At 43.6% G+C, this 124,886-nt stretch overlaps 3 protein-coding genes, 2 long non-coding RNA genes and 1 pseudogene across 10 annotated transcripts; 4 read left to right on the top strand and 2 right to left on the bottom strand.

The window, feature by feature from the left end:
- Positions 1-9,994: 9,994 nt before the first annotated feature.
- Positions 9,995-20,467, top strand: rexo2 (RNA exonuclease 2). Of its 3 annotated transcripts, none has more exons than XM_086131216.1 (7): positions 9,995-10,148; positions 11,600-11,683; positions 11,768-11,845; positions 12,707-12,818; positions 12,914-13,022; positions 16,100-16,153; positions 20,187-20,467. In XM_086131216.1, the coding sequence occupies exons 1-7, from the start codon at positions 10,104-10,106 to the stop codon at positions 20,257-20,259; spliced, it is 555 nt and encodes a 184-aa protein (XP_085987342.1). In that variant the 5' UTR covers positions 9,995-10,103; the 3' UTR covers positions 20,260-20,467. The 3 variants fall into 3 exon arrangements, with proteins under 3 accessions (XP_085987342.1, XP_085987343.1, XP_085987341.1); XM_086131215.1 differs by lacking the exon at positions 9,995-10,148 and adding an exon at positions 10,217-10,367; XM_086131217.1 differs by having other exon boundaries at positions 10,104-10,148; positions 11,600-11,845.
- Positions 20,468-24,398: 3,931 nt separating this feature from the next.
- Positions 24,399-31,530, bottom strand: LOC147193442 (putative transcription factor Ovo-like 1). Its single transcript, XM_086131635.1, is given in 3 exon segments — positions 24,399-24,715; positions 31,160-31,349; positions 31,453-31,530. Coding segments are annotated over 3 exon segments (585 nt in total).
- Positions 31,531-36,255: 4,725 nt separating this feature from the next.
- On the top strand, positions 36,256-41,192 carry LOC147193441 (uncharacterized). The gene is made up of 4 exons (XR_015102995.1): positions 36,256-38,994; positions 39,099-39,230; positions 39,300-39,377; positions 40,230-41,192. It is a non-coding gene; the product is annotated as an uncharacterized LOC147193441 (long non-coding RNA).
- Positions 41,193-48,256: 7,064 nt separating this feature from the next.
- Positions 48,257-50,174, bottom strand: LOC147193440 (uncharacterized). Its single transcript, XR_015102994.1, has 2 exons — positions 49,647-50,174; positions 48,257-49,276 (listed from the first exon to the last, which is right to left on the bottom strand). It is a non-coding gene; the product is annotated as an uncharacterized LOC147193440 (long non-coding RNA).
- An 85-nt stretch (positions 50,175-50,259) lies between these two features.
- Positions 50,260-119,213, top strand: hlcs (holocarboxylase synthetase (biotin-(proprionyl-CoA-carboxylase (ATP-hydrolysing)) ligase)). 4 transcript variants are annotated; one of them, XR_015102991.1, is made up of 11 exons: positions 50,260-50,632; positions 55,564-55,692; positions 72,224-72,404; positions 72,519-73,537; positions 75,813-75,992; positions 86,511-86,791; positions 98,632-98,699; positions 101,367-101,527; positions 105,761-105,875; positions 106,217-106,463; positions 112,105-112,247. XR_015102991.1 is itself a non-coding variant. In XM_086130475.1 (11 exons), the coding sequence occupies exons 1-11, from the start codon at positions 50,390-50,392 to the stop codon at positions 118,587-118,589; spliced, it is 2,649 nt and encodes an 882-aa protein (XP_085986601.1). In that variant the 5' UTR covers positions 50,262-50,389; the 3' UTR covers positions 118,590-118,780. The 4 variants fall into 4 exon arrangements, 3 of the variants coding, with proteins under 3 accessions (XP_085986601.1, XP_085986599.1, XP_085986598.1); XM_086130475.1 differs by lacking the exon at positions 106,217-106,463 and adding an exon at positions 118,532-118,780 and having other exon boundaries at positions 50,262-50,632; positions 112,105-112,318; XM_086130473.1 differs by lacking the exon at positions 106,217-106,463 and adding an exon at positions 118,788-119,213 and having other exon boundaries at positions 50,263-50,632; positions 72,242-72,404; positions 112,105-112,318.
- On the top strand, positions 60,083-61,980 carry LOC147193439 (uncharacterized; annotated as a pseudogene).
- Positions 119,214-124,886: the final 5,673 nt, after the last annotated feature.

Below are 124,886 nucleotides of genomic sequence, written 5' to 3'. Positions count from 1 at the left end.
GGCCTCACGAGTATCGAGGCCATGATCACCCTGGCCCAACTGCGGTGGGCCGGCCACGTGCAGCGGATGAGCAACGACCGTCTCCCGAAGCAGCTCCTCTACGCGGAGTTGCTGGAGGGCACCCGTCCTCGCGGTGGCCCGAAAAGACGATTCAAAGACCAGCTAAAGGGTCATCTTCAGCGGTGCCGGATTCCCCCGGCACAGTGGGCTGACCTGGCCGCGGATCGGGCGGCCTGGCATGGGGCTGTGCGGGGCGGGGTCCGGGTCCTCGAGACTCGACGCGTCGCTGCGGAGGAGGACCGGCGAGCGCGGAGGAAGGAGAGGGCCCGGCAACCGCCCGGCCCCCCAACCCACTTCTGTCAATCCTGCGGGCAGGGCTTTCGGGGAAGACTGGGCCTCCACAGTCATCGGAGACACAAGCACCAGGAGCCGTCGCCTTGTCCTGGGGGCCGCATTCCTCGATAACGAGGGCCTTCACCGACCGACCGGACAGGACAGCTATTGTTGGTAGAAAAATATATACAGTATATTTGGACAGAAAGAGGAAAAAGGAGAGAAACATACAAATATGACTGGAGAGCGTGTCTGTCCGACCTCGAGCGCCCCAGTCAGCAAAATTGGTCTGGCCCAGCTCTGGGGCAGACACGGCACGTACACTCGACCCACATACCTCAATGAATGATGGTCCTGCAGTGGCCCATATCTGGCATCCATGATGTGGGCCGCATCAGGCCCAGATCTGAGCCACATTGTATAACCATATCTGGCCCTACGCTGGGCCAGAACAAGTTCCTGATATCAGCCTTAATTCAACCTTAACTAAGCCACATCTTTCATGAGCCATATTTGACCCACATTTTTTTTTTTAAATCTCAAAAATGACTGTTATAAAAATGTTTATTGTCATAATTTGTGAACCTCACATATAACTGCACATACACTGGAAAATGCACTTTTCTTTATTTAACAGTGAACACAAAGTACAAATTAGGATGCAGCTTGCTCTTGAATGGCATTTTTCTATCCATCAAATTGTTGTGCTCTCCATGCCCTCTTTTCTTCTCATGCTCTCCTTTCTGTCATCATCCCGATCAGGAGCCTGATGTAGCCATCTTTTGATTGTGACATTGATTTCCTGGTCTGAGGCCCAAAATGTTGCTGTTAGGTCTCACAGCAGCTGTAAGAACTGTAAGAAAACAAGGATGGCCAGTGTGTTAGGAAAACAAACATTTGTACATGTCATGACCAATGAATGGTCAGTAAAAATAAGCCTTGAAATTTCTTAAACTAGGTGTGACACTGTGGGGCGGAAAATTTACCACCAAAAACTAAACGTGAATAACTTTTAAATAGTTTATACCGAATTTGAATTACATTAATTGAAGTTAAGTGGCTCGGATAATGGATGGAATTGTATATTTTACTCTGAATCATATTGAATAACTGAATCTGAATCGTACAACTTGAATTTGAAAGGATAGATTTTTTTTTTGAAACTGTATTAGATCCTCACTGAAAATTAAATTCTGTTTATTTTCATATTCAGTCTTACAAATACAAAACTTTTCATTTCAACGTCAGATTTCGTTTTTGAATTGAGGTAATAAATTTTAAATTAACTTTATGGTCAAGTATGAAGTATCGGGTTTGTATCGCAGCAAACTGAATAAACATTAATTTCATTGTATTTCAGTGCAGAAAGGGTTCTTTTTTGGCAGTACCTCTGACTGTTCAATCACATATATTTTCACAAAATTCATATGCATACGGAAACTGTGATGCAGCAGGTTCAGGCCCAGGCTGCCTGTGACGTAGCTGAGCGGTTTATTTTCAAAATTTGCGCGCTTCAGTCTTGATTTAGATACAGCAGGTGACAATTTTAGAAAAAAATACATGTAAATAACCCTTAAATTGTAGCACAATATATTTTTAATATTTCCCTATGCCACTATAAAGAAGTCATATCTGTGCTTGGAGCACGTAAACCCCCCACGCGCCACTGCGGTCAAGCCAGCCTCCACTCGCAAAATCGAAGTCAAGTGAGCCTCCACTGCGATTGTCAGTGCTCTGCATTACGGTAGTCTGCCGCCAGCGAGCGGCGTTGGCCACCTTCAAAATAAAAGCACCTCCTGCATAAACGTCATTTGTTCGGGTTAAAAGAAAATAATACAAATATGAAATAAGTAATTTCTTGGCTGTCAGCTAACGATACGTTCACCCCGGAAGAACAAGAACTCTCAGAACAGCACAAAAAAGCATTCTCAAGTGGAGAAAATAAAGTCAATGGTAATTCTACATCAATTTCACCTGATATTAAAAAAATAATAATAATTAAAAAATCAATCTGGGTGATTGCGCAACCACACCAGGTTGTCGACACACTCGGCCACCCCAGGTATCCAACCTCAGTACTGGCATTCAGATTGAATGTTCCATTACCAATTAAAATGCCTCTCAAATATGACATTTTGAGCTCCTCTCCTAATTTCAAAAGATTCTTAAAAATGAATTTCAGTTATCCCTCAATCAAACCAGACCTGTAGGACACTAGAGCACTCCAGGTATCCAACAAGACAACCCTAATTCGGATCTGATGTCGGCCTCTGAAAAGTGACAAGATGGCCTGCTTTCTGACATGACCTGCATTCTAACATGTTGATCTTTTCGCCCATTTTTAGAACATCCTAAAAGAAGGAATCCTACTAATCCCTCAGCAAGACCAGGTCTGGGGCACACTAGAGCACCCCTGCTCTCCACACAGACCACTTTCGTCCGGATCCGATGTTGCATTTTGAAATAAAAGGCCTCTGAAAACTGGCATGTTGACATGATTTCTGACAAGTTGATCTGAACGCCTAACATGTTGACATTTTAGACCGTTTTGAAAAATTCTTGAAAAACGGAATCCTTGTTATCCCGTCAGGGCTCTAGGTCTGGGAATAACTACAACACTTCGGCAATCGAATCTGACCACTCGTCCAAATCCGATGTTGCATTTGGGAATAAAAGGCCTCAATCTCTTCCCTGAGCAACTGGCGGCTTTCAAACGGCTCAAGGACCTAGTTGGCGACGCGACGCTCCTCGCCCACCCGAGCCCCAACAACCAGTTGTCTCTGATGGTTGACGCCTCCAAGGATGCTATTGGCGGTCCTCCACGACGGCCATGACGGTAACTTCCGCCCAATCGCCTTCTTCTCGAAGAGCCTCCAGCCTGCTGAACGGCGCTACAGCACCTTTGGTCGCGAGCTGCTTGCTGTCTACCTCAGTGGGAAGCACCTCCGCCACTTCATCGAGGGCGTTCGTGTCATCGTCTACACTGACCACAAGCCACTGCTCTCCACCATTCCATCGGCCTCCACGAACTACCTGGAGCGTGAGATCCGGCACCTTGACTACCTCTCCCAATTCGATTTGGAGTTCCGCCACGTCAAGGGTGCCGACAATAACGTCGCTGATGCTCTCTCTCGAATTGAGATCAACGCGATTCAGCTCCCCGACGGCCTCGATTTCAACGCAATGGCAGAGGCTCAGGCACGTGAGGGCCTGGCTAACCGATCCAGCGATCCCGATGTCATCTCCGTACCCGTCCCCAACTCCAACCGAACCCTCCTCTGTGTCCGGACCAATGGTGTCGTCCGACCATTGGTCCCCGACTCACTTTGACGCAAGGTCTTCGATTCCCTGCACAGACTCTCTCACCCAGGAATTCGCGGCACGACGTAGCTGATCGTGAAACGTTTCTCCTGGAAGGGTCTGCAGAAAGATGTCAGAGACTGGGTCCGCAGCTGCCTTCGGTGCCAACGTTCCAAGGTGCACCGCCACACGAAGTCGCCCGTCGGCACCTTCGACATGCCTGATTCTCGCTTCAGCCATGTCCACATCGACCTGGTCGGACCCCTTCCACCGTCCCGTGGTTGCCGCTACCACCTGACCTGCGTTGATCGCTTCACCCGATGGTGCGAAGTGATCCCTCTTCCTGACAGCAGTACCGAGTCCGTCGTCCTGGCCTTCCTCCAACACTGGGTCGCTCGTTTTGGTTAAACGGGGAACCATCACCACCGATCGTGAAGCCCAGTTCGAGTTGAGCCTCTTTAGTCAGCTCTGCACCTTCCTCGGGTGCGAACGACGTCGGACTACCGCCTACCACCCTGCTGCCAACGGAATGGTCGAGCACCTTCATCGCCAACTGAAGGCCTCCCTGATGTCCTCCGACAACGCCAAGCACTGGGTTGACAACCTGCCACTCGTCCTGCTTGGTATTCGCTCCACACTGAAGCCAGACATCGACTCGTGTCCGGCGGAGTTCATATACGGTGCGACGCTGAGACTGCCTGGTGAGTTGTTCAACGCAACCGAGCCAACGACAGGTGCCGTCAACGACCTGCTTCACCGCTTGCGTCAGTTCGCGAAAAGCCAGCAGCCCAAGGCGCCACGAAGATCCAACCTGTCGGCGCAAGTTGATCCTGATCTTCGGACCTGCACTCATGTCTTCCGCCGCTGTGATCGAGTGTGGAAGTCCCTCGAACCACCTTACAACGGTCCCTTCCCCGTCATCGCTCGAAGGGACAAGACATTCAGACTCCGAATACACAGGCGTGAGGACACCGTCTCCATAGACCGACTCAAACCGGCAGTCGTAGAGCAGCAGTTTCTTCGCGAACGAACAGCGACTTTCGCCAACAACACGAGTCCGTCCTCTCCCGCCCTTCAGTACGCAATTCCCTCATCGACAGCAGCTGCCACATTACCGGTTCCGACAACCTCAACTGCTGCCCTTCCTGTGCCCACTTCGACCGCGACATCATCCACAGCAGTTTATTAAAAGGGGGGAAAAAAAGATATCTGCACCGCAGCACGTTCGAGAACACAACTCTCGTAACTTAAATCACTTCCTGCTTCTCTTACTTTAGCAGCCAATCAGAACCTATCAACATAAAAACATGTCTAAGCAATTAAACAACAGAATATAATTTAGGTATGCTTAACATGAAATAATATGATGCTCAAACATAAAATGATAATTAATAATATAACATAAGTTTACATACAGAAAATGGGCGTGTTAGGCGCAATTAATCTCCAGGCTCATCAAAATAGACTATTATTTAATCACATTTATTGATCCCATCATTTGGATTCTAAGATACATCACTGCAATGATTTTGTGATGCTCATGATTACTGTGGATTCATTGTGAGTCGCGGGTTTTACGGTTGATTAATGAATATTATCAGAATGATTGTCTTTTTAATAAATCTTAGAAAATGTATTAATGTCTACCTCAGTCATTTCATGATTTGATTCATGCACCACTCAACCTCCAATAATGAATGAACGGCTGCAAACACGCATTAACCTGATGGTTAACCGGGTCGCGTTAACCATCTTTGAACACGTTACCTAAAATATTTTACTCTGGCGCAATAAACAATCCCGAATGATCCTCACAAGGATTACTGAACTTTATCTGGGTGTAATATCAATGGCAAGAGAACAAACATGAGAAAGAGCTGTCGTAAAAACGAAACGGCCATTTTTAACCTCCAATTCTGGAACGGCTACTCTTGGACAATAAATGGAGGCGGACCGGGTTGGTCTCGAAAAAATAAAGGCAGTGACGACCCAGGCGTGTCATTCTCAGCATCGGTTTATCGGAGTCCCCGTCTCCCCGTGATTCTGCATTGGAGCAGGTGAGGAGGCTCACGGGGGGTTCAGTTTTTCTCTTGTTGCTTTGTGCCTTAGTGGAGGGAATTTGTGAGGTTTTTTTTCTATTTTGTTGTCACATAAAAGTACAAAGACCTCCAAGTTGAGAAAATATATAACTAGGGACAAAATTCTAAATAGATGTGGGATTAGGTCTAAGAAGAAGTCCAAGATGGCGCTCGAGTAGGCAGCCTTCGGCAAGTGCTCTCATGAGCCTTGCTTTTTTTTTTTTTTTTTGTGTTTGTTTTGTCACTTTGTTTTTGTTGTTGCGCCGTGTGGACCGGAAGTGGATTGTTTTTCAGCATTTTTTGGCCACAACATTCATCACGGAGGAGAATCGGTGCTTGGTGGTTGTGCCTTCTCGGCAGCATGGGTGTACCAGCACTGTTTTTGATTGGGAGGAATGTTGGGGCCATTTGACTGTCATTGCTGGACAGATCTGGGGCGCTTGTGTTTTTTTTTCAGCCTGTAATGGGCAGCATTTTACACAGCCCCACTTTGTTCAGCGGAGAGATCGGTGCTGTTGGACGGTCTGCGGCTGGATGGATGCAAGGCGGGGACCCTGGCGGTCCGATCCTCGGCTGCAGAAGGTAGCTCTAGGGACGTGGAATGTAACCTCTCTTGCAGGGAAGGAGCCCGAGGTGGTGTGCGAGGTAGAGAAGTTCCGACTGGATATAGTCGGACTTGCCTCCACACATGGCCTGGATTCTGGTACCAGTTCTCTCGAGAGGGATTGGACTCTCTTCCACTCTGGAGTTGCTCACGGTGAGAGGCGCAGAGCAGGTGTGGGCATACTCATTGCCCCCCGGCTCAGTGCATGTACATTGGGGTTCACACCGGTAGACGAGAGGGTTGCCTCCCTCCGCCTTCGGGTGGGGGGATGGGTCCTAACCGTTGTTTGTGCATATGCACCAAACAGCAGCTCAGCGTACCCACCCTTTTTGGAGTCCTTGGAGGGTGTGCTGGAGAGTATTCGGCTGGGGACTCCCTTGTTCTGCTGCGGGACTTCAATGCTCACGTGGGCAATGACAGTGAGACCTGGAAGGGCGTGATTGGGAGGAACGGCCCCCCTGATCAGAACTCGAGTGGTGTTTTGTTATTGGACTTCTGTGCTCGTCATGGATTGTCCATAACGAACACATTGTTCAAACATAAGGGTGTCCATATGTGCCCTTGGCACCAGGACACCCTAGGCCGCAGTTCGATGATTGACTTTGTGGTTGCGGAACTGTCAACTCATCACCACCTGGTGGTGAGTAGGCTCCGATGGTGGGGGAAGATGCCGGTCCGTCCTGGCAGACCCAAATGTATTGTGAGGGTTTGTTGGGAGCGTCTGGCGGAATCCCCTGTCAGAAGGAGTTTCAACTCCCACCTCTGACAGAGCTTTTCCCATGTCCCGGGGGAGGCATGGGACATTGAGTCAGAGTGGACCATGTTCCGTGCCTCTATTGTTGAGGCGGCCAATCTGAGTTGTGGCCGTAAGGTGGTTGGTGCCTGTCGTGGCGGCAACCCCCGTACTCGCTGGTGGACACCAGCAGTAAGGGATGCCGTCAAGCTGAAGAAGGAGTCCTATCGGGCCTTTATGGCCTGTGGGACTCCAGAGGCAGCTGACGGGTATCGACTGGCCAAGCGGAAAGCAGCTTCGGTGGTCACCGAGGCAAAAACTCGGGCGTGGGAAGAGTTCGGTGAAGCCATGGAAGCCGACTTCCTCTGGATTGGCAGACCGGGGTGGTGGTCCCTCTTTTTAAAAAGGGGGACCGGAGGGTGTGTTCCAACTACAGAGGGATCACACTCATCAGCCTCCCTGGTAAGGTCTATTCTGGGGTGCTGGAGAGGAGGGTCCGTCAGGAAGTCGAGCCTCAGATTGAGGAGGAGCAGTGTGGTTTTCGTCCCGGCCGTGGAACAGTCGAACAGCTCTACACCCTTAGCAGGGTCCTCGAGGGTATGTGGGAATTCGCCCAACCAGTCTACATGTGTTTTGTGGACTTGGAGAAGGCGTTTGACCGTGTCCCTCGGGGAGTTCTGTGGGGTGTGCTTCGTGAGTATGGGGTACCGAATCCCCTGATAGGGGCTGTTCAGTCACTATAGCACCGATGTCAGATTTTGGTTCGCATTGCCGGCAGTAAGTCGGAATCGTTTCCAGTGAGGGTAGGACTCCGCCAAGGCTGCCCTTTGTCACCGATTCTGTTCATAACCTTTATGGACAGAATTTCTTGGCGCAGCCGAAGCGTTGAGGGTTAGGGTTCGTGTCCGGGCTTTCCCTTCGAGATAAGGTGAGAAGCTCTGTCATCCAGTAGGGGCTCAGAGTCGAGCCGCTTCTCCTCCACATCGAGAGGAGCCAGATGAGGTGGCTTGGGCATCTGATTCGGATGCCTCCTGAACGCCTCCCTGGTGAGGTGTTCCAGGCATGTCCCACTGGGAAGAGACCCAGAGGACGACCCAGGACACGCTGGAGACACTATGTCACCCAGCTGGCCTGAGTACGCCTCGGGATCCCCCGGGGAGAGCTGGAAGAAGTAGCTAGGGAGAGGGACGTCTGGGCTTCCCTGCTAAAGCTGCTGCCCCCACGACCTGGCCCCGGATAACCGGTAGAAGATGGATGGATGGATGGATGGATGGGTTGATCCAATTAATTTTCAATTTATTATTGAGGGTAATAAAATCAAGGAAGTTCATTCCACCAGTTTCATATGTATTTGTCATGATCCGTATTCGGCAGCAGGTGGCACGCGTTGACTTCTGTCGGCTGCACACCTGCTGCCTATTTGCCAGAGATTGCACCTGCTATATCTAGGCGCTCCGACAGTCAAATCACTGCCGGAGTATTGCATGCCGTGCCACTGCTGTTGCCTATGATTGCAATTCTTATTTGATACCATTCGCTGTTGGTTAAATTTTCGTCGTCCCAAAGGAATCATTATATTAGCGTACGTGAACTAGTACTTGTCTTAACATATTTTCCTTGCCATTTTTTGCAAGCGTTTTCTGTTGTCGCATTTCCTTATTTCCTGGTTCTCGTTTTCACCAGCGCTTTCTGTTGTTTATTTGACGGGGTTTTGTTTGTAATAAATATTTTTGTTTTGACGAAGTCCTTGTCGGTGTCTGCTCCTTCGGGGATCCACTTATTCTCTGTTACGTACGAAGCAGTTCCCTTTTCCTGCTTCGTGCGTAACGTGACAGTATTCATTCCAACAGACCTTTTCACATACTGAGTCTTATTTCTACATAAGAAATCAAAAAGCTCTTAGCAATGCTATTAAAAATGTTCTTATTCACAAGCAAAGAGATTGATGCATATGCAAGACGTGCCATTCCTTCCGCCTTTGTTCGCTACGTACGGCCTTTTAAAGAAAGCCATACCTAACCATTGGTTTTATTAATAATTCGGTCAAAATTCTCTGTCTGTCGCATGGCTTTATTTTTCACGACTGTAATCCCTGGATAGATAACCTTTTCTTTCATTGGGATATTATAGACCGAGGTCTCATTTTAATCATGAATAGGAAACAGTTCACATTTATTCAGCTTTAGGTAGAGTCCAGAGATTGCTGAGAATAGTTCTACTCTTTCAATCGCAACAGAGACTTGGCTAGAATTCTTCAGGAATAAGGTATTGTCATCTGCAAGTTGACTAATTAAGATTTCTCTGCCTGCAATAGATAACCCTGGAATAGCACTTATTTTTATAACGATAGTGAGGAGTTGAGACCGTTTTGGCGTACTCCTCGATTAAGGGCCAATCTCGGGGAGGTAACTTTTCGGTGTATGACATTCCTGAATGGATGCGTATATTACTTGATGATGTATTGGATGTGACGTTGGGTACCATATCCACAAGTCTGGATGTAGTCATTCAAAGTCTCTTTTCTTAATTTTTGAAACAGAATCTAAGCAATATTTGAATTCTATTATAGTTTCCAAAAACAAGAAAGCTGTTAAAACTCTTACTTTATGTTCTTTATTTGGAATTTTGTTAGAAAATTTGGCTCTTCTTTTTGTTTATCTGTTAAGGTTGTATGATTGCCTTTTTTGCAACTGAGCCAGCAGAGGGGAATGTAACTCTACTCTGCATTGTTCGTGGTATATGACGTAGTCAGCCATATAAAAGGGGTGAAGGCACGTCGTCGATCAGTGTGTCCGTTTCGTATAAATGTTTTTACGAACGCGCAACGAGGATTGTTCCGGATTACGTAAATACAAGTATTTTGGCATCGTGTAGGCGCCGTAGTTATTGAGCAAAGATGGCCGACCTTCTGCGCATGCGCGCCTCACATTCTTCAGGCGGCACAGATCGTGCTTCCCGGCGAAGACAGATGTTTCCATCATTTTTTTCTTCAACAATAATTTTAGCGACGTGTTTAATCTTGGTTTTCCAATTCGTTGGTTGTTGAAGCAAGAACATGAACGCCGCATTGTCTCAAAATATAGTGTGGGTGGATCTTGAGGCAAGTCACAACATTCTATTTAGTCAACTTCTCAAAGACCAGTGAAGTGTTAACCGCTGCTGATTCGGCAATCCATGACTTTAGCGAGCGGCATTATGCGATCTAACAATATTATCATTATTTCTTTCAATGGTGTGTGTTGTTGAGTGTCAGTGGACGTTGAAGCCAGAGGTTCCTAATCATACCGTATATACTTGGACATCTGAGGAACTGCAGCAAGTAAATACTTCCAGGGTGTGGACTCTCAGGGTTGATACATATTTATAATTTTACTTACGTGGTTCCTATAAGTGGAGATTTGACAATTAGATTCGAGACCTAGCTCATAACTCGTGATGGGCCAAATGAAGCACAGCGTGTCTCAAAAGTGGGCGTGTGCCAAATGAAGCTTCCATTCGGACTGTGTATCGATGCACAGGGGGGTCCAAACTTTTTCGTTTGAGGGCCGCATACAGAAAAATGGAAGGGTGAAAGGGCCACTTAAAAATTCTTCAACTTTTTGAAACACACTAAAGTCAGTCAAGAAAGCAATTATATGTTGTTTGTATTGTCCAGTTAATGTCATCTGCTTTCTGCTAAAGATGTTAGAGCAAATATTTGTTTTTAAAAAAAGTTTTTAGCGTAGCCAACAACTTCTATCTCAGAGTATATCCAGCTCTGCACTTCAGATCATCTGAATCCCATCTCCACATTCATAACCTCCCCAAAAAAGAGCAAACTTGTCTTCATAAATCAAGCATAGAGCACCAAGTGGAAGAAACTGTTTTTGCCTCTAAAATTTAATTATATTTATTCACTACAGTGTTTTGAAGATAAATTGTCATTTTATCATAAATGATGGTTTATTTGTATCTTCGAATGTAGAAAAAATTTCTACAGTACATAAACACATTTATAAGTAGTAATGGTACCTATTAAAGCCACGTGCAAACCAGTTGGCTGGAAAGCCTCACTAATTCATGAAGCTTAAATTCACTATATTGAGACATTCATAATACTGAAAAGCATTTCAAGCTTTCATCTGCTGTACTTGACATTGTACAGCAGGTGTGAGTATAGAGCTAAAATGAATGAAGCATTTAGGAAAGAACCTTAAGACGAAGCAAACCCCAGTGGTTCAGGAGGCTTTTTACCCATCAATACTATTAACTCGAATCATTTGGATCCGAAATCATGAAATGAATGAAAAAGCTAATGAGAAAAATAGCACTTCTAGTACTGTAATGTATGAAAACATACCTCAATGACAAATAAGTATGGGTTGACTTCTCATCATTTGAGTGGCCATTGTGCTACTCCTCGTGGTGGGCTGCCCATCTGGAGAGAGACAGATATGCTCGATGTGGACGTCTGTACAGTATACAGTTATATTGTCTGCATATCATCTGCCACGTGGATGTAATAATTCATACATATTAATGCTCACATCCTCTTTTTTTTTTTTTTTACAGCTGACAGGCTTGGACATTGAAAATGACAAGATAATGGAAATGGCATGCATAATTACAGACTCCAACTTGAACATTTTGGCTGAAGTACTTTACGTTTTTTTTTTTTTTTTTTACTGTATTAATATTTTGACTGTTATAATTATCTTCCAATCGAAACTCTCTTGGCAGGGGCCCAATTTGATTATAGCACAGTCCAATGAAATACTGGAATCCATGTCAAAGTGGTGCACAGAGCATCATGGCAAGGTAAGCTATTATGGCTCTGTAGTGTTGTCCCAGCAGTAAAACCTCTAGAGTCGGACTACTTTATATGTACGACTGATCATAGACTTGCGCTGAATGATTTGAGGAAAAGATTGAATTGCAATTTTTCTAACCGATTATGCGCTTCGATTCTATTCACAATTTTCCTCAAACCAAGATTCAGTGCATTATTCACACAATGTACAGTAACACAAACATGACCGAAAATTACATCATATCATCAAAACATTTAAAGCTAATACTGTACTCGAACACTTCGTGGTGCTCCGATGAATCGACCACTGTTGGCGATCGGCCGATTTCCTTGGAAAAGTGTGTGATCGAACTTTGTCACAAAAAAAAAAGAGATCACCACTTGTTCTTTGCAGCCTGCAGCCAATCAGAATAATCTGCTTAACCTCTCGTCAATGCCCTTAACAGGGATAATTACTCTATGCCGAATCATCTTTCTGGCAAGATCACAAGTCCTAGCTCTGTTCTTCTTTGTGATCTCTGATTGTCTCATCCTAGTCATTTTTAATTGCCCGGTGAACAAAGGCAATTTGATTAGACGAGCTGCCAAGAACCCTGCTGGTATCCAAGCAGTGGTGTAGTCAAAACTGGTAAAAATCAACAGTTCACTGCTTCAAAAAAAAAAAACTCCAAAAAGTTCATTTGTTCGTGTCTCGGCTGAACACTGTGAGGCCACCCGGAAGATTCCGGAAGCTGGTAAAATTCAGTAATTTGTTACAGCTGCAGCTGTTGTGAAAGCGCTATTTAAATAAAGTTGAGTTGAGATGAATACACTACAAACTAAAGATATTTGATGTTCAAACTGCAGTGAGTAAGTCATATTTTTTTCAGTCAGGATTGACTGAAGCAGTACGGCAGAGTAAAATCACACTGGAACAAGCAGAGGATGAATTTCTTTCCTTTGTCAGACAACACACTCCACCTGGACAATGTCCCCTAGCGGGTGAGTTCCTTTTTTATTTTATTTTTTTTGTCGCAGCCAAGCATTATCATCCATTGTCCTCTGACAATAATGTCCATTATTCTTTTTATGTGCAGGAAATTCTGTGCATGCAGACAAAAGATTCCTGGACAAATATATGCCACAGTTCATGAATCACCTCCACTACAGAATAATTGATGTCAGTACAATTAAGGAGCTTTGCAGGTCAGATGCTTTTGTTTAACAATGACCATGCCAGAATTGTTTTAAAATTGCAACATGTAATCTCTGCCTGCGTTTGCATTTTCAAATGATCACTTTGACAAAATTCCTCGAAAATCACAATGTCCGATGACTTGTGAGCAATTTTCAGAACAGGCCCATGGGCTACTCTGTCTGAGGGTCTCGCGGGTACCATGATGGTGATTCTGGTCTCACAGATCCATATCAGCGCTGAGGGGAGTGGGCACAAAGTGAAAATTCATGGCCAGATTTTAAATCCACTTTATTCATCCTAGAATAACAAACACCATGACACTGCAGTGTCATTACAGTCATCAGTACTACATATTGGAATACACCAAACGGCAACTCCTTGTTGAATCTTATTCATTTTTTATTAATTCAAAAAAAATTTTTTTGCTTTTCTTAGTTTTTATTTTGATCCTTGAAAAGATGTCTTAATATGAAAATACGAGTGTCACTAAATCCTCCCAAACTTGGGTGTGCTGCCTTTATTAACTCACCCATTTTCACTGGTGCAAATATCTCAATCCCATCCGTTTTACTGGATTTTGACAGATTTGCAAAACCCACAGATTATTGTGTTCTATTGCGATATAAACATGCAGGCTACCAAAACAAAAAAAAATGAAACTCTTCTTTCTTTTTCCATTCCTGATCAATCAGCTTGAGAAAATATATGTTCCCTTCTAATGAATGCCCTATAACAACTCAACAAATTCAACTAATGAACGGCCGTTCGAAACATATTTCATTCGTAAATTGGAGAGCGTCTGTGTAATTTATACATTTTTCACTCGCTCGTAATTTTCGGACTGCTGTTATTCAACCCATACTTAACCGACCAAACCTCGATCCAGACAGTCTCTGTAATTACAAGCTGGTATCAAATCACCCATTTATTGCAAAAATTATTGCCTCATTTTCGGTCTTTAATAGAGGTCATATTTTATCAAAATGATTCACATTTTTGGGGACTTTACCATGCATAAGAATTAAATAAAATTTGCACACTCATCATCCCAGGTAAAAAAATATATATTTTAAAGTTGTCATAAATGATGAAAAAATGGGTCTGCAGCGCCACCTAGAGTAGAAAAATTTACGGCACGTTTTACCAATGCCTATGAAAATTGTCAGGCACGTTTAGCACCCTTAACCTTAAATGTACCAAAAAGTCCTTTACAACCATTGTTTCAATTGACAGGAAGTGAGCTATGAATTTTAAACAGGAAGTGAGCTATGAATGAACATTAGGCCAATTTTTGCACATTTAAAGGAGTCATACTTCTGTGCACTTGTCTTAGAGGATTCATCCGACTGACTTCAAACTTTGAAGTTTGAAATCTTCACACCTGGCACAACAATTTGGGGATTTTTATTTTTTTCCCGAAATACTATATGATGGGGACGGGGCATCAAAATTTGCATCTAATATTCAATTATTTTTGCCACAAAGGAGGAATGCTTTTTGCTTAGTCCCCTCCACTTGCTCTCCAAAAAAAATCCCAAACTTGACATGTATATAGTCGCGTCCTGAAGAGATCTATGTGATAAAATTCTGTTACCCATATGTTACCTAGTGCTGACGAGAAATGTCATTGTTTTTACATTTTCACATACTGCATGGAGCCTGTTGAATTAATCCAACTAAATAATCTGCCAAAAAAGCTTCAAGTTGTCGATCATGATCTACACCGTTCATTGTAACTTTTCGCAAAAGGTGTGCCCTTACCGTGCTCCAAGGTCTTATGATTAACCGTGAATATAAACATTGCTGTAACTTGACACAGATTGGATTGCTTTATTGTCATTACACATTCGTGCAACGAAATTTCACTTAACAGGCACGCTCTGCACAAGAAACATGAAAAACAATGACGAACATGGGATACAGTGCAAAGGGCCTGTCGGTACTCGCTATGTAAAGCGCCCCGAGATCTTAGTTGAGAAAAGTAAACACTAGGGAAGGAGAGGGGGGAAAAAAACCATGCTCGAACTATCCTCTTCTGAGGATAATTTTAGTCTAGAAGAAAAAAAATTACCCTGCACATCAAGCATATGACAGTTACAACAAGTCACAAGACATAACATGTAATGAATGGGGCGGATGGATGGGGGGGAGCGCGACGCGGCCCGACCGGCGTGCTGCCAGTCCATTCAGCGCACAGCAGATCAAGTCACATCGCAGGGAAAAGCCAGGAGGAACGATGATGACCCTATCTTCTCCAAATTTCACTTCGTTGATTTAAGTAGCACCACCTACTGGCTACAAGAAATAAATGTTTTATTCTTTGACATTTCCCTCTTGGGGGACCAGAGGGGGGATACCCACATCTACTTTATATTGTTCGGAAGAGTGTTTAGGCCGTCATGTTGATAAAACATGAAGTTTATGAATTTTCACGAAACACTGTTGCCGTGGAAATACACAGTTCACCAAGAAAGCAACTTTAATTGTGATTCTCTAAATATGCACAGAAACTCATGAAACTTAGCACACATCAGGTCTGGCGAAATCACCAATATTGTATTAGTTTTTTGTGTACTCTTTTAAATTTGGCTCACTAGTGCCCCCTAGAATTATTTTTAAATGCAGTTCCTGTTGTATGTTTCACCTCCATCTACAAAAATTTGTTATATGTAACAAAAAAGTACCTGGGAACCAACCATATGCTAAATCTAATGGGAAGTCCAACATTTAGAATTTACTTTAAAAGTCGGCTTCACCCTGAATACAAAAGCTGTTGTAATTTGAACCACGTCATCAATGGATGGAATGTGGCAAAAGATCAAAAAGTTCAATACCTTTTGCAAGACACTGTATATACAAGCACATACTATTCCACACTCAGTTAATTTCAATAGCTTGGCATGATCTGCATGAAACAAACACATTTTGAAATATTGTTTGTTGCCAACCTAACCCTAACCAGAACAGTTTACCTCTATTATTAGTGTTATTTGTCAGGAAACCCAGTCATAGTAATTATAGACAAGACTCTTTGTATGGCTTGGTGTGTGACAAGATTTTTTTTTGGGGGGGGGGGTACATTTAGGAGGTGGTTTCCAGTGGAATATGAGATGGTGCCATGCAAGAAAGCAAGCCACAGGTAAAGATTTATTAACTCACGGTCGTTCAAGTCTTACAGTTGTCATTTATAGTGCTGTCAAGAGATACAAGTGGTTGTAGATTAATTAATTATGATCTTTAATTAATTGATCTAATTGATCTATATTTTAATCTCATCTAAAAGTTGCTGAGAAAACCCCTATTTTCGTTTTAAATTCATTGCAGTATTGAGCATTGAGGCAGATCAAAAGATTCACATCACAAAAAAGGGGTTTTATAAAGTATTTTATTGTTTTTAAACAGACTTGAACAGATACAGTCCAAGGCATTTACTTTCTGCTGTATTTGAGACTACTGTAATCCCAAATCCTACTTGCAATTTTTAGTTTCGACCACCAGGGGGAATATCACATTTGTGCTATTTGACTGGGTGCTTTGCATTGATGTGGGAGGCTAAACTTGACCTGCTTCTGTGGTCAGCAAACTCCTTCCAATTTAGACACAACACTCTAACTTTATCAATAGGGCTGTCAGGGCGTTTTTGGAATGCAAATTGTCCATTCATTGTGCCGAGAGCTCTCACATGCCCCTCCATTTTCACCTCTCCTCGCTGCTGCTTACTTTACACCGCCCATTTCCAATGGGAACCAATCAGTTTATGCTAAACAAGCCCTAAACATAATGACAGCCTATAAATGCCCGCTTCAGGCTGTGACTGACAGTTGTTTTCCCACTCTCAACAACTCGAACATAGGAAGCCAACACATACAAAGTGATATTAGAAAAAGGCAACCTGCCTACAGAAACAATAAAGTTAGAGATTAAAATTTAGATTCACGCGATTAAAAAAAAAAACATAACGCCCTAAATATGGACGTAATTAATTATTTGCAATTAACGCGATCATTTGACACCTCTAGTCATTTAATCCAAGTGTTCTTGTGCTGTGCCATAAATTTGTCAATAAATCCTGTATTTTCTGCACTATAAAGCACTTAAATACTAGTAACAAAGCCATTAGAGGTGGTCACAAACGCCGACATGAAACATGTAGATACAAATGGCATTATAAAACAATAAATGAAAAACAAAAGTTATGAAGACAATTGATTCAACAAAAAGGCACACAAACCTCGTGGGCTCACATCTACGTGGGGCTAAATATCCTAAGAAGTCTTGCTTGTCTCCTTCATTTCATTATGGCTGCAAAGAGCTCGAAATGTAGTTGTCTCTTTGAGTGTGTGTTGGCGAATACACATGTCAATTAGTGTCGGGCAGAACTGTTTTAGGTTACAATTGGTTCCTGCTAATAATCACCACTAGATGGCAGAGGAACACTACAAGGGGAAACAACTCAATGGGGAAGATGAAGAGAGTTACAGTCTCTTTATATAAAGCGCATCGGATTATATGGCGCACTGTTGGCTTTTGAGAAAATTGAATTTTTTACTTTTAGGTTCGCCTTATAGTGCGGAAAATACGGTAATACCAATGCTCAACTTTTATTTGAAGGGTCCCATACTGTTGGCTTCTGCGTCAAGCTTCCATTAAGACTGACTGACTGACTGGCTCGCTCGCGCACTCACTCATTCGTCCACTGACTGACTCACTCACGAACCAGGGTTTTTAGAATAGTTTTATATTTTTCATTGTTTGTTTTTATTTTATTTTGTCAGTTAGTTTTGAGAGTGATTTGGTTGTTTGTCTTTTTGCTGGATTTGCTTTGTTTTAGTTTCATTTTTACTAGTCTTAGTTTTATTTCTCGAAGATTAGAAAATTGAAAGGTGACAGTACTTATTGTGAAATGAAAACTCAACATTTTTTTATTTTAAATCAAACAGCCCTCAACAAGTCACTTAAAGGGTAAGTAGTGAATATTGAAGGCGGCCCGGTAGTCCAGTGGTTAGCACGTCGGCTTCACAGTGCAGAGGTACCGGGTTCGATTCCAGCTCCGGCTTCCCTGTGTGGAGTTTGCATGTTCTCCCCGGGCCTGCGTGGGTTTTCTCCGGGTGCTCCGGTTTCCTCCCACATTCCAAAAACATGCATGGCAGGCTGATTGGACGCTCTAAATTGTCCCTAGGTGTGAGTGTGGGCGTGGATGGTTGTTCGTCTCTGTGTGCCCTGCGATTGGCTGGCAACTGATTCAGGGTGTCTCCCGCCTACTGCCCGAAGACAGCTGGGATAGGCTCCGGCACCCCCCGCAACCCTAGTGAGGATCAAGCGGTTCGGAAAATGGATGGATGGATAGTGAATATTGTTCTGGGTAAAAAGTGTCATTAGTTTGGAGCTTGAAGGCTAATACCCACATTATCCTCAGCTATGACTACTCACATCAAAAGGAATAGTTATAGTTCAGTTACTAAATATACACACCACATTTTTTTTAATGTCAGACAATTTTCACGGACCGGCCGGATCCGGATCAATACAACGGTATGCCATGATATGACCAGCATGAAAACTGTGGTATTTTCAAAACATAATAAACACGAATCATTACATGAGTCCAGTCTGGCCGCAACACTTTCTGGTCACTATGATAATATTTAAACCTGGCTTCAAAATAAGATAAATCGCAAATACAAAGCGCATGAAAAATATGACTCACCATTGCTGCATATTATGCACAGTGGGCTTGGTATGTGGGAATCTCCCGTTGAGATAAATCTGTATTTTAAGTAGGACTCCTGATCCTGTCCGTTTTCAGTGACTTCAACCTATCTCTGAGGTTGAAGTCACTGACGTGATTAAAAAGCTCCTCTGTGGCAAAGCCCCAGGGGTGGATGAGATCTGCCCAGAGTTCCTCAAGGTTATGGATTTTGTTGGTTTTCCCTGGATTTTCTTCTTGAAAGTCTTTGGCTTCACTTCTGTCTCCTGGCTGGGCCTTTTCCCCTTCACAAAGAAACTTTGCAAAGACGTTTTTTTCCTCATTTTGCGAGCTCCTGGGTTTCATTTTAGCGGTAATCTATCCCGTGACCGAGAAGCGCGCCTTGACCTGCGTCAAGACTGACATACTATAGACAGATGTAACAGAGAATCTGGTAATTTTTCAAAATAATAAAAATTTCAGATTCAGAAATGAATAAAACGTAAATAATGCAAGTTATTTAATCTGTCTGTGCGGCCTGGTACCAAATGACCCACGAACCGGTCAGCGGCCTCGGGACCACTGATATAGACTATTTAAGATTAGATAAGAAAACTTTTATTTGTCTCACAATGGAGAAATTCCCAATTTACAGCAGCAAAATTATGAAAGGGAGAAGTAGAAGAACAAAAAGTATATAAATAAATATACTGTACATTATGAAATATAGATATAAGCATATTAAAAATAGGTGAGTGGAGGGGAGTCCAGGTTTTCAGGTCTGCCTATTCAATAGCCTGACAGCAGTCGGCAGGAACGAGTGCCGGTACGTCTCCTTCTTGCAGAGCGGGTGTATCAGGCTGCTAATGTTGATATACATTGATAAGTTTGGGATTTTTTTTTAAGCATACTGACTTATTTACTTATTTATCCAAACTTTCTTTTTTGGTTTTCCAATGAAACCAGTCAAAAGCCAAGAGTATTAAGAAGTCAACAAAACCCCCACCAATATTCAAAACAATTGGAAACCAATACCCATCCCTTCACTGGGATGTGAGCCAGGAATGGATGCAACGTCTTCTCCCAACCGTGTTCAAATGCACGCGAACCTCCAATGTTGTGTTGCAAGTTCAAAAAGGAGTGGAGGTCATACACTAATGCAGAGTCTGTCAATAAAGCACCAATCATTAAAAACAGACAATAAAGCCGAAGTATCAAGAGCGTCTCCGCACACATCAGTGCACTGTCCGCCTTCTTGAAAGTCTAATCACAGCTCTGTTCCAGAGAGACAAACCCAACATTTATTTGTTTCTGGAAATGTAAAAGAAGTATTGTGGTCCCATCGCCGTCTGCTCGCTCAGTGAGAGTTGTGTACTTCCCTTTTTTCGGGTGACGTGTGAAAATATTTGGGTGTCCTGGATCAAAGAAGGTTGAGTCTTGTGAGAATCATTCACTAGGCAGAAACAGATTTTGTTTTCTCTTTTAGAGCTTTGGAGGACATCCGGGAGAGCATAAAAGAGCTGCAGTACTACAGAGCCAGCATCTTCAAAGCAACTTGAGAAATTGAACAAGATTGTTAAAAAAAAACATAGCAGTACCGGTAATAATAATTTGTCAAATTTCAAGATGAAGGGGCCTTCTGTTATCAGCCAAATCTGTGAGGAATTATTAAAAATGAAAATTATGTATAGTTTTGATATGACAATTTCTGTATTCAAAAGGTGAGTGCCTCATCAAAATAGTTAAAAATAAAATAACCTAAATTCAGCTTTTTGACTCTGTGTCTTTAATTTGAATGTGTATTAAAAAAAGAAAAGAGACCCTGAGAAGTGACCACAAATTAAAGTTTAAACGTGAAAAAAAAAGGTTTTAGGTTTACTGTGCCATTTTCAAAAAAATTCCAGTGTTCCGGTACACCAAAGTGGCACAGGCTGCAAGGGCCCTTAATAGCTGGTTGCAGCTCTAGTTAGAACCCGACCAGTGACCACTTATTTTTTTAGGAATTATTCTTTTCTTATTGGGGCCTGAACAACGACGGCTGCGAGGTCCCTATTGTTTTTGTAGAAATTATTCGGGCCCCACCAGCAACCACTCTGGGGTACGTAGGAATTATTGTTTTGTAGGAATTAATTATTATTAGATTCAATATAGCGGCCGCTGCGAGGTTCCTACTGTTTTTGTAGAAATTATTATTGTTATTACTGGTAGGGCCCGACCAGGAACCACTGCAAGGTCCCTATTGTTGATTGTAGAAATTATTATTATTACAGGCTGATTTTCTTCACTACATTTTTAGGGGGAGTTGACTCTTGGAGCCATATGCTCAGCCTAAAAGGAAGCATTTTAACTCATTTAATGCTGGCTGTTTTTCTCAAAGTGGGAGAGCCTTTCTCAAACGTTTCGACAAATCTTTGAAGGCCTACAGAAATTTGATTTTTGTAGCTACATAAGCATGTAACCTACCAAACGAAAGCTTTTACCCTTTTCTTTCATCAGGAAAGAAAGTACACTTCTGCCTTGTATCATTCATTAGTAAACAGCAGCTGAACATTGGTAAGTTTCTTGAAAATCCACGTTTTCAAGATAAATTATGACAGAGCTTTTTGTGAAAGGATGCATTTCAAACAGAACTTTCCCTTTGATGCTATAATATATATTTTTTGCATTTGTGATACCTCAAATATCTCAATGATTTCCTACTAAATAACATTACAACACAAAAAAGGGCACTTTGATTGCAAAATAAGTTTATTGCAAGAAAAACACTGCACTGATGCACGGACATTGCATGAACTTTGCATGAACTTTTTATGAACGGTGAACTTTGGGGGGGGGGGGGTGTTTGTGTGCATGTGTGTGCTTGTTTGTCAAGGATGATGATGGGACTTTGTCATCTTTTTTGATTTGAAAAAGCTCTGTTGTAGTGTTAGCTGCCAGTAGTTTTACGTTTTGGCATTAAGTGTTTGGCATTTTGCATTTCCTTAAAATTTTGGTATTGCCTTGAAAACAAAAGATGCTGTAACTTTTCAGCTGCTATAACTTGACCCACATGATCATATCTTGTCAATATTTTACATTTATTATGAGTCGAAGTTTGTGACGTTTTGCAAAAAGCTGTTGCCATGGCAAAGCACTGTTTGCCAAGATATATCAGGACTCTGACTGCTACTTACCTCATTGGATTATGGACTTAGCTTGGCGTTATGCTCAAGTGTTATTTTATAGACCTCATGTTCACGTTCCGAGTCGCTGTTGTTCCGATCGATTCTTTTGTGCAAATATTTTGGTTTTCCTGTCATTCTCGGCTGATTTAAGTTTCGTGTGTTTAGACTTGCCATTTTGTTTTGTGTATTTTTGGGTGTCAAATTTACCTTGCCTTGAGCATGTGTTTTATGTTCATATTTGGTTTCCTAGCTCTTTGTTGCCAGCGATTTCTGTTTACACTTTGTTTTTCTGTAAATAAATATTTTTTTACCGTAGTTTGTCTGAGCTTGTGTTTGTGGGATCCGCACACTATCTGGTTCATTTCCAAACCTCGTCAGAACAGGGATGTTTGTGCCTATGCACCAAACAGCACCTCAGAGTACTCACTCTTTTTGGAGTTCTTGGAGAGTGTGCTGGAGAGCACTCCCCCTGGGGACTCCGTCATTCTGCTAGGGGACTTGAATGCTCATATGGGCAATGACAGTAAGGCCTGGAAGTGTGTGATTGGGAGGAACGGCCCCCTCCAATCAGCACGCGAGTGGTGTTTTGTTACTGGACTTCTGTGCTCATCACGGATTGTCCATAACGAACACCATGTTCAAACATAAGGGTGTCCAGATGTGGCGTTGTCACCAGGACACCCTTGGCCACAGTTTGATGATTGAGTTTGTGGTCGTATCATCAGATTTGCGGCCGCATGTTTAGGATACTCGGGGAAAGAGAGGGGTGGAGCTGTCAACTGATCACAACCCGGTGGTGAGTTGGCTCTGATAGTGGAGGAAAATGCCGGTCCAACCTGGCAGACCCAAATGTATTGTGAGGGTTTGTTGAGAGCATCTTGCAGAATACAATTTCAAAAGGAGTTTCAACTCCTACCTCCGGCAGCGCTTTTCCCCCGTCCTGGGGAGGCGGGGGAATATTGAGTCAGAGTGGACCATATTCCACGCCTCTATTGTTGAGGCGGCCAATCGGAATTGTGGCCATTAAGTGGTCGTGCCCGTCGTGGCGGCAACCCCCAAACTTGCTGGTGGACACCTGCACTAAGGGATGCCGTCAAGCTGAAGGAGGAGTACTATCAGGCCTTTATGGCCTGTGGGACTCCAGAGGCAGCTGATGGGTACCGGCTGGCCAAGTGGAAAGCAGCTTCAGCGGTCATCAAAGCAAAAATTCAGGCATGGGAAGAGTTCGGTGAGGCCATGGAAGCCGACTTCTGGACGGCTTCGAGGAAATTCTGGTCCACAATCCGACGTCTCAGGATGGGGAATCTGTGTCAGAGCTGCTGACCTCCATTCGGGATGTTGTGAGGCGGTGGACAGAGTACTTCGAAAAGACCTCCTCAACTACACCAACACACCTTCCTTAGAGGAAGCAGTGTGAGGACTCTGAGGTGGGCTCTCCTATCTCTGAGGTTGAAGTCACTGACGTGATTAAAAAGCTCCTCTGTGGCAAAGCCCCAGGGGTGGATGAGATCCGCCCAGAGTTCCTCAAGGTTATGGATTTTGTTGGGTTTCCCTGGTTGTCACGCCTCTGAAACATACCATGGTCATCGAGGAGAGTGGCTCTGGATTGGCTTTAAAGAAGAGGAATCGGAGGATGTTCCAACTACATAGGAGTCACACTCCTCAGCCTCCCTGGTCTATTCAGGGGTGCTGAAGAGGAGGGTCAGTCGGGAAGTCATGTCTCAGATTCAGGAGGAGTAGTGTGTTTTTAGTCCCGGCCGTAGAACAGTGGACCAGCTCTACACCCTTCGCAGGGTCCTCGAGGATACATGGGAGCTCGTCCAACCAATCTACATGTGCTTTATGGACTTGGCGAAAGCATTCGACTGTGTCGCTTGGGGAGTTCTTTGGAGAGTCAGCAGGAGGCCCCGGGGACAACCCAGGACCCGCTGGAGAGACTCTCTCGTAGCTGGCCTGGGAACGCCGGGTAGAGCTGGTAGCAGTAGCTCGGGAGAGGGAAGTCTGGGCTTCTCTGCTCAAGCTGCTTCCCCCGCGACCCGACCCTGAATAAGCGGTAGAAATGGATGGATGGATGAATGGAAAAATTACAGCTTGTTAGGAAAAACTTGCTATGACAACAGAGGCTCCTTATTTTACAATGGGGTATTCTGCTATCGTCACTGTAAAGTTTAATTAAAACCATCCTTTAAATGGCAAAACACAACAAATAAAGCACACAAAAGCTTTTCCTCCCTCAAATTTATGCTCATTGAAATGGATTTTTAAAATCTGAAGTCAAAGGCTCATCAAATAAACTGTATGTCGTAGTCTAAATTCACAAAACAATTCATATACATTAAAACTTATTAGAAAGATGGATGTGAATTTATGCTAAATATAAATAAAACAATTTTAAAAAACTATAAACAAAGTAAGCATGTTAATATCTGCATGGCCAACATAGTAATTGGGCTCCAGTACAAGCAATAATTGTTATTTTTATTTCTAAGTCAGCATGTAAGGTTATATCAAATTGCAAACAAGAGATTTTCTTTTTATATATAAAATGAAAAGTACACCAAATAGGGGCTGGTTTCATCCTTTCTAGATGCAAAATAAATGCTGTTTTGTGCCTAATAGTGATAGTACCTGTGGAGAGCAGGACTGCTGGGATGACTTTGTCTTAAATGGAAAAAGTACTCATCGGGGCAACTTGCTGTGTAACCACAATCTTCACACACAAAGATCTTCGAACGCCTTTGGCGGTAAGCATACTGCTGGTGAATGCCATGAATCTTCCTCATATGGGACTCCAGAGAGCAACGTTGTGTGAATGCCTTCTCACAAAGGTCACACTTGTAGGGGCGTATACCTGCAGGGAATGCAAAGTCATGCTTTTATTTCCATGGTCATGTTTGTGAAGAGTGTATTTTGTGTTGCACAAATGAGTGAATGACTATATCTTTGACAACATTTTCAAACACTGCTTATTAAGGCTTGAATATTCAGGTTCAGAAAAGTATTTGATATTTCCTTTCGTCCAGGCAAGTCCAGGTCCAGTCCTCAAGGGCCGCTGTCCTGCCTGTTTTACATCTCTCTCTACTGCAACACACCTGATTCAAATCATCAGCTTTTCAGCCAGCCTGAAGCAGCACGAGTACGATCTGGGAGAGATGGAAAACAGGCAGGACAGTGACCCTCAATGATCCAGTTTGGACACCCATGCTTTAGGCAGTCATAACAAACATCAACAGTTTTAAAAATGAAAACCTATTTTCAAATTTTTCTGCTTGGCACTTGACGAAGGCGGACACTTTTTTGCTCTGCTCCTGTCCTCCCCTCACCCTTCCCTGCTCGCCACTCAGTCTATGTGCTGTCCTTGTCTGACTATCCTAGTCTCCTGCCGTATTTTCATCCTAAAACAAACCATGGAATTGGTTGGCTGGTCTCTCAATGCCATCGTCAAAAATTTCTCGACGAGAAGAGCAGGCAGTGGGGAGCCTACTTGCCCCTCGGGGACATTTGCTGCTGGGTACACCCTAGATCCCTGGAGGAAATGGAGAATGGTGGTCAATCCTGTCCGTTGAGGATGTGGAAGACATCTACATTATCGGCCTTCTGATAACAGGTATGCTGCTGTTTGGTGTTAGCAGTTTCCTGATCTATCGCAAAATTCAACCGACGGGAGCGGCTTTATTGGAAGTGAAGAAGCTGCCGGTCTTTATGGATGGCATGGTGCGGATGTCCAACACTCAGACCCAAGCGGTGACTGAGCTCAACCGCAAAATGGATGCGGTTTTGGAGTGTCATTGCAAGATGGACAACAACTTGGAGAAGTTGGAATCCGCGCTCAGAAAAAAAATCGCGGATTTGGCTGATCGATGCCATTGAAGAGACACAGTATCTTATTTTGAAGGCACGTTTAAACATTACCATAGCGACCAGAGAATGTTGCGGCCAGATAAGACGTTCCTCGTGTCATGATTCGTGTTTATTATTATGTTTCGAAAATACCACACTTTTCATGCAGGTCATATTATATTGTTGTATCTATCCGGCCTTAAAGGCCGGTCCCTGAAAATATTGTCTGATGTGAAACTGGTCCGTGGGGCAAAAAAGGTTGGGGACCTCTGGTGTATACCATTCCACCACGCCTGTGTCTTTGAGGGATGGACTCTGATCTGACCCTTTTCAACTAGTAATCCCAGAAACTGTTTGGTATCAACAATTTATACTTGTCGGCCTTAACATAGAGTCAGTTTTCTAATAGTTAGAGGATCATACATAAGTGTTGCTTGTGTTCCTGTACAGTTTTAGAAAAGATCAAAATGCCATTGAGGTCAACAAAGCAAAAGACATGGAGCATGTCCTGAGGACATTAATCAAACTCAGGAAAACTCTTGGTGCGTCTTCCAGAGTTTGATTAATGCCCAAATGGCATGGCTAGATATTCAAAGTGACAGAAAAGATGTTTTGAACGCAGTTCTCCACTCATCCCCTTCCCGTATTCTTACCAAATGAGAAGCGCTGCGGAGATCAAGTATAGAAAAAAATCGTGGCAGATTGTAGGAGCACAAAGGCAGAATCTAACAAAGGAAGTGGATACATGTTTTTTATGGTGATCTTGAAAACAGGGTTGCAAGGACTTGTCCTTAACAAAAAAAAAACCAAATAAATCCCGCACCTGCCAGAGATGTTGAAGGATGAATTAGTCCCACAGCGGGTGAAGTTGAAATATATTCTTTCAAAGCCTGCTGTTCAAGTTGAGACACTTACATAGTTTGAAGTTTAGAAGTTGAGCATTGGAGAGCAGTTCTATAGCACAGTCATATGGTCTGTGCCATGGTAAAGACTGGGTGCGATCCATGCTAAAACCCTTACTCAGGTCATGGTATTCTTTAGGGACCTTGTCCAGGTTGATTACTTAAGTCAGACGGTTGGCTACCAGTGCACATTCTCCCTCAACCGACTGTAAACAGTGTTTGTGACAAATTGGCTCCAATTTTTGATGGATGGACGGTCCCATACAATATTGGGATTATGTAGACTAAATCAAGGTAATCGTAAAATTACCGGAGCCTCACGGCAAGGCATAATACAAAATCTCTTTTGCACTACATGATTACCAGAAAGTTTTAGGAATAGCGGACCGGTGATATATTTAACTTCTGCCAAGAGTCTTCCGTCCAGACCACACACCCTATTAATTTCTTTCAGTTCCTCGACAGGGCTGCCGAAAGCTTCCACCACACAGGGGTCAACAAAATAAACTTCTCTTTATTAAAATGGATTGTTTTTGGACTGGGTTTACAGTGTACTGTGAAAGACAGGAGAAACATGTAGTGTGGGTAATTAGATGTAGACTACCCACTTTCAAAGACACCCACAGTCACTAGCAGATTTATGCAAAAAGCCAGTGGGCTCATTAAGGACCCAACCCATTGCAAACATGTCACTGTTCTCATCCCTTCCCCATGAAAATACCACACAACATTAAAGTCTAGACCAGGGGCCTCAAACTCCAGTCCTCGAGGGCCCCTACCCTGCTTGGTTTCGATGTCTCCCTCCTCCAACACACCTGATTCAAATGATCAGCGGTGAGATTATGCGATGATGATTTGGATCAGGTGTGTTGGAAGTGGGAGACATCTAAAATGATCAGGATTGCAGCCATTGAGGGAAATGCATCTCCCACAGTATGAACTAGAACACCCTCCTTTACAGGTAAGTGCTATATAATGGTAATGAACAAGATATGTGCAATACTTTCGGATTAAAAATAAATAAATCTGTGCACCACACCACAATATGGACATTCTCACAAATGTGAATAACTTTTAACAACATTTTGTAAATAGGCCTGTGTGTGTGTGTGTGTGTGCGCGTGTGTGTGCATGTGCATGCTAGGGTGGGCACGGAACACCTGGTATGGAGTAAAGTTATTGGCCAGCATGGAGTGGGAAAAATGAACAACAACGGCCTTCGGCTCCTCTCTCTCTGTGCAGAACATCAGTTGGTCATCACTAACACCATTTTCCAAATGAAGAACAGGTTTAAGACCACCTGGCAGCATCCCCGCTCCAAACACTGGCATCTCCTGGACTATGTGATTGTCCGTCAAAAGGACATACGGGATGTCCTCATCACCCGTGTCATGCGCGGAGCTGAGTGTTGGACTGACCATCTCATGGTCAGATCCAAACTCCTCATGAGCATTCAACCCCGTCATCCAAGGACAGCTCCCAACAAAAGGCTCAACTGTGCAGCATTGAACAACCCCACCACCAGAGCCAACCTCCGGCGACTCCTTGCTGAAAACCTTGACAAGATCCCGGAGGAATCAAGTGACTGGCCAGCTCTGCACCAGGCTATCCAGAGCACAGCTTCGGAGGTGCTTGGCCAGTCAAGGAGACGCCACCAGGATTGGTTTGACTGCAACTCAACCGAGATACATACACTTCTGAAAGCAAAGCATGAGGCCCATAAAGCTCTCCTGTCCTGCCCTACATCTCTCACCCGTAAAGCCACCTTTTCTGCAGTTAGAACAGTGACCCAGCGAGCACTCCGTATCATGGAGGACACCTGGTGGGTGCAGAAGGCAAATGAGATCCAAAATCTGGCAGACTGTAACAACACCCAGGGCTTCTACAATGCCATCAAAGCACTGTATGGTCCCAAGAAGCGGGCAATTGCTCCAGTCCGATCAGCTGATGGCTCTGCACTCCTCAAGGACCACCATGAGATCCTTGCCCGTTGGGCAAACCACTTTGAACATCTTCTCAACCATACCAACCCTGTCAATCCACACATTCTGGACAATCTTCCAGACCTGCCAACAATCATGAGCCTCGACGCCCCACCATCCTATTCTGAAACCCAGCAAGCCATTGCGGGCCTAAAGAACAACAAAAGCGCTGGACCTGATGGCATCCCTGCAGAGGTTTTCAAACACGGAGGTTATCTCCTCACGCGCCGACTGCACCTCCTGATTCAAAACATCTGGGAACATGGGACCGTCCCGCAGGATTGGAAGGATGCTAACATCGTTGTTATCTATAAGCAGAAAGGGGACAGAGCAGCCTGTGGGAATAGCCGAGGAATCTCTCTCCTCTCCACCGCAGGAAAGATCTTGGCCAAAATCATGCTCAGCAGGCTAGTCGAGCACATCTCAGAAGGTGTGCTTCCAGAAACCCAGTGTGGCTACCGGAAGACTAGATCCACCACTGACATGATCTTTGTTTTAAGACAGCTAATGGAGAAAAGCAGAGAACATCAAAAGGACCTGTACATAGCCTTCATCGATCTCAGCAAAGCCTTTGACACCATTAACCGTGAGTTGCTCTGGAAACATCTCTCCAAACTTGGGGTCCCACCCAAGTTTCTCAGCATCCTCCAGCAGCTGCATGATGGGATGCAAGCCAGAGTGCTCATCGGAGGACTCCAGTCAGAGCTCTTCAAGGTGAAAGTCGGGGTGAAGCAGGGCTGTGTCTTGGCTCCAGTGCTTTTTAACATCCTCCTCTCTGCCACCACGTGCCTCTTCCACCGTGGCATGGGACATGAAGACGGTGTCCATATGGAATACCGCCTAGACGGAAGCCTCTTCAACATCAGACGGCTCCAGGCTCACACAAAGACAAAAATCTGTCAGATCTGTGAGCTTCAGTATGCTGATGACTGCACTATATTAGCTCACAGTTCAAACTCTATGCAGCACGCCCTCGACACCATTTCCAATCTGTACCAATCCTTTGGTCTTCAGATCAACATTAAAAAAACTGAGGTCATGTTCCAACTCGCTACCCCAACCTCCACATCCCCCAGCTTTCACATTAATGGCACTCCACTAAACGTAGTGGACCATTTCACCTACCTTGGCTCCACTTTATCTTCAAACTGTTCCCTTGACACTGAAGTCCACACCCGTATTAATAAAGCATCATCATCCTTTGGTCGCCTACGCAGCAGGGTCTTTGAAAACCGAAACCTGAAGACCTGTACCAAGATTGCTGTGTACAACGCAGTGTGTCTCTCCACTCTGCTCTACGGGTCAGAGTCATGGACTCCATATCGCCGGCACATTACTACCTTGGAAGCCTTCCACATCCGCTGCCTGCAAAAGATCCTTGGCCTGTCCTGGGAAGATCGAATTCCCCATACAGACATCCTCGAAAGCACCAATTCCATCTGCATGGAAGCGGCCGTGGCGAAAAAACATCTTCGGTGGATTGGACACACCATTCGCATGCCAGACAACCGCCTGCCCCGCCAGGTCCTCTATGGCCAACTGAGAGGTGCAAAGCGTTCTGCTGGGGGCCAAAAGCGGCGCCTCAAGGACTACAGCAGGGACCTCCTAAAGCGAGCCAACATCAACCCCACGCAGCTTGAAACACTTGCACTCAACAGACCAACCTGGCAGATCACTTGTGCTACTGCAATCTCTGAAATACACAAAATTAACCAAGCCAGACGAACCGAGAAACGCATTCAACGACACCAGCGGGCAGCTGGTACCCCCCTGGTATCCGGTTTCCCTTGCTCCATCTGTGGTCGAGTCTGCGGCTCAAGAATCGGTCTCTATGCCCACGAGAAGTGGCACCAGCGACAGAGTTGCTGACCCCCCCCCCCCCCCCACCCCCACCCCCCTACCCATCCTCCCCTCCCTTGGAGCAAGTGTCATCATCAGACATGATGGACAGCTAGAAGTGCATGTGTTGCGGGCTTAAATTTGTATTTACCCTAACTCTATAAAATGTGAGATGGATAAACTGATTTTCATTGTTCCTGTGACAGTGACAATAAAATTATTTTCTATTCTATTTTCACCCACTTATTCTCTTTGTATAGCAACCCACTTCTTCCTTGACTGTCAAGCTATGGTTTTATGGTCGAGTTGAGGAAGTGACACAGTCGACAATACTGTATGCAGAGCCTCAAAAACCTGGATAAGACGACTGTTTTCCATCACAGTTTTTCGACGAACAAATCGCTCAGTGTGCATCACCAAACGTGATTTTTTTCTGCAATGGTCCACTCCAAGTTGGGTTTAGCCACGTTGTGCAGTGTGTGGCAGGTTTTCGATGATATGTCATCACTCATCTGAGCAGGCTTCATCAGATGTGCTATTTAGACACTTTCCATGTAATCTGAACAATTCAGTTGCAATTGATTCAATGCCCTAAAAATAAAACGGCCTGTATGAATGAGAATATTCACAGGCATAAAATACAGAATGTTAAAAAAGAAGGAAACACAGTGTGTGCTTTGTAGTGATGGAAACAGTTTTGCATGTATTAAATTACAGATACTCATTCCTCACCTGTGTGTGTTCGCATATGCCTCTTTAGGTCAAAAGTGTCATTAAATCCTTTGCCACAAAAGTGACAAGGATGTCGCTTTATCAAGCTATGACACTTCATGTGGCGAATCAATATGCGCTGCAGGGGGAACATCTTGTGGCACACTGAGCACACAAAGCTGCCAGCATCAGGAAAATTGTGGATTTGGGGCTGTTAGAATGAAACAAAGCTCTTCGTTAATATGGTACAGTGATTTTCTATTATTTTTGCTCCTATGACAGCAGTGTTGAGATTCACTAAATTACAATCTTACCTTTGCTTTGCCTATTAGTTCCTGTGTGATGGGGTTGTAGATGGACCCCTGAAGCATTTGTGTGGATTGGTCATGCATGCGGTCAGTAAGTTTTCCTCTGGATTCTGACAAAGGCATTGGCAATTTAATTTGAATTGCCGTCCCACATTCTATAGTAGGTTGTGGCTGGGGCACCGTGGCCCACTCTTCAGAATCAAAATTCCACAATCTCGTCTCCTGACTCACTAAAGGGGATACAATGAAGAATAATGTAATTAATATGAAACAAACATAGTGATGTGTAATTTAGATCTTAAAGGGTAGAATTACACTATTTTATCAACAAATGATGATGAGATGATTGACTCACCCCGACATTTGATTTCTGAAAAAAAAATTGAAGACATGAAAATCTTACCATTTGCATTATTTTCTCTCCACTTTGTCTGCTCAGAGTTTTTCCATCGGTAGGCTCGAAAAACTCCAGATTTCTTTTTCACGAGGAAAGACCGAGGCATTCTGGAAGCTTTTTTGATCTTCAGTCTTTAACATTTACTCACAAATGACACGTTTCTGCTCTTGGGCCGTTGCCGATAATCCTCCTCACAAAATCCTAAAAACAACCTGTCACACGAGCCAATAAAAATCACAGTACTCATTTTAATAACTATCTCTGGGAATATTGAAAACTCCAAGAGATGCTGGCTGTTTTGACTGGGGTGCACCTGCATTCACTCTATGCTTATGGCAACTGGTCCCCTACATGTTTTGCATGTCAGATACTGAAAATCCAGGAAGCTTTGCATTTATGTGCCCCTTCACATGCAAATGTTTTTCTCTGACCAAACCCTAGTCCCAGAAAAGAAGGCACTACATCACTTTAGGATGAAGCCACAACTTCAGCACAGCCTTAAATCATTTTTTCCCCATTTCTGAGTTAAAACCCCCCCATTATATTATATATATAGCCCCTTCTTGTTTGCTATGGTGATGGATAGATTGACAGATGAGGTCAGACAGGAGTCGCCCTGGACTATGATGTTTGCAGATGATATTGTGATCTGTAGTGAGAGTAGGCAGCAGCTACAAGAAAACCTAGAAAGGTGGAGGTTTGCACTAGAGAGAAGAGGAATGAAGGTCAGTCGCAATAAGACAGAGTACATGTGCATAAATGAAAGGGAGACCAGTGGAACGGTGAGGTTACAGGGAGCAGAGGTGGCGAAGGTACAGGAATTTAAGTACCTAGTTTCAACAGTGCAGAGCAGCGGAGACTGTGGAAGGAAGTGAAGAAAAGAGTGCAGGCAGGATGGAACAGCTGGAGAAAAGTGTCAGGAGTGATTTGTGATAGAATGGTGTCAGCTAAGGTGAAGAGAAAAGTTTACAGAACAGTTGTGAGACCAGCCATGATGTACGGTCTAGAGACACTAGCAATTGGCAAAAGACAGGAGGCAGAGTTAGAGGTGGCTGAGTTACGAAAAAGTGGTTAGGACTGCACGACTGTCCGTGTTTTATGTTATGTGTTGTGTTTATTGTTTTACTTTATGTTAACTGTTTTGTTAAGCGCTTTGTTACAGCTGCCGCTGTTGTGAAAGCGCTATATAAATCAGCATGTATTGTATTGTATTGTAAAGATGCTGAGATTCTCCTTAGGAGTGACATGGATGGATAGGATCAGAAATGAGGTCATCAGAGGGACAACTCAGACAGGAAAGTTTGGAGAAAACGTTAGAGAGACCAGACTGAGATGGTTTGGACATGTACAGAGGAGGGAAAGTGGATACATTGGTAGGAGAATGTTAGAGATGGAGCTACCAGGTAGGAGACAGAGAGGAAGGCCAATGAGGAGATTCATGGATGCCGTGAGGGAAGACATGCAGGTAGTTGGAATCAGAGTAGAGGATGCAGAGAACAGGGAAAGATGGAAACTAATCTCTTTTCGTCAATGGACGCTCCAGCTTCGTGTTTGCTTTCAAAACTTAGCTTGTAGCAGACGTGTGCACATTTTCAGCATGACGTCTCTGATCCACTGGTGAAAGGGCACTTTGATCCTCTCCTCTTTCATCTATAACTGCTTCAGACAACAAAGTGTATGCAGAAAAGTGGTGAAGATTGCACGACTGTCTGTGTCCTATGTGTTGTGTTGTGTTATTTTTGTTATTTTGACTTCAAAATGGCGTCGCGAGAGTGGCTGCCTTTCCAGCAGCTCCTATATTTTGTTGTTCTACTTCTTCCTTTCATAACTTTGCTGCTGTGAATTGGGAATTTCTCCATTGCGAGACTAATAAAGGTTTTCTTAATGACTCGCTGTTGCAACCCCTGAAAAGGGACAAGCCGAAAGGAGAAGAAGAAGATATATATACATATAAAAAATATATACATATAATTTTTTTTTTTTTTACTGTGGCAGCCACTCTTCTGTTCACTTGCACCAGGAGAACTGTGGTGACAGAACGTAGTTGAGCACCAGCAGAGTGTGAACGTGCGAGTGCTTAAATAATGCAACCTTTATGAAGAGTCTTTGGGTCTCCAGAAAAGCGGCATATACAGTAAAACTGATGCACAACAATAAAAACCCATGCAGTGACTGCTGCGATGTACTATGTTTTTGTAGAAATTATGAGCAGCAACCGCTGCGAAGTCTCTATTGTTTTTGTAGAAAAGATCAGGGCCCGAGCAGTGACTGCTGCAAGGTCCCTATTGTTTTATTTTACTTTTTTAGGTATTATTCTTAAGATTAGTGTGCGAGCAGCAACCGCTCCGAGGTCCCCGTTGTTTTTGTAGAATTGATTGTTGTTATTAAACTTTGCATTTCATATTTCTTTCAAGGAAATGCTTCATAACTACCATGCAAAAATCCCAAACTTCACGTTTATAAATAGTTGCGATCTGAGGACATCTATATCAGTCTTCCTCAACTGGCGGACCGCGATCCACGACCGGACCGCCGACCTCCTCTCTCCAAACCTCCTCTGTCCGGACCCTCGGCAAATTGTATAAAATAATAAATTATAAAGTGATTTTTACGTTATACATTTTATATTTTTGGACTATAATCTGCGCATTACCGCGATCGCTTGTTAAAATTATCCATTGTATTCTTTGCGTGCACTAACAGATGTATTGCAGAGGACCGCAGCAGCGCGACTGTGTGTGTATAATGTTTGACGAACTGGAGACCCTGGCTGAGCAGGGCATGTCGGCGATAACGATGCGCTGATTGGCTCCTCTGAACTTAAGGTGTGCCCATACATAAGCGTCACACATTCAAAATGGATGATTGTGTCAGGAAACAGACGCATGCGTGACGCCACAGTGTGCTCACAGCTTCAGCCCAGGAGAGCCGCACACAGACAATTAGACAAGACGAATCGCGGGAGGTTTCGATTGTGTGCAGTTTTGCTCCCATCTACCCGGGGGATCTTTGCAGCTGTTTAACAGCAGAACACCGCAACATGGTAAATGAACATCACAATGGCGTCCTCAAATAATATTTGCATGCCTCAGACATTGCATTCACCTTCAGTGGAAGAACAGCACTGCACATTCCTGTGCTCCCTTGTGTCAGTATTTAAAATGGTTCTTAACTCCTCTTCTGATATATTTTTCAGTGATTTCAGCGGGGATGTGAAAAGGGGAATTGTACAAATGAAAAGGATATTTTTGTTTTCATGTGTAATATTTATTTTGGTAAAATTAGTATTTTGTTTTGTTTTTGTTAAATTAAGGGAAAAAAAGACAACTACTGTTTAACAAAGTTAAAGTAAAAATGTCTTATTTCCCTAAAAGGGCTATTTCTATTATTAAGCAGGCACAACTTAACAAAATAAAAGAGGTCCTGTGCCTCAACACAATACCTCTCATTATTTGCTGTGTACTGGCAAAGTGAATAACTGTTATTTTCATGCACCCCATTATTGGTTGGTTGTGAGGAATGTTGTTTTGTATAAGCTTGGCTTGACCATACTAAATGGGCATATAGCCCTGCTCCCCATGACCGCCGTGCATGGGATCGGACCTTGGTCTTATAAAAAAAAAAACAAAGTGGACCGACAGCATTTCTAGTTGAGGACCACTGATCTATATGATAATGGAGGGTGTTCATAAAATCTCTTTACAAATAAAACTATTTAGGCACTTTGAAATTTCACTCCCTTTATCCAACACTGTCGCTGTCTTCATAAATTTCTTGAGTCATGCACGAAGTGAAGGGCGCGACGGTAGCTCTATTTCATACTTTGTTCTGTAGTTTCGTTCAGTCTGAACATCCGATTTTGTCCTAATAAACCAGGACACACACTGTGCGTTTAATCAACACTGATTAACCGATAAAACCAGGGGTGTCAAACTAATTTCACATGGTGGGCCACATACGGCCTCGGTAGATGTCAAGTGGGCCGGACCATTAAAATGATACCATACTTTGCTATAAATAACCAAAACAATATGTCTTTCCTTTGTTTTGGTATAATGAAACACAAGAACATTAGGAAAATGTTGAAATTTAATGAACATATCTTTTACAAAACATTTCATGAACCACCTTACATTTCCTTTGACAATTTACTTTTTTTTAAATTCTGTATCCCCCCTACAGAATTTATTTTGTGATTTCCTCGCTTGATTTTCTGTTTCGATGCATTATTTTCAATTTTTGTAGTTTCATTGAAGTAATCGTTAGTATACGTTTTTCGGTGGCGGTCTTGAACGCCTCTCGAGTCGAACGGACGAAAGCACAGAGATAGACAAAGACGTACCTGTATTTTTTGAGACTGTTTTAAAAAATTAACACCAGAGCTCTTCTTTTTTCGGAGCTGCAACACATACTTATTTAATAAAGCAGCGACACAGTTTACTGAACCAACAGCAAGTTATAACATTGGAAGCAGGTCTCCTGGAAGGCGCCATCTTGGAGTCGACGTATTACCATAATGACCATACAAAAGACGCACCGGATTTTAAGGCGCTTGGTGAGCTTTTAAGAAAATTGAAGACTTTTTGGCGCGCCCATTAGTGCGGAAAATACAGTACTTTATATATAATATATATATGTAGCTTCATTTACTGGTGAGAAGAAATATACTGGCCCATGAAATGAATCCTACTGAAATTTTGTCAGAAAAGAGCCTCTGCCAAATATTGTGAGTTTTCAGCAGAGGGTGTAACCTTTACAGTGGCGCAAAGTCTGATTATTTACCGTGATAATCAAAGCTGCTGAAACTTGACTCACATGATCAGATACATGTAAGATTTCTCACATTTGATGATAGTCGAAGCCTGGAGACATCGGAACATATTTTTCTTGGTAGTGGTAGCTCTACCTATTGGCTAAAGGAAATATGTACTTTAGTCTGATATTTTTCCCCAACCATGTAAACCAGGTCAACATATTTGCTTGGACGTGTGTTCAGGCCTTTTTTGACCGAACATCTACTTTTCTAGGGCGGAGGGTGAGCGGCCGGAGGGCAGAGGACGCTGAAGGAAACAAGCTTGAGGAGGGAAACATGAAAGGTGGGGTGGACGTTCATAGACGCAGGGAGGTCCAGACGGAGGGAGGAGGGATTAATGATCTTAGAAATTGTGAAGGGACCCACAAACCGGGGAGCGAGTTTAACTAGACTCAGCATGAAGGGGAAGATCACATGACGACAATCAGACTTTCTGTACAACCTGGTACTCAGGAGCGGGAGAAAGATGGCTGTCAGCGAGCCGTTTGTTTCTCTCAGCAGTACGAGCAAGGCCCGCCCTGACGGACTTCCAAACCACCCAGATTCTGCGGACACGATCCCTGACAGCAGGGACCGCGACCTCCCCCCCTGGTCAGGGAACAAAGGAGTCTGGAAGCCATAGCACACCATGAAGGGTGACATACCTGTAGCTGAGCAGCAGAGGGAGTTGTGGGCATATTCAACCCAAGGAAGGAATGAACTCCAAGGCACGGGATGGTGTGCAACAATGCAGCGTAAAGGTGCTTCCATGTCCATTGAAGTCAAGATGGCGCCCGAGTAGGCAGCCGTCAGCAAGTGCTCTCATGAGCCTTGCTTTTTTTTGTTGTTTTTGTGTTTGTTTTGTCACTTTGTGTTGTTTACGTCGTGTGGAAATGATGTGGACTTTTTTCAGCATTTTTTGGCCACGACATTCATCAAGGAGGAGACTCTGTGCTTGGTGGTTGCGCCTTCTCGGCAGCATGGGTATACCGGCACTGTTTTTGACTGGGAGGAATGTCGGCGCATTTGACTGTCGTTGCTGGACAGTCCGGGGCGCTTGTGTCTTGCGCCTGTAATGGGCAGCATTTTTCACAGCCCCGCTTTGTTCAGCGGAGAGATCGGTGCTGTTGAACGGTCTGCGGCTGGATGGATGTAAGTCTTGAGGAGCCAACGATGAGAAGAAAGGAGCGTTAGCGCGGAGCGCCGATGCGGATTTGGAACTGGGAGTCGCGGCTTGGAGTTTGAAGCGGATTACGTGGGACAGGAGAAGTGAACTCATCTCTTTTCGTCAATGGACGTTACAGCTTCGTGTTTGCTTTCAAAACTTAGCTTGTAGCAGACGTGTGCACATTTTCAGCATGACGTCTCTGATCCACTGGTGAAAGGACACTTTGATCCTCTCCTCTTTCATCTACAACTGCTTCAGACAACGTGTATGCAGAAAAGTGGTGAAGATTGCACGACTGTCTGTGTCCAATGTGTTGTGTTGTGTTATTTTGACTTCAAAATGGCGTCGCGAGAGTGGCTGCCTTTCCAGCAGCTCCTATATTTTGTTGTTCTACTTCTTCCTTTCATAACTTTGCTGCTGTGAATTGGGAATTTCTCCATTGCGAGACTAATAAAGGTTTTCTTATGTCCTGGTTGCACAGTCTGGCCGTTGGACTGCGGATGGTACCCTGAGGAGAAGCTAAGTAGTGATGGGTCCAGCGACACCGATGCGTTGACGTATGCGTCGGGCTCACAGAGCAATCCACGTGTCGGTGCGTGTGCTGCTTCATTACATCACGTGATTGACACGTGAACTGCACCGGCGCAGTCTAGACTGCGTCGGCTGCGTCGACACAGTCCAGACTGCTTGGCACAGTCCAGGCTGCGTCACTCAGTCCAGGGGACGTCGACTCAGTGCATGGGGCGTTGACGCAGCGAAAGCCCGCCACACAGTGTTTATAAGGAAGTGCGTCTAGCAACGCGATGCCACCTGCCGAAACAAGCCAGACCTCACTCTCGCTCGCCTGTCGAAGTTCGTGGCACAGACTTCGTGCCTTGCCTATTATGGAGCAGAGACGCAAATCATCACCGTGTGGGACCATTTTGATCTCCTGGACAATAAGGTATTTATTTATTCAAATCTCCTTCTGTCACCAAGCGCCTCTCAGATTATTGACATGTGTTGTACCATTCTAATTCAAATTCATTTCAAGGTAACTCTTAGTTACTTTTATTCACATTTCATTGCAGGTGAAATGTCGAATTTGCCAGGTCGAATTGTCATATGCCAACAAAAGCACCTCCACCATGCTGAGGCATTATCGGGCCAAGCATGAGAATGAAGTTCGCGATAAACCCAGGATTACGCCAGGTATACAAACGATCTCTTATCTTTTCACGGTTGCTATGTTGATGATTAATTGACAATCAGTAATTATTGTTGGTTGACTCTCCACTACATGTTTGACAATCAAGCTTCCAGGAAGCAGGTGCTTGATCAGGCACTGCTGAACTTCATTATCAAGGACTGCCAGCATTGTGGAGAGTGAAGGGTTCAAGGAACTGATTCAGGTCCTTGAACCCTCATATGTTTTGCCGACAAGAAAGGTCAGTGTGAAAATTCCATAAAATAGTAGATGAATCACATATAATGTTTGCTTTTGGTTTAATTTTCAGACCATCAAGAAAATGGTGGCCGACAAATACAAGGAGGAACGGGATAAAGTGAAAATGGAAGTACAGCAAGCTGTGGCAGTGAGTATATCAACTGACATGTGGACCTCTGTGAACATGGAGGCCTACTTGGCACTCACCTGTCACTACATTAATGCAAAATGCAGTTGTGTTCATCAGTGTTGGGAGTACAATATTTTCCACAGAATTACACTGCTGACAATTTGGCCTGGGTCAAAAGGGGCATGATGGAGGACTGGGCCATAACCAACAAAGTAAAGTGTCTTGTGACTGACGCAGCACCAAACATGATCGCATCCGCTAGACACCTCTAAATATGCCACTCAATTTGCATTGCACACAGTCTTAATTTATTAGTTAGAAAATCATGCGATCAGATCCCTGCACTTACAGACATTAGGAACAAAGCTTGGCACATTGTCACATTTTTCCGTTCAAGCACTACAGCCAAGGGGAAGCTTGCTCAGGTGCAGCAACAGATGGGACGTTCAACCCTGAAACTCATCAATGAGGTGCCAACATGCTGGAACAGTACCTATGAAATGCTGTCAAGGCTGCATGGTGAGAGGGAACCAGTGTGGGTATCTCCCTAAAGACAGATTTGGCTCCACTGACAGCTGATGAGTTCACCCTCATAGGATAAGCACTACTAGTGCTTTCTCCATTCCATCAAGTTACAGTGGAGTTGTCTGAGGAGAGGCAAGTGTCACGTTCAAAGGTCATCCCGATGATGAAAATGCTTTATCATCCACTTGAGCGCCACTCTTCAACCTTGCACACACAGCCAGTCATACAACTCCACGAACACCTCAAGCGTCGAGTCACAGACACTGCTTCCAGTTTGGAGTCTATGAGTGTGTTAACCTTAGCAACACTTCTAGACCCCAGATTCAAATCACTTGGATTCTGCAGTTTCTCCAGGTGCACGGAGGCTATATCCAGACTGCGGTCTGAGTGCATGCGTGTCATCGGGCGCACAATCGAGGCCCAGCCTGGACCATCATCGCAGCCCTCTGCAACTACATCAGGCATGTTGCTCATCGTTATTAGTTTGTTATTGGAAACTGTTATAATTGCCAATTTATAACAGTTTTTTAGGTGGTCTGTGGAGTCATCTGGATGATGAGGTGGGGAGACTGGGAAGAGGTGGTGCAACAGCAGATGCAATATCACAGTGTGTCAGTGTGTCGACACGCCTCATGAGGCCTCATGGACCCATCACTAGAAGCTAGCCGTTGCGCCCGCTGCCTAGCAAAACTACTTCCATACGTGAGAGCTAAACTAAGGGCCAACAAAACACTGAGAAAATTAAATTCAGAACAAAAGTACTGAAAACAACAAGAATCCAAAGTGACAAACAAAAAACAATGGCTAAGGCTAACTCAAAAACAAGGTGAAAGCAATACAAACAAAATTCCATGGCAAGAACACACAAACACTAACCAACAGTAACAGTGACCCGACACTGAGCGGTCGGGCCGGGAGTCCTTTTAAAAGAAAACCTAATGACATGATGACCAACAGGTGTGTCACTGTAGGAGGAGCTCTACAGAGCCACCTGTTGGTCCCAAACCAATCAACAGTGACATTTAGGATGCTAAGTGTGCAGTGTGCACTAACCCAAAAAATATGAACATACACACAGACACACAAATGTTTTGGATTGGTTTATTTTTTTCCCGCTACACCCCATGCGATCAACTTGGGACCAGTCCGTGAGCTACCGGTCGATCGCGATCATGATGTTAAAACACAGCATTTGTGATTTTTTTGGAGAAACACTTTTGTCGTGGCAACGCACAGTTCTCCAATCAAGCCATGCTAATTTTGAGGGTATAAGCATGCACAAAAACTCATGAAATTGTGCACATCAAGCCTGGCAAAATATCAAGATTTATTATGATATTGTGCAATTAAAAAAAAAAAACACCTCACGAGTGACCCCGAGAATTCTTTTTAAAAGCAGCCCATGTTGTACGTTTCACCTAAACGTTTGAAAATTTTGTGGTACAATTAACAGCCCAAGACCTACAAAAAAGTCTTTTGGAGCCTTATGGTAAACCTAATAGGAAGTATACAAAGTTCTCCATTTAGAATTGTCTAAGATTTGGTGTCACCCTGACAACAAGAGCTGCTTGACCCACATGATCATACCTTATGAGAATTTCACACGAGGCCTGAAGTCATCTACAAGCATATTTTTATCGTAGTGGTAGTGCCACCAACTGACAAAAGAAAATGTGTTTTATTCACTAATGTTTTTCTCTCAGCGTTTAGCCAGATTTACCTCATATTTGCTTGGAAGAGTGTTTAGGCCTTCATGATGTCGCAAAACGAAGTTTGTGTTTCGCGAAAAGCTGTTTCCATAGTAGTCCACTCTTTGCCAAGACAACATTACTTTTAAGTGGCTGAACATGTACGAAAACTTGTGAATTTTTGTGAATACATCAGACCGAGCGACAGCATCAATATTCCATCCATCCATCCATTTTCCGAACCGCTTGATCCTCACTAGGGTCGCGGGGGGTGCTGGAGCCTATCCCAGCCATCTCCGGGCAGTAGGCGGGGGACACCCTGAATCAGTTGCCAGCCAATCGCAGGGCACACAGAGACGAACAACCATCCACGCCCACACTCACACCTAGGGACAATTTAGAGCGACCAATCAGCCTGCCATGCATGTTTTTGGAACGTGGGAGGAAACCGGAGCACCCGGAGAAAACCCACGCAGGCCCGGGGAGAACATGCAAACTCCACACAGGGAGGCCGGAGCTGGAATCGAACCCGGTACCTCTGCACTGTGAAGCCGACGTGCTAACCACTGGACTACCGGGCCGCCCGCATCAATATTTAATTAGATTAATGTGAACAACCAACATGTTTAGAGATGTCACATTGAAGAACTTATCCTTGAGATTTCAACAGTTGGTCTTGAAACTATGGGTGCGTCATCTAAAGAAAATTGAAATATAAAATAAAACTAAGCCTTTTTACTTAGTCTAACAGTGTTGCCGTGGCAACACACTGTTTGATCAGGAAACTGATACTAATTTTGATGGTCTTAACCTCAGTGCTGAAACTTGGCATACACGTCATGTTTGGCAAAATATTTATTGATTTGATTTTGTGTATTGTGCTGTTGAAAAAAATGGCTCAGTTGTGCCCTCAACACTTCTTTTCACAAAATCATCCAAATCTGAAACAATGGTCCTCAGCCCAAAAAGAGTGGCGTGCCCTCATCGAGTCGGGAAAGAGATCTTGCCCCAAGTGGAGGAGTTTAAGTATCTTGGGGTCTTGTTCATGAGTGAGGGGGAGGGAGTGGGACATAAACAGGCGGATTGGTGCAGCGTCTGTTGTGATGCAGTGGTCTGCTGTGGTGAAGAAGGAGCTGATCCCAAAAGGTGAAGCTCTCAATTTACCAGTCCATCTACGTTCCCACCTTCACCTATGGTCACGAGCTATGGGTCGCGACCGAAAGAACAAGAACCAGGATAGATGCGGCCGAAATGAATTTTTCCGTATGGTCATGAGTTGTGGGTCATTACCTAAAGACCAAGATCCCAGATACAAGCGGTCTCCAAGGAAGAGACCGGTCTACTCTCACCTATGGTCATGAGTTGTGGGTCGTTACCTAAAGACCAAGATCATGAGTAAAGACCAAGATCCCAGATACAAGCGGTCTCCTTGGAGAGTAACTGTACAGATACCGTCATGTTCCGTATTCGGCAGCAGGTGGCACACGTTCATTTCTGCCGGCTGCACACCTGCTGCCTATTTGTCAGTGATTGCACCTGCTATATCTAGGCCACAGGTGTCAAACTCAGGTCCGGGAGGGCCGCTGTCCTGCATGTTTTCCCAAGTCTCCCTGTTGCAACACACCTGATTCAAATGAACAGGTTCAATGTCAGGCTTGCGCAGCGCTTGCTGATGATCTGATCATTTGAATCAGGTGTGTTGCAACAGGGAGACTTGCAAAACATGCAGGACAGCAACCCTTCAGGACCTGAGTTTGACACCTATGATCTAGGCCAGTGGTCCTCAACTAGAAATGCTGTCGGTCCACTTTTTTTTTTTTTTATAAGACCAAGATCCGGTCCCATGCACGGCGGTCATGGGGAGCAGGGCTATATGCCAATTTAGTATGGTCAAGCCAAGCTTATACAAATCAACACTCCTCACAACCAACCAATAATGGGGTGCATGAAAATAACAATTATTCACTTTGCCAGTACACAGCAAATAATGAGAGGTATTGTGTTGAGGCAGAGGAACTATTTTATTTTGTTAAGTTGTGCCTGCTTAATAATAGAAATAGCCCTTTTAGGGAAATGACATTTTTACTTTAACTTTGTTAAACAGTAGTTGTCTTTTTCCCCCTTAATTTAACAAAAGCAAAACAAAATACTCATTTTACCAAAATAAATACTAAACATGAAAACACAAATATCCTTTTCATTTGTACAATTCCCCTTTTCACATCCCCTCTGAAATCACTGAAAAATATATCAGAAGAGGAGTTAAGAACCATTTTAAATACTGACACAAGGGAGCACAGGAATGTGCAGTGCTGTTCTTCCACTACAGGTGAATGCAATGTCTGAGGCATGCAAATATTATTTGAGGACGCCATTGGGATGTTCATTTACCATGTTGCGGTGTTCTGCTGTTAAACAGCTGCAAAGATCCCCGGGTAGACGGGAGCAAAACTGCACACAATCGAAACCTCCCGCGATTCGTCTTGTCTAATTGTCTGTGTGCGGCTCTCCTGTGCTGAAGCTGTGAGCACACTGTGGCGTCGCGCATGCGTCTGTTTCCTGACACAATCATCCATTTTGAATGCGTGACGCTTATGTATGGGCACACCTTAAGTTCAGAGGAGCCAATCAGCGCATCGTATATGCTGACGCTTATGTATGGGCACACCTTAAGTTCAGAGAAGCCAATCAGCGCATCGTTATCGCCGACATGCCCTGCTCAGCCAGGGTCTCCAGTTCGTCAAACATTATACACACACAGTCGCGCTGCTGCGGTCCTCTGCAATACATCTGTTAGTGCACGCAAAGAATACAACGGATAATTTTAACAAGCGATCGCGGTAATGCGCAGATTATAGTCCAAAAATAGAAAATGTATAACGTAAAAAGCACTTTATAATTTTTTATTTTATACAATTTGCCGAGGGTCCGGACAGAGGAGGTCGGCGGTCCGGTCGTGGATCGCGGTCCGCCAGTTGAGGAAGACGGATCTAGGCGCTCCGGCGGTCGACTCATTGCCGGAGTATTGCATGCCGTGCCACTGCTGTTGCCCATATTCGCAAATTATTGTTCGATTACCATTTACTGTTGGTTACATTTTCTTCTTCCCATAGGGAATTAGGCTAAGCGCCTACGTGTACTAATAATTGCTTATTCGTATTTCCTTGCCGTTTTCTGCAAGCGTTTTCTGTTGTTGCGTTTCCTTATTTTCCTGGTTCTCGTTTTTACCAGCGCTTTCTGTTATTTATTAGACGGTGTTTTTTGTTTATGTAACCCGGATTATGGCATGAGGCAATGGGGAGTGGACTTAACCAAAATCTATATTGACTAAAAGAGTAGCGTCGTTAAAATTTGCTTAATTAAACAGAACTGAATATTGCCATGGCCCGAACGAATCAGGGCACAGAATACTAGTGGGGTGTCAGCGAATGAGAGGTGCCGTTTTTCACCTTCGTGACGTCACGAACGTGCGGCGCAACCTATCTCGCTCTTTTTTCTGACGGGACCTGAACGCGAACGGACGTATTCTTCGACTGTTGTAAATAAGTGTTTCGGAAGAAAGAGAGAGTCATTCTACGCAACCTCGAGCACTGTGCCTGGCTAACGTAGCCGTTAGCTTTCCGTACCGCTGGGATATCGCCGACCGTATAACGTCGTCGGAGTCTCATTCGACATTCTTCTGGCCGGGTCTTTTGTGGAGTTCTAATTGAGGACAGCGCTGGGATTAGCGTGCCTTCAGTGGAGTGGATTCCATTACGGTGCCCTGACTTCTACCAAGTGCTGGAAAAGGGGGTACAGTGGTGGTGGCGAGCCAACCAAAGAACATACAGTATATTACATTTGATGAACTTTATTTTATTTTATTTGTGTTGGTGATGTTTAGAAGAATTTATTTTGTACGACAGGAGTTGACAAGAACATTTTGTGCTTAGTTATTTCATTCAGATTGAAAGAAAAAAAGAAACTCACACCGGTGTTGAGAAAGGTGATCACCAATTATTTTGCTTGAAGGAAAGGTCAACTAAGAGGTTGAGACTAAATTGGATTTATTTACCTTTTTGTCACTGTGTTTGTCGTGATAATTTTGTTGTCACGTGTTTATGTTTGATATAAAAGGTAATTGTTTTACAACTGTTGTCTTGTTTCTTTGCCCATGCCACCCCCTCAATGGTGACATCATTGGCTCCAGTGAATCGAACCTAGTGTCCCCTTACTGGTCCAAGTAGAAACCCGTTGTCTGCCCCAGAGTGTTTCATCATCTCTAGCAATTATAAAACAGACGTAGCCCGTGTTACATTTACAATAAATGTTATTGTTCAGACGAAGTCCTTGTCGGTGTCTGCTATTTCGGGGATCCACTTATTTCCCTTTTCCTGCTTCGTGCGTAACGTGACAGATACAAGCGGTCTCCAAGGACACAGAAAACAAGGATCTGGGATCTTGGTCTTTAGGTAACGACCCACAACTTATGACCATAGGTGAGAGTAGGAATGTAGATTGACCAATATATTGAGATGCACAGTTGAGCCTCAACTCCTCCACATTGAGAGGAGCCAGATGAGGTGGCTCGGGCATCTCTTGAGGATGCCTCCTGGACACCTACCTGGTGACGTGTTCCGGGCTTGTCCCACCCGCAGGAGGCCCTGGGGATGACCCCAGGACACATTGGAGATACGATGTCTCCTGGCTGGAATTGCATTGGGATCCTTCTGGAAGAGTTGGAAGACATGGCTGGGGAGAAGTAATTTGAATTTGAATTTGACTTTTATTTGGTCTCCCGTAGGAGAAGCTTGTCTCGGAGGACAGGGCCACTGTGCTGCTACATACATTGAGCAAAAACGTACACCTACACTACACAACATAAATTGGACAATTACATACAATACAAGACAATGTATACTCTACACACATTGGACACTACATTACAGTCATATGCACACTGGACTTTGATGCTGAAGCTGCTGCCTCAGTGACCAGACCTCAGATAAGTGGTAGAAATTGAATGGATGGATGGATGGATGGATAGATACACCGTGTAGCTCCAAAGTAACAAAACCAGGGCACGGTTTCAAAATGATGGGTGTTTAATAGTGTCTTTGGGGTTGTCTTTGTACACCAACACCGTGAAAACTGTTGGTAAAATAAAATACATTCAGCAATTTACAATACAGAAACAATATACGAAGCTAATCCAAAATGTGGGCTAAAGCTAACCTCATTGACCTAACCTATTGCCACTTCGGAGGTCTTGGGCAACAAAAAATACACTTTCGATTTCTACATCACAAATACAACGATTACAGTCAGATCTTACATTAAGTTTCATATACACAACCAAATAAATCAGAAAATACCTTTAACAGATAGCAAACAGTCCTTGTAGCTGCTGCTCTTCGTACGTCTTGTCTGTACGTGCCTGGGCATAAACCACCTTACCACAGCGCAAGTCTCGCGATAACATCGAAATAACGAAACTTAATTTTATAAAATAAATATTTCACAATGTGAATACATAATGTACATAAAACAAATACAAAATGTCCTTTTTGCTTTGAGGTTGAAACAAAATATTGTTCATATCCAACTAAACAATTCTGATGACACTTACACACCGTATTTAGGACTGCACGACTGTCCGTGTTTTATGTTATGTGTTGTGTTTATTATTTTACTTGATGTTAACTGTTTTGTTAAGCGCTTTGTTACAGCTGCCGCTGTTGTGAAAGCGCTATATAAATCAGCATGTATTGTATTGTATTGTATAGAACAGTGGTGTCAAACGTACGGCCCGCGGGCCGAATCCGACCCGCAAAGGAGTTTAATCCGGCCCGCGAGATGGTTGTGTAAAAAGGGGTGTCAAACATACGGCCCGTGGGCCAAAACCGTCCCGCAAGGAGGTTCAATCAGGCCAGCAGGATAATTTAAAGGTGAAAAAAATGCATAAAAGACACAGAATTAATATTTTTTAATAAGGTGCAATTCATTGGGTATCCACTAGGGGACACTGTTTTGATCAGAGAAGAAGACAACAGCAGCCTCAGTCCGTCACTGAGACAGACCCATGACAGCAGACGCTATCTCTCACATTTACACATTTAATAGCACTCTTCTTAGTTTGTAAGGTGTCGGCAGGGATTACATTTAGATTTTATATGCACATGTAAATGGTTTAAAACTTATTTTCTTTATAAATCTTGTTTAATCTTAAAGTGCATTACTATATTTTTCAATACCAATTACTTGTTAAAGTTTGTACAATCAGTGGGATCAGTTGCAATGCATATATGTGAATGATAAAAGTAAATTGTCGAAGGAAATGTAAGGTGGTTCACGAAATGTTTTGTTAAAGATATGTTCATTAAATTTCAACATTTTCCTAATGTTCTTGTGCTTCATTATACCAAAACAAAGGAGAGACATATTGTTTTGGTTATTTATAGTAAAGTATGGTATCATTATAATGGTCCGGCCCACTTGACATCTACCGAGGCCGTATGTGGCCCACCATGTGAAATGAGTTTGACACCCCTGGTATAGAAGTTGAAGACCTCAAGTAAGACAAATTTTCATATATTGGTGTTTAAAAGTGGTCTTTCACAGTATGACCCCCCCACACCAAAAAAGGTCTAAAATACTGTCACAGTTGTTCACTCAGACAGTTGAACAAACAGACTCAGGAAGAGATTGTCTTTTCTGCCGGCAGGAGGCGCAGTTTTCTACGAAGCCACTCCATGTGCGCTTACCAACTGACACCCGACCCCTGCAACCTCTGCCGGCCTTTTTATTGATTGTGTATGCAAATTACAAGTGATATATCAGAAAAACACTCCCTTCTTATATGTCACACCACTCAAACCAGCCCACCGATAGGCCCCTCAGAGGCCAAAACATCTCTCGGTCCAAACAATGGACACCTTCTTACTTCAATGGGTAGATTTCACATGAATTGAGACACTGTAACAAGCCGAAGACATGTTATGCCTCCCGAAGATGAACCTTCCTGCCAACATTATCAGTTAATGAGGACTTGGCTTTATTCACCTCAAGTTGCCCTTTTTTCTGTGTGCTCCATTGTGTACAAGTTGTGAGAACATACCGTTCGAGGTCAAGCATATACTGAAATGAAACTTTAAAACATGATAATATTAAGTTCGTCTTTCTGCATCAAATACCTTCCAATCAATGATTTTTCATGAGTAAACTATTAACAGCAAATACCTAATATTTTGGAGTTGTCAAGAGATTCTGTGGTCAGGTTGCAAGATTTTCAGAAATTAGATTTAATGTGACACGGAAGGAGCCTGCTCACATCTGATCTGAGAAATGTAGTAAACGCACTATCATATGTATACAAAAAAACCCCACCTAGTGATGGACATTAATATGTAAATTTACTTGAATGCTGTCCTGGTCTGCTAAGCAATTTTTGAATACTGTACTTTATATACTAAATTTCATTGCATTTCAAAAATGAATATCCATTTTGGACTTTGCAACATTTCTAGCTACGATGTTAATTACTTGTTGGCTTTTCGTCAGTGGTGTGTTTTCAACTTTTTTTGTGCAATTGGCCACACAACACAACTAACCACAGTAATATCTATCTATGACGAGGTCACAACTATGATGGTCTCGAGCTCCACGTCGCTGCCGCCTCAAGAACACCAGACACTAGGATGTGGCTTTTCTCTCTTTTTTTATTGCCTGCAACACAGTATGGGGGGAGGGATAGGTGAAGTCACGGGGCTTTTCAGTCTCAAAAATAACCTGTCACTTCCCTGGTAGCTCTGCCTGAACTAAACATCATCCATAAGAAAACTAAATGCACAACAAAACAAAATATCCAACATAGGTGATCGTATATTAACTATTTACAAAAAAGGGGGGAAAAAAACACACTTCCACTGGTATTTACGTGATGCCGCTGAACGCATCACATGCAGCAGAACGGCTGCGCAATGTACAATAATGGCGGCCGCGACGAACCGCGCGGGTACGCCAGCCACACTAATAGCCAAATGAAAGATGACACGAAAAACTATATACAGTACAACCAAAAGGAAAGAAGCATTACCTGCAACACAGTATGGCAGGAGGGATAGGTGAAGTCACGGGGCTTTTCAGTCTCAAAAATAACTGCGCAACAAAAAAACACCTGTTAACTCAATGGATAAAAACTTTCATTCGACAAACTTAAATTAAATGACGACACAAAAAGCAATGTGGACTCGGAACAAATCAGGGAACTAATTAAATACACTGCACCGTAGAAAAAGGAAAAACAAAGTGACATATTGTAATTAAACTAGAAATGAATCCGGACCGTCAATGACTTCCCTGGTAGCTCGGCCTGAACTACGACGGGAAGCTGGTACCATACTGTGCGCTGTTGCGTCACTGCCGTCATAATTTAATAAACGCATTATATCACTCCGTTACATATCTATCTATCTATCTATCTATCTATCTATCTATCTATCTATCTATCTATCTATCTATCTATCTATCTATCTATCTATCTATCTATCTATCTATCTATCTATCTATCTATCTATCTATCTGTCATGTATTACACGTCTCCTTTTGATTAATACCACGTTTTTCCAAGTACACACCGTTTACAAAAGCCTTTTTATTTTGTCCTCGTATGTATGCCGTAGTTTGTGATCAAGGATGTGGATGTGCTGCGCATGCGCAAGGCATATCGTTCCTTGGTGCGATTGGTAGGTTGATATCTCCTTGAATTTTTTTTTCGAGGCAAAGTTATGCTATTATCAACAATGACACTTTGTACTGTACATAGAGACAGTTTTTAGAATGTTGATAACATTGTGTTACGTTTATTTGTGGGTGCGTTTCCACAAATGTTATTCAAGGCTAATTCGCAACAGACTTTCAACGCTGAAAACAAACAGAACCCTTAGGTTCACCCGGAGTTCCCGTTCGTCCTCGTTATCTGTCCTGCCGACGACACCTCATTCAGTCCCTCCATGCCCGGACTCGGCCGAGGACATTTTTTTGCAGCTGGGAGACAAGTCAGTTACAGTAGCTGAACTCAAGGTAATTTTTTATGACGCTATCGACCCAGCTATCAAAAGTATACATGTCTATTTCACTGCGGTCAAGCCAGCCTCCACTCGCAAAATCGAAGTCAAGTGAGCCGCCACTGCTATTGTCAGTGCTCTGCATTACGGTAGTCTGCCGCCAGCGAGCGGCGTTGGCCACCTTCTTCAACGTCATTTGTTTGGGTTAAAAGAAATTAATAAAAATATAAAATAAGTAATTTCTTGGCTGTCCGGTAAAGATTCACCGAGGAAGAACAAGAACTCTCCGAACAGCACCAATAAGCGTTCTCAAGTGGAGATAGAAAATAAAGTCAATGGTAATTCTACATCAATTTCACCTGATATTAAAAAAAAAAATCACTAGAAAAATCAATCTGGGTGATCGCGCAACCACACCAGGTTGTCGACACTAGGGCACGCCAGGTATACAACCACAGTACTGGCATTCAGATCGAATGTTCCATTACCAATTAAAATGCCTCTCAAATATGACATTTTGAGCTCCTCTCCTTGACCTGATTTCTGAGAAGTTGATCTGAACGCCTAACATGTTGACATTTTCAACTGTTTTTAAAAAATTCTTAAAAATTTAATCTTTATCCCGTGAGCGCTGTAGGTCTGGGAATAACTACAGCACTCCGGCTATCCAACCCGACCACCCTCGTCCGAATCTGATGTTGCATTTGGGAATAAAAGGCCTCCAAAAAGGGAAAATATGACCTGGGTTCCGACATGTTGGCCTGAACGCCCAACATGTTGACCTTTTTGACCGTTTTTTTAAAAATTATTAAAAATTGAAGCCTAGTTATCCCTCAACCAGACCCGATGTGTGTACCATCTGTAAAAAGTAATATGGTTATTGTGGAGATGGATAAACAAATTCCTGTGACCTGGTTAGGTTATTTTATGAACAGACTGACATGAGTGTAATTTCTTCATCTGGACATTAAATTATTACAATACGATACAAAAAAGCCTTTTAACCAGAGGTGATTGCAATAAGACTGCAATGGGAGCTCAGCTGCCTGATAAGTGATTTAATACATGTGTGTACAAATGTGTCCATGTCATTGACTTAATATGCGCTACAACGTGCTCAACTTTTGTTCCGAATCAATTTCTTTTATTCCTGGTTACGACACGACACTCTTCTCATTCATTCCTGCAGCTTCACTCTGATTTAAAATGTGTGGATGCTGAGCGTCTACGCGCGGACGTTGGGCGTCGGGAGAGTTCACATAGGTTGTCCCAATGCATTGAAACGAGACGAGTCATTGGATAAATGCTGGTTTTGTCCTGCTCATTGGACGCTCAGCGTCTCTGGGAGTCTGTGGACAGTGGGTGTTTATTGGCTGACGCTCAGCTTTTCTGCTTGATTGGATGATCTGTCTGAGGCTGAATCTCTTTTTGATTGAACGTGAAATGAGCCAATCACCGATCTTTTGGTGTCGGCATCAGTGGGAGCATATTCCAATTCTCATTCTGTTCTGAGTTGAACTGGAGACTTCTTCTCATCATAGCAACACACTCTTTGTTGAAAACGACTACCGACATATTAATCTTTTATTTCAGGTGGGTTTTATTGTAGTTCACACATCACAGATCATTTTCTTGAATAGGAACGGAGAGTAGAATTCACATATAAATAAACTGACACATTTTCTGTTGGTCGAAATTGAGCCTTTACACTGAGCCTTTACACTCCTTTACACTGCTTTCGACATCCACACAAACACACAAATTTATACACATTTACAAATTTATTTACACAATGTTACACTCATGTACATATTCATTATGTCCATATACACACACACACTCGGATATATATAGATGAAGTTCTCCCAGGTGTCCAATTCACACTCATGGCTCACATACAATGCATGACCAATTCCCCGTTTTCGCCTTTGCCAAGTTAATCACGGTCATTCCAAGGCATTGCTCGTGATACCACCTTTCACATTCGTCACACTATCTATTTAAAGGGAAAAAATAAACAAACACACAGCATTATAAAACAACATAAGCAAAATTTTGTATAGGGCATCTTTCAACCAGAATAACTCTAAGTTGTTTTTACAACTCAACATACAACATATTTCTTTTTTTCTGACTTGAACTAGTCAAATTTCAACAGTGTATGCAAACCATCGTAATGGGAAAATATATATTCATTTTCAGCAAATTTGCATTGTAGCGTTTGTTAGAATAGACATAACAGAAACATGGATGAAGGAGTCAGATGTAAAAAAGAGAAATAAAAAACAGGGTGCGATTTTCTGGATGAATGTGAAGGCGTGAAAAACGTGTTGAGTCTCTTGGCCGCCGTCAACATGTCAGAAATAAGGTAATCTTGCCACATTTCAGAGGCCTTTTATTCCACAATGCAACATCGGATTTGGACGAAAGTGGCTGGGTTGGATAGCGGGAGTGCTGTAGTTATCCCCAGACGTAGAAACCTCACGGGATAACAAAAATTCAGATTTTAGGAATTTTTTTAAAATGGTCGAAAATGTCAACATTTTAGGCATTCAGGCCAACTTGTCGGAAATAAGGTCATCTTGCCACATTTCAGAGGCCTTTTATTCCCAAATACAACATCAGATTCGGACGAGGGTGGTCAGGTTGGATAGCGGAAGTGCTGTAGTTATCCCCAGACCTAGAGTCCTCACGGCATAACAAAGATTCAATTTTAAAACTTATTTTTAAAACGGTCGAAAATGTCAACATGTTAGGTGTTCAGATCAACTTGTCAGAAATCAGGTCAATAAGGAGAGGACCTGAAAATGTCATATTTGAGAGGCATTTTAATTGGTAATGGAACATTTGATCTGAATGCCAGTACTGTGGTTGTACACCTGGCGTGCCCTAGTGTCGACAACCCGGTGTGGTTGCGCGATCACCCAGATTGATTTTTTTAATGATTTTTTTTTTTTTAATATCAGGTGAAATTGATGTAGAATTACCATTGACTTTATTTTCTATCTCCACTTGAGAACGCTTATTGGTGCTGTTCTGAGAGTTCTTGTTCTTCCTCGGTGAATCTTTACCCGACAGCCAAAAAATTACTTATTTTATATTTTTATTAATTTCTTTTAACCCAAACAAATGACGTTTGTGCATGAGTGGAGGCGCTTTTATTTTGAAGGTGATCAACGCCGCTCGCTGGCGACAGATTACCGTAATGCACAGTGTTGACAATCGCAGTGGCGGCTCACTTGACTTCGACTTCAGAGGCTGGCTTGACCGCAGTTCTATTTCATGGTTTTGCCGGTATGTCTGTGGAGTAACTCAAAGGTATTTTTGTGAGACTACGAAAACAGTATAAATGTCTCTTTCATGCTTTGAGCGCCATATTCTTCTCTGAATATAAAGTAAGTGATGAATGAGCAGTCAAGCTGAAGAAATTGTCAACGTCCGTTCATTTTATCCGCCATTTTACTGAGGTCACGCCAGCATCCACTCGCAAAGTTGAAATCAAGCCAGCCGCCACAGTGATTGTTAATACTGTACTGTGCATTACGGTCACCTGCCGCCAGTGACCGGCGTTGGCCACCTTCAAAATAAAAGATATCCAACTCATGCATCCGCGTCAATAGTTTGTATTTAAAATAATGTTATCAAATAACTTCTCAGCGGCCAGGCAACGACGAGTTCACGCAGGGAGAATGAAAACTGTCTCAGAATAGGTTCTGAAGCTGAGATAGAAACAAAAGTTATTTAACTCTGCATCAATGACTAAAATTACACCTGATTTAAAAAAAAAAAGTCATTAAATGAATTTCCGTAATCCCGGAACCAGACTAGGTATAGGCAACAGTACTTAACCCCAGTCATCCAACGATAATTCAGTGATCCCTCGCTATTTCGCAGTTCGTTTATCGCGGATTCGGTGCATCGCGGATTTTTTCAAACATATTCATAATTTTTTATTTTTTTCTATATACATGGAGTACAGTACTGTATATGTTGCTCTATGTGACTCGCTGTTGTTTTGCAGCTTCTCCCGGACTGTTTGCGGACTTAAAAAAAAAAAAAATATATATATATATATATATATATATATATTTTTTTTTTTAACCTGTATATGTTAATTGGTCGCTACTTCGTGGATTTTCGTTTATCGCGGGTGGTTTTGGCCCCCATTAACTGCGATAAACGAGGGATTACTGTACTTTAATTACTTTGTTACATTTCAAAATAAAGGTCTCTGTAATGTGCAACTTTGACCTTTACACTTGAAATAAAAAAAAAATCATTTAAAAAAATCTGATTTTGTTACCTCGCAATCAGACCAGTTCTAGGGCAAACTAGGCCACCCAAAGCACTCGTAAAAATATTATATTGCATTTCTAATAAAGCCCTCTGAAATCTGCAATTCTGACCTTTACGCATGATTTTTCAAAAATCATTAAAAATTTAATTTTCGATATTGTGCAATCAGACTACTTCTATGGCACGCTAGGCCACCTCATGTTTTCAACCAAAGTGTTATCATTCAATTCTGATGTTGCATATCACAATAAAAGGCCACTCAAATCTGACAGTTTGACCTTTACACCTGATTTGAAAAAAAAATTGTTATCCCAGAAACAGACCACGTCTAGTGCACATCGGGCCTCCCCAGGTATCCAACCAAATATACTTTCAGATCTGATGTTGCATTTCAAAATAAAAGGCTTATGAAATATGAAATTTTGACCTTTTCACCTGAATTTTAAACAATCATTTTCATATCATATTCATATTCTGCAACCTGTCCACTTCTGGCGCACACGTTGCTCCCCATAATGTTAGTGCGCCAATTCCCATATTCCCTTTGTGTTCCACCACTATTGCCTTGAATCGACAAAGCAGTATTTCATTTTCATACCTGTTGTTTAAAATCCCAATGTGCTTGTTCTGTGTTTTTTGTTCTGTCCCTAGGTATGTGATGACAGAATCAAATGGAACATCTTATCGGGGTCACCCATTGCTTGTGGTCCTCCAATCGACAACATTTCATTCATGATCGAAGCTGCTGGACACAATGAAGGCCACAGGACACCAAACAGTGTAGGCACTACATGCTGTTTTATAACTGTTAAAATTTAATTTTGTGGGCAAAATGTGACACCTTAATAAACATTTTTGGGATTTGGAAAAATATAGATGAAAGGTACTTCTCTGCAAGAGTCTCAGAGGCAATCTCATGATTTGAAAATTCATGTCAACAATTTTACAATGATTCTCAATGTTGACTGAGAATACCATGTATCGAGCAACCCTCTTCATATATCTGCAAATTGTTATGACAGCTGATTTACTTAATTAATGCAGTCTTAGAATCTATACTTAATAGGGCTGAAATGGTTCCTCGAGTAATTCCAAACTGCTTGAGTCATTTTTTTTCTGCCTCGAGCACCTATCTATTTACATGTATATTGTCAAGAAGGCCAAGTTTAAAATAATCCTTATTTACCAAATAATATATGGGCAGAAACTTTCATTTTGAAGTTGTAACACTGGCAGGCTGTTGCTGCCTAACTGCTTACTTGACTCTCTTCCGGGACTTTTTGGGAAGTCATACACAGTCAAACCTCGGTTTTCGAACGTCTCTGTTCTCGACCAAATCGGTTTTCGACCAAAAATTTGGGGGTTTTTTTATGCCTCGGATTACGACCGAAAATTGGTTCTCGACCAAACTGAGCGCACTTGAATGCACCACTCGACTCCTCTTGCCTTCCTTACATGAGGAAGTGACGCTTCCTTGGGTAGACGAGGAAGTGACGCTTCCTCGTGTTGCGTTCCATTGTGAGCAGACGTGTTCAATAAAGCTTTAAAAAAAAGCATCCAATGTGAGCGGACGTGTTCAATAAAGATTTATTTTAAAAAGCATCGTGTTTGTTGACATCTACGCAAATCGGACTGTTATTCCTGCATTGTGTATGAGCCAATCATGGCACCAAATGAAGCAAGCGGAAGTCGTAAAGCTGGTGAAAAAAAGAGGAAAATAGTGCGCAAAACCATTGAATTTAAGAAAGATTTGATTGCGAAATATGAATCAGGTGTTGGTTAAGGAGTTCAGCATGCCGAAATCGATGATCAGCAGCATCCCAAAAAAGAAATACCATCTTAGTCACTGATGTGGCTAAAGGATCTCGTTTGTTTAGCAAACAAAGGCCATATATATTAGAGGAAGTGGAGAAACTTTTGCTTATTTTCATAAATGAAAAAAAGCTGGCAGGGGACAGTCTTAGCCAAGATACGATTTGTGGCAAAGCAAGACAATTGTATTGAGATTTGATTTAAAAAAAATATATATATCCTAGTATTGCTCCTGAAGAGTTTGATTTTAAAGCAAGCAAGCAAGGTTCGAAAAGTTTAGGAAAAGAAGTGGGATACACTCCGTGATTCGTCATGGGGAGGCAGCCAGTTCAGACAACGAAGCTTGCGTTTGAAAATCTCCAAGGCCGTGGAATATCTTCCCCAGCAAACTTTTAATATGGATGAGACTGGACTTGTGTGGATAAAGAGGTGCAGAAAATGGATGGAGGGATGTTACCTCGTACCGTAGCGTTGGGTTGCAGAGAGAGAGTCCATAGTTACAGCCATGACTTTAGGGTTTATTAGTTCAAGGTGTAAAATAGTGTAATCTACAATTGTCAAGATGAGTGAGAGAGAGAGAGAGAGTTGTTACTTGAATTTTTATGTTACTATGTTAATGTTTCTGTTAAAATTGTTAAAAAAATAAAACACAAAATATTTGAACAGTTTGTTTGTACAGTATTTTACATATTACCTGCTCTCATATTACACGTGTATACAGTTTATGGTGTAAAATAGTTAAAAAATGCTTTCAAAAAAGTTGTTTTCTCGACATATAACCGATTAAAATTTATTACATTGATTATAATGGGAAACCTGGTTTCGGTTTTCGAACAGCCTTCTGGAACGGATTATGGTCGAAAACCGAGGTATGACTGTATTGCTGTCACAAACTGTTGCTACCGTAGACAACAGCACAACATCGTCTTGCAATAATCTTCAATCGCTAATTAAGGCTGCTAAAAAACACCAAATTACACTGACACTGTGTTGCGGGCATTCAAGTCCTACGAGCAGCACTAGCAGTGCTCAAGTTAATAGACGTAAATAACTGCACACTTTGATGTTGACAGCTTGATACAGTCGCCGTTCGTGCTGATCACCTTTTTAATGAAGCAGGCTTACCCAAGTGTGTTCTTTTAGCCACAAAATCGCCACTGTGTTTCTGACGTCACTGTGTCTTATAGGCCAAAATTTATGGGGAGAGATTTATTTAAATTCCCACACTGTTTCAAGGGAGGAAAATACTTTGCTGCTATGCATAATTTAAGGTTAGATGTAAAATGTTGATGATCTAAAAATCAAAACCTGTTGGTCGTTTATTATTAATAACTAATAATGCATTCAAACTAATCACCAAAATTATCTCAGAGCACGATATTAAAAAAAAACTTTAACCAGCAAAACAAAAATATATAAAATAATTTGTGCTTTTTTTTTTTAAATCAAAGATGATGTCTGGATTAATGGCTACAATGAGCACGTTTTGCAATGCACAGCTTTTCGAAAGCGAGGTTTGAAGCAGGACAGCAACTCTCAGCTCCTCCTCAATGGGACCTGTATTTTAGTTTACTGAAGTAGCAGTCACAAAGTGGCATGATTGTTGGCAATATTCGGCATGTTTTCGCTGAAAAGAACTCAAGCAGCTTCTCAGCGTGATTGGGGTGTCATGTCTTTAAGTGACGCCTTAATTTATTTGGCTTCATGCTGTCCGCTACCAAATTTTTTAGACAAAGTAAGCATATCGATCTTCCCTTGTCTGCCACCGCAGGCACATTGAAGCCTAGCTCTACATACGCCTCGTCATATTTCCTCCCTGAGAATGCTCCCTGCGCAAACTCTGCCAATGAGAGCGCCACTGTCCCCGAACGTAGTGGAGGTGCAACTGCAAGTTATTTTAGGACAGTAAAAAAAATTAAAAGAGCATGTTCCCCGAGGTCAAACGCGCCCCCCCTGACGGAGCCCAGGGGCGCGCCCCACTATTTGAGAAACACTGCTTTAAAGGATTTGTCAAGATGATTCTTGACTCAACAAACGCACGACTTGATAGTTTTTCTCGGGAAGTACAAGAACTTAAAACCAGTATCAATTTCATCCAGAAGGAGGTAGATGACATTAAAAAACAGCTAATGAATTAAACCGACCACGGTAAAAACATGCAGACTGAAATATATAAAATATGTGACAGTCTGTTAATATTAACTGATAAGATGGATTACTAAGAGGGACAATCAAAAAGAAACAACTTAATAATTGATGGAATTGAGGAAACACAAGGAGAAACGTGGACCAAAACAGAGCAGAAAGGGCAAAAAATCCTCAAGGATCAACTGCAGATAAAGGAGACAATCGAGGTGGAAAGAGCTCACCGAATGGGAAAGCATGAATCGGGAAGACCAGTGGTGGTGAAATTTGAAAAATATAAGGACAAATCAATGATTCTACAGAGAGCAAAATATTTAAAAGGCACCAAAATTTTCATGAATGAAGACTATACGGATGTCGTGCGTCAAAAAAGAAAAGAACTGCTCCCAAAACTAAAAGCAGCTTGTGAAAGAGGGGAAATTGCCTACTTGAGGCACGACAAACTAATTGTCCACCCCCACACCAGTACTCCAAGACAACAGCCTCGAGTTCAACACGCATACTGAGAACTGGTCACCACCAGACAAAAAACTTTGACTCTACTGATATAGGAAATACACAACAAAAACAGACTTCAAAACATTTGATTATGCTGACCACAAGTCATTCGACCCTGAGAACAACTTGGACCCGGACAATAATTTCTTCAATCATAATCACACCATCATAAACTCCAAGTATTACACAGACGAAGAATTCAACACAAATGTAGTACTGAAAAATACACTTTCAGTGATTCACTTAAACAGTAGAAGTCTGAATAAAAACTTCACAAAAATCCAAGAATACTTGACTAAATTCAATAAATATAAAATAATTGCCATATCAGAAACTTGGCTTGACGATGAAAAAACAAGTGAAATGAAAATTGAAGGATATGAAATGTTTTCAATTAATAGGGAAAACAAAAAAGGAGGGGGGTCGCAATATATGTAGACAAAGCTCTACGATGAAGTAAAATTGAGAGCCTCACAAACACAACAAAGAATCTAATGGAAGGCCTAACTATTGGAACACATACTAAAAATGCATCAAATGCCATCATAAGCTGCATTTATAGGACATCAGGATCTTGTCTAGACACATTTAGTAAAAAACTGAGATATGCTAAGTGAGTCCCATGATAAGAAAGCACGAATAATATGTGGCGACTTTAACATCGACTTATCAAACCCAAATGGACAGAAAAAAAACAACAGACGTCATAAATACTATGTATAGCAACAGTCTTTTCCCAGTAATCCTGAAACCCAGTAGAATAACAGTCGATACGGCCACATTAATAGACAATTTATAAATAAGATTGACCATAAAATGGAAAGTGGACTTCTTATAACTGATATAAGTGACCATCTACCAGTCTTTCATAATTATTTTGATAGAAAAACTAAATTAACAACTCATATATCAGAAATAAGACTCAGAACCCAACATTCCATCGCAGCTTTCAAGCTAGACTTAGACAAACAAAATTAGTCCGAAGGTCTACACAAACGAAGATCCAAATACAGCATTTGACGCATTTCAGTCAACCATAACCTCTTTATATGATCAACATTTCCCAGTAATTAAGGTCTCCAGAAAATACAAAGACCAAAGTAAGTCACGGATAACAAAAGGCATAGAAAACGCATGTAAAAAGAAAAACAATTTATACAAATCGTTTCGAAAACTCGGAACCAAAGATGCTGAAATAAAATATAAGACCTATAAAAACAAATTAGTAAATATTATAAGAACTAGTGAGAGAGATTATTTTCATACATTATTAGAGCAGAATAAAAGCAACACTCGAGAAATATGGAAAATATTAAATTATGTAATTAGAAATAGTTCTAAAAAAGCAGATTATCCAGAGTACTTTATGAAAGATAAAAATACAATTTTTAAGAGAACTGCAGAAATAGCAAATGAATTTAATGAGTATTTTGTTAATATCGGTAGTAACCTAGCAAAACAAATTCCTGATCCAATAAATTCTTTTGAAATAGATAAATACATGGCAAAAACCTCTTCCACAATGTTTCTTACTGCTGTGAATCATAATGAAATATTAAATATTATAAAAACATTCAAAAATAAAACGTCAACTGATTGCTTTAATATTGATATGACAATAGTAAAACAGATTATAGAACTCGTAGTGTGACCTTTTACATACATATGCAACCTATCATTTAAAGCTGGTATTTTTCCATCAAAAATGAAAACAGCAAAAGTCATTCCAATTTTTAAAAGGGGAGAAAGACACTCATTTACAAATTATAGACCAATATCACTGCTACCACAATTCTCAAAAATATTAGAAAAACTATTTTCTAGCAGACTTGATAACTTCATACAAAAATATGTGTTATTAAGTGAAAATCAAGATGGCTTCAGAGAAAAACGGACTACCTCAATGGCAGTAATGGAGCTTGTGGAAGCAATAGCCACTAATATAGATAAAGAATTTACTGTTGGGATTTTTCTAGATCTAAAAAAAGCCTTTGATACAAGAGATCATAGTATATTATTGAATAAATTACAGAGATATGGTATTAGAGGCATAATATATAAATGGATTGAAAGTTATTTAGAAAACAAATATCAGTATGTGCAGTTCAACAATAAAAAAATCTAACCTACTGAAGATTACACATGGAGTTCCTCCATGGGGTCTGTGCTTGGACCAAAACTATTCATCTTATATATAAATGATATCTGTACTCAAAACAATTCAAATGTGTCCTATTCGTTGCTGATACAACTTTCTACTGTTCTGGAGAAAATATGAAACAGCTCCTGGAAACTGTAGAAAATGAATTAAACAAATTAAAAAAACTGGTTCGACAGGAATAAATTAAAACTAAATTTGAAAAAATCTAAGTTAGTTGTTTTTGGCACGAGACCAATCAAACACCAAGTTAAAATAAAGGTAAACTCAAATGAAATAGAACGAGTTAATGAAAATAAGTTTCTTGGACTAGTAATAGATACAGTACTAAACTATCCTGGAAGCCACACATAGACAACGTTAAAAGAAAAATATCCAAAACTATAGGGATTCTCCACAAAGGATGTGTTAATCATTGTACACATTATACTACTCATTATTACTTCCAGATGTGACCTACTGTGTGGAAATATGGGGAAACGCTTGCAAAACAAACACACTCCCTGTTTTAAAACTACAAAAAAAAGCAATCAGGATCATCAATCAATAGATCATCAATAGATCTAAATATACAGAACCCACGAATCCACTAGTCATCAAATCAAACACAATGAAATTCTATGACCTGGTTGACTTTAAAATCGCCCAATTAATGTACAAAGTACATTATAACCTCCTTTGCCAAAACATCCAGAAGCTTTTTGAAATTAGAGAAAGCTGTTATAATTTAAGGGGTACTAACCTATACAAAAAATCCAAAACAAGAACAAACATCAAGCAAAGGAGTGTATCAGTAATAGGTGTCAATCTGTGGAATAATTTTGAAACTGACCTGAAAATGAGTAAATCGCTTGTCGAGTTCAAAAACAAATTCAAAAGATTCGTACAAAAAAACTACGCAAAAATCTGAGTTAAGCTGATAAGTTTGATATATCGATAACATATAGTAATAGATCAGAATTATGAATGTGAGAAAATCGATATAAAAATATGCAAGAGTGAGTATGTACCGTATTTTCACGACTATAAGGCGCCATTAAAAGTCTAAAATTGTCTCCAAAATGGACAGGACGCCTTATGATGCGGAGCGTCTTGTCTATGCGCTGAGTTCCAAAACCTGACTGACAGCCGACACGCTGTTTATATAGAGAAAAGGCGGAAGTGACTGTGGACAGGCATGCGGCAAAGAAGTCGGCCAATCAGTGAAGGGTGGGCGTGTAGTGGACGCTAAAGGGACGCTACAAGCAGGTACCAACACCTGTATAGAGTGTGGCTATGTGCATTGTTGCAAAACAACTTCGGTTTTGGTTTCTAAGAACCCCCGAAAATAAATTCTACAAAGAGACACGCCTACGAAGCTCAGTTCAAACTTCAAGCCATCGGTTATGCTTTTGGCATGCGTGCCCATCTCACAGCAGCGGTGAAAAACCAAGTCAAGCAAATGAACTCTGAGCTTTCCGTCATTCCCGGAGGCTTAACTAAAGAACGCCAACCGCTGGACATCGGCATCAACCGGGCGTTCAAAGTAAAGTTGCGAACGGCATGGGAACAATGATTGATCGATGGCAAACACAACTTTACAAAGAGTGAGAGGCAGCGCCGGGCGAGTTACGCCACAATGTGCGAATGGATTGTGGCTGCTTGGACGAACGTGTCTGCTTGCACTGTTGTTCGAGTTTTTGGCAAAGCCGGCATCATTTCTGTGGAGCCACATGGCAATGAGAGTGACTGACAACGAGAGGGAACACGGCGTTTTTGATGGATTACCGGTACTTGCACAATTGTTCAATTCTGATATAGAGGATGAGGACTTTGATGGATTTCTGGGTGATGATTGATCGAAAAACGTGAGTACATTGTATGATGGCTAAATAAAATACAACGGAACTCAGTTTTCCGTTGCCTTTTTAAAAACGTGTTTTTAGCTTGTATCTGTATGTCTTGGCATGCTACCGTATGCTACAAGCTAACGTGTTTTTAGCGTGCGCGCATGCATGCCGTATGTTTAAGCTGGCGTATGTTTTACCACTTTAAAATTGCGCCCAATAATACAGTGCGTTTTGTCTATGTGTAAAATACAGAAATAGCACCCATTAATGAGACTGCGCCCAACCATACGGTGCGTCGAATGGTCGTGAAAATACGGTATATACAAACCAAGAGCTGTAAAGAGAGATTACTACAGTACACATAAGGATAAAAGCATTATCCTTTATTTTACTGAACACTGCCAAAAATATGTTGATTTTTATTTTATTTTTGTATTGAAAAAGGATCAACTCATATGTTGCTACAGAACAAGGGGTAGGACGAGGTAAGTTTTTTACTTCCTCCTACTCCTTTGAACATAGAATTGTGATGATGACTGTTTTTTTCTTTTCCTTTTTACAATGTTTGCTTGCTTTCACGTTTGTCAATTTATTGTAGTATTGTGTTTTATATGTTCAATAAAACAAACAAACAAACAAACAATAGAATGAGGCAAAATGTGAAAGGAAATGCTTCCTTTTAAGTAATTTTTTTTTTTGTGGGTCTTGTGCTTTCACATATACCCCCAAGTTTTGGTAAATCTTGATGAAACATTCAACCGGAGCGTATTCATTCAAAACTTGAAGCATGCTCAACAAAGCCATGTTATTTTTTAATCACATAATGAACTGATAAAATATTGATTATTCTGCTAGCTATCATGTCTCTGTAAAGTTTTCACAAATGTTAAAACCATTAAAATCAGCATCATTTTTATTGGCAATCGACGTGTTACAATGGCAACAGTGTTCAGTAAAATAAAAAGCTTTACTTTTCCTGATATCTACGGTTTCAAGGAAATCGGTTCAAATCTCGAGGAGTTTATTAAAATGTGACCACTATAAAAGGCCAAAAAGAAGAAGAATTTTCAAAAGTGCTGACTTCCTGTTTGGATTAGCCTATATGTCCAATTGATGTGGACATATACTGTATATAGGACCTGGGTGTTACATAAACCTGTAAAATTTCATCGATCTTGATGAGATGCAGCAGGGCTGCTTTGCTAAAATATGCAAGCCATTTTTTTCCCAATATGAGCCTTTTTTTTCAATTGCACAATAAACCACGAACATATTGATCATTTTGCCAGGCCTGATGTGTGTGAATCATCAGTTTCAATGCATGTTTTTTTGGTAAAGTGTGCATTGCTATCGCAACATCATGAAAAATCACAAACTTTGTGTTTTAACATCAAGACAGCCTAAACAGTCTTCTGAGCAAATTTGAGGTAGAACTGGTTAACCTGCTCAGAGAAAAAACATCAAAGGATAAAAGATTGGTTCAGGTTTCCGTGCGACTACTACCATACAAAATACATATCTTCAGGCCTGGACTATTATCAAATGTGAAACCTTTTCAAGTCAAGTCAAGTCAAGTCAACAGTATTTATAGAGCACTTTCAAACAGCCATCGCTGCATACAAAGTGCTGTACATGGAGCAATTTAACATGCACAATAAACAGTAAGACAAATCGGTAATAAAGGCGGTAGAAAGCACCAAACAGTAAAACCAAGAACAAATCTAAGTCATGCTGAGTCGAATGCCAAAGAATACAAGTGAGTTTTGAGGAGGGTTTTGAAGATGGGCAGCGAGGAGGCTTGCCGAATGTTTAGTGGGAGGTCATTCCAGAGAGAGGGACCAGCAACAGAAAAGGCTCGATCCCCTCTGAGCCTCAGTTTAGTTCTTGGTACTTCTAATAAAGTCTGGTCCACAGACCTGAGGCGCCGGGCAGGTGTGTAGGGGCGGATGAGCTCAGAGAGGTAAGGTGGCGCGAGATTATTCAGAGATTTGAAAACAAATAAGAGGATCTTGAAAATAACTCTAAAATGAATGGGGAGCCAGTGAAGGGATGCCAGAGTAGGAGTTATGTGCTCCCTCTTACGAGTACCAGTCAAGAGGCGAGCGGCGGCATTCTGGACCAGCTGAAGGCGCTTAATGGAGGACTGGCTGACTCCAAAGTAAAGGGCATTGCAGTAATCGAGCCGGGATGTGACAAAGGCATGAATTACCATCTCAAAGTGTTCATGTGAGAGGAGAGGTTTTATTTTGGCCAGCTGTCTAAGGTGAAAGAAGCTGGATTTAACAACGGCACCAATTTGCCGATCGAGTTTGAAATCACTGTCCAGTTTAAGGCCCAAGTTTGAGACTGTTGACTTAAGATAAGGAGACAGGGGGCCCAAGTCTACAGGATGGAATGTACAAGGGCCACTGGGACCAAACAATATCACCTCTGTCTTCTTTTCATTGAATCTCAAGAAATTTTGTGCCATCCAGGTTTTGATTTCTTCCAGACAGGATAGGAGTGGCCTTAATGAGAAGGTGTCTTTCTTGCTCAGTGGGACATAGATCTGGCAGTCATCTGCATAGCAGTGGAAGGGAATACCATGTTTCCTTAAGATGGAACCCAATGGGAGCAGATACAGCGAGAACAGCAGAGGCCCCAGAATTGAGCCCTGTGGAACACCACATGACAGGGGAGCAGTGCGTGACTCAGAGCAGCCAAGGCTGACACAGAAGGTTCTGTCAGCTAAATAGGACCTAAACCACTCAAGAGCACTGCCGCCAATGCCCACCAAGTGCTGCAAACGAGACAGCAGAATACTGTGATCCACTGTATCAAATGCTGCAGTTAAGTCCAATAAAACTAGACACACGTGGTCTCCAGAGTCATTTGCCAGGAGGATGTCATTAGAAACGCGTAACAGGGCTGACTCCGTGCTATGCATCGTCTTGAAACCTGACTGGAAGACCTCCAAGATGTTATGTTCATCCAAGAAAATTTTCAACTGCATGTGCACGACTTTTTCCAGAATTTTGGAAATGAAAGGCAGCTTGGAAATGGGCCTGAAACTTGACAGCACATCTGGATCAAGGCCAGCTTTCTTGATCAAGGGTTGGACCACAGCATGTTTAAACTGTTGGGGAACTACACCAGAAGAGAGGCTGCTGTTGATGATATCCAAGACTGATGCGCCAACACTCGGGAGAACCTCCTGAAAGAAGTGCGGGGGAAGAGAGTCGCAAGGGGAGCCAGATGGCTTTGTCTGGCGAACTACATCCTCCAAAAGCGCCAAGGACACAGTTTCAAAAGAATTTAGCACAGCTGAACATGGAACATGGACAGAGGGGTCAGATGCGGTATTTGAGACCGGACTCCTAGCTGTAGAGACCTTACCAATGAAAAACTGAAGGAATCTGTTGCACATCTTGGGTTTTCAGAAGATTGGATTTTCAGGGTCAAGTTTCAGCAGCTTTAATTTCATGGTGAATCATCAGACTTAGTGGCCACGCCTTTTGCTGGAATGTCACAATATTTGGCAGAGAGCATGATCAACATCGTGGCTTTTCTGACACATTTTCAGTAATAGGGGCTCGGTGCAGTACGTTAAAATGTAAAAAAAAAAACGACCTTTCTTGTCATCACTTGGGGCAGTAATCATAACAAAATATTGTCATATACATTTCTTTCGGTCATGACTATTTAGATTAAATTTTTGTTGAATGCTGGAGGCTTGCCCATCTTCAAAACCCTCCTCAAAACTCACTTGTATTCTTTGGCATTCGACTCAGCATGACTGAGATTTGTTCTTGGTTTTACTTTTTGGTGCTTTCTACCGCCTTTATTACCGATTTGTCTTACTGTTTATTGTGCATGTTAAATTGCTCCATGTACAGCACTTTGTGTGCAGCGATGGCTGTTTGAAAGTGCTCTATAAATACAGTTGTTGTTGTTGTTGTTGTTACCGTCGCAATGCACAGTTTGCCAATAAAACAATAATTTTGAGGGTGTAACCACGCACGAAAACTCGTGAAACTGCACACATCACGCCTGGCAAAATCATCAATGTTGTTTTTGTTCAAAATTTTTACAAAATGTCTCACTAGCTCCCCCTAGATATTTTCAACAAAGCAGGTTCGATTGTACGTTTTGCGTAGATCCATTTAAATTTGGGGGCGTTTGTAACTGCCCAAGACCTACAAAAAAAGTCTCTTGCAGCCAGACAGGAAGTCCACCATTTTGAATTTACTTTAAAATTCTGCTGTAACTTGACCCACATACATTTGATGAGAGTGCAAGCCTGAATATATCTACAAACTTAATTTTCATAGTAGTAGTAGTAGCTCCACCTACGGGTTAAAGGTATAAAAATACACATTTTATTCTTTGATGTTTTTTTCTTATGGAACATGCCTCTATTGTTGAAGCGGCCAATCTGAGTTGTGGCCGTAAGGTGGTTGGTGCCTATCGTGGCGGCAACCCCCGTACTCGCTCGTGGACACCAGCAGTGAGGGATGCCGTCAAGCTGAAGAAGGAGTCCTATCGGGCCTTTATGGCCTGTGGGACCCCAGAGGCAGCTGACGGGTATCGACTGGCCAAGCGGAATGCAGCTTCGGTGGTCGCTGAGGCAAAAACTCGGGCATGGGAAGAGTCCGATGAGGCCATGGAAGCCGACTTCCGGACGGCTTGGAGGAAATTCTGGTCCACCATCCGACGTCTCAGGAGGGGGAAGCAGTGCACCACTAACACTGTGTACAGTGGGGATGGGGCACTGCTGACTTCGACTCGGGACGTTGTGAACCGGTGGGCAGAGTACTTCGAAGACCTCCTCAACTCCACCAACACGTCTTCCTTGGAGGAAGCAGAGTCTGAGGACCCTGAGGTGGGCTCTCCTATCTCTGTGGTTGAAGTCACCGATGTGGTTAAAAAGCTCCTCGGTGGCAAGGCCCCAGGGGTGGATGAGATCCGCCCGTAGTTCCTCAAGGCTCTGGATGTTGTGGGGCTGTCCTGGTTGATACGCCTCTGCAACATCGTGTGGTCAACGGGGAGAGTGCCTCTGGATTGGCAGACCGGGGTGGTAGTCCCTCTTTTTAAAAAGGGGGACCGGAGGGTGTGTTCCAACTACAGAGGGATCACACTCCTCAGCCTCCCTGGTAAGGTCTATTCAGGGGTGCTGGAGAGGAGGGTCCGTCAGGAAGTCGAGCTTCAGATTTAGGAGGAGCAGTGTGGTTTTCGTCCCGGCCGTGGAACCAGTGGACCTGCTCTACACCCTTAGCAGGGTCCTCGAGGGTATGTGGGAATTCGCCGAACCAGTCTACTTGTGTTTTGTGGACTTGGAGAAGGCGTTTGACAGTGTCCCTCGGGGAGTTCGGGGGGTGCTTTGTGGGTATGGGGTACCGAACCCCCTGATACGGGCTGTTCGGTCACTATACCACCAATGTCAGAGTTTGGTTCGCATTGCCGGCAGTCAGCCGGAATCAATTCCAGTGAGGGTAGGACTCCGCCAAGGTTGCCCTTTGTCGCGATTCTGTTCATAATATTTATGGACAGAATTTCTAGGCGCAGCTGAGGTGTTGAGGGGGTCCGTTTTGGTGGCCTCAGTATTTCATCTCTGCTTTTTGCAGATGATGTGGTACTGTTGGCTCCTTCAAGCAGGGCTCTCCAACTCTCGCTGGAGCGTTTCGCAACGGAGCGTGAAGCGGTTGGGATGAAAATCAGCACCTCCAAATCTGAAACCATGGTCCTCAGTCGGAAAAGGGTGGAGTGCCCCCACCGGGTCGCGGAGGAGATCTTGCCCCAAGTGGAGGAGTTTGAATATCTTGGGGTCTTGTTCACGAGTGAGGGTAGGTGGAAGCGAGAGATCGACAGGCGGATCGGTGCAGCGTCTGCTGTGATGCGGACTTAGTGTCGTTCTGTCTTGGTAAAGAAGGAGCTGAGCCAAAGGGGGAAGCTCTCAATTTACCGGTCGATCTACGTTCCAACCCTCATCTATGGTCACGAGCTATGGGTCATGACCGAAAGAACGAGATCCCGGATACAAGCGGCTGAAATGAGTTTTCTCCGCAGGGTGTCCGGGCTCTCCCTTAGAGATAAGGTGAGAAGCTCGGTCATCCGGGATGGGCTCAGAGTCGAGCCGCTTCTCCGCCATATCGAGAGGAGCCAGATGAGGTGGCTTGGTCATCTGATTCGGATGCCTCCTGAACGCCTCCCTGGTGAGGTGTTCCGGGCATGTCCCACCGGGAGGAAACCCCGAGGACGACCCAGGACACGCTGGAGAGACTATGTCACTCAGCTGGCCTGGGAACGCCTCGGGATCCCCCGGGAAGAGCTAGAAGTGGCTGGGGAAAGGCAAGTCTGGGCTTCCCTGCTGAAGTTGCTGCCCCCGCGACCCGAACTTGGATGAGCGGTAGAAGATGGATGGATGGATGTTTTTTCTCTTTGTAGGTTCACCAGGTCCACCTGATATTTGCTCGGAAGAATGTTTCGGCCTTAATGATAAGAAAATGAAGTTTGTGATTTTTTGTGAAATGCTATTTTAGTGGCAACACAATTTGCCAATAAAACAACAATGATTTCCATGATCTAAAATGCACAAAAACTCATGCAACGTAACACACACATGAGCAAAATCATCAATATTTTTTTAATTTGCAATTTAAAATGGCTCACTAGCGCCCCTAGCTAATTTTAAAGCAGTCCAGTTGTAAATTTCACCTAAATCTATGAAAATTTGGTGGTATATTTAACACCTGAGACTTACAATAAAATCTATACTTGCCAGGTCGTAAACAGGAAGTCGGCCATTTTGAATTTTGTTTGAAATTCAGCAGGAATTTTAGATTTTTTTTTTAGTTGAGGTCGTATTTTGAAGAACTACTTTTTTCTTGAAACTATGGATGTTACATCTTAAGATCAAGATGAAAAGGAAAAGCAAAGTCTTTTTATTTCACCAAACACTGTTGCTGTGGCGACACGTTTGCTAAGAAAAATTACTTTAATTTGGATGGTCGATACATTCATCAAAGCAACACAATCGCAAAATAATCAATATTTTATTCGTTTATTTTGAGCGTTTTACAAACTGACTCACTAGCACCACCTTGAAAGTGATAACAAACCAGCTGTAACAACTGTTTTATAATTATTTGTGATAATGAAACTCTAGTCTGGACAAACAGGTTGCTCTTTGGACCATCAAAAGTGATAATAGGTTCGATTCACGGGAGCCAATTATGTCAACAGGGAGTGGCAGAGGCAAAGAAAACAAGACAACACTCATAAAAAACTGTGGAAATTTTATATTTAACATAAATACATGACAACATAATTAAAAATAAATACAACTTAAGCTCAGTTTCCCAGTTGTACTTTCTTCAAAGCAAAATAATTTATCATCTTTCTCAACACCGGTGTGAGATTTTTTTTTTCTCAATTGTAAATCTAACTCATGAATTGAATTTATCCTACCATATCGTCCTGACATCATACATTACTCGTGTTCGGTTTTTGGTTAGCTCGCTACCACCATTGTACTCCTTTTCCCACACTTCGGAATTCAGGGCACTGTAGTGGAAATTACTCCACAGACAGCACGTTAATTCCAGTGCTGTCCTCGATCACAACCTCCGCAAAAGCCTAAGGCCTAGATGGGCCGAGAGTACATCAACTTCGACAATAAAATAACTACTGTCAGTAATACATACTGTGGGACATTATTCACATCCATGTACACTCACCAGAAGAATGTTGAACGAGGCGCCAATAATGTTAACACGGTCAGCGTAATCCTGATGTAAGTGAGGCTAACAGCGACATTAGCCAAGAACAATGCTTGATTGACGTCAAAAGAAAGAAACTAAACAAGTAGTTTTAAACTCAACACGCTAACCTTCAAGCCTCTGAGCACACTCCCTTCGTAGAACGACTATCTCACCTCTTTAACACAGCCCCACAAATACGTCTGCTCCCGTTCATGTCCCGTCAGAAAAGAGTGAAATGGATCACACGGCAAGCCCTTGACGCCACAAAGGTGAAAATGGCACCTCTCATTTCCTGACACCCCACGAGTATTTTGTGTCCTGATTCGCTAAGGCCACAGGCAATACTTAGTTCCATTTTTTTCCTTCTTTGTTTTTTTCTTTCTATTAAATGACCATTTTAATAATGTCACACTTTTGGTCAACATTGATGAATTTTCCAACTTCTGAATGAAACATATGGTCCTCCAAATAGTCACATCCACTCACCTATTATCGCATGCCATAACCCGGTTTACACAGCCCCAGTTGTCTGTTTCAACAAGATCTATGGACATTTGAAGACGTGTCACAGCCCAGCACCTTCAAAGTTTCCTGGGGCCGTATGCTCGACGAGCAGGAAGTCTACCATTATAAATTTTCTTTCAAATTTGGATCAATTTTTGGCCTTTCATTCAGGTCCTATTGTAAAGAAGTCATCCTAGATATTTGATCAGGTTCCCTTGAAACAGGAGTTGCTTAAGGTAAAGATTTTCAAGATATAAACTAAAAGCGAAGCTTTTTATTTCACCCAGTGCTGTTGGCGTTGCACTGCTTTCTAAAAATTAAAAAAAAAAAATTTTAAATAAAAATATCAAACTTGGCACACACATCACACATAATCGCCATTTTATGAGTTCATTGTGCGGTAAATAGCTGAGTTGCCCCCGCTACACTTTTTTTTTTTTTTGAATACATTCCACATTTTTCCACTTTACTCGAGCGGCAATGTTTTTGAAGCACGTTCGTAAGTCTAATTTTGGCTCACAATACAAAGCAAAAAGTTTACCAAACGATTGCTCGGAACTCAAATAACTCAAAGTATCATTGTTTATTCTGTCCTAATGTACCTAATTGAACTGCTTTTATGACAGGAACGTCAACTTTTACAGGTGCTGAAGTGGTCAGACTTTTGCCAACCTCTGGCCTGTAGCCCTGGCAAGCCATTCAGTGCAGTGGCTCAGGCCAGCGTTGATGATTTCAGTCGACTGGCCGTAGCTTTTTTAGAGGATCGCCTACAACTGGATAATGGGCTTGTGCCATCAAAGATTGTCCGTATGTATCTCTGTAGTTAACCATTGTTAGTTTGTATGAAAATAATAATGAATATTTTCTATGGTCTAAACGTATTTATTTGACTTATGGTATATCTTTTCTTTGTCTACCCAGCGATCATCCTCCATGAATCTATTCTTAGTGAGCTGATTCAGTGCCCAGAGGAGCCCATGAATGTAAAGTCTATTCTGTTCGACAACACTCAGATTGGAAACCGTCAACCTTTGCCTTGTCATGTGTTGCCTTGCCTCCAGCACCCTCAGTGCTGTAAAAGTAACGTACTTTTTGCCCCTTGTGCGAAGAAGAACCAAGAAAAACTACCGACATCAGGGCCAACGTGCATCAGACAAGATCAAGGTCCAGACTCTGAGGATAATTTCTTGGGGAATCAGCACAACATGAAGAACCACAGGCACTCTCTTCACCTGTCAAGCTGCCATGAATGTCTGGAGCTAGAGAATAGCACAATCCTCTCCGTCAAATATACTTCAGTAGAGAACATTTTAGATATCCCTTATGATCACTCACTGTGTCTGGATAATGAGGATGAGACTTCTCATGGCTTTGAACATGATGTCAAGAGTTATTTTTGCAAAAGCAATGGATTTGAATTCAACAACAAAATGCCAAATGTTGTGGTGTACACAAATGGTAGCAAAGAGCGTTTTAAAGCAGTTCATCAGGTTTTAACTGAGTGCCTCAACATGGAAATGTACATTATATATTCTCTTCAGCCACATCAAGTCCTGAGTGAACCCTGGATGGAAAATTCTAGGCTATTGGTGCTCGCAGAGGAGGAAGTGCTCACCCCCCAGCTTCACACAAGATTTATGAGCTACCTGAGCCATGGTGGAAGGGTCCTGGGGCTCGCTTCCTCCCTGTGCCCTGCAGGTATCAATCTAGAGAACAGAGACCAACAAGCCGGGCAAGTGCATAGACTGAGCTTCACACGAAAGGACAGCGCAGAACTTGAACTGAGCGTATTGGCAAGTGGGAAAGTCTTTGTCGGAGATTTCCTGCGATCAGGGAATTTGGAGCTCTGGGGGGAACTCAAAGATGGTCCAAATCAGAAGGATATGGTTATCATCAGGGTAACCCATGGAGAGCATGGAGGGGAAGCTGTCTTGTGTCAGGTGAGATGTCTTGAAAATAATGTTCGATGATTGAATGATTGTTTTTTTTTTTGTTTTTTTTTGGGCAGGCCAGCACAAACATTAAATTTTTCTGAAATGTCAAACAACCGTGTGATAAATAAATACAAACACATAGAAAAAAAGAAAAGAGACATCGCCATGTCACCATTTGCAATTGCTGTAAATGTGCTGCTTTATTCAATCTTTTATTTTACTTATTTCCATATTTCAACACAATATATGAGATATGGGAGTGCTAAGAAACAATATAATATTCTGAGAGCAAAATAATGTAGGAATTGCTTTGCTTTATTCATGATTGAGAGAAAATGTTTTGGAAATGTTTATTCTTATCAGTCTGATGTTGGCAATTCATGACAATTTGTTCTCAATTATTACTCCCAAGAATTTAGATTAATGAACATTTTTTAGTTGTACACCGCCTGTGTATTATCAATTCTGGGCTACTTGTATAGTCACCAAATATCAATACTTTTGTTTTATTTACAGTCAAATTTATTTATGATCCATCCACTTTTTAATTTTATTGAGTTTCTGTACTCACAAGTTTGTTATATTTGTCACTACTATTGAATATGTTTGTTCCATCTGCAAACAATATTAGTTTAAACATTTCAGTACATTAAATAGGTCCTTTTATGTTTAGTTAAACAGCTGGGGTCCAAGCACCGATCCCTGAAGGACATCCCAAGCAACACCAAATTTATCAGAGAAATGTTCACCTGTATTTGCATATTGAGTTTGTCCTGTTAAATAATTATGTAATGGGTTTCCAGCTATTCCACTGATTCCATACTTCTCCAGTTTGAGTAAAAGTGGGTGATTTATGGTATCAAATGCTTTTTTGAGATCAATGAATATTCCAATTGCATGTTTCTTTTTGTGTACTGCATTAACAAATTCAAGTTCGGGGGTTACCGCCACGACAGGCACTGACTACCTAACGGCCACAACTCAGATTGCCCGCCTAAACAAAAGAGGCACGGAACATGGCCCACTCGGACTCAATGTCCCCTGCCTCCCCGGGAGGTTAGAAAAGCTTTGCCGAGGTGGGAGTTGAAACTCCTGACAGAGGATCCCGCTATAGACGCTCCCAAAAAACCCTCACAATACGTTTGTGTTTACCAGCTTTGACCGGCAACTCTCCCCCACCATCGAAGCCAACTCACCACCAGGTGGTGATCAGTTGAAAGGCTCCGCCCCTCTCTTCACCCGAGTGTCCAAAACATGCGGCCGTAAATCCAATGATACAACCACAAAGTCGATCATCGAACTGCAGCCTAGGGTGTCCTAGTGCCAAGTGCACATATGGACATCCTTATGTTTGAACAAGGTGTTCGTTATGGACAATCCGTGACGAGCGCAGAAGTCCAATAACAAAACACCACTCGAGTTCTGATCGGCGAGGGGCGTTCCTCCCAATCACGCCCTTCCAGATCTCACTCTCATTGCCCACGTGAGTATTGATGTTCACCAGCAGAACAAGGGAGTCCCCAGCGGAAGCGCTCTCCAGCACACCCTCCAAGGACTGCAGAAAGGGTAGGTACTCTGAGCTGCTGTTTGGTGCATAGGCACAAACAGCAGTCAGGAAAGCCCCCCCCCCCCCAACGCCCCCACCCGGCGGAGGGAGGCAGCCCTCTCGTCCACCAATATGAACCCCAATGTACAGGAACTAAGCCGGGGGCAATGAGTATGCCCACACCTGCTCTATGCCTCTCCCCATGGACCACTCCAGAGTGGAAGAGAGTCTAACCCCTCTCGAGGGAGCTGGTACCAGAGCCCAAGCTGCTCACAGCTCACATTGCACCCGACTCATTTGGCCTCTTCCATGGGTGGTGAGCCCATGGGAAGGGGGACCCATTTTGCCTTTTCAGGCTGAACCCGGCCGGGCCCCGTGGGTGTAGGCCTGGCCACCAGGCACTCGCCACTGAGTCCTACCTCCAGGCCTGGCTTCAGAGAGGGGCCCCCCGTGACCCGCGTCCGGGCATTGGACACTGAGTGCTTTGTCTGGTCCCTCACCTAGGACCTCTTTTGCCATGGGTGACCCTGCCAGGGGCATAGAGCCCCAGACAACTTCACTCCTAGGATCATTCAGACACACAAACCCCTCCACCACAGTAAGATGATGGCTCACGGAGGGATATTGTCTTTCACCTTTGAATCAAACCAATTTTGTGTTATTTTCCCTTGTTGGGCAGTTGACAGTAAGGCAACTATCTTGTGTCAATCCTTGTTATATGTTTTCTGTTGGCAGATCCACTTGGAAAACACTCCAGATTTACAGAACTTGACAAATGAAGGCATTGATGGTTTAAAGGCTAATAATATGCTGCATTATCAAGTCCTAGCAGAAATCCTCACCTCTCTTGGCCTGAGTTGCCAGCAAACACAAACCCCATCACCAAGTCCAATTTACCTTCTGTCTACCTCTCAGGTAAGGATCAAATTACTTTTTTTAGAACCACCATGAAGATGCATGCTTTTGTCCTTGTTTTCTTTGTCTGACTACTCTAGACAATTTATGGCAGGGGTACCCAATACGTCGATCGCAAATGACAGGTAGCCCGTGGCCTGTTCTGAAGTCGATTGCGAGGGATTTTCAGATTCAGAAAACTTTATTTATCCCCGTGGGGCAATTAGGACTTAACAGGCACGCTCTGCACAAGAAACATGAAAAACAATGACGAACTTGGGATACAGTGCAAAGGGCCTGTCGGTACTCGCTGTGTGCACAGTGCCCCGAGATCTTAGTTCAGAAAGGAAACCACTAGGGAGGGAGAGGGAAAAGGGGGAAAAAACATGCTCAAACTATCCTCTTCTGAGGATAATTTAAGTCCAGGAGAAAATGTAGGGGGAAATAAGGAAAGACAAGATATGCATGTCAATGCGTATGTTGTTAATTTATATATTAATATTTTTTGTGTGAGTGTACACTGTACACTAAGCATCCTAGCAGTTTCACTTTCACACAAAAAAAGCAGGGTAATTTTAACCTATCGTGGTGCATCACCAAAAGTTGTTTGCGGTCAGCAGTGTCATGTTCCGTATTCGGCAGCAGGTGGCACGTGTTCATTTCTGCCGGCTGCACACCTGCTGCCTATTTGTCAGTGATTGCACCTGCTATATCTAGGCGCTCCGGCGGTCGACTCATTGCCGGAGTATTGCATGCCGTGCCACTGCTGTTGCTCATATTCGCAAATTATTGTTCGATTACCATTTACTGTTGGTTACATTTTCTTCTTCCCATGGGGATTAGGCTAAGCGCCTACGTGTACTAATAATTGCTTATTCGTATTTCCTTGCCGTTTTCTGCAAGCGTTTTCTGTTGTTGCGTTTCCTTATTTTCCTGGTTCTCGTTTTTACCAGCGCTTTCTGTTATTTATTAGACGGTGTTTTTTGTTTACAATAAATGTTATTGTTTAGACGAAGTCCTTGTCGGTGTCTGCTATTTCGGGGATCCACTTATTTTCGTTTTCTCTGTTACGTACGAAGCAGTTCCCTTTTCCTGCTTCGTGCGTAACGTGACAAGCATTCATAAAGTCAAATAACCCATCCTAATGACTGACAAATGCAGTGGATTTTGGATGGGGAGAAAGGTGCACATTCCTCTCCATCCAAAACTGTTGCTGTGCTCAATGTGTTTTGTGGTAAGCTGATTGTTTCAGCGAAGGAAATTGCGACCATCTATGGATGGCTAATTGCTGAGCACTGACCTGATTGGCCTGCAGCTCAGGTGTATTCCTTTAAAAAGGGGTTGAGACTGTCATTGAGGGCTGGTCAGGTGGGAGAGCTTTGAAGCCCGTGTGGTTTAATCTACTTATCTATGTCCAAATAAGATAAACTGGAAAATGTCCTCCCTGGATTGTGACTGAACCGACTTTTATTCTCTTCTCACATGGCCTGCTGTTACACATCAGAACACAAAATTGAAAAAAAATAAATAAAGGAAAAGTTTCGGGGTCTAATTTTCTCAAACCTGAGGTTTGTCAACACTTCTGGTCAAAGATTGTGACTAGGCTTCCTTCCACCTCAAAAGGATTAAGTGTCATGCCAAAAGTTTAGCAAAAAAGCCACGATCTTCCATCCTCCAGTAGCCAGCCGCAACCCCGCCAGCAAAACTACTTTCTCAATGATAATTTTACAGTTTGATCCTTGTGAGTCCCAGGGACTCGCTGATCAGAAAAGTATGAGTCCCATTATGCATTTAGAGAGTCCCAAATTTCGAATTCTGAAATGATCTACTTATTCAATTGCATATGATGATAACACAAACAACAACAATATACATTGATAATAGGTTTATTTCTTATAAACAAATGCTGCAAAAATTGAAATAATTCAGGCATACAAGATTTGCTGAGAATACAGTAAATATTCCCATCCCCGGAATTCTATGGAAAAGAATATCCTTCACCCGGAATAAAAACCTATGCATTAATATTTTGACTACGATATTACATGTTACCGGAACTTGCGTAAGCGGAAATTCCACTAACCGTACCCCAGATGGAGGTGTAATGCCGCGGGAGCTTAAATACACGTAACGCCCACCCAATGCGACGGAAAATACACAACGCTGAAACAAGTTTTCACTTCGCGTTTTTCAATCATCAGATTCTAAACGACGACGTGCAAGTGAGTTTTTATTGCCGTCCGTTTTACTGTAATTGTGAATGATTTTAACTTTATTCACTTACGTCCTGGAGAACGCGGCACTAGCTTAAAAGCAGCACCCACTCGACATGACCGAAGAAACGTGTTCGCTTCGCCGTTTTCATTCATCAGATTCGAAACGAAGACGTGTAAGCGACTTTTTATTGGCGTGCGTTTTACTGTAATTGCGAAAGATTTTAACCTTACTTACGTTGTGTAGATCATCGCATCGAAACGTAGAAGAACTGTAACGACTGTCGCGGAGCGAGTGAAATGCATCCGTTTGAGCGAGGTCGGACACAAAGTTAAAAACATCCAGCAGACACTTGGAGTCGGAAAGACGCAAATCTACGAAACTTTAAAAAACAAGGCATCGATTCAACTGATGACAAGCCAGCATCCAGCAAGGAAGCAATGCAAATGGCAACAAAAGTCCTTCAGTATGCACCAGAATTACCAGACATCGGTGATCAACGGGACAGTTACTTGCAACTAGCAAGAAAACTGTATGACACGCAGGCAAACATTGTCATAAACCAAAGAATGCATCCAACAAAACAATCCAAAATACACATTTTTTTCCCAAGACAGAAAAAAATAAACATTAAAATACTGTATGTATTTTACTGATGTGATTTGTTTGGGATACACCTGTATTGCAGTTTTTGTTATATAAACAGTTTTGGACAGTATATTTTTGTATTTTATTGATTGTGTTGTTACACATGCATTTTGTCAACATACTTGCAGGTTCATAAAGGACATGTACCATGCTCATTTCCCAAATGAGGAATTTCTGTTATCAGGACAAATTGGACAGCGCAAACACGAGTCCGTACTAGAGAATATTTACTGTAGTTATTTCATCCCATGGTTCAGTCTTTGAGTTCATATCTCCGCAATAAACTTTTGCAACACTTGTTGGCAACACTTGTCTTAACGTTACACAACTTGGCAATCGTCTGCTTTCCAAGGGGTGAAGGCCGATTTTTGACAATCTCGTCTCGCGAGAACGGAAATCTTGTCACACAAGATTACTTAAGGCAAGATCAAAACAACAATAGCGGCGATTGTCAAACTGCGTTCGTTGTTGGGAAAAAAGATTTACCGTAGTTTTTCTTTTTGGGGTGGGGGTTGACTGAGAAATTTCCTTGCGTCCCAAAAATGCACATTATTTGGAACCGTGCGTCTGGCGGGAAAATTATGTGTCTAGGACGCGGGACACAGAGGTAACGAGATGGCTGCTTTCTAAACTGGGGCATAACTAAAACATATTCATCAATGTTTTAGCCACCAGCTTACACCTGTCAAACAAAGAGCTGAAGAAGTTTGGACAATCCAACCTTAGAATTGTGTACCGGATGAAAACCTTAAACTGAATTAAAGTCCATCTCCAAGTGGAGTTTGCAACTCTGGAGTTGCTCATGGTGAGAGGCGCAGAGCAGGTGTGGGCATGCTCATTGCCCCCCGGCTCAGTGCCTGTACATTGGGGTTCACACCGGTAGACGAGAGGGTTGCTTCCCTCCGCCTTCGGGTGGGGGGACGGGTCCTGACTGTTGTTTGTGCATATGCACCAAACAGCAGCTCAGCATACCCACCCTTTTTGGAGTCCTTGGAGGGTGTGCTGGAGAGTACTCCTGCTGGGGACTCCCTTGTTCTACTGGGAGACTTCAATGCTCACGTGGGCAATGACAGTGAGACCTGGAGGGGCGTGATTGGGAGGAACGGCCCCCCCGATCAGAACTCGAGTGGTGTTTTGTTATTGGACTTCTGTGCTCGCCACGGATTGTCCATAACGAACACCTTGTTCAAACATAAGGGTGTCCATATGTGCACTTGGCACCAGGACACCCTAGGCCGCAGTTCGATGATCGACTTTGTAGTTTTATCATCGGATTTGCGGCCGCATGTTCTGGACACTCGGGTGAAGAGAGGGGCGGAGCTGTCAACTGATCACCACCTGGTGGTGAGTAGGCTCCGATGGTGGGGGAAGATGCCGGTCCGACCTGGCAGACCCAAACGGATTGTGAGGGTTTGTTGGGAGCGTCTGGCGGAATCCCCTGTCAGAAGGAGTTTCAACTCCCACCTCCGACAGCTTTTCCCATGTTCCGGGGGAGGCGGGGGACATTGAGTCCGAGTGGACCATGTTCCGTGCCTCTATTGTTGAGGCGGTCAATCTGAGTTGTGGCCGTAAGGTGGTTGGTGCCTGTCGTGGCGGCAACCCCCGTACTCGCTGGTGGACACCAGCAGTAAGGGATGCCGTCAAGCTGAAGAAGGAGTCCTATCGAGCCTTTATGGCCTGTGGGACCCCAGAGGCAGCTGACGGGTATCGACTGGCCAAGCGGAACGCAGCTTCGGTGGTCGCCGAGGCAAAAACCCGAACGTGGGAAGAGTTCGGTGAGGCCATGGAAGCCGACTTCCGGACGGCTTGGAGGAAATTCTGGTCCACCATCCGACGTCTCAGGAGGGGGAAGCAGTGCACCACGAACACTGTGTGCAGTGGGGATGGGGCGCTGCTGACTTCGACTCGGGACGTTGTGAACCGGTGGGCAGAGTACTTTGAAGACCTCCTCAACTCCACCAACACGTCTTCCTTGGAGGATGCAGAGTCTGAGGACCCTGAGGTGGGCTCTCCTATCTCTGTGGTTGAAGTCACCGATGTGGTTAAAAAGCTCCTCGGTGGCAAGGCCCCAGGGGTGGATGAGATCCACCTGGAGTTCCTCAAGGCTCTGGATGTTGTGGGGCTGTCCTGGTTGACACGCCTCTGCAACATCGCGTGGTCAACGGGGAGAGTGCCTCTGGATTGGCAGACTGGGGTGGTAGTCCCTCTTTTTAAAAAGGGGGACCGGAGGGTGTGTTACAACTACAGAGGGATCACATTCCTCAGCCTCCCTGGTAAGGTCTATTCAGGGGTGCTGGAGAGGAGGGTCCGTCAGGAAGTCGAGCCTCAGATTGAGGAGGAGCAGTGTGGTTTTCGTCCCGGCCGTGGAACAGTGGACCAGCTCAACACCCTGAGCAGGGTCCTCGAGGATATGTGGGAATTCGCCCAACCAGTCGACATGTGTTTTGTGGACTTGGAGAAGGCGTTTGACCGTGTCCCTCGGGGAGTTCTGTGGAGGGTGCTTCGTGGGTATGGGGTACCGAACCCCCTGATACGGGCTGTTCGGTCACGATACCACCAATGTCAGAGTTTGGTTCGCATTGCCGGCAGTAAGTCGGAATCGTTTCCAGTGAGGGTAGGACTCCGCCAAGGCTGCCCTTTGTCACCGATTCTGTTCATAAACTTTATGGACAGAATTTCTAGGCGCAGCCCAAGCGTTGAGGGGGTCCGTTTTGGTGGCCTCAGTATTGCATCCCTGCTTTTTGCAGATGATGTGGTGCTGTTGGCTCCTTCAAACAGGGCTCTCCAACTCTCACTGGAGCGTTTCGCAGCCGAGTGTGAAGCGGTTGGGATGAAAATCAGCACCTCCAAATCTGAAACCATGGTCCTCAGTCGGAAAAGGGTGGAGTGCCCCCTCCGGGTCGGGGGAGAGATCTTGCCCCAAGTGGAGGAGTTTAAGTATCTTGGTGTCTTGTTCACGAGTGAGGGCAGGAGGGAGCGAGAGATCAACAGGCGGATCGGTGCAGCGTCTGCTGTGATGCGGACGTTGTATCGGTCTGTCATGGTAAAGAAGGAGCTGAGCCAAAGGGTGAAGCTCTCAATTTACCGGTCGATCTATGTTCCAACCCTTATCTATGGTCACGAGCTATGGGTCGTGACCGAAAGAACGAGATCCCGGATACAAGCGGCCGAAATGAGTTTTCTCCGCAGGGTGTCCGGGCTCTCCCTTAGAATTAAGGTGAGAAGCTCGGTCATCCGGGAGAGGCTCAGAGTCGAGCCGCTTCTCGAAGGGTGAGAAGCTCGGTCATCCGGGAGAGGCTCAGAGTCGAGCCGCTTCTCCTCCACATCGAGAGGAGCCAGATGAGGTGGCTTGGGCATCTGATTCGAATGCCTCCTGAACGCCTCCCTGGTGAGGTGTTCCGGGCATGTCCCACCGGGAGGAGACCCCGAGGAAGACCCAGGACACGCTGGAGAGACTATGTCACCTAGCTGGCCTGGGAACTCCTCTGGATCCCCCGGGGAGAGCTGGAAGAAGTAGCTAGGGAGAGGGAAGTCTGGGCTTCCCTGCTAAAACTATTGCCCCCGCGACCCGGCCCCGGATACAAGATGGATGGATGGATGAGTGTATATGCCGAACAAAACCTTTCTGATCATGAGTTATGACGCTGGATGGAACAGACTCTAAATGATGTGGAAATACTCATATTTTGGCGCTTTCTTATTTTGGGTTGAGAGGTCAAACTTCCTCAAAAGTTAAAAAAATAATACATTTATTTTGAAAGCACTTTTCAGCATACTCAGACACTTTACAAGAGTTTAAAACACAGGATAAAAATGTACACTTAAAACCAAGCATACATGATTTAAAACAAACACATTTACAGTGATAATTTTACAGTTTACCCATAGCGAGGACTCGCTCATCAGAAAAGTATGAGTCCCATTATGCTTTTAGAGAGTCCCAAATTTCGAATTCTGAAATGGTCTCCGTATTCAATTGCATATGATAATAACACAAACAACAACATATACATACAATTATAAACAAATGCTGCAAAAATGTAAATAATTCAGTTGCAGGGTTGAGGATTTCGGAAATTCATGGTAACCGTTTTTCAGTTCCTCGGATTACGCAATGGGAAACCACGGTAACTAATTTTGGCTTCCGTAAACGTTCATCATTGGAACACATTTTTCTATTTTGATTGATATTCATAATCAAGAATTCTGAAACTCAAAAGTATAATGTTTCAAGGGTAAATGTTTGAAAACTATGCATTAACAATGAACATTACATCAGCAGCTGTGTACTCCAGGTTTATTCCAAAAAAGAAATGGATAAAATTATGGTGTACCCATATGGCATCATGAATACAGCATACCACAAAATCTGAGTATTTTTTCCACTCTCACACTGCAAAGAGTAATTTACTGGTAATCATTAATACAGGTAAGTATTGATGTGGCTTGACATCCTCTTCCCAAGACGATGCATGTGTAATCGACGATCAATTTGACAAAAGAATCTAACACACGTCATCATTAGTTCTACCAATAGTTAACATTAGCATTACTACACCTTGTGACGAATGTTTTATTCCTAAAGTTACCATGCTACAACCAGTAAATTATAGAATAACCAAGATTGTTTCATAATATTTTTCATAGCGATTAGCCTAAAGATCTAATGACCAACTTGCCAAGTAATCGTGCCTCCCGTCGTATCTCGCTCTTGTGTTCTGTGCATACGTCACAGGTGAGTTTAGTGATACGCCCTTTGGACGATTCATACGAAAAATCAGACAAGCATTCACATTTCTTAAATATCGTAATTAGTAGACGTTTGTGAGTTTTTTTCGCCTCCATCTCAAACTTTCATCCGCGCGATTCCTCAGTTTGCGGACTAAAATAGCAACCCGCGTGCGCACATAACGTTATCTGTTGCGTCCCCCCAACACTGAAAACAAAACGAAAGTAAATTGGAAGAAACACACTCACACACCACACCACAAACACACATACAGGCACAGTAAAATCGTGTTGATCACACAGGAGAGATTTGATCGCGTACAGTCAACTCGTGTGGGGTGACTTTTATGGTTAAACGATTTTTCGGTACCGTCAAAATTACGCTAAGGAAACGACACTCTACCGGTTACGATCGTTACAGTGAAATCCTCAGGCCTGCCGTAGTTCTTTTTGTTTTGTTTTGACTGAGAAATTTCTTGCATCTCAAAAACGCACATTATTTGGAACTGTGCGTCCCGCGGGAAAATTGTGCGTCTAGGACGCGGAACGCAGAGGTAAGGAGATGGCTGATTTAGAAGAAGAAAAACAAAGCAAAAATGGGTGAAAGAGATTAAAAGGTGTTAAAAGCATTGCGGAAACAATGAGTTTTAAGAAACGATTTGAAAGATTGGAGGTCAGTACAGTTGCGGATGTGTTGTGGTAGAGAGTTCCAGAGGGTGGGGGCGGCGACAGAGAAGGCTCGCTCCCCCCAGGTTTTGAGCCTGGTTATGGGGATGGCAAGGAGGTTTGTCTTCGAGGAGCGGAGGTTGCAAGAGTGGATGGGTGAAGGAGGTAGGAGGGGGCCTGATTGTGAAGGGCTTTATAGGTGAGTAGGAGGAGTTTAAACTGAATACGCTGGGGAACGGGGATCCAGTGGAGGTTTTTAAGGATGGGGGAGATGTGATCACGAGTGCGGGTGTGGGTGAGAAGGTGGCATTCTGGATGTACTGTAGTTTATTGAGGAGTTTGGAAGTTGTACCGTAGAGCAGGGGTCCCCAACCTTTTTTACCCCACGGACCGGTTTATGTCAGACAATATTTTCAGGGACCGGGATTTAAGATGTGGTGGATTAATACAACAAAATAATATGCTATGAGCTACATGAAAACTGTGGTGTTTTCGAAATATAATAATAAACACAAGGAGCGTCTAATCTGGCCGCAACACTGATCGCTATGGTAATGTTTATTGCCTTCAAAATACGATACAACGCAAATTCAAAGTGCATGAAAATGACAACTCACCACAGCCCCGAGCTTGATTTTCTGCAACTAGACGGTCCCATCTCGGGGTAATAGGAGACAATGACACCTCAAGTGTGTGGTTTATGTCCAGTCTACTTCGTAATTTTGTTTTAGTCGCCGTTGCTGCAGAAACCCCCCACCTCACACAGGTAGGATGTCGGAAATAGCAACCGTGCTATTGTGGCGATCTCAGAGTATTCAGCCATAACTTTAATCCAGTTGTCTCGAACTTACTTTTAAGGCCGCCGTCATTTGCGATATCCGGCAGTTTTTTAACTCATTTTGCGACCTCCAACGTTTAGTTTTTAGCGTAATCGGTCACGTGAGGGAGAAGCGTGGTTTGACGTGAGTCAAGCGTGACACAGACGGGTGTCACGGAGAATCCGGTAATTTTTCAAAATAAAACATCTTTCGTATTCCGAAATAAATAAAACGGAATTAAGGCAAGTTCTTTCTGTGTGGCCCGGTACCAAATGCCCTGCGGACCGGTATCGGTCCGCGCACCGGCGGTTGGGGAACCCTGCCGTAGAGGATGCTATTGGAGTAGTCAAGGCGGGAGGTGATGAAGGTGTGGATGAGGGTTTGAGCGTCGTTGAAAGAAAGTGAGGGGCGAAGGTGACAAATGATATTGAGGTGGAAAAAATCTCAGATGATGTGTCATTTGTTGCTTTTGGAATTTACTTCCAAGGTTTCTGTCGACACTTTAGGGTCTATATTTTTTCCTAAGGTACTTATTGCAATGGACCTTTGAAAGATGTACAGTGGTACCTCTACTTACAAACATCTCTTCTTGCGAAATTTTCAAGTTATGAAACACCTCAACAGGAAAATATTGCCTCTTGTTACGAAAGAAATTTCAAGGTATGAAAGGTAAAAATACAATCTGGTCTGCTTATCGCAGCTCCGAGTTTCCTGAACGCAACATACTTATAGCTGCTCTGCCATGGGCTATTACTGGGCATCATCCTGGTATCCCGTTGGCTAAGAGGACCTCTACTGTATGTGTCTATTTGTGTAGATCGATAAATACACCACTTCTGAGAGAGAACATGAACTAAAGAGAGTAAAAAACGATGAGGACACAGTTAAAAGTTAAATCACCATTATTTTTATTCTTTATTCTTTGTTTTTTACATTATGTACAACTCTTATTTATTGTGCAATAATCTAATTGTGACATGTATTTCTTACATATTTGGATGCATGTTTATGCTTTAGAAAACATTTGTGTCCGAATTTTTTTGGGGGGGGGGGGATCTTGGAACGGATTAGGGCATTTACATGGAAAACGCGACTTTCAAAATTTCCGAGTTAAGAAATTTCTTCCAGAACCAATTAATTTTGTAAAAATAGAGGTGCCCATGTATGTGCCAAAATGTAAAACATGTTTTTCTCAAAACTTTTCGATTTGAGTGGTATTTCCATGTACTCTATGTATTATATATAATTTTGAAGGGAATTAAGTGTATCCTGAAATATTCACATATTTGTTTGCTTCCCCCACCTGTCCACCGAACTATCCTCCTGACATGATCCTGAAAAAGAAAGTTGGCACATCCTACCCCACTCAAAAAAAAAATATTTTGGATTTGTATATTTTTCTGTATCCTGTTTGTATAAACTGCTGATAGTACAATTGTTTTCTTGTTTTCTGTCTTTCCCACAGGAGGGCAAAGCTAAGTTTCTTCAGTTTCTAGGTACACATGTAAATGAAGATGGCCTTCTCATGATCTCAAAGGCCTCCCTCAGGATCATGCCCAAATCTGAGCTACTAGATGGTGCTTTTCTGCATGACAGCTTTCTTTCACTCTTCACCGATTGTCCTGAGTCACAGAGCTGGGACAAGTTCTGCTTGGATACCTACTGTAATAACCTAACAGCCGTTTTGCTGGGGCATACTTTGCTGTATGCTGAGGTTGTTTCATCTACCATGGATCTGGTTGAAGGGTAATACATTTTTCTCATCTCGGACGTGCTTTACTGTATATTGGTGATGACACAAGGTGTGTGCATGTGAGATTGTGCTATGCTTGGGCTGTATCACGATACCGTATTTTCCGCACTAAAAGGTGCACCTAAAAGCTTACCATTAATGCTTTTGAAAGCTCACAGCGCGCCTTAAAATCCGGTGTGCCTTGTTTATGGACATTACGGTAATATGTCGACCCCAAAGCTCCTTGCTGAAGACATGCTTACAATGTTATAACTTGTTGTTTCCGTGAACTGTGTCACTGCTTTATTAAGTTTTTGTTGCAGCTCCGAAAAAAGGAGAGGCTCACACTTTAGTTTTCAGTCTCAACAAATACAGGTACGTCTTTGTCCGTCTCTCCGTGCCTTCTCTTCTTCCGTTCGACTTGAGAGGCGTTCAAAGACAGCCTCCAAAAAAAAACGGAAATTGATGATTCCTTCGAAAAACTACGAAAATAGAAAATAATGCATCAAAACAGAGAATCAAGCGAGGAAATCACAAAATAAATTCAATAGCCCCCCACCTACAGAATTTATTTTGTGATTTCCTCGTTTGTGAATACACAACAAAGGAATAAATAACAAACACTTCTGAGACAGTCCAGTCTCCTACATTTTACTGACATCTGATCGTTCTGTTGGCATTTCCTTGAGTATAGCTCCAGCTAATGGATGCATTGTAGATTGTGTCTTATAATGCGGTGCGTTTAAGATATGAAAAACAATACAAAATAGGCCATTCATTGAAGGTGCGCCTCATAATCCAGTGCACCTTTTAGTGTGGAAAATACAGTCCTTTGAAGTCTACATTGATTACACTGCCTCAATACCATGAGGACCTCTTGAAAATAATTCGCCGGTCCATCCTTGCCATAAGAAACATACCTCAGCCTCCTGATATTTTTGTTCTGGAAAATTTTCATAATCCACTGCGTATTTAAGTGTGGAAAATACGGTACTATGAAAATAAGATAAGAAAAAAGTCATCTGCTTCTGTCAAATTCTCAACCTCAGATGAACAACAGGACATATATTGTGTCATTACAGCAGAAGAGGAGCTAAACCCAAGATCGCCTTCATTCGCATATCTTCATTATATGTTTCTGTTCACCTAAATCTACAATGTAGTTCTGTGAAAAATGTTTAAAACATTGCATCTACCTCTGTGTACTAGCGTACGACGGCAGCCATTTTTCGGTATTTTCACTCTTGATCATTAAGGCTAATTACTCAACTTCATTTGCCAAGAACACAACACAGAGTCATTTTTTAAAATAGCATATCTACAGTGATGTGAAAAAATATTTGCCCCCTCCCTGATTACTGTGTTCTATGCATATTTATCACACACAAGGATTTCAGTTCATGAAACCAATTTTAATATCACACTGAGACAACCCAAGGAAATACAAAATGCAGTTTTCAAATGACAATTCAATTCATTAAGCCACAAAAAAAAAAATCATTTTCACCTTTTATAATGACTTTAAAATATCAAATCTTTCAGCAGGCCTGATGAGTGTGCCAAAAAAGTTAGGTGAGTTTTCGTCCATATTTAGGTCCCCCCAAAATGTGGTTAATTTTTGTGGAAAAAGATTAATAATCATCACAATATAGAAATAAAGATGTGTTATTTTAATAATAATAAAGAACATGCACACTGTTCACAGGAAGGCCAGGCGACAAATCGGCGACCTCTGTACTGTGAGGTGGTCGTGCTAACCAAGTCGACCGCCGTGCCGCCTCTATTTGCCTCAAAACATTTCGTGACTTTGTGGACAAAAAACGGGGCCGATTGTCACCAAAATTTATGTGCGCATGGATATAAATATGATCATCAGAATGAAAATAGTAGAACAAAACTCACAAGGTTTGGGATTATTTTAACGTCGGAAGCGTTGCCTCATTCATATGCTTAAGCACTTTAACACGGGAAATGAAGAAAAAAAAAGTTTTGCAAGTTTCTTTGTAACATTTTCAGAGAATAATTATCACATACCTATTACATGCGCACATACATTTTTGGTGACAATCATTCCTGGTTTTCTGATGCCATTTTCCGCATTGGAGGCTGGCAGGCTTTTGTCATTTCCACCCCTGACTGGCTTTTTTTCTTTTTTCTATGTCTAAGGAAGAAAATGAAACCTGATTAAGTAGTGCTATATACTAAATCAAGGGAATCCCTGGCGATGCTTGACAGCATTTTTATAGCTTTATTGTTCCTCAGGAGTCTGAAGATTTGAAGTATTTCCATTTCTCACCATTACCATTTTCATGCAGATTTTGCTTAAAGCCTCATTGACATTTGCTGCCATCCCTGTCATCAGGGTTGAAGGCGAAATGCTCCTAAATTGCAGCAGTTGCAGTTTTCAGGGGATCAATCTGCTTGTGTTGCGAAATGCGCAGCTGCGGTTACAAGAAATATCATCAGCCTACTATTAGTTTTAAATAGCTAAAGTAAAATTAAGTTGAAAAACACAAATGCATATATGTATATATACTGTATATATATATATATATATATATATGTATGAATAAGAGCCGCTGGATAACTCAGTTGGTAAGGCATCGATTTGGCGTACAGTAGACGGTGGTTCGAATCCCACTTGGGGCAAAAAAATGAGCACATAACACCATCCAGTGTGGGTCCTTGGGCAAGATCCTTCACGCTAATGCCTACCTCATACAATGATGAGAGACAATAAAACGAATGACATGCTGGCTCAGACGTCGCCCGGCCAAACAAGGTCTGCGTCAGGTGCTGGGGAACCAGAGCACCTTGATGAAAAATGGGCGACAGGAACAAAGCGGAGATGGGTGAGATGCGATAACATGGCTCTGTTGCTACTACTCAAGCAACCCTAGTCAGAGGGGTTACATGCAGAGAATGTGGGCTAAATGGTTACTTCGAAACCCACAGTCAAGGTTGACCACGAAACAACTAGGAGCTCAGTGTTCCAACATCCAAAAACGGCAACGGCTGTCACAACTTGAGATTGATGAGGTACAACGCAGGTTCCATGGTGTAGGGCCCCAGGCTGCCAGATCAGAGGAGGAGGTCATACCAGAGATTGGGAGGCAAGCCCCAATGAATGCAGATGATGAGATTGGGAGGCCAGCCCCAATGAATGAAATGCTGAGCGAGGCAGCAACTGACCTGAAAGCTAAGATCATGGCGAGAATGAAAGCTGGGCAACCGAGAAACCGATTACAACGGCTATGTGAAGTACCACCTGAAAGTCTCATGGAAAGTGTGAATGCAGCATTGAGGGCGATCCCTACCGTAACGATCACGGAAACCAATGAGCTGATATACGCTTCAGCATCAGTGATCCTCGAGATGCTTGGCGATAAGAGCAACCATGGGAGCCATGAGATACGTTACCCACCATGGAAAAGACGGTTGGAGGCTAAGATCAAGGCGGCTCGGAAAGATGTGAGTCAATTGACAGAGGCCCGGTGAGGTGTGATGAAAAGGCCGATACCTGAGAGGTACACCCAGATGACCATACCTGAAGCACTCGAAACGCCAAACAAAGGCTCCAAGCCATGTCCAGCCGCCTAAAGCGGTACACGAAAGAGAATGAGGCCAGCCAAATAAGCAGGCTGTTCGCAACACAACCTGCGAAAGTGTACGCTCAGTGGCAGGGTCCTAACAACAGAGCTGACCCACCAAGACTGGAAACTGAAAGGTACTGGAAAGGCATATGGGAGAAGGAGGTTGCACAGAACAGCAGTGCACAATGGCTGGTGACCCTGAGAGAGGAGCACAGCAACCTCCCTGAACAGAACCCAGTTACCATAACAGTGGCAGACATACAGGAAAGAGTCTCAGATATGAAGAACTGGACAGCACCAGGCCAATGGTCCACACCTACTGGCTAAAGAAACTCACAGCACTCCATGAGCGCCTAGCAGCCCAAATGAACCAGCTGCTGAGGGATGGGACTCACCCAGGATGGCTAACCGAAGGGCGTACAATCCTGATCATGAAGGATCCCTCAAAGGGTGCAGTCCCATCCAACTATCGGCCAATAACCTGTCTCTCCACAACATGGAAGCTCATGTCAGGCATCATTGCGGCTCAGATAAGTGGACACATGGATCAATACATGAGCGAAGCACAGAAGGGCATTGGTAGAGATACCAGAGGAGCCAAGAACAGTCGCATTAGACCGCAGGTCCCGGCATACCAACCTGTGCAAAGCCTATGACTCGATGCCACATACATGGATCACTGAATGCTTGGAGTTGTATAAGGTGAACAAAGAGCCTTCGTTGCGAACTCGATGAGGATGTGTTAAACCCCACTTGAAGCCAATGGCAAGCCACTTACCCAAGTGTCCATCAAATGTGGCATATACCAAGGTGATGTACTCTCCCCACTGCTGTTCTGCATAGGACTGAACCCCCTAAGCCAAGTAATCACCAAGACAGGCTATGGATACCGCCTCAGAAGTGGAGCTACGATCAGTCACCTCCTCTACATAGATGACATAAAGCTGTATGCTAAGAGCGAAAGGGACATAGACTCCCTGATCCACACAACCAGGTTCTACAGCAGCGACATCGGGATGTCATTCGGGCTTGAGAAATGTAGTCGGATGGTGACTAAGAGAGGCAAGGTAGTCCGCACTGAAGGGGTCTCACTCCCTGAAGGAACAATAGCAGACATTGAGGACAGCTACAAGTACCTCGGTCTATCACAAGCCAACGGCAACCTCGAACTGGCAACAAGGAAAGTCCTAAGAAGCCAGCTCAATGGCAAGAATAAGACCCGGGCCATAAACAGCTATGCCCTGCCAGTGATCAGATACCCTGCAGGAATAATAAGGTGGCCAAAGGAAGAGATTCAGACCACGGACATTAAGACCCGAAAGCTCCTAACCATGCATGGGGGGTTCCATCCCGAATCCAGCACCCTGAGACTGTACGCAAGCCGAAAGGAAGGAGGCCGGGGACTAGTGAGTGTGAGAGCCACTGTCCAGGATGAAACATCCAAGCTCCATGAATCCATCAAGGAGAAGGCTCCAACGGATGACGTACTCAGAGAATGTCTCCGACAATGGGGAACAGAGGATGAGGCACTGGAAGCGGGACCATCATGGGAGGACAAGCCCCTACACGGGATGTACTGTACCACCGGACCAGAACTGAAGTGGCTGATCTCAAGAAGTCCTGTCAGTGGCTAAAGAGGGCTGGCCTGAAGGACAGCACAGAGGCACTAATCCTGGCTGCTCAGGAGCAGGCCCTGAGCACCAGAGCCATTGAGGCCCAGATATACCACACCAGACAAGGCCCAAGGTGTAGGTTGTGCAAAGAGGCACCTGAGACGATCCAACACATAACTGCAGGGTGTAAGATGCTGGCAGGGAAAGCCTACATGGAACGCCATAACCAGGTGGCTGGCATAGTCTGCCGAAACATCTGTGCGGAGTATGGACTGGAAACCCCAAGGTCAAAATGGGAAACAACTCCGAAGGTGGTGGAGAATGACCGAGCGAAGATCCTGTGGGACTTCCAGATCCAGACTGACAAGATGGTAATGGCGAACCAACCAGATATTGTGATCATAGATAAAGGGCAGAGGAAAGCTGTTGAAGTGGATGCAGGGGTCCCAAGTGATGGAAACATCAGAAAGAAGGAACACGAGAAACTGGAGAAATACCAAGGGCTCAGAGAGGAGCTGGAGAGAGCCTGGAAGGTAAAGGTGACAGTCGTGCCTGTGGTGGTCGGAGCACTCGGGGCAGTGACCCCCAAACTAGATGAGTGGTTGCAACAGAACAACATCGCACATCTCAGTCCAGAAATGTGCAGTGCTGGGAACAGCAAGGACACTGCGCAGAACCCTCAAGCTTCCTGGCCTCTGGTAGAGGACCCGAGCTGAATGAGGGACGGACACCACCCGAGGGGTGAGATGAGGATTTTTATTTTTTTTTATAAAATTGAATATCATTTTAGGCCCTTATGCACCTCATCTTTTTTTTTTTAAATGACAAAGTTGAAAGTGACTCTATTTTAGACACTGTGAGATACCGCATTATCCCTTATTATATCCCTCCTCCGTGAGCTGTCACCTTACCGTGGTGGAGGGGTTTGTGTGTCCCAATGATCCTAGGAGCTAAGTTGTCTGGGGCTTTATGCCCCTGGCAGGGTCCCCCATGCCAAACATCATCAATAAAATCAATGGCACTCAGTTTCCCTTGCCCGGACGCGGGTCACCAGGGCCCCCCTCTGGAGCCAGGCCTGGAGGTGGGGCTCGTTGGCGAGCACCTGGTGGCCGGGCCTACACCCATGGGGCCCGGCCGGGCTCAGCCCGAAGAGGCAACGTGGGTCCCCCTTCTCATGGTCTCACCACCCGTAGGAGGGGTCAAAGGGGTCGGGTGCAATGTGAGCTGGGCAGCAGGCGGTCCGATCCTCTGCTGCAGAAGCTCGCTCTAGGGACATGGAATGTCACCTCTGGCAGGGAAGGAGCCCAAGCTGGTGTGTGGGGCAGAGAAGTTCCGACTGGATATAGTCGGACTTGCCTCCACACACAGCCTGGGTTCTGGTACCAGTTCTCTCGAGAGGGGTTGGACTCTCTTCCACTCTGGAATTGCTCACGGTTAGAGGCGCAGAGCAGGTGTGGGCATACTCATTGCCCCCCGGCTCAGTGCCTATACATTGGGGTTCACACCGGTAGACAAGAGGGTTGCCTCCCTCCGCCTTCGGGTGGGGACTGCTGTTTGTGCATATGCACTAAACAGGAGCTCAGCATACCCACCCTTTTTGGAGTCCTTGGAGGGTGTGCTGGAGAGTACTCCTGCTGGGGACTCCCTTGTTCTGCTGGGGGACTTCAGTGCTCACGTGGGCAATGACAGTGAGACCTGGAGGGGCGTGATTGGGAGGAACGCCCCCCCCCCCCCCCCCCGATCAGAACTCGAGTGGTGTTTTGTTATTGGACTTCTGTGCTCGTCACGGACTCTCCATAACGAACACCTTGTTCAAACATAAGGGTGTCCATATGTGCACTTGGCACCAGGACCCCCTGGGCCGTAGTTCGATGATCGACCTTGTGGTTGTATCATCGGATTTGCAGCCGCATGTTTTGGACACTCGGGTGAAGAGAGGGGCGGAGCTGTCAACTGATTACCACCTGGTGGTGAGTAGGCTCCGATGGTGGGGGAAGATGCCGGTCCGTCCTGGCAGACCCAAACGTATTGTGAGGGTTTGTTGGGAGCGTCTGGCGGAATCCCTTGTCAGAAGGAGTTTCAACTCCCACCTCCGACAGAGCTTTTCCCATGTTCCGGGGGACGCGGGGGACATTGAGTCAGAGTGGACCATGTTCCGTGCCCCTATTGTTGAGGCGGCCAATCTGAGTTGTGGCCGTAAGGTGGTTTGTGCCTGTCGTGGCGGCAACCCCTGTACTCGCTGGTGGACACCAGCAGTAAGGGATGCCGTCAAGCTTAAGAAGGAGTCCGATCCGGCCTTTATGGCCTGTGGGACCCCAGAGGCAGCTGACGAGTATCGACTGGCTAAGCGGAACGCAGCTTCGGTGGTCGCCGAGGCAAAAACCCGGGCGTGGGAAGAGTTCGGTGAGGCCATGGAAGCCGACTTCCGGACGGCTTCGAGGAAATTCTGGTCCACCATCCGACGTCTCAGGAGGGGGAAGCAGTGCACCACTAACACTGTGTACAGTGGGGATGGGGCGCTGCTGACTTCGACTCGGGACGTTGTGAACCGGTGGGCAGAGTACTTCGAAGACCTCCTCAACTCCACCAACACGCCTTCCTCGGAGGAAGCAGAGTCTGAGGATCCTGAGGTGGGCTCTAATATCTCTGTGGTTGAAGTCACCGATGTGGTTAAAAAGCTCCTCGGTGGCAGGGCCCCAGGGGTGGATGAGATCCGCCCAGAGTTCCTCAAGGCTCTGGATGCTCTGGGGCTGTCCTGGTTGACACGCCTCTGCAGCATCGCGTGGTCATCGGGGAGAGTGCCTCTGGATTGGCAGACCGGGGTGGTGGTCCCTCTTTTTAAAAAGGGGGACCGGAGGGTGTGTTACACAACTACAGAGGGATCACACTCCTCAGCCTCCCTGGTAAGGTCTATTCAGGGGTGCTGGAGAGGAGGGTCCGTCGGGAGGTCGAGCCTCAGATTGAGGAGGAGCAGTGTGGTTTTTGTCCTGGCCGTGGAACTGTGGACCTGCTCTACACCCTTAGCAGTGTCCTCGAGGGTACGTGGGAACTTGCCCAACCAGTCTACATGTGTTTTGTGGACTTGGAGAAGGCATTTGACCGTGTCCCTCGGGGGGTTCTGTGGTGGGTGCTTTGGGAGTATGGGGTACCGAGCCCCCTGATACGGGCTGTTCGGTCCCTATACTGCCGATGTCAGAGTTTGGTTCGCATTGCCGGCAATAAGTCGGAATCGTTTCCAGTGAGGGTTGGACTCCGCCAAGGCTGCCCTTTGTCGCCGATTCTGTTCATCACCTTTATGGACAGAATTTCTAGGCGCAGCCGAAGCGTTGAGTGGGTCCGCTTTGGGGGCCTCAGTATTGCATCTCTGCTTTTTGCAGATGATGTGGTACTGTTGGCTCCTTCAAGCAGGGCTCTCCAACTCTCACTGGAACGTTTCGCAGCCGAGTGTGAAGCGGTTGGGATGAAAATCAGCACCTCCAAATCTGAAACCATGGTCCTCAGTCGGAAAAGGGTGGAGTGCCCCCTCGGGGTCGGGGAGGAGATCTTGCCCCAAGTGGAGGAGTTTAAGTATATTGGGGTCTTGTTCACGAGTGAGGGCAGGAGGGAGCGAGAGATCGACAGGCGGATCCGTGCAGCGTCTGCTGTGATGCGGACGTTGTATCGGTCTGTCGTGGTAAAGAAGGAGCTGAGCGAAAGGGCGAAACTCTCAATTTACCGGTCGATCTACGTCCCAACCCTCATCTATGGTCACGAGCTATGGGTCGTGACCGAAAGAATGAGATCCCGGATACAAGCGGCCGAAATGAGTTTTCTCCGCAGGGTGTCCGGGCTCTCCCTTAGAGATAAGGTGAGAAGCTCGGTCATCCGGGAGGGGCTCAGAGTAGAGCCGCTTCTCCTCCACATCGAGAGGAGCCAGATGAGGTGGCTCGGGCATCTAATTAGGATGCCTCCTGGACGCCTCCCTGGTGAGCATGTCCCACTGGCAGGAGACCCCGAGGACGACCCAGGACACGCTGGGAGACTATGTCACCCAGCTGGCATGGGAACGCTTCGGGATCCCCCAGGAAGAGCTCGAAGAAGTGGCTGGGGAGAGGGAAGTCTGGGCTTCCCTCCTAAAGCTGCTGCCCCCGCGACCCGACCCCGGATAAGCGGTGGAAAATGGATGGATGGATGGATGGATGGATGGTGCAGTTCCCCTTTAAGTCATACAGTTTTCAAGTTGATAAATTTAGAATTTTAATGGAAGAATTAAAAAAAAATGTTCGACAAACATTCCAGAGCCCTATTGATTGTCATACATCTCATCACACAATGTATCAAGAATATCTTCTTATGTATTTCAAAGCAGGCAATGTCTACTGTAAAACAAACACAGAACTTGTGCCAGCCGATTTGGACCCTCAACCAAAATTAGCAACCTTTTTTTTTTTTTTTTTTTTTTTTTTTTTTTTTTTTTTTTTTTAAATCGTTATGATGGCATCTGGCATCAGCAGCTCTTTGCTCTTACGCTTCCATTATATCAACAGCTAAGAGCATTTGACCAACCGGTACCTGGTGCAAAGAAACCAGCAAAATTCAGTCGGTGAGACTGATGGTGGGCAAATTTTGGCTCGGGGGTGATGACTTTTAAAAATGGACAGAAGGGCCGAGTCACCACAAAATAAAATAAAAAAGCATTTTTAACAGTGCGTATCAAGCAAAAACAGAAAAGAATTAAAGTATTAACATACCTTTTAGGGCGGTTCAGTAGTCCAGTGGTTAGCACGTCGACTTCACAGTGCAGAGGTACCGGTTGCAGAGGTTCAATTCCAGCTCCGGCCTCCTGTGTGGAGTTTGCATGTTCTCCCCAGACCTGCGTGGGTTTTCTCCGGGTACTCCGATTCCCTCCCACGTTCCAAAAACATGCATGGCAGGCTGATTGAACACGCTAAAATTGTCCCTAGGTGTGAGTGTGAGCGCGCATGGTTGTTCGTCTCTGTGTGCCCTGCGATTGGCTGGAAACCAGTTCAGGGTGTCCCCCGCCTACTGCCCGAAGACGGCTGGGATAGGCTCCAGCACCCCCCGCGACCCGAGTGAGGATTAAGCGGTTCGGAAAATGAATGAATGAATGATATACCTTTTAGGGGGAACAGTGTTGTTGATACCCTTTTTTGCCAGTGCATCAAAGTCTGGTGGTAACTCTGTTGTGGTGATTCTTCGAACAGATTTGAGGTGTTCATCACTCAGTCGGGATCTGTCGGATGTTTTGTTCATTTTCATCATACTTAGTCTGTTCACACACACACACGTCAAGTCAAACAACACCAGCATCCTCTGTGCCATCTTCTGGATGTATCCATCCATTTTCCAAACCGCTTGATCCTCATTAGGGCCGCGGGGGGTGCTGGAGCCTATCCCAGCTGTCTTCGGGCAGTAGGCGGGGGACACCCTGAATCGGTTGCCAGCCAATCGCAGGGCACACAGAGACGAACAACCATCCACGCTCACATTCACACCTAGGGACAATTTAGAGCGTTCAATCAGCCTGCCATGCATGTTTTTGGAATGTGGGAGGAAACCGGAGTACCCGGAGAAAACCCACGCAGGCCCGGGGAGAACATGCAAACTCCACACAGGGAGGCCGGAGCTGGAATTGAACCCGGTACCTCTGCACTGTGAAGTCGACGTGCTAACCACTGGACTACCGGGCAGTTAAAGGGAGATGAACTTCTACTTTAACATCATGTCACATTGGAGATCAATCAGTTCCATCTCTCACTCAGTTTCTGGGTCTTGTGAGAAGGGACATGACACAAGCTGAAGTGGCCTGTCATTTTTACCAAAATCACAAAACCGACAGAATTCTTCATGCAGGTCACCCATTGATTTTCTGTATTTTTTCACATGTTGCGTGGTCCCTTTTAACATAGCCAGTGAGGGGAATGAGGGAATGACTTGTCTGAAATTTGCTCTGAAAATAAACCTGTATGGTTTTGAAGGCACTGATGTTTGCTTGCATTTCATGCACATGCTTTTTTTCCTTGTTACGTCACATTCAGCTCATTCATGTAGGTCAGTATGTCCGTAGTAAAAGCTAAATCACACAGCCAGTCTGTGTAATAAATCAATCAGTCACATTAAACATGAATACTCTGTGTCTGAAACAACGTATGGGGCCCGCGGACCAAAGGTTGTCTACCACTGGGTTACACTGAGATTGACAGTCTTTTTTTAATACACATTTCTCTTATATATTGTCGTCTTAACTAACTGAGCCATTACAACACACTGAATGGGGTTTTTAAAAATACTATATGCAAGGATCTATAAACGCCCCACCCCCCCCCCCCCCATCCCCCCCATCATTTCCACACGTTTCATGCTGCATTGTTTGTGCTGCGTTGTTTTCAGTTGTGGGTTACACACAGTCCTGTAATGTTGCAATGACATTAACGGTACAGCATACAAACCTGTGCTGCAAACAATTAATGTGGCCCGTAATTATTTTGCTGACAAGCCTCTCATACTATCTTCACAGTACAAAGTGTTGCTCATTTGAGGTTCATAAGCAACATAAAGTACATTCTTCGAAGGGATTATCACAAACTGTTTTCTTTGTTTCAATTTTGTAGTTTTAATGCCTTCTTCTAAATATTTGTCTCCCTCTAGACTAAATCTGCATTTACCAGAAGATGTTGGTTTAATAGTCATAGCTGCTCAACAAAGTCAGGGCAGAGGTCAGTGCTCCTGCATAGTGAGTCTGCATACATACTGTGTGTCACATGACAGATACAAGGAAAATATGGTTTGTATAAACACTTAACTGTGTGCTATTCTCTCTTTGTGCTGAGCATCTTTGGCATACAGTATTTGTATACCATGGCTTCCCAGGTCAAATCAGGCAAATTCATTTTTTTAAGGGACATTATTTTAAGCAAAAATGAACATAATTGCATCTGGAAATTTAAAGTACATTGGTCAAGCATGTTTTCAAAATGTCCCTCATTTAATACAAAATTAGATGTTTGTTTACTTAGCATTTAGAGCAGGGGTGTCCAAACTCGTTCCTCACTGGCCGCTGTCCTGCCTGTTTTCCAGCTCTCCCAGGAGCAACACACCTGATTCAAATAATCAGGAACGTTCTCATGCTGCTTAAGAGCTGGCTGATGAGCTGATCATCTGAATCAGGTGTGTTGCAGCCGGGAGAGCTGGAAAACAGGCAGGACAGTGGCTCTCCAGGCCCGGAGCTGGACATGCCTGATTTAGAACATAGTCCTGAAAAGGAAAATGACAGCCGTTCGTAAAAAAATAAAATAAAAGGCATACTTTTTTAAATTTAAAAAAAAAATTCCACTAAATTTAGATAGACCAGTGACCAGCGATAGACACACACATAGGACAAAACCAAAGAGGCTTCCTTTTGAAGAAGGTACTTCAAATGTATGGTTTGTGCATGGGACATGCAGCCTGAATGGGCTGTTAGACTTAGTCCTGTCCGACTAGATAAGGTCTAGGGCTGGACAATTATCCCAAAAAAAAAAATCACTGTTGCTTTAATTGACGTTGAAATCAATAATTGAAAATTATTATTCATTGATTTTAAAATGTAGTATGTATTCAACTACAGTCATACCTCGGTTTTCGACCATAATCCTTCCAGAAGGCTGTTCGAAAACCGATTTGTTCGAAAACCGAAACCACGCTCTTTTTAAAAAAATCTTTATTGAACACGTCTGCTCACAATGGAACGCTACACGAGAAAGTGTCACTTCCTCGTCTACCCGAGGAAGCGTCACTTCCTCGTGTAATGAAGGCAAGAGGAGTCAAGTGGCGCATTCAAGTGCACTCAGTTTGGTCGAGAACCGATTTTCGGTCGTAATCCGAGGCATAAAAAACTCGAAATTTTTGGTCAAAAACCGATTTGGTCGAGAACAGAGACGTTCGAAAACTGAGGTTTGACTCTACTGAAAACTATCAATTAGCCTCATGTCCATTCATTCCAGCACATTGAACTTTATTCTTGAACACTACTTGTTTTCTCAAGTCCAAAATAACCTTGCAAATATGTGAAATTCAAGCCTCTTGCATTTCATTCTGCTACATCCACATCTTTGATGCCTTCCATCTGTGCAAACATTGATGCCTTCAATGAGCATTACCCTTATCTCTTTATCATGTTTATTTTATCTTATGTTATTTTCACATCTCTTGGCATTTACTGGGCTAATTAGGGATCTCATGGATAGTATTTCTTGCCGTCATGTGAAAATGTGTTGTTTTGGCAAAAAGTCATCGGAAAATTCCTTAAAAACTCAACACTAAATATAACCTGAAAGAACAAGGAGAAGATACATTAGTAAGAGGGTAAATGAGAACAGACTAATAAATAGCAACTGAAAAAAACTAAAACAAATACTGGCTGTCAATGTGTTTTAGCCTCGTCGGGGCAGTGTGGTGGCTGTAGTGCACACTTATAAGATAAAATAAGATATCCTTTATTTGTCCCACACTGGGGAAATTTACAGCCTCCAGCAGCAAGAATGTAGGCAGAAAGAAGAAGAAAAAACAAACAAACACCGTTCAATTAAGTGCAATATAAATACAAAATGGATAAATCGCAGTGCTATTTACAGTTGTTTTCCACATCATTTAATTATTATTAATATTATTGTTGCTATTTTTTATTCAGCAGCCTTATGAGAACAGATCAAAGTTGTGATTCACTGTTTTAGAATTTGTGTCCTTGAATAGTGTTATCTTAAACCTGTGTGAATACTTTTCCACAGCATGCGTTTGTGAATATTCCTTTTAGGAATATCACTCCCTAAATCAATGCTAATTTCCTATTAGCAATTGAGTAGGATCCTTCATTGACTTCAGCTTTATCGTAAACGGAGTTTTAAAAACTGTCTGTGTAATTCTCTGTTGTATTTTTAGTTTTTCAGTTAACTCCCACTCGGGCTTAAGGCATGGAAGCCAGATCCGGCCCGCCACATCATTTTATGTGGCCCGCAAAAGCAAACCATGTGTCAACTTGCATGATCCTTGCTAAAATCTGTACCAAAGGGTCATTTTTAAATTCTTCAACTTTTTCAAATACGATAAAGTCAGTCAAGAAAGCGATTACCGGTATATATTGTTTGTATTGTCTAGTTAATTTCATCAGCTTTCTGTTAAAGCTGTTAAGGCAAATATCTAGGGTGGCTAACAGTCGTCTCTCTCACAGAGTTGATACCTGTACTGCTCTGCACTTAATAGGAGCCGAATCCCATCTCCACATTCAAAACCAAAAAAAGAACAAACTCTAGGAAAGTGACCTTTTTTCAGTTACTTGAGGATCTGAATTCTGAATGATAAAAAAAAAAAAAATCCCATTCATTTATGTACTGTATGTACCGCTGCAGGGAGGGGAAGAAATGCCTGGCTGAGCCCTCTGGGTTGTGCCATGTTCACGCTATGTGTCCAGATAAAGCTGAGTTCAAGGCTTGGACAGAGGATTTCCTTTCTGCAACATCTGGCTGCTCTTGCTGTGATTGAAGCTGTGCGTACACTTCCTGGATATGAGGTATCAATATACACATTTTATTGTGTCAGGTTTATCAACAGTTGTGATATTCGTGTGGTCTGTACGAGTACTGTATGGCCTGATTTACTAAAGATTTGCGATACAAAATTGGGCATAAACTTGACTGCTCACTCCAACGAGGAAGCTGATCGACAAATCAGAAGCACCACGGATTGCGTCTGTCAAATGGGCAAATATTGCTGCACAATAATTTTGCACCTTCTGAGAGGAATATATGCAAATAGATGAATTTAGCTTGGTAAAGTGATTTCTCAAACCAAAGGCGAATTGCAATGGCTGATTTAGATTATTTAATTACTGTGCCTGAAAGGCACTGCAAACCACTCTGCAGTGTACCACAGGCAAAATGAGAGGTGGCAAGAAGGTATTTTATGTTCAAGTAAACATTTTTAATGCCACAAACAACAATTATTGAGACATATCATCCATTCAGGAATGCAGTTTCGGAGCTTCTGAACTATGTAAAGGCTGACACACAAGGAAAGGCCTCCGCCTTTGGGTCTGCATGGGTCGTTTCAGTTCAAAGTAAAAATTGTGCCGACCGTTCCCAAGTTTAATATGCAATGAATGTTATGTAGGAAGGGCGGCCCGGTAGTTTAGTGGTTAGCACGTTGACTTCACAGTGCAGAGGTAATTCCAGCTCCGGCCTCCCTGTGTGGAGTTTGCATGTTCTCCCCTGGCCTGCGTGGGTTTTCTCCGGGTGCTCCGGTGTCCTCCCACGTTCCAAAAACATGCATGGCAGGCTGATTGAACACACTAAATTGTCCACAGGTGTGAGTGTGAGCGCGCATGGTTGTTCGTGTCTGTGTGCCCTGCGATTGGCTAGCAACCGGTTCAGGGTGTCCCCCGCCTACTGCCCGAAGGCGGCTGGGATAGGCTCCAGCACCCCCCGCGACCCTTGTGAGGATTAAGTGGTTCAGAAAATGGATGGATGGATGGATGTCATGTAGGATGAGTGGATGAATCCCAATTTCCACACTGTACCCCACCACACCTGGCCTCTGTTGCTTTTCTTTTGCAATTGGTCCAAATAAATTGGGGCGTGATCAACTGAACTCAACTCAAGTGTAATGAAAGAGCATTTTAAAACAACCATCAATGCATACAAAGTGCTGTACATGGAGGAAAAATTAAGTCGTAAAACAAATTACCGTATTTCCCGCACTAAAAGACATGAGGTGCACCTTCAATGAATGGCTATTTTGTAAATTGTTTTCATACATTAGACGCTTCGCATTAAAATGTGCAATCTACAATGCCTCCACTAGATGGTGCTACGCTCCTTCCATTCAACTCGAGAGTCATCCGTTCAACTTGAGGCGTTCATGACCACCTCTGAAAAATGTAAATTAAGTATTACTGTACTTAAATGAAACTACGAAAATTGAATATAATGCATCAAAACAGAAAATCAAGCGAGGAAATCACAAAATAAATTCTATATATCTCACCCCCCCCCCCCCCCCCTACAGAATTTATTTTGTGATTTCCTCGCTTGATTTCCTTCGTGGTTTCATTGAAGTAAGAATTAATTTACGTTTTTCGGAGGCGGCCATGAACGCCTCCCGAGCGGAACGGAAGAAGGCACGGAGACGGACAAAGACGTACCTGTATTTGCTGGGACTGTGAAAAACATTAATAAAGTCTGCGTTTAAAAAAATAATAAAACCACAACCACAGCTCTCCTTTTTTTCAACAAATACAGGTGCGTCTTTGTCCGTCTCCTTCCCTACTTTTCTTCCGGTCAACTCGAGAGCCGTTCATGACCGCCTGCGAAAAACGCATTGGCATTTCCTTTATCGTAGCTCCAACAGTACGACCAGATAAGATAAGATAAGAAAACCTTTACAATGGAGAAATTCCCACTTCACGGCAGCAAAGTTATGAGAGGAAGAAGTAGAAGAACAGAATAGGAGCTGTTGGAAAGGCAGCCACTCTCGCGGCGCCATCTTGAAGTCAAAATAACACAAGATGTCAGTCGTAGTTATTTATTCCTTTGTTGTGTATTCACAAATGATGAAATCACAATACAAATTCTGTAGGGGGGGCTATAGAATTTATTTTGTGATATACTCGCTTGCTTTTCAGTTTTGATGTATTATTTTCAATTTTCGTACAGTAGTTTCATTGAAGCAATCATTACTTTACGTTTTTCGGAGGCGGTCTTGAACGCCTCTCGAGTCGAATGGAAGAAGGCACGGAGACGTACAAAGACGTACCTGTATTTGTTGAGACTGTTTTAAAAAATGAACACCACAGCTCTCCTTTTTTCAGAGCTGCAACACAAACTTATTTAATAAAGCAGCGACACAGTTCACTGAACCAACAGCAAGTTATAACATTGGAAGCATGTCTCCAAGAACGAGCCATCTTGGAGTCGACGTATTACCGTAATGACCATACAAAAGACGCACCGGATTTTAAGGCGCTCGTGAGCTTTTAAGAAAATTGAAGACTTTTGGTGCGCCCTATAGTGCGGAAAATACGGTAATAACGACAACAAAAAGCACAAAAACAATAAAACCCATACTAAGTCAAAAGCGAAAGAATAAAAATGAGCTTGCCTAACGTTTAGCGGGTGGTCATTCCAAACACTCGATCCCGACTGAGCCTTTACTTCGTCCTCGGTACCTCCAGCAGTATTTGGTCCGTAGACCTAAGGCACTGGGCAGGTGCGTAGGGGTGGAGGAGCTCAGAGAGGTGTGGTAGGGCGAAACCAACTTTGCACGCCTTTGGTGCACAGTGCAGACTTGTATCATAAAGCATTGTGCCACACAGTGTGCTGAAATATAGTATTTGCCCCCTCTCTAATTTCTGTGTTCTTTGCATATTTATCACAGTTCATTAAATCAATTTTAATATCATACAGAAACTACCTAAGTCAGACATGTCCAGCTCCGGGCCTGGAGGGCCACCGTGCTGCCTGTTTTCAAGCCCCCCCGCCTGCAACACACCTGATTCAGATGATCAGCTCATCAGCCAGCTCTGAAGCAGCATTAGAATGATCCTGATGATTTGAATCAGGTGTGTTGCTCCTGGGAGAGCTGGAAAACAGGCAGGACAGCGGCCCTTGAGGACCGAGTTTGGACACCCCTGACCTAAGGAAATACAAAATGCAGTTTCTAAATACCAATTTAATTTAATTTAATAAAAACTACTAGTTCTACCTGTACAAAATCCGGAAGGGAGCAAATACTTTTCCACGGCACTATAATATTGCATGTGTGGCGAGTCTCGGCCACTGGTTTTTCAAAATGTTATTTGCTGTTCCACGATGTTGTGACGTCGCAAAATTACAGCCCAAATGCGAAAAGACGAAAAATCCATTTGCGGGTTCAAGCGAGAGAGAAACAACCACCAAGACAAAAATAGAGCATAGACACAGCACACATATATTGTGGTTTACAACAATACTTAACCATATTTAATTTCATATGTGTCACTGGATCATATACTGAAGCTTGTAATAAAAACTTTTGTGAGCAACATGCGCCGTTCTTCGGATCCACTCATTTGAATAAAAGTGAGCTGTCATTCATTCGGCGCCTCTCATTCATTTGGCCACCTCTCCGCGGCTTGTCATCATCACCCTCTAGCATCCAAAACCCTAGAGGCAGGGATCATGACTGCCAAGGTTCCAGGCTGCGACTTCTTATGCCAGAGGGTTATCATGACGAATCGCCGGTGGCAGCAACTCGGAAAGGCGTGTAAGTGAAGCTTCGAATGCCAGAGGGTGACGATGAAAAGCCGTCTGGGGCAGAAACTCGGAGAGGTGGCCAATGAAGCATTGACTGACGGACATCTGTCGACCAATCAGAAAACAATTACGTATCTGCCCTACTCAGCCTACGTTTTAGAAACAGCTCGGTGGAGGTTGTGAAAAGCGGTTTCAATTTAACCACATGGCCAAAGTGCAGTGGAGAAATAAATCAGTGCGGGGCAATGCCATTTTGGTGTAGAACAATACAGCTTTACTAAAAGATCTTAATTGATTCCAGGAAACTACAGACAATGTGGAATCAGAGTGAACACACAATTTTGTGCCTTCTACTTTGATTGATCTTAAATTAGACCATCTCATGATGTAGCCTGATGGCTACTTTAAGTTAATTTGTAATTTTATAATATCACATCATACCTAATGTTTGAAATTACAATGGTTTTGAATATAATGCATTGCAATTGGTGATATTTTATGAAATTGTTCCTCAGGACATTGACCTGCGGGTAAAGTGGCCCAACGACATCTACTACAGCAATCTGATGAAGCTTGGAGGTGTTCTTGTGACTTCCACTGTAATGGGTTCAACCTTCCATCTGTTAATAGGTAACCTCTTCTTGTGTCACTCTAGTGTTTAAAATTCACGCTTATCCTCAAGGTCTGTGCTCCCTATCACAAAAAGATATGATGTCATTTTTAAGGCATTCTACAGTTTTGAAAACAGTGTGTCTTCCTCATCTCAACGAACAAAAAAATGGTGTTTTAAAAATTAACATAAGTATGGTTTGGAAAAAAAAAAACCAAAACACAATTTCCCAAACGGGCAAAATCGCTCTTTCTGCTTGGCTCTCGGCGAAGGCGGACGCTTTTTTGCTCTGCTCCTGTCCCCCCCCCCCCCCCCCCCCCCGCCTTGCTCGCCACTCAGTCTATGTGCTGTCCTTGTCTAGATTATCCTAGCCTCCTGCCGTAATTTCATCCTAAAAACAAACCATGGAATTGGTTGGCTGGTCTCTCGATGCCATCGACAAAATTTTCTCGACGAGAAGAGCAGGCAGTGGGGAGCCTACTTGCCCCTCGGGACATTTGCTGCCGGGTACACCCTAGATCCCTGGAGGAAGTGGAGAATGGTGTGCCTGTCAATACTGTCCGTTGAGGAGGTGGAAGACATCTACATTATCGGCCTTCTGACAGCAGGTATGCTGCTGTTTGGTGTTAGCGGTTTCTTGATCTTTCGAAAATTTAAATGATGGGAGCAGCTTTATTGGAAGTGAAGAAGCTGCCGGTCTTTTTTGGGATGGCACGGCGCGGATGTCCAACACTCAGACTCAAGCGGTGACTGAGCTCAACCGCAGAATGGATGCAGTTTGGAGCATCATTGCAAGATGGAGAACAACTTGGAGAAATTGGGATCCGCGCTCAAGGAAAAGAAATCGCGGATTTGGCTGATCGGCGCCATTGAAGAGACAGACCACGGACTGAAGGCTGTCTGGAATTGTAGGCAGTCGTTCCCAAAACATCTGCCCATCCATCCGCCCCCTCATTACATGTTATGTCTTGTGACTTGTTGTAACTGTCATATGCTTTTGACGTGCTGGGTATTTTTTTTTTTCCGAGACTTAAATTATCCTCAGGAGAGGATAGTTCGAGCATGTTTTTTTTCCCCTCTCCTTCCCTAGTGTTTTACTTTCTTAACTAAGATCTCGGGCGCTGTACATACGGCGAGTACCGACAGGCCCTTTACACTGTATCCCATGTTCGTTCTTGTTTTTCATGTTTCTTGTGCAGAGCGTGCCTGTTAAGTCCAAATTACCCCATGGGGAGAAATGAAGTTTTCTGAATCTGAATAGTGATAGATGTAAACAAGAATACTTTGATCTCTGTGGCAATAAGTGTTACTGGACTGGACATGATGTTCGTTACTGAACTGAATGCAATATTTCACATAGGACTGGTGTGAGGGCTCTTCCTGGTGTTGATCTTCATGGTCCTTGTCCTAGATAAAAATAAACAAACAAAAAGCACATAGGACATCAAAGCCTGAACTTTGTGGAAAATCTGAAACATGGCTATTAAGTTTTGGAGTTAGTCCTCCCAAAACGTTTTGGTCTTTTTGGTCTAATTCTTGTTGTTGTTTTGCTGATTCAGAAAAAGGAACATGGTTCATGGACGTCATAGGATGGCAGTGTAAATTTTTATTTGGATCTGTTTGACTGGTGCAATACAATACCGTATCTTCCGCACTGTAAGGTGCACTTAAAAGCATTCCATTTTCTCAAAAGCCAACAGTCAGCCTTATAATCAGATGCGCCTTAAATAAGGTGTTACTGTCTCTTTTTGTTCCCCATTGAGTTGTTTCAAGTTCAGACCATGACGTGTGTGTGTGTGTGTGTGTGTGTGTGTGTGTGTGTGTGTGTGTGTGTGTGTGTGTGTGTGTGTGTGTGTGTGTGTATATATATATATATATTAGAGATGTCAAACGATTAAAATATTTAATCTAATTAAAAATGCAACTGTCATAATTAACTCAAATGAACTAAAAAATTAATCGTGATTACTCACACATTTTTTTATCGTTTCTGAATTTCCTTTTACATTTTTTGTCCTATTTTTCCCCATTTTAATGCTCTCATCAACTTGGAATCATGAATCAGTTTTCTATGTGCCAAATATTTGGCTTTTTTCGGAGCTGCAACACAAACTTATTTAATAAAGCAGCAACACAGTTCACTGAACCAACGGCAAGTTATAACACTGGAAGCATGTCTCCAGGAAGGAGCCATCTTGGAGTCGACGTATTACCGTAATGACCATACACAAGACGCACAGGATTTTAAGGCGCTCGGTGAGCTTTTAAGAAAATAAAGACTTTTTGGTGCGCCCGATAGTGCGGAAAATATGATAGTTAAAAGTATTCTGTCCGCATTATAAAATAACTTAAATATCTCAATGAAAAATGTCCTGTCTCCGATGTTAAATTCAGGCCAAATATTTTGGGATTTATTTTCAATCCATTGAACCAATTTGAGTCTCATTGGTGGATGGCAGACCAAAAGTTTAGGTGTACCATGATTAATTTTCTGTTTGCTGTCTCTCCCAACTGTTGCAATCAATTGGATATGAATGGGTTGAACAAACACATACACAGTGCCCTGAAAAAGTATGTGTCCCCTTCCTGATTTCTGTTTTCTTTGCATATTTATCACACACCAAGAGTTTATTTAGTTCATCAAACCAATTTTAAAATCACACCGAAGGGGTGTTCACACGTACATAGTTACACCGTTGTATCCCCTGAAAACAGCTTAAACCGGAGCAAATTTAACCCTGCTCAAGGAGGTGGTTTAATAATTTGCTCCGGAGTAAATGCTTGTTTGCGGGGCAGCACCGATGTAAAATGGTACGTGTGAACGCTACAGGGGTAGACTCGCTACGCATGAGAAGAGTTGATTACATACGGGTAGAATGCGTTGCTTTCGTGCTCTGTTGTACTTCCGTTATCTTTCCTTTTGTAGGAGACTGGACTGTCTCGGAGTTGTTTGTGTAGTTTGTTCCTCTGTTGTGTGTTCACAACCCCCCCCCCCCCCCCCCACCCACCCATATAATTTATTTTGTGATTTCCTCTCTTGATTTTCTGTTTGGCGTGTTATATATGTTTGGTTTGCTGAGTGTCATTGAAGCCATTGTTGATTTACGTTTTTGAGGGCGGTCATTGAACGCCTCTCAAGCAGAAGGCAGTGCCTTCAAGGCATGGTGACCGAGAAGGAGAAGGACGTGCCTGTAGTTGCTTGAGTTAAACAAATGAATAAAGTGTGTTTAAAAACAACCAACATGACAGCTCTTAGTTTTCTATCGTTTTACACCGCTGCAGAAACTGCCGTGTGAACGCAAGTGGGGCTCACCGGGGTAAACACGCTTCTCTTTAGTCAGCAGCTTTTTACATGTGAACGCTCCACAAAATTTGCACCGGTGTAAGATACTGTATATCGCAACAAAATACATCGGTACAGCACCGATGCAAATGTGTGCCGTGTGAACACCCCTAGAGACAACCCTAGGAAACACAAAATGCAGTTTCTAAATGCCAATTAAATTTATTCAGACAAACAAAAAATCAAAACCTACCTCCCTGTGTAAAAAAGCACTTGCCCCCTGAACCGAATAATGGGTTGTACCACCCTTGGCAGCAATAACTGAAATCAAGCGTTTGCGATAATTGATTATGAATCGTTGACATCGCTGTGCAGGAATTTTGGCCCACTCTTCACAGAATTGCTTCAACTCTGCCATATTGGAGGGTTTTTCTTTTGGTTTTGTTCCCCCATGTGCCCTTTTTGTCTGCACCTGTTCTCGTCATCCATGTTCCTTGTGTGAACCAATCTGCTCCCTCAACCCTTTGTGTCTTGTGGAGGTGTTTCTCGATGTCTCGTCACTTTGCTCGTATTTAGTTCCCTGAGTTCTGTCAGTCTTTGTTGGGTCATTGTCATTGTGAGTGTGAGTATGTGAGTATCTGTATGCTCCTTGTCACACTTTGTTTTTGGTCACAGGGTTTTGCTACTTTGGTTCCTGTGGTTTTCTGGACTTTGTGTATTTGAGTGAGTGTTTTTCCCGTGTACACCTGTTTGCATTTTTGTTAAATAAATTTTGGTCACTCCACCCTGCTCCTCCCTGCCTCCCTGCTTTTTGTGGTCCTCTACTCCAACATCATGCAAAACGTGACAGTTTTCTAGCATGAACTGCCCGTTTAAGGTCACACCACAGCATATCAATTGGATTTACATCCAGACTTTGACTTGGCCACTCCAAAACCCTATTTTTTTTTCTTTAGCCATTCAGAGGTGGAGTTGTTGGTGTGTTTCGGATTGTTGTCTTGCTGCATGATCCAAGAGCACTCGAGTTTGAGGGCGCAAATTGATTGTCGGACATTCTACTTCAAGATTTCCTGGTAGACTGTAGATTCATTGTCCCATCAATCACAGCAAGTTGTCCTGGTCCTGAAGTATCAAAGCAGCCATAGAACATCACACTGCCACCACCATGCTTCTCAGTTGGCATCATGTTCATTTTATCAAATGCTGTGCCATTTTTACCCCAGACGTAACGAGCCGCACATCTTCCATTTTTGACTCATCAGTCCATAGTGTTTTTCCAAAAGTCTTGAAGATCATTAAGATGTCTTTTGGCAAATGTGAGACATACCTTTTGTGTTCTTTTTGGACCGCAATGGATTTTGCCTGGGAACTCTCCCATCCATCCATCCATTTTCTAATCCGCTTATCCTCACAAGGGTCACGGGCAAGCTGGAGTCTATCCCAGCTGTCTTCAGGGCAGGAGGTGGGGTACACCCATAACTGTTTGCCAGCCAATCGCAGGGCACACAGAAACGAACAACCATTCACACTCACAATTACACCTAGGGACAATTTAGTGTTCCATTAACATGCCATGCATGTTTTTGGAACGCGGGAGGAAACCGGAGTACCCGGAGAAAACCCACATCGGCACAGGGAGAACAAGCAAACTCCACACACATGGAGGCCGGAACCAGAATCAAACCCTTCACCTCTGCACTGTGAGGTGGACGTGCTAACCAGCCGTCCACTGTGCTGCCCGGGAATTCTCTGAAGGATGCCGTTTTTAAGCTAGTGTCATTCTTATGGTGGTTGTGAACACTGACCTGAACTGACGCCAATGAGGTCTGGAGTTCCTTTGGGTGTTGTTTTAGGTTATTTTGCAACCTCCTGCATGAGTCGTCGTTGCACTCTTGGGAGTCATTTTAGCTGGTCGACCACTCCTGGGAATGTTTCACGCAGTTCCCAGTTTTATCACGCAGTTCCCAGTTTTATCCATGTGTGGATAATGGCTCTGACAGCGGTTTGTCTGACAGATTCTATTTATGTGATTCCTTGAGTCAACAAACGTGGTGCTCGGGTGTTTGAGCTCAGCTTTCTCAAAACTGTCTTTATTCACTAGGGGAGGCATTTACTACTCAGGACAGGTACTTTTGGATTTTAATTTTTTTTGTGCCTTAATAAATTGAATTGGGATTTAGAAACGGCATTTGTATTTACTTAGGTAGTCTCTGTGTGATATTATAAAATTGGTTTGATGAACTGAAAATTAAAAAAAAAAAGGAAATTCACAAAATTCATGTTGCAACAGCACAAAGGCCTAAATACTCTTTCAAGCAAATATGAGGTAAATCTGGTTAACCTGAGAGAAAAAAACATTTAACAATAAAACATATATTTCCTTTAGCCAGTAGCTGGCGCTACCACGACGATGAAAATACGTTTGTAAATGTCTTCAGGCCTAGACTCTTATCAAATGTGTGAAATTTTGACAAAATATGATCATCTAGGTCAAGTTACAGCAGCTTTTATAGTCAAGGTGACGCAAGTAAATATATTGTAAATTCAAAACAAAGTAAATTCAAAATTGCGGACATCCTGTTAGGTTTAGCATATGGCTCCAGATCCAAGAGAGTTTTGTGTTGGTCTTAAACTGTTAAATATCCCACCAAATTTTCATCGAAGTGAAACATACAACTGGGGCTGGTTTGTTTAAAAAATTGTAGGGGGCGCTAGTTAGCCGGTTTTTGTTTGTTTTGATTTAGTTTTTTTTTAATTGCACAATAAACGAATAAATATATTGAGGGTTTGATATATTATGATATATAAGGCCTGATGAATGTGCCAAGTTTTATGACTTTTCATGCATGTGTAAACCCTCAGAATCTGTGTTGTTTTACTGACAAACTCTGCATCACCATGACAGGAGCATTTAACAAAAAAACAAAAAAAAACACAAACCTTTTCTCCTGTTATATGATCTCCAGGCTGTGGGTTCAATGTGAACAACAGCAATCCAACAGTGTGCATCAATGACCTAATCCGGCAATACAACATTCAACACAACTGCAAGCTGCAACCCCTCAGCTGTGCACAGCTTATTGCCCGGACAGTCAGCTGCCTGGAGGCCTTCATAGACCGCTTTCAACATGATGGGGCAGAGGCAATCTTACCACTCTACTACAAGAGATGGCTTCACAGGTGAGCGAAGCTGCCACTTAAGCTTTAGGAACTTGTTTTAGTTGCTACATGCAACAATATGTTGCCAGCTTTGACCTGAAACCTCCTACGTCACAATTTGATCAATTTCTTATTACACAAATCTGTACTATTGGCCATTCTACACTTGAGGGTGTTATTTTTTACAATCTTAAATGTTGAAAATGGCTTGCTCTCTTTAGCGGTGTAATTTTAATGGTTGAACAAACGTACAAATTTCTGGGGTTTCCTACAAAGTGATTTGCCCCAACCCGTGAATCTGAAGTGTCTACCGCAACCACAAATGATAGATCATGTTTAGGATGTGACAGTACCAGTGGTCAAGTGAATAATCTCTTTAGATCTGTCCATCAAAACGTGGTTTTGCTTGAGGTTAACTTTGTTCAGGGTGCTGCCTGCTGACTATAGTTCCAAATGAATTTTCTATAAAATTTGCAAAACCCAGACATCTTTGCAACTGTCGACGGGCAGATGCCATTGGCCACTCTACAACTGTCTTTGTCTTGGTGGGGTCCGCTTGGAGCTGATGGCACATTTGAGCAAGATGTGGCTTATTTTCACTGCACATGCATTCTTTGCCTTATATGGCAGTGAGCGTCAGCGCAAGCAGAGGACTAGCCTCTTGCTATAGCTGATATTTATCGTAACGCTAAACTCAAACCTTCTATGGCCGTAAAGAGTTTCAGAATAGACAATCCTCCCAGCGCAAATGTGGATTTTACGTTCAACTTGTGTTCTTGTTAGTTGAAATAGGTTAAAGGTTTCTTTTTTTTTTTTGTGAAGAAAAAAAACTCTGATTGAGCTGACAGTTTTGGCTGTCAATTCAGCTTTTGCCTGAGCTGTCAGTGTCATGGCTTCCTTGTGACATGTCTAATAAAACAGCTGACCTGGTGGGGAAACCTTCAAAATAAGGCCACCCGGTCAAGGCTACTAACCAACTTCCCAGCGCCGATGTCGTTCACGCAATGTGTCCCTGTTGATGGTGCCATCTCCGTGGAGGGAGATAGCACGCTCCCACACACCCTGGACGCATTGCTGCCTTGACTGGGTAGCCTTATTTTGAAGGCAGCAAGGGTTTGAACTAATTTTAAAAAGTTATCACAAACACAACATTAAGGTATAGTTTGCGAAACAGTTAACAAATTGGCGATGATATGAGGGACCAGACAAAGCACGGCTCACAAAGCCCCTTATGATAAATAAAATCGATGGCACTCAGTTTCCCTTGCCCGGACGCGGGTCACCGGGGCCCCCCTCTGGAGCCAGGCCTGGAGGTGGGGCTCGTTGGCGAGCGCCTGGTGGCCGGGCCTACACCCATGGGGCCCGGCCGGGCTCAGCCCGAAGAGGCAACGTGGGTCCCCCTTCTCATGGTCTCACCACCCGTGGGAGGGGTCAAAGGGGTCGGGTGCAATGCGAGCTGGGCGGCAGCCAAAGGCGGGGACCCTGGCGGTCCGATCCTCGGCTGCAGAAGCTAGCTCTTGGGACATGGAATGTCACCTCTCTGGCAGGAAAGAAGCCCGAGTTGGTGTGTGAGGCAGAGAAGTTCCGACTGGATATAGTCGGACTTGCCTCCACACACAGCCTGGGTTCTGGTACTAGTTCTCTCGAGAGGGGATGGACTCTCTTCCACTCTGGAGTTGCTCATGGTGAGAGGCGCAGAGCAGGTGTGGGCATGCTCATTGCCCCCCGGCTCAGTGCCTGTACATTGGGGTTCACACCGGTAGACGAGAGGGTTGCTTCCCTCCGCCTTCGGGTGGGGGGACGGGTCCTGACTGTTGTTTGTGCATATGCACCAAACAGCAGCTCAGCATACTCACCCTTTTTGGAGTCCTTGGAGGGTGTGCTGGAGAGTACTCCTGCTGGGGACTCCCTTGTTCTACTGGGAGACTTCAATGCTCACGTGGGCAATGACAGTGAGACCTGGAGGGGCGTGATTGGGAGGAACGGCCCCCCCCCCGATCAGAACTCGAGTGGTGTTTTGTTATTGGACTTCTGTGCTCGTCACGGACTGCCCATAATGAACACCTTGTTCAAAAATAAGGGTGTCCATATGTGCACTTGGCACCAGGACCCCCTGGGCCGTAGTTCGATGATCGACCTTGTGGTTGTATCATCGGATTTGCGGCCGCATGTTTTGGACTCTCAGGTGAAGAGAGGGGCGGAGCTGTCAACTGATCACCACCTGGTGGTGAGTAGGCTCCGATGGTGGGGGAAGATGCCGGTCCGTCCTGGCAGACCCAAACGTATTGTGAGGGTTTGTTGGGAGCGTCTGGCGGAATCCCCTGTCAGAAGGAGTTTCAACTCCCACCTCCGACAGAGCTTTTCCCATGTTCTGGGGGAGACGGGGGACATTGAGTCCGAGTGGACCATGTTCCGTGCCTCTATTGTTGAGGCGGCCAATCTGAGTTGTGGCCGTAAGGTGGTTGGTGCCTGTCGTGGCGGCAACCCTCGTACTCGCTGGTGGACACCAGCAGTAAGGGATGCCGTCAAGCTGAAGAAGGAGTCCTATCGAGCCTTTATGGCCTGTGGGACCCCAGAGGCAGCTGACGGGTATCGACTGGCCAAGCGGAACGCAGCTTCGGTGGTCGCCGAGGCAAAAACCCGAGCGTGGGAAGAGTTCGGTGAGGCCATGGAAGCCGACTTCCGGACGGCTTCGAGGAAATTCTGGTCCACCATCCGACGTCTCAGGAGGGGGAAGCAGTGCACCACTAACACTGTGTACAGTGGGGATGGGGCACTGCTGACTTCGACTCGGGACGTTGTGAACCGGTGGGCAGAGTACTTCGAAGACCTCCTCAACTCCACCAACACGTCTTCCTTGGAGGAAGCAGAGTCTGAGGACCCTGAGGTGGGCTCTCCTATCTCTGTGGTTGAAGTCACCGATGTGGTGAAAAAGCTCCTCGGTGGCAAGGCCCCAGGGGTGCATGAGATCCGCCCGTAGTTCCTCAAGGCTCTGGATGTTGTGGGGCTGTCCTGGTTGACATGCCTCTGCAACATCGCGTGGTCAACGGGGAGAGTGCCTCTGGATTGGCAGACCGGGGTGGTAGTCCCTCTTTTTAAAAAGGGGGACCGGAGGGTGCGTTACAACTACAGAGGGATCACATTCCTCAGCCTCCCTGGTAAGGTCTATTCAGGGGTGCTGGAGAAGAGGGTCTGTCAGCAAGTCGAGCCTCAGATTGAGGAGGAGCAGTGTGGTTTTCGTCCTGGCCGTGGAACAGTGGACCAGCTCTACACCCTTAGCAGGGTCCTCGAGGGTATGTGGGAATTCGCCCAACCAGTCTACATGTGTTTTGTGGACTTGGAGAAGGCGTTTGACCGTGTCCCTCGGGGAGTTCTGTGGGGGGTGCTTCGTGGGTATGGGGTACCGAACCCCCTGATACGGGCTATATGGTCACTATACCACCGATGTCAGAGTTTGGTTCGCATTGCCGGCAGTAAGTCGGAATCGTTTCCAGTGAGGGTAGGACTCCGCCAAGGCTGCCCTTTGTCGCCGATTTTGTTCATAATCTTTATGGACAGAATTTCTAGGCGCAGCCGAAGCGTTGAGGGGGTCCGTTTTGGTGGCCTCAGTATTGCATCCCTGCTTTTTGCAGATGATGTGGTGCTGTTGGCTCCTTCAAACAGGGCTCTCCAACTCTCACTGGAGCGTTTCGCAGCCGAGTGTGAAGCGGTTGGGATGAAAATCAGCACCTCCAAATCTGAAACCATGGTCCTCAGTCGGAAAAGGGTGGAGTGCCCCCTCCGGGTCGGGGGAGAGATCTTGCCCCAAGTGGAGGAGTTTAAGTATCTTGGGGTCTTGTTCACGAGTGAGGGCAAGAGGGAGCGAGAGATCGACAGGTGGATCGGTGCAGCGTCTGCTGTGATGCGGACGTTGTATCGGTCTGTCGTGGTGAAGAAGGAGCTGAGCCAAAGGGCGAAGCTCTCAATTTACCGGTCGATCTACGTTCCAACCCTCATCTATGGTCACGAGCTATGGGTCGTGACCGAAAGAACGAGATCCCGGATACAAGCGGCCGAAATGAGTTTTCTCCGCAGGGTGTCCGGGCTCTCCCTTAGAGATAAGGTGAGAAGCTCGGTCATCCGGGAGGGGCTCAGAGTCGAGCCGCTTCTCCTCCACATCGAGAGGAGCCAGATGAGGTGGCTTGGGCATCTGATTCGGATGCCTCCTGAACGCCTCCCTGGTGAGGTGTTCCGGGCATGTCCCACCGGGAGGAGACCCCGAGGAAGACCCAGGACACGCTGGAGTGACTATGTCACCCAGCTGGCCTGGGAACGCCTCGGGATCCCCCGGGGAGAGCTGGAAGAAGTAGCTAGGGAGAGGAAAGTCTGGGCTTCCCTGCTAAAGCTGTTGCCCCCGCGACCCGGCCGCGGTAGAAGATGGATGGATGGATGCAGCCAATCAGCTCACAGGATAAAACCACTCGTGCTCTCATTGGTCGATGTCACGCTTGGGAACCAAACAAATGCCTTGTGCCTTGTTTGTGTGTGCAAAGCCAATGAGGCGCGCCAGCTCTTTGTTCGGGATGCAAGGGAAACTCTCTCTTGTACATCAACATGAAACAATGTCTTTCTGCAATATGGCTGCAGACATGGCCGTATTTATTTATTTATTTTTAATGAATCTTTTTTTGGGGAGGGGGGGGGTGAAACATTGAAGCCGCAAAACCTGAAACGTGAAGTTGTGAGGGATCACTGTAGTTTCAATGTACACTGATTTTTTTTTCTTTATTTTTGTATTGTAGCCAAAAGAAACCACATGAAATTTGCTTAAAAATTCAGCGAGTTGATTTTTTTTAAGAATAAATTAATTAAAGAGGTGGAACCGGAACCATCGCTAGACTCCTGCTTCAATATGGCAACACTCCAATTTTGTTCCTCTGAGTCGAGGTTCCAACAAGTGTTACCAATGGCAAAACGGCATCCCGTGTATACCCATTGTACATGTACTATATCTATGGTAATGGTAATGGTGAATTCAGCACCATGACTGAGAGCAAGCGAGTGGGTAGCAATAAGCAAAAAATGAAGACAGAATAGTTTTACACCAAATATAAATAAGTTCTAGCAAAAAATAAAATAAATAAATCACATTTGTGTGCACATGAAACGCATTCTTGTGTACTCAAAACGAGCATATGAGGAAGTTGATGCAGGAATTGCCATCATGGCGAGCAGATGTGAAATGTAAGTGTCTGCGTGAGAGAGAGAGACAACAGGGGTGTTCACACGGCACACATTTGCTCCAGCGCTGCACCGATGTATTTTGTTGCGATATATTTTACACCGGAACAAATTTTGTGGAGCGTTCACACATACAAAGCCGCTGAGCGTGTCAGCGTCGGTGCAGCTCCACTTGCGTTCACACGGCAGATTCTGCAGCGCAGCAAAACGACAGAAAGCAAATGAGCTGTCGTGTTGGTTCTTTTTAAAACTTTTACACAACTCCAGTGACTACTGTAGTGCCTTCTGCTCGAGAGTGACCGCCCCCGAAAATGTAAATCAACGATGACTTCAATGACACTCAGAAAAGCAAACATGTAAGTGCCAAACAGAAAATCAAGAGAGGAAATCACAAAATAAATTATATGGGGGGCGGGGGGTTGTGAACACATAACAAAGGAACAAACTACACAAACAACTCCGAGACAGTCCAGTCTCCTACAAAAAGAAAGATGACGTTTGGGGACTATCCCAGTTGAGATGGTATCACCCAAGAGGTGCTTGCTGCTGTTACCAGCCAAGTCTTGTGTCGTTATTAAACAAAAACATGACGGAAGTCCGACAGAGCACGAAAGCAGCATTCTCGTCGTACGTAATCAACTCTTCACGAGCATTTGCTCTGGAGCAAATTTAACCCAGTTGCGTTCACACGTGCAAATTTACATCGGTGCTGCTTCGCAAACGAGTATTTGCTCTGGAGCAAATTTTTAAACCACCTCCCTGAGGTGGATCAAATTTGCTCCGGTGTAAGCTGTTTTCCGGGGCTACGCCGGAGCTAATTTGCACATGTGAACGCAGCACTGGAGCAAATCTTGCCGTGTGAAGAGAGAAAGAGAGAGAGAAAAGATTCTTACAAAAAAATATATATAATAAACAAAGCACAAATAAACGAAGCACAGAAATGCATCTGAACTTATAATTTTCTGCCATGTGTTTATCTTTGACACCCCAGTTTACAGCCACATATCTTCCTAGAAATTCATTCATTCTTACATGGCGAAAGTGGGGCAGTCATCATGAAAAGCGGAGATAAGATAAGAAAACCTTTATTTGTCTCACAATGGAGAAATTGCCTTTTTTTTAATTGTTTTTTATTCCATGCCATCTAGACCCCATGACTACATATACTGTACTCAGAATAGTTACTGTAGACGAGTGGGGTGTGTAATATTCTATAAAAGTGTACCCGAGAGAGGGAATCACCTGTTTTTGTTTTTGTTTCTTGTTTCAGCGGAAGTCTGGTGCATCTTTGGAGTGAGGAAGGAGATGAAGCTGAGGTGGTGGGTCTAGATAGCAATGGCTTTCTTCAAGTCCACAGTATGAAGCAGGGTGTTGTTTCCGTGGAGCCTGATGGCAACTCTTTTGACATGCTGAAAAACCTGGTGGTCATCAAGCAACATTAGGACCAAAAGAATCATGTTCTAATATTCGGACATTGTACAGTACAGCATTTATATGTTCGGTATATATTTCCTGTTATGATAACTCAATAAACTGTGTTTTTGTTTTTCAAACATATTTTGGTCAGTTGTGCATATTGGTTTATTGAGATAGAATTACTTTTATTTTTTATTAACAAATAAACTGTCACAAAATGTATTAAAACCCGCCATAATGGGAACTGTTATGTAATAAAAGCCGATTCTATCGAAAGAAACAGTCTGTGAATCAACTTAAATTTTCTGTCATGCTCCCGCTAGCTAAGCTAAAAGCTATGATGGACAGCCCCTCCCACCCCCTCCAGCCCGCCCTGACAGCACTGGGTAGCGCCTTCAGCCAGAGACTGTTACACCCGCGCTGCAAGAAGGAGAGATACCGCCGCTCGTTCCTACCGACTGCTGTCAGGCTGCTGAATAAAAAATAAAATACGTGAAAAACCAGTATCATTTGTAAATAGCACAGCCACCTTATACCAGGTGCATATATATATATATATATATATATATATATATATATATTAGAGCTGTCAAACGATTAAAATATTTAATCGAATTAAAAACGCAACTGTCATAATTCACTTAAATTAACTAAAAATTAATCGTGATTGCTCACACATTTTTTATCGTTTCTGAATTTCCTTTTATATTTTTTTGTCCTATTTTCCCAATTTTAATGCTCTCATCAACATGGAATCATGAATCAGTTTTCTATGTGCAAAATGCAAATATTTACTGAAATAACAATTTCGATTTTCAATTTTACATGAACATTTTTCACTTGGAGCAGTTGTTCACACATAATCTCTCACACAATATTACTGTCCATCAACAACAGTGAAAAAAATATTTTGTCACACAACAGCTGCTTTAACAGCTCTTTTTATGGAATCAAAACAGAGCAATATAACATTATAAAGTGCACATCTAAGATAAACTAGGACTCAGCCTTTAGTGGATTTAAGCCATGGTTGCATACTTTGTTTTTCTCAAGTTTGCTTTGAACACAACAGTCAGGCTATGTTGATTCTGTTGGTCCTTCTTGCGCAGAAGTCTCTACGGTTTTGTGTCGACATAATTTCGGATGACTACACTTGGGTCGATGACAACACTGGAGATGTTTTATTTTCAGTGTGTTCGCTAGGTCGCTACCACTGCACCGCTGAACTCTCAACGTGCTTCAGCGCACCGTCGCTGTCAGACGAACACAGAGAAGCTCCACCCGCTTTATTTATATGGCCACGGAACACTGTAACCTTCCACACAAAAATAGTTCCAAACAAGTAACAATCGCGTCAGTGGCATACATCGTATTCGACAGGCTACCTGCTCTTTATTCACCAGAGGCTCATCAACCTAGTCTCTTATTTCTCTTCCGAAACAGTGTCTTCTCCCGCTTGGTGTACCTTAGCCTTCTCCGCTACGTACAATCTCTGTACACAGCTTGTAATGGAGGCTCTCGCTGGCAATCCGTAGTGGAGTCGTTAGATGCAATGCGAATGATTTCATCTTGAATCAAGCTGTGGACAATGTTGACAGGCTTGCATGCAGTAGCCATACATTTAGCTATGGCTTCAGCAATTTTTTTCTTCGTCGTGTTATCCATTTTCTTCGCTTTGAAATGATCCATAGCTGTCTGTCTTCGACGAGGGGGCGGAGTACTCATATCAGCTGGGTGCTTGGCCATTAAGTGGTATTTCAGACTCGACATGCTGTGATGATAGCTCAGTTTACGACTGCAAAACATACAGGTAACTTTGGTCTTGTCAGTGGAACAATCTGGCAACTTTTTAGTAGTAAACTTTCCATTCATAAACTCTTTAAGTATCCGTTTTCGGTTTCTCGGTGCTGCCGTGGCTGGCAAAACAGACATGGGCGTGGACTTCTGCAGCACGCTTGTTGTTTTGTTTCCGGTTTTATTTATAGAACAACGTAACATCCGCTGTGACGTGTGCCGCGTTAATCTCACTGTCATGATTCGGTTTGGGACCAACAGGTGGCACTGTAGGGCTCCCCCTGCAGCTGCACATCTGTTGGTCATTAGGTAATTAGTGCTTTAAAAGGACTCCCAGCCCGACCACTCATTGTCAGGTCATTGTTGCTTTTTGCTGCTGTCATGTTTGTTTGTTGCTTTTTGCTTGCTGCTGTCATGTTTTTGTTCCTGTGAGTTTTTTGCCAGTCATGGTTTTGTTTGATACTTTGGACTGCGTTTGTTTTGGATTTAGTTTTCTGTTTCAATACACTTCTTCAAGTACACCCTGCTCCTCCCTCCTGCCTGCTTTTTGGGGTCCACCACCACCTTGCAACGTGACACTCGCGTGAAAAAATTTAATCCCGTTCAGATTCATTTAAAGTAATGCCAATAAAAACGTGCTAGACTGACATATATATAGACTATATATATATATATATCCATCCATTTTCCGAACCGCTTGATCCTCACTAGGGTCGCGGGGGGTGCTGGAGCCTAATATATATATATATATATATATATATATTATTTATTTATTTATTTATATTGCACTTACAGTGCTGTTCAAAATAATAGCAGTGCAATGTGACTAACCAGAATATCCCTGATTTCCCTGACCAGAATATTTTTTATTGTTACATGTCAGACAAGTTACCAGTAGGTGCAGTAGATTCTCAGAAAACAAACAAGACCCAACATTCATAATAGGCACGCTCCGAAGGCTGTGCAATTGGGCAAATAGTTCAAAGGGGTGTGTTCAAAAAAACAGCAGTGTGGCAACCAATCTCTGAGTTCATCGATTTTGGGGAAGAAAAAAAAACTGGTGTGAATCAGGTGGCGCACAGGTTGAACATGCATTTGAGGAAAATGGGTCGTTCAAGACACTGCTCCGAAGAACGGCGATCTTTGATTAAAAAGTTGATTGGAGAGGAAGAACCTATAAAGAGGTGCAAAAAAATGTTGGCTGTTCAGCTAAAATGATCTCCAATGCCTTAAAATGGTGATAGAGAAATCTATGAAAAAAATTGTATCATGTTTAAAGTTTCGGTTAATTTGGGCATGTCTGGACATGCTCAGCGCAGAGGTATCGGCCGTTTGGGCGGAGGGCCTTTTCTTGAGTAATCACATCAAAGCAAGTGGGGGCGAAGGCTTGATTCAATCACAGAGTGGGAACAAACAAATTGGGAACAAAGAGTTGTTGAATACCAAAAGACAGTTTGGGAACAGCTGTTGCGCCCAGGTGGACATTTGTCATCAGCAAAGTCTATGACTTGTGTTTTCGGGTAGATCAGATCACTACCGAGGGGCCGGACCGGGGGGCGCGGTATGCAAATCTCTGGGGCAGTGTCTTTCTTGTATTTTGCAATAAAAGTTCGAACCGGCGGAGAGGGAGCTGAGTGTGTATCATCGGAGCAACTAAACCGTCGTTCGCTCTCAGAGATCCGCTCCCGCCGATATTGAAGACAATTTTCCTGTGTGCCGAGTCATTTCTTTAACTTTGTCCGAGAAAATCTCTGACAAATGGGTAGAAAAACCAGAGACACGTGGAAGAAAACGGAAGACAACTTTTAAAATGGATCGGAGAATAACCAGAATGGCAAAGGCTCAGCCAATGATCAGCTCCAGGATGATCAAACACAGTCTGCAGTTACCTGTAAGTGCTGTGACAGTTAGAAGATGTCTGTGTGAAGCAAATTTATTTTCAAGAATCCCACGCAAAGTCCCTCTGTTACAAAAAAGGCATGTGCAGAAGAGGTTACAATTCGCCAAAGAACACATCAACTGGCCTAAAGAAAAATGGAGGAACATTTTGTGGACTGATGAAAGTAGAATTGTCCTTTTTGAGTCCAGGGGCCACAGACCGTGTGTGAGACGACCCCCAAACTCTGAATTCAAACCTCAGTACACATTGAAGACAGTGCAGCATGGTGGTGCAAGTATCATGGTCTGGGCACGTTTCTCCTACTCTGGTGTTGGGCCCATTTATCGCATACCAGGGATCATGGATCAGTTTGTGTATGTCAAGATACTTGAAGAGGTTATGTTGCTTTATGCTGAAGAGGACATGCCCTTGAAATGAGTGTTTCAACAAGACAATGACCCCAAACACACCAGTAGATGAGCAAAGTCTTGGTTCCAAACCAATAAAATTAATATTATGGAGTGGCCAGCCCAATCCCCAGATCTCAATCCAATCGAGAACTTGTGGGGTGATATCAAAAATGCTGTTTTTGAAGCAAAACCAAGAAATGTAAATGAATTGTGGAATGTTGTTCAGCAATCATGGAGTGAAATAATAACTGAAAGGTGCCACAAGTTGGTTGACTATGCCACACAGATGTGAAGCAGTTGTAAAAAACTGTGGTCATGCAACTAAATATTAGGATTGCTAAATCCTACCTTTTTTTTGGAAATACAAAATAGTTTTGAGTTTGTACAGTGTTGGATTGATTATTTTTAGTCATCATACATTCGCTTATGCCTGACATGATAAATTGATTATGCTTGCAAAGAAGAACGCTTATGCTTGCAATCATTAATTGACTATGCCTGCAATGAAGAACGCTTCTGCTTTTAATAAAGATACATTCTTTATTATGTACTCACATTTTATCCATTATTTACTCACTTTTATAATCAAGAATGCTTGGTGCACTGTGTGGAAGTTTAGGGACGCAACCACCTTTCCGAGGACGTGGTTGGGAAGAGATAAGTGTTAAGACTAAACTGAGCCAGGGTGGACAGTGAATGGAGCCATCAACACCAGCTGCGGTGTGATGTTTTTGTGACAATTGCACACATGTACGTCATTTGCACTCACATACACACACATAGTCAAACAAGTTCAGTGCGTGTTCAACAGCCCCCACCCTTTAGGTTGGACACACCTATGTAGTAGCTTTCCCAATAAATGAGGAGGTGAAGGGGGAGAACTGAAACCGAACGCTTCTCCTCGTTCCCTCCTGGTACCAGAATTGAGTCTCCTGTCTCCTCCTTGTGTTTTATTCCTGAGTGTCAAATTGGACCAACCTGACATACAGTCAACAGCAGACACTGCTATTTTTTTTAACACACCCCTCTGAACTATTTGCCCAATTGCACAGCCTTCGGAGCGTGCCTATTATGAATGCTGAGTCTTGTTTGTTTTCTGAGAATCTACTGCACCTACTGGTAAATTGTCTGCCATGTAACAATAAAAAATATACTAAAAACCAGGGATATTCTGGTTAGTCACATTGCACTGCTATTATTTTGAACAGCACTGTATATTGAACTGTGTACAGCTTGTTGGAGGATGATCAAACAGGGGGAAGCGTGTTGTTGTCGACACGGCGGGATCCCTTGACCGTTCTCCACTTCCCCAGGTCCTCCGCGTGTTCGTTTGATTCGGGCTGAGTTGATGTGCAAAAGTCAGAGGCTGGAAATGGAGAAGTTCTTGCAAGATGTTTTACTGAACGTTCAGGGCACAACACGAATCGATTCGGGCTCCTGTGAGTCTCAGATTTCATCAGGAAGCCCCGAGCAACTACAGTCACACGTACATATAGGCATAGTATGTTAATTATATTAATTAGGGGCGGGCAGTCCTTCCCCTCATGTAAAAATCTGAAACAAAGAAAGTCAAGCAAAGTTCGATTTTGGCATTTTGACAAAGTACAGACCATATCTGTTGGTCCACAAATCTTGAGATTAGGGTTCCTCTTCGAAGGCACTTGACAGCCTTCAGGGACTTTCCCAAGGTGGGAGACGCAAAAGAAAACACTTGGGGGGCTGTTAATCACTCAAGGGGAAATAGGAGCCCAGCTTCACACTACATTCTTTGTTTTAAGTAGCGGATGTTCAGGACAGAGACCTAATAGTCAAGGTCGACCTGTCTATGATACAAAGTTTTAAGCTAAACATATAACATAGGTGATATCTT

Source organism: Hippocampus guttulatus, chromosome 15 (genome assembly GCF_054856545.1).
Source record: "Hippocampus guttulatus isolate MCC_2025c chromosome 15, RoL_Hgut_1.0, whole genome shotgun sequence".
NCBI lineage: Eukaryota > Metazoa > Chordata > Actinopteri > Syngnathiformes > Syngnathidae > Hippocampus > Hippocampus guttulatus.
This window is presented reverse-complemented; position numbering and strand designations above follow the sequence as displayed.

Excerpts from the sequence above, each read along its gene's own strand:
- rexo2 (XM_086131217.1), top strand. The coding sequence starts at position 10,104 with ATGAACGCCGCATTGTCTCAAAATATAGTGTGGGTGGATCTTGAG. Across the intron at positions 12,819-12,913 it reads TGGACAATGTCCCCTAGCGG|GAAATTCTGTGCATGCAGAC; the intron begins GTGAGTTCCTTT and ends TTTTATGTGCAG. Across the intron at positions 16,154-20,186 it reads TGCAAGAAAGCAAGCCACAG|AGCTTTGGAGGACATCCGGG; the intron begins GTAAAGATTTAT and ends TTTCTCTTTTAG.
- hlcs (XM_086130472.1), top strand. The coding sequence starts at position 50,390 with ATGTTGATAACATTGTGTTACGTTTATTTGTGGGTGCGTTTCCACAAA. Across the intron at positions 55,693-72,223 it reads GCCACAGGACACCAAACAGT|GAACGTCAACTTTTACAGGT; the intron begins GTAGGCACTACA and ends CTTTTATGACAG. Across the intron at positions 112,319-118,787 it reads TACAAGAGATGGCTTCACAG|CGGAAGTCTGGTGCATCTTT; the intron begins GTGAGCGAAGCT and ends TTCTTGTTTCAG.